The 144,179-nt window shown below is 35.0% G+C and overlaps 1 non-coding gene and 1 pseudogene across 1 annotated transcript; both read right to left on the reverse strand.

The window, feature by feature from the left end:
* Positions 1-19,773: 19,773 nt before the first annotated feature.
* On the reverse strand, positions 19,774-19,849 carry TRNAY-GUA (transfer RNA tyrosine (anticodon GUA)). Its single transcript has one exon. It is a non-coding gene; the product is annotated as a tRNA-Tyr (tRNA).
* An 8,067-nt stretch (positions 19,850-27,916) lies between these two features.
* On the reverse strand, positions 27,917-73,771 carry LOC136309321 (phosphoglycerate kinase 1 pseudogene; annotated as a pseudogene).
* Positions 73,772-144,179: the final 70,408 nt, after the last annotated feature.

Below are 144,179 nucleotides of genomic sequence, written 5' to 3' on the forward strand. Positions count from 1 at the left end.
CTTTAAAAATCTATCTAACCATAGCCTAAGTTAAATACAAGGATGGTGGAAAGCATTTTTCCTCTAACAAAATTATAGAGAACAAAGCACTTTTTTAAAATCATTTTGACTTTATTAAGGGCTCACCAAGTGTGCTTGTAATAATAGAAATGACACTTCTCATGGCATTTATTTTATTGAACAATATGAGATAGAAATAAATTTGGACCAAAATATCTCAAACACATGCTTTCTTAGAAGTACTCAATGCAATTTTTTTTTCTTATGTTGAAGGTGTACAATTATCAATCTAAAAGAATAATGTAGGAAATTGCAAAGGACTAGAAGAGATTTATAAGATGAGCTCACTTACAAGGAGTCAGGTTTATGAGCTTTCTCGAGATGGAGTGTTTCCCTTTTTTACTCAGAGGAGCAAAAACAATCAAATGCTCATGATGTTAGAACAAGATAGCCAATAGGAAAACAGTAGCTGTAGTAAAGATATACTTTGCTGCATCAAATAAAATGTCCATTTTTAATGAAAAAATTATGTCTTAGGAAATGAAATTAGAAACTCCAAGGGACTCAGAAATACACTGGAAACTGAATATTGTATTACATATATCTTTCTATTTTTGTTTTTGTGACAGAGAGAGAGAGAGAGAGAGAGAGAGAGAGAGAAGTGTAGATAGGAATAGATAGACAGGAATGGAGAGAGATGAGAAGCATAATTTCTTCGTGAGGCTCCTTAATTGTTCATTTATTGCTTTCTCATATGTGCCTTGACTAGGGGGCTATAGCAGACCAAGTGACCTCTTGTTCAAGCCAGCAACATTGAGCTTCAAGCCAGCAACATTTGGGCTCAAGCCAGCAACCATGGGTCATGTCTATGATCCCACACTTAAGCCAGTGAACCCTAGCTCAAGTTGGCGAGCTTGCGCTATAGCCGGTGACCTCAGGGTTTCAAACTTGAGTCCTCCAGACCAGTCCCTCACTCTATTCATTGCGCCACCTCCTGGTCAGGCTACATGTATCTTTAATTAGCTTTTTGTTCACAGAAAGGTATCTTACAATAACAATTTTATTAAAACATTAAAATAAAATTATGTTTTAGACATGAAGTAAAATATTAACTGCTGCCTGACCAGGTGGTGGCACAGTGGATAGAGCGTTGGACTGGGATGCAGAAGGACCCAGGCTTGAGATCCCGAGGTTGCCAGCTTGAGCGTGGGCTCATCTGGCTTGAGCAAAAAAAAAAAGCTCACCAGCTTGGAACCAAGGTTGCTGGCTGAAGCAAGAGGTTACTTGGTCTGCTGAAGGTTCACGGTCAAGGCACATATGAGAAAGCAATCAATGAACAACTAAGGTGTCGCAACGAAAAACTGATGATTGATGCTTCTCATCTCTCTCCGTTCCTGTCTGTCTGTCCCTATCTATCCCTCTCTCTGACTCTCTCTCTGTCCCTGTTAAAAAAAAAATTAACTGCTATGTGTGAATGTATCTCAAAATGACAAGGTTTATTAATCAAGTACTAATTTATGACCTTTTTTATTCTTATGAAAAATATATGCATTCTTGCCTAGCATAAAGTGGTACTATATATTATATCAATATATATTAAGGTATTATTGCATACATATTTTCAGAGCCTTTGTGAAAGTTAGTTTTAGGCCACAGAAAAGATATATAATGTTAATATTACTGTACATGTGAGTTAGAAGAACAAATTCTTTACAATAGCTTTAAAACCAAATTCTAGTTCTAAGATCTACTATATACTTACTGGCTGTCTGAGATCATTGCTCATTGAATTAACCTCTAAGGGGATTTTTCTTTAGCCATTAGAAAATAGCCTAGTCAGAGCTGCCTTACCTGAAAATATAGTGATGTGAGTACCTGGAAAAAGAAGAAAAATTATAAAAATTCAACTGCTGCTCATGTTGACTAAAAATATTTTATATTTGTTTAAATATATCTATAATTAAAAATTAGATTTTTTATTGCCTACTCTCCTTCACAATACAATGACACCACAAAATGTCACTTATTGTTGTAAATTTATTTTGTAAAATGAATTGAAAGCATTCTAAGATGCATTATTAATACACATGGAAAATGAAATTGAGACTACTGACAATCATCCAGTTGGTTCACAATAAAATATAACTTTTGAATTCCCTAAAAAAATGAAATCAATAGATATTTTTATTATGAATTATCTATCACCTTTATGTTGCTTGCATCTCTTTTTACATATAGATATACATATATATATGTAGAACTATGACTTTCAAAAATTATGCTTCTCAGAGTTATTGATGTTACTCCCCCCCACACACACACATACATAGGTCTATACCATTAAAACAATGGTGTCACAAGACTTAAAGAAATCCATAAAGAACTCGATTGGCATTGATTCTAAGTTCTCACCTCATTTTGCATGAGTCATCAATAACCATTTGCTTCCAATTTTCTAAAGCTTTGTTGATTTCAATACCTAACATACCCCTTCTCCAAATTTATTGGAGTTCTTTGGTTTTTGGAACAAGATTCTCTTACACAAACTTCTGCAACAAACTTCTAACTTAACCTCTAAATTCTAGACTGGTTCTCCTCTTCTTCATCCTCACAGTTTGAAGTAAATGTGCTTATTGGGGATGGGGCACAGTGGAGGATGGTAAAATGGGGATAAATGGTGCTGGACAGAGACTGGACTTGGGTGGTGAGCATACAATAAAATATACAAAAATGTGGAAATGCTGAGGTCGCTGGTTCAAAACCCTGGGCTTGCCTGGTCAAGGCACATATGGGAGTTGATGCTTCCAGCTCCTCCCCCCTGTCTCTGTCTCTCTCTGTCTCTCTCTGTCCCTCTCTGTCTCCTCTCTAAAATGAATAAATAAAATAAAAAAATTTAAATAAATAAATAAATAAAATATTAAAAAATATATATACAAAAATGTGTTATAGGATTGTGCACCCAAACTTGTATAATTTTGTTAATTGATGTCACCTCAACAAATTCAATTAAAAGGTGTTCTTACTACAATAATAATTTTAAAAGTACATGTACATGTAATGTCACTATCTTCAAAAAATTTTCAAGATAAATATTTACCTAACCAGTAGCAGCACTTACATATTTCTGTGTTCCACATACTCAGCTATATTAGGTATTGTAGACAGTTAATATTTGATTTGATGTATGAATGAAAATTTTTTATAATTTTAATGTAGAGTGCCTGATAACTACAAGTAAAAAGAATTATAATTTAAAAATAAATAAATAAATACATTTCAAAAAATTTAAATCATCTAAGAAATGCTCTTTTAACTAAAATTTCCACTAAGAACACTGAGGAAAATATTTACTGGACCTAATTAAGGTGTTTTAAGAACATAAGGGCGGAGGACGTCACGGAAATGGCGCCGTGAGAAGCGCGTCCGACAGCTCTCCCCTAAATCACAACAAATTTATCAACTAGAAACAGAAAAATTTATCCTCGGAGCATTCCGGAGTTCCACACAAACTGAAAGCAAAAGGACTGTTATCACTTGAATCTGAGAGACGAGGGTGTGGAGGACGCTACCACAGCGACGCTCATTCAAGCCGCCAGGGAGTGCGCCTGCGGTGAGTCAGCCCATATACTTGGGAACCGCAAGCCGCCGCGAGCCGCTGACCGCGAGCTGCCGCGAACCCCCGAGAACCCCCGAGAACCGCCACCGGCACCGCGAGCGGCCGCCACGACCCGCCGCGCGCGCGCCCGGTCCGGTTGAGCACTGCTGACGTTCCCAGCGGCCCGCACACTGCGAGTGGGGGTCGCCGGCCACCGGTGCCCGGAGCGCCACATTCGCGCGCGTGCCTTGGGCATTCCACGCGCCCAGGGAGCCCTACTGGCCCGCACACCCAGGGGGCTCCATTATCCTGCGCCTGGTGCGGTCCAGCCGCCAGCGGCGGGGCGAGCGGGAGAGGCTTGGAAGATTCTCTCCGTGGGCGGGGCACCTCACCCAGCCATTCAAGCTAACAATCAAGCGTTGGGGGAGGGGCGCGCGCAGGCAGCCTAAAACACCTTCATAAACACAGCTGCGACCCAATCACTGAAATTAGCTTAACCCATAAAATCTGCGCACCCTCGGTTCTAATTGATAAGATCTCTCTCAGTTCAGCGATCCAAGACAAGAGGCGTGATATTTTTTAGTGCCTCTCGCTAAAGGGGCGGGGACAACTTCTGATTGATAGAGCCTCCATATTCAGGGATAAACGCTAACAAGAAGGACTTGCCAGATAATAAGGTCTATACTACACTAGTCATAAGGAGAGACTAGTGCCTCTTCTTCCCTGCAAAAACAGGCTACAAAGTGTGGAAAGCCTGGGTTGAGAGGTCCAACTAAATGATAGGCGCTGAACAGTCACCTTGACAACAATTGACTCCCATCCCCGCCTGATTACACTGGAGGCCCTGACTGTCAGAGCCTTTCCCAAAGCCTTGCACTGAGTGGGGATAGAGTGGGGATTTCCCAGCTCTTTGAGCCTCTTACTCCCCAGGCAGAAGCAGTTGCAGCCTTATAGCTGGATCACCAGGCTGCTAATTCAGAAAGGGGGGACTAGGAGAGAGAATCCAGGAAAGCAAACTCTCTCATCGTTGGACCCTGCAAACGCCAACAAGCCTTTACTTCCAGCAAGACTAAAGCCAATTATATGACATAGCCATAGAATCCCATCAACTGCAAATCCCTACCTAAGAGTGACACAGGGGCAGAGCCTGGGGTACAGAGTCACCGACTAGGAAGAGGGAGAGAAAAGAAAAAGGAAGAAGTTAACCTCTCAAAATCAAGAAAAACCCACAGACTTTACAACTTGATCCACTAATTTTTTGTTGTTGTTGTTGTTGTTGTTTGTTTCTTCTATCTTTTTGCCTTTATTTCCTCCACCTCGGTCCTTCTATTCTCTTCCCATCTTATGCTTCCCCTTTCTTGAACTACACTACCCATGAGTGTTGCATTTTATTTTTCTTCTTCATCCTCACCCTCCTTTAAGGTTATACTCCAAAACACTTAACTCTCACTCTCTCTTCTTTTGTTTTTTTTTTGTCTTGCTTTATTTTGTTTTTTTTCTCCTCCTATTTTATTTCTTCCTTCGTTTTTCTCTTTTTCTTATTTTTTCCTTTCTATTCGTTTTTTCTTTGCTCATTTTACTTTCCTCCCATATAATCCTCAATCACGAACAAATTAGTTAATCTGGGACTCAAGGCTTTTTTTTGGATTTATTTCTCTTTTTTGCTTTTGTTTTTATTTTTTTTTCTCTTGTTTGTTTATTTTTGTGGCATTTTGGGTCCTCCCAACCCAAGATCTCCATTGTATTTAGTCTTCGCTCCACTTAATACAACAGATTTTTACTTATTATTTTTAATTTTCTTCTTTATTATTCTTTTTTGGTCCTTTTTTCTGGTTCCCTCTTATCCCTCTCATTATATCTCTTAGTTGACCATCACTTACAAGCAAATCATCTTATGCTTGTCTAAGATTTTCTTCCTTTTTTTTTTTTTTTTTTTTTTGCATTTAGTAGGTCCCTACTCCCTTTTTTTGCCCTTTGAACTCTTCACCCCAAATCAGGCCCTCCATTATAGGCACGATATTTCCCTGAGGAGGGGAGAGGAGGAAAAGAGAAGAGAGAAAAAAAGGGGGAAATAATAAATTATTACTGGTTTTTTTTGTGGGGTGTTTAACCCTTTTTTTTTTTTTTTTTTCTTTTTACTCTTTATTAATTCTAATTAGTGCTATCAATAAGACTACCCTCAGATGCCAATAAGAAAGAGGAAATCAAATATTATGGATACAAAAGAAAGAGAGGTAACACAAATAGATGTGGAAAAATCTATGGAGAAAAGACTTAACATATTGGAAGCCTTGGAGCTAAATGACAGAGAATTTAAAATAGAAATGTTAAAAATACTCAGAGATATACAAGAAAACACAGAAAGGCAATATAGGGAGATCAGAAAACAACTCAATGAACACAAAGAATATATTACCAAGGAAATTGAAACTATAAAAACAAATCAAACAGAAATGAAAAACTCAATTCACGAGCTGAAAAACGAGGTAACAAGCTTAGCTAACAGAACAGCCCAGATTGAAGATAGGATTAGTGAAATAGAAGACAAACAACTTGAGGCACAACAGAGAGAAGAAGAAAGAGACTCAAAAATAATAAAAAATGAGAAAGCCCTACAGGAATTGTCTGACTCCATCAGAAAGAATAACATAAGAATAATAGGTATATCAGAGGGAGAAGAGAAAGAAAATGGAATGGAGAATATACTCAAACAAATAATAGACGAGAACTTCCCAAGCCTGTGGAAGGAACTAAAGCCTCAAATTCAAGAAGCAAACAGAACACCAAGTTTTCTTAACACCAACAAACCCACTCCAAGGCACATCATAATAAAGATGACACAAACCAATGACAAAGAAAAAATTCTCAAGGCAGCCAGGGAAAAGAAGAGTACAACATATAAAGGAAGGCCTATTAGATTATCATCAGATTTCTCAGCAGAAACTCTACAAGCTAGAAGAGAGTGGACCCCAATATTTAAAGCCCTGAAAGAGAGGAACTTTCAGCCAAGAATACTATACCCATCAAAGCTATCCTTCAAGTATGAAGGAGATATAAAAACATTCACAAATACAGAAAAGATGAGAGAATTTATCAACAGAAAGCCCCCACTCCAGGAAATACTAAGGGGGGTTTTCCAACCAGATTCAAAGAACAAAAGAAAACAACACCACAAGTAACAGCTCCACCAAGAACACAATAAAACCAAACTTAAACTGTGACAACAAAGGAAAAAAAGGGGGGAGAGGATGGAGATTAACAGTAGCAAAGGACGATGAAGTGCAGAAATACTTATAAGATAGGGTACTACAATGAATATGGTAGGTACCCTTTTCATTACTTAATGGTAACCACCCTTAAAAAAACCACCACAAAAACACTTGACTTAAAAAAGGTAGCAACAGAGGAAAGAAGTATGGAACACAAACAAAGAAAAACAAATGATAGAAAAACAAAAGAGAAGAATCAAACTAGATACAAAACTAACAGAAAGCAATTTATAAAATGGCAGTAGGGAACCCACAAGTATCAATAATTACACTAAATGTAAATGGATTAAACTTACCAATAAAAAGACACAGAGTAGCAGAATGGATTAAAAAAGAAAATCCAACTATATGCTGCCTACAAGAAACACATCTAAGCAACAAGGATAAAAATAAATTCAAAGTGAAAGGCTGGAAAACAATACTCCAAGCAAACAACACCCAAAAAAAAGCAGGCGTAGCAATACTCATATCTAATAATGCTGACTACAAGACAGAAAAAGTACTCAGAGACAAAAATGGTCATTTCATAATGATTAAGGGGAAGTTGAATCAAGAAGACATAACAATCCTTAATATATATGCACCAAACCAAGGAGCACCAAAATATATAAGACAGCTACTTATTGACCTTAAAACAAAAACTAACAAAAATACAATCATACTTGGAGACCTCAATACACCGCTGACGGCTCTAGATCGGTCATCCAAACAGAGAATCAATAAAGATATAGTGGCCTTAAACGAAATACTAGAACACCTGGATATGATAGACATCTACAGGACACTTCATCCCAAAGCGTCAGAGTATACATTTTTCTCTAGTGTACATGGAACATTCTCAAGAATTGACCATATGTTGGGCCACAAAGACAATATCAGCAAATTTAGAAAAATTGAAATTGTACCAAGCATATTTTCTGATCATAAAGCCTTGAAATTAGAATTCAACTGCAAAAAAGAGGGGGAAAAACCCACAAAAATGTGGAAACTAAACAACATACTTCTAAAAAATGAATGGGTCAAAGAAGAAATAAGTGCAGAAATCAAAAGATATATACAGACAAATGAAAATGAAAATACGACATATCAGAATTTCTGGGACGCAGCAAAAGCAGTAATAAGAGGAAAGTTCATATCACTTCAGGCCTATATGAACAAACAAGAGAGAGCCGAAGTAAACCACTTAACTTCACACCTTAAGGAACTAGAAAAAGAAGAACAAAGACAACCCAAAAGCAGCCGAAGAAAGGAGATAATAAAAATCAGAGCAGAAATAAATGAATTAGAGAACAGATAAACTATAGAAAAAATCAATAAAACAAGGAGCTGGTTCTTTGAAAAGATCAACAAAATTGACAAACCCTTAGCAAGACTCACCAAGGAAAAAAGAAACAGGACTCAAATAAATAAAATCCAAAATGAAAGAGGAGAGATCACCACAGACATCATAGAAATACAAAGAATTATTGTAGAATACTATGAAAAATTATATGCCACCAAATACAACAATCTAGAAGAAATGGATAAATTCCTAGAACAATACAACCTTCCTAGACTGAGTCATGAAGAAGCAGAAAGCCTAAACAGACCAATCAGCAGGGAGGAAATAGAAAAAACTATTAAAAACCTCCCCAAAAATAAAAGTCCAGGCCCAGACGGTTATACTAGTGAATTCTATCAAACATTCAAAGAAGACTTGGTTCCTATTCTACTCAAAGTCTTCCAAAAAATTGAAGAAGAAGCAATACTTCCAAACACATTTTATGAAACCAACATAACCCTCATACCAAAACCTGGCAAGGATGGCACAAAGAAAGAAAACTACAGACCAATATCTCTAATGAATACAGATGCTAAAATACTAAACAAAATACTGGCAAACCGAATACAACAACATATTAAAAAAATAATACATCATGATCAAGTGGGATTCATCCCAGAATCTCAAAGATGGTTCAACATACGTAAAACGGTTAATGTAATACACCATATCAACAAAACAAAGAACAAAAACCACATGATCTTATCAATAGATGCAGAAAAGGCTTTTGATAAAATACAACACAATTTTATGTTTAAGACTCTCAACAAAATGGGTATAGAAGGAAAATATCTCAACATGATAAAGGCCATATATGATAAACCATCAGCCAACATCCTATTAAACGGCATAAAACTGAGGACTTTCTATCTTAAATCAGGAACAAGACAGGGTTGTCCACTCTCTCCACTCTTATTCAACGTGGTGCTAGAAGTTCTGGCCAGAGCAATCAGACAAGACAAAGAAATAAAAGGCATCCATATCGGAAAAGAAGAAGTAAAGCTATCACTTTTTGCTGATGATATGATCCTATACATCGAAAACCCGAAGGACTCCACAAAAAGATTATTAGAAACAATAAACCAATACAGTAAGGTCGCAGGATACAAAATTAACATACAAAAGTCCATAGCCTTTCTATATGCCAACAATGAAATATTAGAAAACGAACTCAAAAAAATAATCCCCTTCACGATTGCAACAAAAAAAATAAAATACCTAGGAATAAACATAACAAAGAACGTAAAGGACCTATATAATGAAAATTACAAAGCATTGTTAAGGGAAATCGAAAAAGATACAATGAGATGGAAAAATATTCCTTGTTCCTGGATAGGAAGAATAAATATAATCAAAATGGCCATATTACCCAAAGCAATATACAAATTTAATGCAATTCCCATCAAAATCCCTATGAGATTTTTTAAAGAAATGGAACAAAAAATCATCAGATTTATATGGAACTATAAAAAACCCCGAATAGCCAAAACAATCCTAAGGAAAAAGAATGAAGCTGGGGGCATTACAATACCTGACTTTAAACTATATTATAGGGCCACGATAATCAAAACAGCATGGTATTGGCAAAAAAATAGACACTCAGACCAATGGAACAGAATAGAAAGCCCAGAAATAAAACCACATATATATGGTCAAATAATCTTTGATAAAGGGGCCAACAACACACAATGGAGAAAAGAAAGCCTCTTCAACAAATGGTGTTGGGAAAACTGGAAAGCCACATGCAAAAGAATGAAACTCGACTACAGCCTGTCCCCGTGTACTAAAATTAATTCCAAATGGATCAAAGACCTAAATATAAGACCTGAAACAATAAAGTACATAGAAGAAGACATAGGTACTAAAATCATGGACCTGGGTTTTAAAGAACATTTTATGAACTTGACTCCAATGGCAAGAGAAGTGAAGGCAAAGATAAATGAATGGGACTACATCAGAATTAAAAGTTTTTGCTCAGCAAGAGAAACTGATATCAAAATAAACAGACAGCCAACTATATGGGAACTGATATTTTCAAACGACAGCTCAGATAAGGGCCTAATATCCAAAATTTACAAAGAACTCATAAAACTCAACAACAAACAAACAAACAATCCAATAAAAAAATGGGAAGAGGACATGAACAGACACTTCTCCCAGGAAGAGATACAAATGGCCAACAGATATATGAAAAGATGCTCAGCTTCATTAGTTATTAGAGAAATGCAAATCAAAACTACAATGAGATACCACCTCACTCCTGTTAGATTAGCTATTATCAACAAGACGGGTAATAGCAAATGTTGGAGAGGCTGTGGAGAAAAAGGAACCCTCATTCACTGTTGGTGGGACTGTAAAGTAGTACAACCATTATGGAGGAAAGTATGGTGGTTCCTCAAAAAACTGCAAATAGAACTACCTTATGACCCAGCAATCCCTCTACTGGGTATATACCCCAAAACCTCAGAAACATTGATACGTGAAGACACATGTAGCCCCATGTTCATTGCAGCACTGTTCACAGTTGCCAAGACATGGAAACAACCAAAAAGCCCTTCAATAGAAGACTGGATAAAGAAGATGTGGCACATATACACTATGGAATACTACTCAGCCATAAGAAATGATGACATCAGATCATTTACAGCAAAATGGTGGGATCTTGATAACATTATAAGGAGTGAAATAAGCAAATCAGAAAAAAACAAGAAATACATGATTCCATACATTGGTGGAACATAAAAATGAGACTAAGAGACATGGACAAGAGTGTGGTGGTTACCAAGGGTGGGGGGGGAGGGAGGACATGGGAGGGAGGGAGGGAGAGAGTTAGGGGGAGGGGGAGGGGCACAGAGAACTAGATAGAGGGTGACGGAGGACAATCTGACTTTGGGCGAGGGGTTTGCAACATAATTTGATGACAAAATAACCTAGACATGTTTTCTTTGAATATATGTACCCTGATTTATTAATGTCATCCCATTACCATTAATAAAAATTTATTTAAAAAAAAAAAAAAAAAAAAAAAAAGAACATAAGGGCACTGACCAATTAGCTTAACAGTAGAGCATTGGCCCGGCATGTGGAAGTCCAGGGTTCAATTCCCATCAGGACACAGAGGAGAAAGGACCATTTGCTTCTCCACCCCATCCCCTTCCTCCTTCTTTCTCTCTCTCTCCAACCTCTTCTGCAGCCATGGCTCAATCGGCTTGAGTGATTTATTTGGCCCTGGAAGCTGAGGATGGCTCCATGGCCTTGTCTCGGGCACTAAAATAGCTCGATTCCCCAGCAACAGAGCAGCAGCATCAGACCAGGGTTGCCTAGGCCACGGTGCATGCAAGATTCCTCTCTGCCTCCCTGCTTCTCACTTAAAAAAAAAAAAAAAAAAAAAAAAAAAGAATACTTTTCTAGCCTCAGGTAAAAAATTCTTGATTTGTATCCTGTGTGCCAGATATATAAATGTTTCTTCTTCACACATGATTGCCTTTATTCATGTTCTTTAGAAGGATGACATATTTCCTGCCATTCCTACTGAATTCCAGTTCATCATTCAAGACCAACTTCATTGTAACATTTTTTTGAGTTCTCACAAACTCTCTTTTCTTCCAGAAGCAAATATTATAGTTCTGTATCTGATATTTAACAGCACCTTATTCACAACTAGTTGGTATATATCATTCTATTACACTGAAATATCAAAGTTGTATAACATTTCCAGTTTCATTTTTTTTAAAAATGTCAGGGATTATGTTTTATATATTCATCTCTGTATTCTTAACCCTTAACACAGTGCCAAATACAGAATGTAGACAGTACATATTTTCATGGATTGATTTTTTGCATCAGTATTTCTTAATAAATCAATATGTAGTTAAGCAAAACAAGCTCTAGTTAAACCTATAAAATATGTTTAGTGTCAGTAGTTCCAAATTTAGTAAAGGTTACCTGGCCTGTGGTGGCACAGAAGATAAAACGTCAACCTGGAACGCTGAAGTGGCAGGTTCAAAACCTCTGGCTGCCTGCTCAAGGTACATACAAAAAGCAACTACTACAGGTTCCTGCTTCCCACTGCTCTGCTTCTCTCTCTCTCTCTCTCTCTCTCTCTCTCTCTCAAATCAATAAAATAAAATCTTTAAAAAAATAAGTAAAGGCCCTGGCCGGTTGGCTTAGCAGTAGAGCATTGGCCTGGCGTGCAGGAGTCCCGGGTTCGATTCCCGGCCAGGGCACAGAGGAGAGGCGCCCATCTGCTTCTCCACCCCTCCCCCTCTCCTTCCTCTCTGTCTCTCTCTTCCCCTCCCACAGCCGAGGCTCCACTGGAGCAACGATGGCCCGGGTGCTGGGGATGGCACTGTGGCCTCTGCCTCAGGCGCTAGAATGGCTCTGGCTCTGGATGCAACAGAGCGATGCCCCAGAGGGGCAGAACATCGCCCCCTGGTGGGCATGCCGAGTGGATCCCGGTGGGGCGCATGCAGGAGTCTGTCTGACTGCCTCCCCGTTTCCAGCTTCAGAAAAATGAAAAAAAAAAAAAAAGTAAAGGTTAAAGTATTTTTTGTGTAGTATTTCTTTAATTTTTATTGGCTGTAATATGTACAAAACAAAAACCTAAGGGGAAGTTAAAAACACATGTCTAAAATTACCAAAAATTTAAAGATGGCTATTAAGCTTACTTTATTAAAATATATTGACTACTTATATATAAGTAGTTAGTATAATTAAACACAAAAGCATACTTATATTATTCTAGCTCTGTACATATTTTATATAATTAAATCTAAGACAAAATCAATTCTAAGTTCCATAACTGACTGTTGGGTAAACCAATGTTTTTAGGTTTGCTCGCTTGTATAAGGGCAGTGCCACATGTGTATAGTCTATTGAAGGCTGTGGGTGCTTGCCCTCAGGGCAGCAGATTGCAAAATTGTGGCCTGCATGCCCCCATGGGTAGGGGGGATTGTTGGCTGGTAAAGGTTTTTCCCCCCAGCCTGTTTTGCTGGAGAGAGCAGAGAGGGAGATCGAAGAATGAGTCCAGCTTGTGGAACTGGAGACCAAGTCGAGGCCTGGGAGCCCTGATTTCCACCCGGCCTGTTTGGCTGGCGAGTGCTGAGACTGCTGGGGGGCCTGAGATGGGGGAAAGAGAAGCAGTATTTCCTGCCTGTTTGCTTGTCTGCCATTACGAGACTTCAATAAAAGGAATGGCCCACCATTTTCTGGCTCCACAGTTCTTTTACTGTCTGACCGAATCCAATGTGAACCTGCACCTGCGTGGCCATGGTGACGGCCACTGGCCCTACACTGACATATTACGAATAGTGAAAAAAATAAACATATGAAATGCTTTTATACTGTTTATGATTTTATTTTATATTAAATTGAATAAAGTATTTTCCAAATCTATTCACATTTAGAGTCAAATGTTTTTGAAATAGCTTGCTACTCAAGAGTTATTGATGTTTTTCTCCCACATAGGACTGTACCATTATAATATTGGTGTTACAACACTTTAAGAAATTCATAAAGAACTTGGTAGCCATTGATTCCAAGTTCTTACTTCATTTGCACTTACAATATATAGAGCAAGAGAACTTTTGATTTCTGCTTTAGGAATATTTTTAAACATATTTCTAAATCACCACTTTCATCACTCTCTATACTGTTTTAGTGTTATTCTCCTTAAGATTTTGCTCAAAAACACTGACATATATTTTGTAAGTCTTGATGCTAGTGGCTATGAGACTTGTGCAATAATGGATAACTATCTCATGACTTATGCTTTAGACAGAAACCACTCAAAGGTGACATTGATTAATATATCTATGTTTGATATTAAAATATGAGAAAAACATGTGACATAAAATCAGAGAAATTTAACGTATTTACTAACTCCAATCTGCAACATTTGACTTTCCAATGTATACATATATCAAATCATCATGTTCTATATATACTTTAAATATCTTACAATTTTATTTGTAAATTATAGCTCAGGAAGCTGAAAATGATTTTCAGGACTTTTTATTTCACATTGAATTAGATATCTTAAAAAGTTATTTTTATTTTTAAACAACTGAAAAGCATCAATTATATACACAAATCTTACTTTTTATAAGAAAACATATTTTTATGTTCTTTCTCTCAAGAGTAAACCATGGCAATATTCTTTTTTCAAATTGTCATTTACTACCTGACCAGGCGGTGGCAGAGTGAATAGAGCATCGGACTGGGATGCCGAGGACCCAGGTTCGAGACCCTGAGGTCGCCAGCTTGAGCGCGGGCTCATCTGGTTTTAGTAAAAGCTCACCAGCTTGGACCCAAGGTCGCTGGCTCGAGCAAGGGGTTACTTGGTTTGCTGAAGGCCTGCGGTCAAGGCACATATGAGAAAACAATCAATGAACAACTAAGGTGTCGCAATACGCAACAAAAAACTAATGATTGATGCTTCTTATCTCTCCGTTCCTGTCTGTCTGTTCCTGTCTATCCCTCTCTCTGATTCTCTCTCTGTCTCTGTAGAAAAAAAAATAGGAAAAGAAAAGAAAAAAAACCCAACTAGTCTTTTACTTCAGAAATTACAACAAAATAATAAAACAGTTTTAAAGTTAAGAATTGTTTCTTTCTTTAAAAGCAAAATTAAATTTTATTTTACCAATACAGATTGTCCCCTTAATAGAAAAATAATTTCTAAGGATACACTTCTTCATAAAGGGAATTGTTGGAACCTAAAACATACATACATTTGTGTGACCTTACTGGAAGGACATAGCTAAGAATTAGTCAGAATATTCAGAGTAAAGTACAATAAATTCCCTAAACTAAGCCATGTTTTTTGTTATTTGAAGATATCTTTATATGATATTCAAAGTTTCAAAGCTCAGTCAAAAACTGATATACGGTCTTAAAATTGTACTATAATTTCCACGATTTAAAAAGTGTTCTCATTTTTTTTCTTAGGCCACTCTGGAACTCTTTATTATTAAAATTGTGTTAACTGTGCAGATGTGATAAATCTGTAAATGAAAAAGAAGCTCATTTGCAAGAGAACATTCTGGCCAAGGCAGTTAACACATAGAGCCCTGTAGATGGTGTTCCTATAGAGGTTTATTTTGAGAGGTAAGGAACGAGTAGAGAGTGGCTTGATGCTTTTACAGAATTTTGTCAAGAAAGAGAATGCAGTCTTATGGAAACCCATTAATTTTGCTGTTCTCCTCTCCTTTTTGTCTTTCCTGACACCAAAGTCTATCATAATCTCCTTAAAGAGCTCCCAGCCTCCTTTCTCTTCCTGCCTTCCTTCTTGTATTCCTGTTTCTTAATGCCCTTTCTTCCCTTCTCTTCATTTCTCTCCCTCCTTCCTTCCTACCCTCCCTTCCTTCTTTCCTTCTACTTTTTTTGAATAAACACATTTCTTTCTCAAAAGTGTTAATATAGAACCAATTAGGTCCTTTAATAGATAAATGAAAAAAAATAGGACATTTTGAGAAAAATGAGCTCTGGATGACTTTGTTTAAACCGGAGCTTTCCATATCAATTGTGCTATTCCAAAAGTCAAAACAATGTGGAAATTATTAATTAAATAATAAAATACACTTAAATAGACAAAGCTAAACATTTTACTTTTGTTCTTCATTCTTCAAAAATATTACATCCATAGACCTAGAAAGTTGTGTTTATGGATAAAAAATATGAGGGAAAGCTTACATGAGATAGAGGTATACTCTCCTTTCTGTTTACTCTTATGTGACTGAGATTAATTCATAAAATAGGAAAAAGCAAGTTGTAGAAATTTATATCTAATATTGTTACCTTTATAATATTAACTGTAATACAACTTCATTTTTTTTTTTGCAGAAGAGACAGAGACAGAGAGAGACAGAGTGAGGGATAAACAGGGACAGACCAGACAGGCAGGAAAGGAGAGAGAAGAAGCATCAATTCTTCACTGCTGCAAATTAGTTGTTTATTGATTGTATTCTCATATGTACCTTGACGGGGGTACTACAGCAGAGCAAGTAACCCCTTGCTCAAGCTAGCAACCTTGGACTCAAGCCAGACATCTTGAGATTCAAGCCAGAGACCTTTGGGCTCAAGCCAATGGCCACAGGGTCAGGTCTATGATCCCATGCTTAATATGATGAGCCTGTGCTCAAGCCCGATGAGCCTGTGCTCAACCCCTCCAGGGTTCAAACCTGTGTTCTCTGAGTCCCACATGGATACTCTGTCCACTGTACCAACTTCTGGTCAGGCAAAACTTCATTTTTTAAAAAGGATGTTTCTAAAAAGTTCAAATCAAGGGAGAAAAATGGAGTACTGAGATTTAATCTAGCCACAAAATGTCAAAGGATTTATGTATTTTACTTGCCAAAACTTGCTTTTTATCATAAAAATTGTACTTTTAATCATCTATCTGGACCTTTTCTGTAAACAGAGCCTCTTGCAATACTAAAGTTTTATGATTTCTGAACTAATTTATATTAACAAAAATAAATGAACATATGTTGAAAAAATTTACTGGTATTTTAGAGTTAGCTTTCACTCCCTTCTCTCTTTAATATTTCCAAACAACTTTAAAGCAAATAATATTTTCAAATGAGTATTGTAAAGATGATAATATATACAATGAAGCTGAATTTTTAAAGATTCATATAAAAGGAAACTTGATGTAAGACTATTAAAGATATGCACTTAAGATTTTTGAAACTGCAAATAATATCGTGTGTGACTGTGAATAGTGTCTGAGCATTATTTCAGCACATCTTTTATACTAAGAGTTCAATGTACAATGGTGTTCTTAATAATAAATTCTTGGGTAAACATAATTCTGGATAGTTACATTTTTAAGTTATGCCAAACTCAAGGAAAGTGGGTGAAATACTCTAATAAGGCGTTTTCTAATTATTTTCCAAAAATCCCTTAGGCAAAAAAAAACCAACCAAACAAACAAACAACAAAAAACAGCCTGCCAAAAAAATTTAAAATAAAAAAGTATATGCAAATTTTAGATATGATTATATCTAAATCAAGAAATAAATATGATAAAGCAATTTGACCCACTCCCAGTCCAAACCTACTTATAATCCAAAAGACTTAGCTTATTTTTTCAAGGTTAGCATAAATATGCATGAAAAATGCAAAAGACCTTGATATTTCACAGATTTTGACCTTTTTGAGGATACTCATGAATTTATTCCCACATCTTGCCATTTAAGTTCACGTTCTCATATCTTGAGTCTACATATTTATTGACTGTTTAAAGTTGTCCTCAACACCTTACCATAGGAGGGTATTTATGTCTTTGTCTTAGTCTGCTACTGACTTTGTAGCTCTTTTTGTTGTCCTCGAATAAATTATTGGCGATTCTTTAAGCATTCTTTCCTTTCTGAATAGTAATGAAGACAATTACTAATGCTTAGGGCCCTCATGTGTAGAGCAGCCTTTCTTATTCTCCAATATTATCATAAAATTTCATGGTTTTTTGTTTGTTTATTTTGCTTTATTTTGGCTTTTTTTGGTTGGTTGGTTTTAATAAGTACTTTAGTGTCAGGAAAATCTATTTAATTTTGTTCCTGTCACTTGTCATTACATGAAATTAGAGATTTAAGGCTCTGGGAACTTCACAAACATTTTTCTTAAGGTCAGCATACCAAATGAAATAATGGCAGTATGGAAGGTGTAGAATTCTGCTACAAAATAAACCCATTAATATTATGCCACTTTATGATCCAACAATGTTCTCATTAGAATTATGCCTCAGACAAGGAACAAGTTATATCATTAGAATCAATAACAACAACAAAACAGACAGTAACATTGTAGTTCTGAATTGGTTTGGAGAAAACAACTGAAAAAAAATACACACTGAAGATCCATGAACCCAAAAATTCTGGGAGACTCTTAGAAATAACTTGGGACTTCTAAAGGAGCCAAATTTCTATAAGCTTACAAAATTAACATAAACATAATCTTATTGTTTTGGTCACTTCCTGGTGAACCTGATCATTATGTTTATGTGATATTGTTATTAATTTCACCCTTTTCCAAATAATATTAATACTGATATCAGTGTAATTCAAAAAAATGAACTTCAATTTAAAGATATAGCCTTACTAAAACATCAAAAAAGACACTTCTTTATATTAACTATAAATATGATTTTGCTATTCAAGTGGAAGAAAGACAGAAAGAAAGAAGGAAGGAAGGAGGGAAACAAAGACATAGGAGTATTTTATCTTATCTACTGGGCATTTTTAGTTATATTACATCATCTTCTCAGCAATCCCATTTCTTATGCTAGTAATATATACTGACTTTATCATAAACCTGTAAAGCTTCACAATAACATTCCAGATAGTGAAATCACAAAGGTATCTTGCCTCATAAAGCTATTTGTTGTACAGCCAAATTCTCTAACTGTAAAACCAACGTGTTTTCACCACACCATATTTAGCATGAGGATCTTGCCCTATCAGTCTTATTTCTGAAAATAAGTCTAAGTCTCAAGTAAACTTCAGTTATTATAGAGGATAATTGTTTCAATTAAAGCAATGTTGATTGTCTGGGTCCAGGGGCCCCTTGGGAGGTGTGATGCCTTGGTTAAAGAATGCACACAGAGCTGACATGCGGGGTGGGGGGAGGAATGCAACAAAAGCTGCAGCACACTTTATTGTTCAAGGCCAGTTTATATACAGCGCCAGAGGATTTGCGTATGCACCTCCTCTTCCTGCTGAAGTAAATTGTACGAAAGGTAGCAGTTTATAAACCTGTAAAAGCAACAGTGAATGCGCTCCCACTTCCGGGTCCTGTCCTTTGACATAGCTACTGTTCAGGTGCTCCTGGCTCTAGCTAGCACCAGGACCTCATACCAATAAAATTATCCTTGATAATATTATCTTTACATCATTATGATATTTTTAATTATGAATTGAGTATTTATAAAAATTTGTCAAAAACAAATATATGATTTTAAAAATTATAACTTTCACTCGTTTTAAGATTACTTTGCTTAGTTACTATCATTTAGAAATTATTTAATTAGTAGCCTTTCTTGAAATGAACTAGAATTTTTTCATAGTTTCTGAGAAAGAACACCAGACTAAGATAGTAAAATTTGCACTAATGTATCATATATTGCAGTTATTGCTCTTTTTCAGGGATTAAAATTACTGGAAAATATAAATTGTTAGTAACCTATATTTTCCCTTTATTTTGAACTATGGGACAAACAACGATTTTTTGCAGGAGAAAATTATATGAGATGCCCCTTCCTTGGTTCTAAAATCTTTTTTTTTTTTTTTTTTGGTATTTTTCTGAAGCTGGAAACGGGGAGAGACAGTCAGACAGACTCCCGCATGCGCCCGACCGGGATCCACCCAGCACGCCCACCAGGGGCAACGCTCTGCCCACCAGGGGGTGATGCTCTGCACCTCTGGGGCGTGGCTCTGCTGCGACCAGAGCCACTCTAGTGCCTGGGGCAGAGGCCAAGGAGCCATCCCCAGCGCCCGGGCCATCTTTGCTCCAATGGAGCCTTGACTGCAGGAGGGGAAGAGAGAGACAGAGAGGAAGGAGGGGGGGTGGAGAAGCAAATGGGCACATCTCCTATGTGCCCTGGCCGGGAATCGAACCCGGGTCCCCCGCACTACAGGCTGACGCTCTACCACTGAGCCAACCGGCCAGGGCTGGTTCTAAAATCTTTTACTTTCAAATTTTATAGTAATTATTAGCAATATATTTCTGCAGTTATTTTTCTTTATTCTCAGATACAATATACATTTAGCTCTCAATCATTAAGTATGTTATTAAACTTAAGATATTTAAAATAAAACAGTATGCTTGTATGTGTTTTCATTATATATGTATATATCAAGCAATGTACATCACAAATGTATGATCAGACCCTGGACAATTTGCTCAGTGGGTAGAGCATCAGCCCAGCATGTGAATATCCCCAGTTTAATCCCCAGTCAGGGCACACATAAGAGAGACCATATGCTTCTCTTTCCCTCCCTCTCCCCCTTCTCTCTCTCTCTGTCCCTTTTGTAGCCAGTGGCTCAATTGGTTTGAGCACCAACCCTGGGCACTGAGGATTGCTCGGTTAATTCAAACATTAGCGCCAGATGAAGGTGGCTGGGTGGTGCTGATCAGGGTGCTGATCAGGGTGCTGACACAGGGAGTCTGTGTCTCTATCTTCCATCCTCTCACTTAAAAAAAAATGTATGATCAGATTGATAACTTGGGAGATGATAATATAATAATATTAAATTATTTCATTCATCCAATGAACTTTAATTTAGCAGTATTATATGCTAGATCAGGGATTCCCAAACTATGGCTCGCGGGCCGCATGCAGCCCCCTGAAGCCATTTATATGGCCCCCCGCCACACTTCCGGAAGGGGCACCTCTTTCACTGGTGGTCAATGAGAGGAGCACAGGATGCTCACGTACAGTACTACTTCCGTTTTGTTTTTCTACTTTAAAATAAGATATGTGCAGTGTGCCTAGGGATTTGTTCATAGTTTTTTTATAGTCAGCCCTCCAACGGTCTGAGGGGCAGTGAACTGGCCCCCTGTGTAAAGAGTTTGGGGACTCCTGTGCTAGATAATAGATTTATTCCAGAAGTCATAAGATGGAGTGAAATACAGTCCTTGCTATCTGAAGAAAAATTAAAAGAGAAAAGTGAAAGAAAAATTCTATCAATATAAATAAAATGACATATTTCGATATGTGATAAATACCATGAGGAAAAACTACCAGTTTTCTCAAATAGAACTGGTTTATTTCTCTTGTGCTAATCTATCTATCTATTTATATAAATATAAATATGTAAATATATAATATATATACAAATAAAAGGTAACATTTATTTTAAAATGCCTAGGTTTAAATGAAAATACATAAAAATCACTCTAAGTTTAAACAGTCTTTTATTAGTGGAATCAATCTTAACACAATATATTTTTGTTGTTGTAGTGTTGTCTTCTGCTTGTATCATTTTCAGAGTATTAGCAAAGTGAAATAAATGCCTAGAAAGTTTCTTAATTCAATCTTTATATCATTAGCAATGTTGTACTTGCTTTCTCTATTCCTTTCTGTATTTTTTAATTATTTGGGTTTTAAATTTGATAATATTTAGCTGTAAAATTATTTTTTAGAGATAATTGTGCTTCTGATAATATTATCTATGTGCTTCTATAGAAACACCTTTTAAAGTTTCCTTACAGTGGTAATATTTAGTTATACTCCTGTAATTATAGTTTCTTAGAAAGTTATCAATTTCATCTAGATTTTCAATAATATTTATATTAACTTATACAACTAATATTCTAAGAATTTAAATGATTTTGTTTTATAATGGTTATTTAATTATTTTTATTTTTATTTTGTATATTTCTTATTTCTCTTTTTCTTAATTAGATTCATTAGTGGTTTGCATAAATACAGTTTATTATTTTCAAGTGCTTTATTTTTTATTCCTAAAATACAGATTTCATAGTCATATAATATGACATAATATATCATATGTAGTATAACATAACATACCTAATATACAGTATTTAATATGTTATTCACAATATCGTTTTGAGCACTATACTATGTAATCTGATTTTGCCTGTAAATATGTAAAAATTCGAATGTGTTGTAAGTCAAGTCATTGACTTCCCTTCCACAATGCAACAACCATTTCACTCTTCAGAAGTTTCTCTTTCAGGTGACATTGGGAGGATAATAAGACTTCACTTTGATAAATTTAGGTACCAAGAAAATCTATAATGTAATTCAGCAGCAATGTCAATATATAGGAAACAATATTTCCAAGTAAAACACTAAAAGTAAAACTTGCCTTGGTAAATTTAAGTCATATTTCAGTTTTAAAAAATCAGGTGAAATGTAACTCATTATATTATGATTTTCTTTTTTATTTCAATTGTAGTTATTCCTCCACTGCCTTTCTTATTTATGCAATTACCAGGACAATACCAATTTTAATGATTCAATCCTCTTAGTCATCAATGTGCATTCTATCATTTTAAATTACTATTTCTATTCTTCCATTAAATATACATTTTCACTCTAGTGTAAGTTACTATGAATTCTGGCCTGGTTAGTTGCAGTAGAGCCTTAATTTGTTTACCTAAATTTATATTTGTATTTCTCAAAACATTCTTGCACAATATGATCAATATGATCTTTATAAACATAAGTCAAATAATGTCATTTCAAATTAAAATATCTCCATATTAAAACTCATGCAAAAAACATAAAAAATACCTACATGACTTTGTATGACCATGACTTTTTAGATACAGCACAAAAGGCATGCAGTATATGAAAGGCATAACTTAAGGGCTAGACTTTATTACAATTAAAAACTTTTGCTCTGTAATGGACAATATAAAGAGAAAGAGAAGAAAAGTTACAGACTGAGAAAATATATTTGCAGATTTACCTGATAAAGAGCTGTTATCCAAAACATAGAAAAACTCTTAAAACTCCAGTATGAAAAAACAACCTCATTAAAGAAAGGGCCAAAGACATTGACAGAGATCTCATTAAAGAAGAAACACAGATGGCAAGTAAGCATGTGAAAAAATATTTCATGTCATATGTTAACAGTGAAGTGCAAATTAAAATAACAAGGAGATACCACTACACACCTATTAGAATGATCCAAATCTGAAACACTGACACCAAATGCTGGTGAGGACATAGAGCAACAGAAACCCATTCCTTGCTGGTGGAAACGTAAATGATGCAACCAGTTGGGAAGATAATTTAGATGTTTCTTGCAAAACTACACACACACTTACCATATGATCCAACAATTACACACACACTTACCATATGATCCAACAATTATGCTCCTTAGTAATTAATTACCCAAAGGAGTTGAAATTTGTGTTTGCACAAACACCTGTACAGAAATGTTTATAATAGTTTTATTCATAACTACTAAAACTTGAAAGCAACCAAGATGTTCTTCACTAGGGGAGGGGTAAATAAACTGTAGTTCACCCAGACAATGGAATATTATTCAGTGCTAAAAGGAAATGAGCTATTAAGCCATTAAAAGACATGAAGAAAAAGAAAACTCATATTTCTTAGTGACAGAAGCCAATCTGAAAAGGCTACATACAGTGTTTCCAAATATATGACATTCTGAAAAAAGCAGAGACAGCAAAAAATCCAGTGATTGTCTGGGGTTGGTGAGGTAGAGAGGTGAATAAGAAGAAAACAGGGCCCTGGCTGGTTGGCTCAGCGGTAGAGCATCGGCCTAGCGTGCGGAGGACCCGGGTTTGATTCCTGGCCAGGGCACACAGGAGAAGCACCCATTTGCTTCTCCACCCCTCCACCGCGCCTTCCTCTCTGTCTCTCTCTTCCCCTCCCGCAGCCAAGGCTCCATTGGAGCAGGGATGGCCTGGGCGCTGGGGATGGCTCTGTGGCCTCTGCCCCAGGCGCTGGAGTGGCTCTGGTCGCCCCCTGGTGGGCAGAGCATCGCCCCTGGTGGTCGTGCCGGGTGGATCCCGGTCGGGCGCATGCGGGAGTCTGTCTGACTGTCTCTCCCTGTTTCCAGCTTCAGAAAAATACAAAAAAATACAAAAAAACCCAATTAAAAAAAAAAAAAAGAAGAAAACAGAATATTTTAAGGCAATGAAAATCTTTCTATGATACCATACTAATGAATATATATTATTGTATATTTGTCCAAAACCATGGAATGTACAGCACCAAAAGTGAGCAGTAATGTAAACTGTAGGTTCTGGGTGATTATAATGTGTCAATTAGATTTGTTTATTATAACAAATTCACTACTCTGGTAGAGGATGTGGATAATGGTGAAAGGCTATGCATTTTCAGGAGAAGGGTGGGTATAGGAAATCTCTGTACCTTACTCTTAATTTAGTTTTGAATCTAAAACTTCTCTTAAAATAGTCAATAGTAAACAATCTCAATGGCTTTATCTTCTCTTAGAGGTAAAGATGAACTGTAAGACCTTTGAGAAAAAGAATTCTACCTGTGTATCTAATTTGATCTTACTCCATGTTTTGCCTCTCTTACTGTAGCCACTTTATCAATGTTTAATGTGTGCCATCTTTTTCTTTCTGTAAATGTTGTGCATGTAGTTCATTTTGCTTAGAATATTCACATCTTTACCTATTCCTCTTCTACTAGGTATCAATATTTGTGTCATTTTTCTCTGCAAAGCATATTGTAATCGGTCTGTAACACCTTCTTTTCTTACATATCATTTATTACAAGTTGTAGTTACATATTGAGGTTATAGATTTATTTATATCTCCTTTACTATACTAATTGCCCCAGTTGACAAAAATTATGTCTTTCCACAATGTATATCCAGCATATTTTAACTTAATGATTAGATGATCATCACTGAAAAATATTACTGTTGACTTACTAATTGAATAACAACTTACTATTAATAAATTTATTTTAATTTTTTAATTCTATTTAGTGAGAAGAGAGGAGGCAGAGACAGACTTTCACATGCACCCCAAACAGGATCCACCCAGCAAGCCCACTAGGGGGCAATGCTCAGCCCTTCTGGGGCCCTTTCTCTGTTGCAAATAGAGACATTTTTTTAGCACCTAAAGCAGAGGTTATGGAGCCATCCTCAGAGCAGGGGGCCAACTTGCTCCAATTGAGCCATGACTGCTGGAGGGGAGGAGAAGAAAGAGAGAGGGAAAAGTGAGAAAGGGAGGGATGGAGAAGCAGATGGCACGGTGCCTCTCCTGTGTGCCCTGACCAGGAATCAAACCTGGGACATCCGCACGCCAGACTGATGCTCTACCACTGCGGCAACTGACCAGGGCAATAAATTTATTTTAAATCATTACCTTATCTTCTCCTTATAGCAGTCATGGCTAACATTATTATTATTTATATGTTTTATATAAACACATTAGAATATTAAAAATCATTCTAAATCCAAAAGTAATAAAAATTCAGATATTTAAAACATATTTAAATTCTCATTTCCTGATAACCTCAGTGGTATTTATTTGTATTAATTTCTTTTAATTTACTGATTTTAGAGAGAGAAGAAAAGAAAGAGAAAGAGAGATAGATATTGATTTGTTTTTTCACTAATTTATGCATTCATTGGTTGTTTCTTATATGTATGTACTCTGACCAGGGATCAAACATGTGACCTTGGTGTATCAGGATGATGCTCTAATCAAATGACCTACCCAGCCAAAGCTCTTTATTTGTATTTTTGTGATCAGCCATTAAATCAGACAAATTAAGATGTCCATGGCATTTAATGTTTGAGCCGTCCATAAAAAATCATTATATTTAAAAAAATAACAGATTTTCATCACGAATGGCATAAAGACAAACTTTTGAAAAATCTTCATTTTGCTATTTAATTATTAATTATACTATTATACTTCAGAATTATTTTGAAATACATTTTTAAAGTATACAGAAGATTTAAGTGTGCATAGTTATGCAAAAAATACAAATATAGAAAATAGGATAACAAGAGCATATTAATAGGGTAAATTCCAAGTTGAATATACAGAATGCACACTAGAAGTGACTTGATGAATAAAACAGAATACACAAAAATACAGCATGGGGTTGTAAGACAAATAGCTCTCCGAGTCACCACAAAGAAGACACTATGCCAATTAATGAACGACATCCTTAACAACAGTTCTATAATAAACATAATAATGAATTCCATAAGGATGCACATTCAGTGTCTGTCCATATAGGCTGATGGAATAAAGCAAAATTAGTTCTATATGGGACAAAAATGATGTGGTCCCAATAAGCTCTCTGATGCTGAACCACTACTGGGGTTTTAGTTAAATAATTTTGTTTGAACAAATGTAAAATGGCAAGTTAAATACAATCATATGGTGATCTTTCCAAGTGCCTTATCCCAAACAACAGGTCTCTTTTCTGAGAAGTCATCTCAAGTATTCAAGTTAAATAGTTATTTTGCTTTCAAGTTAATGGTTCTTGTTCCCTGTATATAATTTAGCATAAGACAGGAACAGCTAGCAATAAGACCAAATTTCCCTAAGGAGGATCATATGGGAAATATATTATCACAGAACCAATATACCATAACTTCTTCAGTTTTAAGATATTGAAAGGATTCTTCCATTGGTGGTATTTACCCTAAGTTATAGCCTTCTTGTTTAACTTATTTCAGATAACTATAATTTTAAAAGGCTATTTGGAATACTAGTACTTGTGTTTTTACATTAATTTTGTGTTAAATGTGATCACCATTTGTTTTTCAGGAAGAACGTTTCATTGTATTGCAAGATCAAATCTGTATTTAACCTGAACCAACGTAGTCTTGTTTTCCACTAATTTCTCAAATGTTGTTAAGAGAGCAAAACAATCTATAATAGGAGCCAAATTTATAAACTTAGTTTCAAGTCAAATACAATTTTATTGAATGACTAACTTGAGAAACCCTGACCAGAGAATTTACTAGATAATACTAGTTGACATCATGCACTATCCATAAAAAATAGTAATTAAATGACCCAACAGCTTCATTAGTCTCATATCAAGCAAGGACTTAGAAGCTAATGGGCTCATGCGTATCTAAGAGGAGACAAAAAGAGAAAGTGAGAAAAGTTCTTTACAATGCTATCACCCAGGAACAATGTATACTATCATTAGGTATTCATTTATTGATGAGAAATGTTAAAAACTAATTTATGCTTCCAAATTCAGTATGATTTAAATTCTACTTATTTTATATAGTACCTTCCAGAGTCAGAATGCTAAAATGTGAGGTATTTTGGTATGAATAAAATCACAACCTCCCACCATTATAATACAGAGTGCAAGCTATTTTTGTTTTTATTTTTGTTTTTTAAACTTTTTTTTATTTTATTTTTTTAATTTTTTATTTATTCATTTTAGAAAGGAGAGAGAGAGGGAGGGAGAGAGAGAAACAGAGAGAGAGAAGGGGGGGAGCAGGAAGCATCAACTCCCATATGTGCCTTGACCAGGCAAGCCCAGGGTTTCGAACTGGTGACCTCAGCATTTCCAGGTCAACACTTTATCCACTGCGCCACCACAGGTCAGGCTTTTTTTAATTTTTTTTTTACTTTTATTAATTTTTAGAGAGGAGAGAGAGAGAAGGGGGAGGGAGGAGCAGGAAGCATCAACTCCCATATATGCCTTGACCAGGCAAGCCCAGGGTTTTGAACCGGCAACCTCAGCATTCCAGGTTGATGCTTTATCCACTGCACCACCACAGGTCAGCAAGCTATTTTTGATAAAAGCTATATTATATATTCTTTTAGAAAATTTGGATAGAACTTGTCAGAATGGATTGAATGTGGTGTATTTTCCCCAGTTTCAATGTAGAGTTTTATTATTAATTTAATAGATCACCAACTTTATCTTCCCCCCTCCATACAACTGAAATTTTATCTTTCCATGCTGAGTAGTAAAATAATGTCAAAAGTCATCAGATTAAAAAGAGAACTAAGCTAACGGCTCACTCTCTTTTTACAGACAAAATATAGATATTATATATGCACTCTAGAATGCAAAGTGCTTTTGTCACTAAGAAATTCAAATGAGTTCTTAAAGAGTGTAAGCAAATCCAGGGTGCAGTAAAGATGAGCTGAGACGATCTGCAACTGTTTAAGGGTTCCTGGGCTGCATCTCTTGGTCACAAGGTAGATCTTGACATGGGGAATGATTTAGCTAATACTAAGTGGAGATGCAGAAAGCACTAAGTTGACTTAGGACATGTGAACAGAAAGATAAGGCAGGAAAGTACTAGACATTGCTAATAGCATCCTCCCAGGAAGGACTTTACCTTTCAGAAGCTTTAAACTGGGCCCCATAGTGCTCACATGGCTGACTTCATCCTCTGTGCTCCATTTGGTACAGCAACTGATAGTGTCTCCACCACTTATGATGATGATGCAGCCCTTGCAAGTGACTTTCACCACTTCATCCATGAGGACTTTGATCACTTGAGCAAAAACTTCCCATTCAAATATACCCATAAATCCATTCTACACAATTTCTTTGGTCCTAGCTATAGCCTCAAAGCAATTTTTGCTGCTCTAAGGACCATAGTCCAAGCCCATCCGGTTAGCAGGTATGCCAGAGGTCACAGTGGGTTGGCCAGCCTTGATAGTTTCATCAAACATATCAGCAGTGACAAAGTGAATGGACAAGGTAATCTTCACATCATTTTTCTCAGCTTTGAAAATCAGGTCATTGATGACCTTGGCTCCCTCTTCATCAAACAGAGATGTCTCAGTTTCATGTTGTTCAGCACTTTACTGTAGGTAAAAGCCATTCCACCAACAACCATCTCATTGACTTGTTTAGCACATTATTTATTGGTCAGGTGAATCTAGTCTGTCTCTTTAGCTTGATCCCAAACAACCAGGAAGTTTTGCTCTGGGCTTTCCATGGCCTTGACAAAGTAGTTCAATACTTTCTTCTTCAAAATATCTCCAGCTTTCTGTAACAAACTGACTTCCACCATGGAGCTGTGGGCTCGGTGAGCAGTGCCAACAGCATTACTGACATAGACATCTATTGGCTTGGAAAATGAGGCTCAGAAGGTTTTCAGGTTAAATGGCTGGGCTTTAACTTTGTTCCTACAAGCATCCGTTTTCTCTCTTTCTTTCTCCACATGAAAGCAAAGGATGTCCGGCAGGATGGTAGATCCAAAAGATGGTTAGTTTTCTTCACTTTGGGGACTACATAGTCCTTCAAGAGAAAAAGATCTTTGTCCAGCAGAGATTTCAGTTTTATAGCAACTGACACCAAGGAGTACTTGTCAGGGATGAGGACACTATCAGGCTCCCTAGGTGGCTTATAAGAATAACTGACTTAGCATCAGTGTCCAAGCATAATTTGTTGCTTAGGAGAGAAGCCTTGATCTCCTGATTGTGTTATTGGGTTGCTGTTGTTGTTATTGTTTTTCTCCTTCTCCTTCTCCTTCTTCCTCTTCCTCTTCCTCTTCCTCTTCCTCTTCTTCTTCTTCTTCTTCTTCTTCTTCTTCTTCTTCTTCTTCCTCTTCTTTTTCTCCTCCTCCTCCTCCTCCTCCTCCTCCTCCTCCTCCTCCTCCTCCTCCTCCTCCTCCTCCTCCTCCTTCTTCTTCTTCTTCTTCTTCTTCTTCTTCTTCTCCTCCTCTTCCTCCTCCTCCTCCTCCTCCTCCTCCTCCTCCCGCTCCTCCTCTTCTTCTTCTGCTTCTGCTTCTTCCTCTTCTTTTCCTTCTTCTCCTTCTCCTTCTTCTCTTTCTTCTTCTTTTTCAATATTTTTTTTCATTTTTTTTTGTATTTTTCTGAAGCTAGAAGCGGGGAGAGACAGTCAGACAGACTCCCACATGCGCCAGACCGGGATCCACCTGCACGCCCACCAGGGGGCGACACTCTGCCCACCAGGGGGCGATGCTCTGCCCCTCCCGGGCGTCGCTTTGCCGCCACCAGAGCCACTCTAGCGCCTGGGGCAGAGGCCAAAGTGCCATCCCCAGCGCCCGAGCCATCTTTGCTCCAATGGAGCCTCGGCTGCGGGAGGGGAAGAGAGAGAGAGAGAGGAAGGAGAGGGGGAGGGGTGGAGAAGCAGATGGGCACTTCTCCTATGTGCCCTGGCCGGGAATCGAACCTGGGACTCCTGCACGCCAGGCCGACACTCTACCACTGAGCCAACCGGCCAGGGCCTTCTTTTTAAATATTTTATTTATTTATTTTAGAGAGAGGAGAGAAAGAGAGAAATAAGTAGCATAGGAGCGGGAAGTATCAACTGGTAATAGTTGCTTCTCCTATGTGCTTTGACCAGGCAAGCCTGGGGCTTCATAAGGACACTGAAGTCCATTCTCATGATGACTCATTTTCCCTTAGTGTCTAGCTTGACAAGAGTCTGCTTGTTAGAAAGCAATATCTTGACAATACAGCTTCAGCGACAGGTGAGGGGGCTCAAACAACATTGAAACAGTAGCTGATGTCCTATTGAATGACGTTTAAAATAAATACTATATAAGCTTTTTATAAAGATGTGAATAAAAATCATTTAAGAACAGGAAAACTAAGCTAAAGTCAATTTTAGCTTCCCTCATCACTTTAAATTATTGTTTCCTAGAATGAGAACTATCAAACCAGTAAGACTTCTCTGATGTCTTGTGCAAATGACAAATAGCAATGTTTCCAAATTTGTTTGGAAACAATGACAAACAATAAATACAACTTTCTGTTATCTTAAAGCCAAAAAAGAAGAAAAACTATTTCAGCAGCATATGGTAGAAATAGATGTTTTTGGCACAGAAGGAAAAATAAATGATTGACAATAGATTCAATTTATAAACAAATGCATGGGAAATGTGTGATAACTCAGTAATTAAATTGTAGACAATAGTGGCACATAATGTTATCAACAGCTTGGTGAAATCATTCAGCTTGACATACTATCCAGAATATGAGAAAATAGGTAAGGATAAATTAATTTTTTCAAGCTGTATAAACAGAGTAATGAGCAAATTAAGATAATATAATTATTCAATAACTACTGATTTTTTTTATCTTTAATCAAACAGTTTAGTTACCTCTTCTTTCTAAGAATGATAAACAAATGAGAACAATATAAAAATAACATTTTTTATCAGCAAAATATTTTCATGGCTGGAAAATTAATTTGTTTAATTAGCCAAGATTACACAAAGGAGGCTTTGTATCTAAACCGACTTTGCCTATTGATGCTAACATTTATCATCAGAGAAAACTAAAAGCAAATTACTTAAGTTTCTCTGAACTCCATATATAATATTCTCATCTTAATATGAAGATATCAAACACAGACATAAGTTTATTGTGAGAATTAAAATAACACATTAAAACCTTTGTTACACACTAGTTTGCTCAATAATGGTTAATCCAATCATTCTCTATTTCTACATATACAAATAATACAATGAAATAATTATGCAATAAAATTTACTGTAAAAATAAAGTTCATTTATTCTGGGCTAGTTTCTGTGTATCATTACTCTAGTAGATCTCTGATAAATTTTAAGTAAAAGAAACAGACAAAAAAAACAAAATCTAAAGCTAATTCTTTTTGGGACATCACTTGTACAAGTGTTATCTGTAGCGTGGCAGTTCCAAATATAATTCTTCTTTATTTTATTTTTATTTTTTGTTTTCAAAAAGTGATACTTTTTTTTTATCCTTTGGAGAATTTCTAGTTCAAGTTGTACTTAATTAGTTTCTTAAGTTAAAATTGTGGGAAAAAAAGTCAGACTGATTTATATAACTGAATCACAATGTCACAGTGTATGGTGACATGCAAAGTTATTAAAGTTATCAATTCATTTTGAAACAAATTTTTTATACTATAATTGTGTTTCATGGTTTACAATGATTCTAACTGAATCATTAGAAATATTTTCTATCTACATGAATAACCTTAGCTTTCGCACATATACTCAACCAGCTGTCTTTTGTTGTATATAAACTACAGAGAATTTTTACATATATAATTTATCATTACAAATATTTTGGCTTAAATAACTTTGCTTATTATATATCCATTTAAACTTAATGTTTCTTTATGGGTAGAAATTGTCTCGCGTTTGTTAGTGTGTTTATTGATAAGTGGAGGCCACTACTTGTTAGTCTGGCACAGGACACTTGTATCTCTATTGCTGAGTTCCTTCATCATATTCATTCATACTGACTTTGTTTACCTTCTCTCTTTTTCGCTATCTCAAATTCATCAGCAAACCCTGTGGCCGTTTCTTTGAAATACACCAGAATCTTACCATTTTCACCACTTGTGCTATCAACAGCTTTGTCCACATCATCATCATCACTGTCTTACAACCACTCCCTGACTGCGTTCCTTGCTACCACTTCTGGAATTCTGTCTTCTATACCAGGGTTAGTCAACCTTTTTATACCTACTGCCCACTTTTGTATTTCTGTTAGTAGTAAAATTTTCTAACTGCCCACCTGTTCCACAGTAATGGTGATTTATAAAGTAGAGAAGTAACTTTACTTTATAAAATTTATACAGTAGAGTTACAGCAAGTTAAAGCATATAATAATAATACTTACCAAGTGCCTTATGTCGGATTTTTTGCTAAATTTGGCAAAATAAATATTTATAAAACAACTTACTATAGTTAAATCTATCTTTTTATTTATACTTTGGTTGCTCCGCTACTGTCCACCATGAAAGCTGGAACGCCCACTAGTGGGCGGTAGGGACCAGGTTGACTACCACTGTTCTACACAATGTCCTGAGTAATCCTTTTAAAATGTAACTCATGTCACTTTACTGCTTAAAATACTTTAATGGCTTTTCATTTTTTTTCTGAATAAAAGTCTAACTTTGTCCCAGCTGCAGCAGTAAATGGCCCCAACTTTTAGACAAATTATTTTGATTTTAATCCACCCCAATTGATGAAATGAAGTAATTTATGCAATTACAATCTTTGCTTTTTACAAAATCATTAAAAAAATCCAACAATATTGATGAGAGGAAACAAAGCAAGTAAATCTAGTAATTAATTCTATAGTATATTCTTAATTCCCCAGTGTAAAAAGTAACACCTAATATAAGTCATATCATATCATTCTTCTCTGTCCAACCAGTAGTTACTGTAAATATTTAAAAAATAATACCTTTCAAATTTCAATTAACATTTCTGGGCCATATTTTCCTTTTACCTAAAACATAATTTCTGAATTATTTTTAAATTTCCTTCATATGACACTACCCTATAACTTTATGAATGTATTAATAATATTTCAGGTTAAATCTTATATTTACTAGAAATAAAAATAGAGCAATTTTATGTTTCCAATATTGCCAGAAGCAGAATAATGGAATAAAATAAATTTAAAAATCACATTTTATACTGTTTTACAATAAAACGTGGGAAGGAGACTGAAAAGTTGACTCCTATGTATAAAAATAAACATGGATTTTTAAATAGAAACACATAATTCCAAATAAATCAAGCTCCGAGTTTGCAGTTTCTATGTAAAGCTGTGTGCATTTCAACATTATGGATGAAACTCTTTTGAAAACATAGTGTTGCCTACTAATCCAAAATAAATACTGATATTATACGTGAAGGAATCATTGAATATAAATATATCATAGCAGAAAATACAACATGAACATCAAAAGCATTCTAATTTGCATAAATTCAAAGTGCTATGGAGCAGTATTTTTTAATATTGAGGCTCTGTTCACTTCTGGTTGGAATCATTTTTGCAACTCAAGCTCCTTTGTCAGCTGCTGTTGAATTACATCCTGTCAAATAATTCTCCTTTAAAAGTGGCTTATTAAATATTTATATTCTTACACCATAGGGATTTTTTCTATTTACATTTAATTATATCACATATTCAAGTAAAACCCCTTATGCCAGTATTTAAATGTTCTCATCTGTATTTTCTTTAGTATATATGGGAAGATATAAGATTTGCAAAAGCAGTGCTATTTCTTACAGAAAATATATCTCATTCCTTATTCTCTAAATGGCTTTAAATTCATTTTGACATGCAAATCCCTAAGGTTAAAATCCTATTTAAAGTTCACATTTGAGTTTATAATGGTTCTGCTTCTATGTTGATTTAGATTTAATAACTATGTGAAATAAAAAGAACACATAACCTTTCACATCTAAAACAGATTTCACGTCGACCTGGAAATGCTGAGGTCGCCGGTTCGAAACCCTGGGCTTGCCTGGTCAAGGCACATATGGGAGTTGATGCTTCCAGCTCCTTCCCTTTCTCTCTCTCTCTGTCTCTCTCTTCTCTCTCTCTCTCTCTCTCCTCTCTAAAAATGAATAAATAAATAAATAAATGTATCTTAAAAATCAATAAATAAAATATTAAAAAAAAAGACAATTAAAAAAAAAGATTAAAAAAAATAAAACAGATTTCATAATATTTGTAATTAATAAGCGTCACTTCAAGGATAAGTGGCATTCTGCATGACAATTTTATAGCATCATTAATATCAGTGCTAAATGTCAAAGTACCTAAATGTCAAAGCATTTTCTTTACCTTACAAATAATGTTCTTATAACAAATGGTGTCGCACCTGTGAATTGATAATAAAGTAATCCTGGGATTTAGAAATTAATTCAAAGGCACATAATTGAAAGGAGTTAAGTCATCATTCTAATTTATTTAGGAACTTCGCAAATATTTATTTCAAAAAGTTGAATTTTCAGCTAAGCAAGTAATGTCAATTTAGAATCAATTAGTATATTGTGATGTTTAAATATGTATTTGTTTTGCCAGTCAGAAATAAGAATGACCTAAAAATTTGCTGCTTATGGATTGAAATTAAACTGTCAAGCTATGACAGTTACAGCTAATAGTTTTGCAAAATGAGTGCTCATTTGGAAAAGAGACAGAGTTGCCTGACCTGTGGTGGCATAGTGGATAGGCCTGGAATGCTGAGGTCATCAGTTTGAAACCCTGGTATTGCCCAGTCAAGGCACAAATGAGAAGCAATGACTATGAGTTGATGCTTCCTGCTGTTCCCCCCTTCTCTCTCCTTCTCTCTTTCTCCTTTCTCTAAAAATTACTAAACAAAATTTAAAATGAAGACTGAAAGTATTTTTAAAAAGAGAGACAGTTAATTAAACTACGTTTAGAATTTCATTGTACATTATTTCACTTCATTTCAATTACGTTATACCTTAATTACATTAATGCATGTCTTCTTGTACATTCTCTAACGTAAGCCATCCTGTCATTCTTTTAAAATAGTCCTGTCAAGAGGCAATATTGTGTTTCCCATGCCACCACCCTCACCTCAATCTCAAAAATTGTTTTGCTATCTTTTTTCTAACAGTCTCTTTTGAAGATCTTTCATGACATAATAACCTCTAACCTCACAAGGAACTTTATAGTCTGCCTTCCCTTTACTTTTCTTCCCTCCCTCCCTCCCTTCCTCCTCCCTCCCTCCCTCCCTCCCTCCCTTCCTTCCTCTCCTTCCTTCCTTCCTTCCTTCCTTCCTTCCTTCCTTCCTTCCTTCCTTCCTTCCTTCCTTCCTCTCCTTCCTTCCAAAGATCTTGAATTATTATTGTGTGCTAGGCACAGAGCCAGATATTAATAATAAAGCATTGAATGATATTCAGTTTTTGTTTCCAAGAGTTTATCCTTCACCCTGTTCCTTGTCATTATTTTTGGAAGATTCATCATTCACCTTAGAGTCTCCTGTAATCCTGGTTCCCAGCTCCGTGATCATTTCAAGTGTAATGACATCTCTTGTCACTTCATTCCACTTTTTTGTTCACTCCCACTCTCCATATCCTTGTTTAGACTATTACCTTTTGCTTAATTCTTCAAAGCTCACCTCAGTTACTCCTTCTTCATAAGAAGTTGTTGATTTTCAACTTGTAAACTTTGCAGCATTTTCTATCTATGTCATCAAAACATGCATACCTGAATTAAATGAATAATTATCAAGTGCCTACTTTATACCAGAAAAATATTCATGTTTATTATTGGCTTATATGCTCATTGTGACCTTCATATGCAGATTTACCTAAATGCCCTCTAAATCTGCAATTCTACCTTGCAGAAATTCTTGCTAACTAATCAATTAATAGTTCTTGAAATAAATCTATCCTGTTTTAAACAATGCTAATGGTGTTATTGATAGCATGCCCCACTGAGTTTAGTAATATGCTGAGAATAGTTCAAATTATCCTAAAACAAGATTTTACTATTTGCATTAAGCAAAATAGATAACTAAAGTTCCATTAAAAGAATCAATATTGCCTGACCAGGCAGTGCGCAGTGGATAGAGCATTGGACTGGGATGCGGAAGGACCAGGTTCGAGACCCTGAGGTCGCCAGCTTGAGAGGAGGCTCCTCTAGTTTGAGCAAAGCTCACCAGCTTGGACCCAAGGTCGCTGGCTCGAGCAAGGGGTTACTCGGTCTGCTGAAGGCCCACAGTCAAGGCACATATGAGAAAGCCATCAATGAACATCTTAGGTGTCGCAACAAAAAACTAATGATTGATGCTTCTCATCTCTCTCCGCTTCTATCTATCCTCTCTCAGTCTCTGTAAAAATAAAATAAAAGAATAATAAAAGAATCAGGCTGTTCTGAAAAAAAAAAAGAATCAATATTATCTTTCTCACATATATTTGTACCCATATAATGAAATGAACGTGAAATCTATTAGTATGTTTATCAGTGTGATATATAGTTGCCATGACAGGCAACATTATAATGTTGGGAAGAACAATATTTGATTTTTTAATTTCTGCTGTCAAATGTTTCAGATCTGTGAACATTGGCTATGAAAGAGTGCCGAGGCCCTGAATAACCTTTGTCCCTCACTTTCTGTAGAATTTCCAAGTCTGTGATAAAAATCTAAGGAATCTTAATCTTCTCATCTCAAAGCCTTCCTTGGTGATGACTGTTGTTTATCTTTCCTGAAAATTACAAACTTCTTTTCCTTTGTTCATCAAAATAGATATAATGAACTACTCACAAAGAAAATTAGTAAAAATCATTTAAAAATTATATTCTTAAAAAAGCAAATAGCTACCATCAAAGTTCAGAAAATAGAAACTAGATACTTTTAAATTGCTATTTTAATAGTGCATGATAGTTACAAATTTGACAATCTAAAGAGCTGAAAATACTTTTCTTGTAAAAATCATAGGAAATAGGTTGTTTCAAATGAAACAAAAATTCATTTCTAAGGTAAGAAAGAAACAAAGAAAATCCTATGGCTCATTCTAGGTCTTTTGCTATGGTCTATTCTTTATAATATTTATCTGTGAACTTATATTTTCATATTTAAAAATATTGCTGTTAACATATTACAAGTTAAGTAGGCTCATTTATTATTCAATACGTTTACATATCAGTTTCTTTAACAGTGAATTACTGTATCATTTGTCCATGGCCATAAAACAAAAAAAGTCTACACTTGACAAGCACCTATATTTGAAAGCACCTCCATCCAGGCTTTGAGCGTGGACTGTCACAGGCAAAATTAAGTGAGTCTCATCAAGCAGTTCCTGGTGGGCATAGGAACAAGACTCTGTCTGATTCCTTTGGCTAGAATCCCAGGTACTGCTGCTTTTTTTTTTAATGTGAAAACAATGAGGCTTTTAGAAAACAGTGGAAGGACTAGAAAAGAAAAAGCTGTATAAATCTTTGGCATGCGAAGTAGCTGACTATATAGGCAGAATGTTAGTTCCCTAGATGTCATACCTAGACATTAGCATGTCTAACATATAACTAAGAGAGCCATGTGAAGAGAGATACCAGATATGAACGTTTTCTTATTTGTGACTGAAATAGTCGGTCCCAGGCCAGTAAGAAAACTTCAGTGAGACTAGCTCAAAAATAGATGGGAAATGATTGTGGTATAAGGCAAGAGTGTGCAGACCCCGAAAGCTGCAAATAGAAAGGGTGTTTGTACCTTTTTGCAGGCACTTTTGTCATAAATCTCTGTTGGCAAGATTCCTGACCAAGCTCCCTTCATGGTGTTGGGATTAAGTGAACAGCAGCTACAGGGGAAGAGAACCTAAATTATGTCTAAACCATTCTCCTTCATCTTCCTTTTGCTGGAGAAAGTTTTACATAGGTATCTCTGTGTTTACACATCTTACAAGTAGAGGCACAGATAACAGAGAGCCTTTCATCCGGACTATTTTTTCCAATAAAATCTGTACAGTGAACAGCCTTGGAAGATAGTGTCTCCCTCAGGAATAGAAGGCAGATTTGTTTGTTCCAGTATAACAAAGATATAGTTTCTACTGGGCAAAGGTTAGGAATGTTTGCTTGCAGTGAGAAAACCAATAATAGCAAGATAGACAGGATAACTATAGTTTCCTGGGTGACACCCAGCCCAATCCTGTGTTGTTCCATGGGGCTGGGGCTGGGAGAGTAGAGAGAAGGGAATAGCGTGAACATGAAGTTCATGCTGCTTGCTCTTTTATGAGTAAAACAGCCTTTCATCTTTGACCCAGATTTTTTCATTTTCTGCCAGTATCTATGAAAGTGAGGCAGTGTAACCTGTTAGCTTTAAGTCGGGTACAATTTCAGATTTTTCACTTCTTGACACTTCCCTAAGAAATAAAGTCAGTATTCTAGATGGTACAGGAAATATATCACGTTACTCTAAAAAGTCTAGTAGCTGAGTGAAACAAATGAAAGAAACATTTATCCCTGGAGGAGTATTATTAATGCTGTGGGCCTAGAACTTTAGCTGAGGAAGATTCAAGGCTGCTGAGAAGGGTGCAGCCCAGATACCCAGGATTAGAGTGCTGTCTGCTGAAGTCTGAGGTTTCATCATAACAGCAGAGAATTCCTCCTACCTCCAAGCTAACAAGTACCAAATCACAGGTAAGTGAGCAATACTACCAGGAGAGTTACAAGTGCATCCCCAACACACAAAGCAGAGCAAAAACTTAAAGCTAAAGATGAATATGATTGGGAAAAACTCTGGCAAATGTATCCACACCCTCTATTGAAAACTTAAAACCGGTGCTGCACAGAGAATAACAATAATAGCAATTTACCTAAAAGCCAGACACGTTTCTTGTTAGATTAACTCCAACCTTTCTACTGTAATATTTGGTGGAAGAATGATATGCCCCCTTTTATGCATAAAATCTGTGTACCTTCATCTTTTCTTTCTTATGCAAGATGTCCAGATTACAAAAAAATAGAAATAAAAAAATTAAATGTATTAAAAAGGAAGAAAACTCACTTCTAAAACACAAAGTACTTAACACAGAAACTAATAAATGAAATGTTTTGGAACTAACAGGGAATTTTAAATAACTGTGATTAACATGTTAAAGGCTCAAATAGAAAAGGTAGACAACATAAAATATTAACTGTGTAATGTAGACAGAGAGATAAAAACTATAAGAATAATTCTAACAGAAATGCAAAAACAAACAAACAAAAACCCCCCACAATATTAGAAGTTAAGATGCCCTTCAAAGATTCTCTATTGCCTTGACCTAGCCTGAGAAAGAATTAGTCAGATTTTAAAAAGATTACAGAAGGACACGAGAGAAAATAAGGCAGTAATATTGGAAATATTATAGTTGAGTATCTGCCAAAATTCATAACTATTTTCACAAGTCAAATAAGTTCAAGAACACAAAGAAATATGATCAACAAGAACAAAATATACCAAAGTATGTCATATTTATTTTGCTTTAAATAAAAAACTAACAGTCATCAAGGTGCACAGAAAAAAAATTATAGGACAAATAGGCAAACAAAAATAATGATAAATGGATTTCTCATCAAAATGCATACAAGCCATGAATCCATGGCATGATGTCTTTAAACGACTAGGAGAAAAAACAAAAACAAAAAAAAACCACTGTAAATCCAGAATATCCAGCAAAAGTACCTTTTAAAAATTAAGGAGAAATGTATACTGTTCCAGACCAACAAAATTTGAAAGAATTCATTGTTAGCAAATGATTACTATAGGAAATTTAATAGAACGTTTTTCATGAAAAGGGAACATAAAACCAAGACAGAATCTTAGATGAACATGAAGAAAGTGAAACAGTAGAAATGAAATAAAGAAAGCTAATATAAAAATTTTAAATCATGGCCCTCGCTGGTTGGCTCTGCGGTAGGGCATTGGTCCGGCGTGTGGAAGTCCCGGGTTTGATTTCCGGTCAGGACACACAGGAGAAGCACACATCTGCTTCTCTACCCTTTCACCTCTCCTTTCTGTCTATCTCTCTCTTCCCCTCCTGCAGCCAAGGCTCTGTTGGAGCAAAGTTGGCCCTGGTGTTAAGGATGGCTCCATGGCCTCTGCCTCAGGTGCTAGAATGGCTCCAGTTACAACGTAGCAGCACCCAAGATGTGCAGAGCATCGCCCCTTGGTGGGCATGTAGGATGGATCTCAGTTGGGCTCATGCGGGAGTCTGACTGCCTCACTGCTTTTAATTTCGGAAAATTTTCAAAAAAAAAAACAATTAAATCACTGTTAAAGTCACTGTCATGACGTTACCAAATCACGACAAATTTACTGCAAGCTTGTAGAATGTATTGAGTTGAAAATATATGACAAAAATGGTACAATACATGGGAAACAAGAATGGGAATATAGTGTTGTGTTTATACAATATATAATATATAGTCTTTATATTATATAACAAGTGGTATAACATTTTAAGATAAATACTTATAAAGCTAAACTTTCAGGCAACTATTGAAAACATTTTTTTTTACAAAAGTGAAAATAACAAGTATACAGTGGAGAAAAACATGAATTCTAAAAAATGCTCAAACTGTAAACATTCAAAAAAGAAAATGTATGAAAACAGGAATAAATAAAAATAACTAGCAGGATGATAAATTTCAATGAAATTATATCAATATACACATTTAATTAGAGTGGTATAAATCCCCCAATTAAAAAGTTTTGTCAGATTTGATGGAAAAAAAAGTCAAAACTGCTTATGTGCTGTCTAAAAAAAACCTGGTTTAAATGAAAAATAGGTCAAAATAAAAGGATGGAATGAGGTCACTAAAGTAGTCAAAATCATAGAAACATGGAAGAGAGGAGGATTGCCAGCAGCTGAGAGAGGGCAAAACAGGCAGCTATTGTGTGGTAAGTATAGAATTTCAGTTTTACAAGATGAGAATTATGGAGGTAGAAGGGGGTGATATTGTTGTGAGTTATAAATGTATTTAATATCAGTAAATTGTTCACTTACAAATGTAAAAATGGTAAAAAAATAAATATATATATTTATGTGGTAATTATATATATATATATATAAATAAAAAAATATAAGGTTGGAAAAATATATACCATTCTAATATTAACCCAAAGAAAGGGTAGAGTATCTGCCTTACTATTTTTTATTGATTTTAATTTATTGTGTTTACATGGATTTTAGTGTCCCCCCAAATGTATTCCTCCACCCTTGTGTTACCCTCAACATCCCCCCAATGCCTTCTCCCCTTCTCTCCAGGATTTTCTTTTCTGCTCTCTACAATGCTGTGTTATGTGTATATAACTTCATCAATCTCTTTCCCTTCTCTGATCCCTTCCTTTCATCCCCTTTCCCTCTGTCCACTTTCCCTCGGGCACCTTTGATCCCACCTCTGTCTCTATTACGTTCCTCAGTTCACATTGTTCATTGAATTCCTCAAATTAGTGAGGTTATATGATATTGTTCTTTCTTTGCCTGGCTTATTTCACTTAACATAATAGTTTCCAGGTCCATCCATGTTGTCAAAAAATGTAAGATTTCCTTCTTTTTCATGGCCCCATAGTATTCTATTGTATATATGTACCACCATATTTTAATCCACTCATCCACTGATGGACACTTGGGCTGTTTCCAGATCTTGGCTATTGTAAACAATGCTACAATAAACATGGGGGGTACATTTCTTCTTTTGAGTCAGTGATGTGGTGTTCTTGGGATATATCCCTAAGAGTGGGATGGTTGGGTCAAAAGGCAGTTCCATTTTTAATTTTTTGAGGAATCTCTATACTGTTTTCCATAGTGGCTGCACCAGTCTGCATTCCCACCAGCAGTGCAGGAGGGTTCCCTTTTCTCCACATCCTCGCCAGCACTTACTATGTGTTGTTTTGTTAGCACCATTCTGACTGGTGTGAGGTGATATCTCATTGTGGTTTTAATTTGCATTTCTCTAATGACTAGTGATGTTGAACATTTTTTCATCTGCCCATTGGTCATCTGTATGTCCTCTTTGGAGAAGTGTCTATTCATTACTTTTACCCATTTTTGATTGGATTGTTTATCTTCCTGGTGTTGAGTTTTACAAGTTCTTTATAAATTTTGGTTATTAACTCCTTATCAAACATGTTGTCAAATATATTCCCCATTGTTTAGTTTATATTTTTATTTTGTTCATATTGTCTTTAGCTGTGCAAAAGCTTGGACTGAAGAGCAACGTGATTAACAATGAAAAGAAGTGTTACACAACACTATAGTGTGCCAAGTCTCCAAGAAGACATAATAATACTCAACATGTATTTCCCTAACAATAAAACTTTAAAATAACATTACAAAACATTAGATGACATAACATCACATAGCACCACATTACATGGCATAACATAGCATGGAGAAAAAAGCTATTATAACTAAAAGGCAAAATAACCAAATATGCTGATTTAGCTAAACTTCAACATTCTTCTTCCAGATATTGATTGAATAGGAACACATAAGATCAAGGTATATATGGAAGACATAAACAGCACTATCAAACAATATAACCTAACTGATAATATATAAATATTAGAGAACTTCACCCAACAACAGCATTATTTTCAAGAACACATTGAATACTCTTTTTTAAGGACATATACAACATACACTGATACAGACCTTATTCTAAAAACAAAATACTTAAAGTATTAAAGAATAAGATGCATACAAAAGATATTTTTTAAAAATAATAAAATTAACCTAGGAATCTATAACAGATACCTGGAAAATCTTAAAATATTTAGAAATTTAATAACACACTTCCAAATAACCCATGAGTCAAGAAAAAATGTTGAGGAAAATAAAAAAACCCAAACATTTTAGCTAAATGAAAATAAAAAAGAACAGTTCAAAATTGGTAAGAAACATATATATCAGTGCTTAGGAATAAATTTCTCACATAAATTCTAAGATCAGAAAACATAAATATTTTAAATTGATAATCTGAACTTTTACTTTAAAGAACTTAAAAAAAAGAACAGACAATAAAAAGCTAAGGTGGTTTAAAACTTGAAAGTCAATTATTACAATAATCATATTAACAAACTAAAGAAAGCATTTCATCATCTTAAAAGATGTAATAAAAATAATTTGTCAAAATGGAACATGTGTTCATGTTAGAAATTCTGAATGAATTTGGAATAGAAGTGAATCTATATTTAATAAAACAGTAAAGATGGGATGATTTCTCAATAAAAGAAGAAGTAAGATAGTAATGTCCTTATCACATCACACTGGAATTACTATCCATGGCGATAAAGCAAGATAAACAATAGGTATGCATATTAGATGTGAAAAAATTAATCTATTTTTATTCACAGAAAACATGAATATCAGAGTAGCTGAATGTTTAGGTTAACACAGGGGTCCCCAAACTACGGCCTGCGGCTGCATGCAGCCCCCTGAGGCCATTTATCCAGCTCCCTCTGCACTTCTGGAAGGGGCACCTCTTTCATTGGTGGTCAGTGAGAGGAGCATAGTTCCCATTGAAATACTGGTCAGTTTGTTGATTTAAATTTACTTGTTCTTTATTTTAAATATTGTATTTGTTCCCGTTTTGTTTTTTTACTTTAAAATATGTGCAGTGTGCATAGGGATTTGTTCATAGTTTTTTTTTTTTTAGTCCGGCCCTCCAACGGTCTGAGGGACAGTGAACTGGCCCCCTGTGTAAAAAGTTTCGGGACCCCTGGGTTAACAAAATCAATGCCCAGAGATTTCCATAAATGATGCTGTTGCTAAAAAAATGTGTATGTTTAGTGATTTTTGTTATTTGTCTCATGGCCTAAACACTGAGAGGTTTTGCATTTACAATCAAAGGAATCCTGTGAGCACAAGAAGAACCTGAAAATATATCTTTGAGGACAAAGTTTCCATTAAAATCTAATTTTATTAGATCTACAAGAAATTAGATTTGGTTGATGTTCCTATAATATAAGGTCTGCAAAATTTTATGGGAATTTCCCTACAAAATCCTTGATAAGGAAGTGAGCTCTGCTTGAAAAAAATTATAGAAATACAAATATATACTATATATTATGTATAACATAAATATAATATAGGTATAATATATTATATTTGTATTTCTCCTTATGCAGATCCTGATTAACATGGAGATTTGAATTATCATTGCTTTCCAAGAATCATCACAATAGCGATATATTACTTCTATGACATATAACCTAAATAACTACACAAATCTGCTTTCTGTTTCTGCAAAACCAATGTTATTTCTGAAAGGCAAAATTCACACTCTCCATAATCTGAAGCGAGGAGTGGAGTACAACAGGAAGATTCTTGAGAAAACCTTTAAGATGAAAAGGTTCATCTTTTGAGGCACTTCCATTATCCCTTTACACCTCAGAAATTACAACCACAGTTTCAGCAACACCTTAAAACTGGCTTCCACAAATGGAGTACTCTTAGTGACTAGGAACTCGCCTGACACTTCTCTGTGTCTTTGATTTGTCTTGCAGACCTTTAATTTAAGATATATTGAGTAAAATTGGTGTAAGGTGTCAGAAATTGAAAGGTGTTACATAAAGGATGACTTTTCCTACATCCATTTTAAAGGCATATTTACTAGAGTACTCTAAAAATAGATTCATGTCCCTTTGTCTGACTTGATTTGATCCTACTGCATTCAGAAGAAGCAGATAAACCCTATAAGAAGCATATTACAAAATTTTGCCTGATCTTAGATTTGAGATATTACAAGTAATAATAAATACATTACAGCCTAATGAATTAGTTTTTATTCGTGTTGAAACATGCCTAATTCAAAAGCATATACACAGAACCAAAATATATTAATCTTCATTTAGTTATTGTCTTTGAGGCTAAGCCACTTTTGTTCATATTTGGTTATTTGGAGATAGATTACAGGTGCTACATGAGGGTATATATATAGTCTTTCACTCCAGGCTTCTGTATCTAGAGTAAAAAATGACCACGATAATTATAATTTATTATTTTAATTAGTATAGTTAGACAGCTAGTGGCTAATAGAAAAAGGAAAGAAAAATGTTGTTTCAAATAAGTTAATGTATTTAAATTAATTTTTAAAGGCCCTTTAAAAGTTGAAAAAAAATGGAGATTCACTGAATTTCTTTGAAAAAAACTTCAAGGCTACAGTTACATTGACAATTCAACACACATGCTCATACACATTACATTTCATATGCACCCACCTAAAAATACATGTAATGATTTTTTTTGATAGAGACTATGAGAGTTAGAGAGAAGGACAGATAGGGACAGACAGTAAGGGAGAGAGAGGAGAAGCATTAATTCTTACTGTGGCTCCTTAGTTCATTGATTGCTTTCTGACATGTGCTTTGACCCTGGGCGCTTCAGCAGAGCAAGTGACCCCTTCCTCAAGCCAGCGACCTTGGGCTTCAAGCCAGCAACCTTTGGGCTCCAGCCAGTGACCATGGGGTCATGTTTATGATACCACGCTCAAGTCAGAGGAGCCAGCGCTCCAGCTGGTGACCTCGGGGTTTCAAACCTGGGTCGTCTGCCTCCCAGTCTGAGACTCTATCCACTGTGCCACTGCCTGGTCAGTCTGTAATGAGTTTTTTTATTTATTTCACTGAAGTGTACTTTATATTCATCTTTCATGCTTATCATTTTCTGGTCATGCTTCGAACTGCCTCACAACCTTTACCCATACATAACCTTTCCCTAATCTTTACCTTGCTAGTGCTCATTTCCTGACAGAGTCATCATCTGACTTTCAGATTTAAATTATGTAACTTTCTTCCTCCTTCTTATCAGAATTGGACATTACTTATTCATCAATCTATATATTTTTAGTAATTGACTTTAGAGAGAGGAAGTGAGAGAAGCATTCCTTTGTTCCACTTCATTGTGCATTCATTGGTTGCTGTCTTTCTGTGCCCTGATCAAGATCGAACCTGCAACCTTGTCGTTTCTAGACAACATTCCTACTGACTGAGCTAACCCACCAGGCCTCATCGGCACTTTTTTTAAACGTCAGTATCACACTCTTTAGATAGGGTTCAATCTTGATGAAATTATCATGTGCTTGGTTAACTGTGTTGTGTGGCTACTGCAATTGGTTCTAGTACAATTGCTGGCACAGAGAATGTGCTATATATATCCTCAACACATGCTCCTTGCCTAGTCTTCCTCATTTTAGGAAAGAGAGTCAGGCCCATACATGTGCCTCTTCCTTTCTCATTCTTTAACCAGGCTGCTGGAAGTTATTGCCAGCTCTGCCTTAAAATGTATACTACCTAAAAATATGCACTATAAATTTTACATCTGACTTCTTTTCATTCCCTTTATCTCTCAGCATGCTAATCCAGCTCTTTATTATGGACTGCCAGGGCTACTGTAATTCTCCTCTAAATAGTTCACTTTCCTCTGGCTCCTAATCTTTAAAAAATTTTCCAAGAACCAGAATGATCCGCTAAAAATATAAAAAATGATCACATTGCTCCTCTATTCTAATCTCTCCAGTGTGAGCCGATCACACCCCAAAAGTGAATAAAGCTCTCAGCAATCTGCTTCCTATTCTGGTTCACATCTTAAACTCTTGCTTTATCCCTTCCACTTCACAAAATTCCCACACTGACCAGTGGGCACCTACATCAGGGCCTTTGCAGTTATTGTTCCCGATACTGTGAACCATGACACATGTGCACGTTAGGTCTGTATTTCAACAATGTAAGATTATCAGAGAAATCTGAATTGTCTGTTCTTTCCAAAGGAGTTTCTTTGCACAATCATTGTTTCCTAGCTTTATTGAGATTGTATTGACATAAAAAGATGCTTCATTTGCTTTTATTTTATGCAACTTTATTCTCTCTGCCATTGAATATTTATTTTGTTATTGTCTCTTTTCAACAGAATATAAGCTTTTAAGAGTATCGACATTTGTTTTGTTTTATTTTAATTCATATGTAGTTTCCAAGCAACCATAAAGTTCTTAGTAAATACTGTTTAATGAATAAATAAATAAATGTCCAGTAATTAGTTCTTTGAAATATGAATGAATACTTAATGAAATAATGACTGCATGAATGATTAAACAAGTCAGGTTGTGCAAGCAGTCATTCTCTTTGACAGGCAAAAATCTACACCCAAGGAAGAGCATATTTCCAAGTCAAATGTTTGAGGCTATTAAATGCATATTTATGCATCAAATTTTATTCATCTGTCCATAATATTTACATGTTAACTTCTTTGTTAAAAAGGAGCCTAAATTTTTATAGACCATAGTAACCTGTCCAATATCCTTTACCAAGCATTCAAGATCTTCTATAATCTGGCTATAATCTCTTCTTTTTAATCTTATTTTATGAAAATCTCATACATCTCTTTTGAATCATCAAAAATATTTTTAAAAAGTGCTGACACCAATCACTCACATCTTGGTTTCTAATACCATTCTTCAATAAAAGACACTGCGGCTCTTTTTGAAATGACTGATCCTTGGGATGGGGCAGGAAATACAAGAGATGATCCTGGAAAAGCTGGTAAGATCAGAAAGCAAGGAAATAATTTAGCTTCGGGTGACACAGTGGATAGAGCACCACCCTGAAATGCTGAGGTCATTGGTTCAAAACCCTGGGGTTGTCTGGTCAAGGCACATATCAATAAGCAACCAATGAGCAGCTAAAGTGAGACAACTGCTTCTATATAGTTTCTTATCCCATCTCTGTAAAATCAATAAATAAAATCTTAAAAAAAGAAATCAAGAAAATGTTAAATGAAAAAAAAATCACCATGATAATAGAAATATGTCAAAGGGGCCAAAAGATTTCCAATGGCCAAAATTGGAACAATTTTTGAAACAAAACAAATTAAGTAGAATTGGATTATAACCAAAAGTATAAAATAAATATTCTTGATTTCATAATGAGACCCCCAAGTGATTGAAAAAATAAATGAATCAGAAGAAGAGACAATCTTCAGTGTAGAAGAATTTTAAGACATCTATGCATCTAATCTGCCCTCAAGGGTGTAGAGCATAACTCTCTACTCGTAGTACCATAATTTTTGCTTCATAAGACGCACCTGACCATAAGATGTACCCATGGTTTTAAGGAAGAAAAAAAAATCTGAACTAAATGGTGTGTTAAAATATTTAATAAAATGTACCACATTAATATTTCAACAATGTAAACTCAATAGCAGTATTAACAACCATTAGCACTGTTATCAACAAATGAGAAGAAACTTTAGTATTCAAATACTCTTCTATTTTTTTATTAATTTTAATGGGGTGACATTGATAAATCAGGGTACATATGTTCAGAGAAAACATCTCCAGATTATTTTGACATTTGATTATGTTGCATACCCTTCACTCAAAGTCAAATTGTCTTCTGTCACCTTTTATCTGGTTTTCTTTGTGCCCCCCTCCCCCAGTTACCATCACATTCTTGTCCATGTCTCTGAGTCTCAATCTCAAATACTCTTCTAGTTGTCTGGGAACCCCAGGAACTCATAATCACTAGTTTCAGAATTTAAGAAGCTCAATTGCTCACAATCACTAGTATCACTTTCTTCACTATTTTCATATGTGATACCATTTTCAGTGCCATCTAAACCATTGCTAATGCCACATTTTTTGAATGACCGTACCACAGTTTCATTCTTCACTGACTGCCATGATATTTTCACTCACTCACAAGCTTGAGTGACAGTGGGTCTCTTCATTCGTCCAGTTGGTGTCAGATCATGATTACCAGCAGCCATCCATTTGTTTCACTCTTTTCGTATAAAGACTTTAAATCAGTGTTTCCCAACCTTTTTTGTGCCATGCCCCACCTTAACATTTCTAAAATTTTTATGTCCCCCCCATGTAACATACATAATTTTTAACATTAAAAAATTGATTTGTTCTCTTAATAAACATAAATGATAGGTTCTAGGAAGAAATCACTATGAAATTGTTAACAAAACACAGTAAGTAAAATTTCAAAACATATAATGAAATACAGAAATTCAAATTCCAAATAATTTTAATACAGATTTTTCTATATTAATTTATTATTTTAATTTAGTGTGATCCTTGTGCTTGATGCTTGCTGAACAGAGATTTTTTATTAGGTTCCAATTTGGTTAGCTTTAGTCTCAAGTCTCCACGTTGTGTTATATCCAGCCGATTTCTTTTTTTTACCAGTAAATCATTTACAGCACTAAATCCACATTCAGCTAAAAATGAAGATGGAAATGGTAGCAATAGTTTTCTTGCACATTTGGTTGAATTTGGGTATTTGATTTCTGTTTCCTCACAAAGCCATGCCATCGCTCCTTTGATATTAAATAAAGCTTTAACTGACTCATCATTTTGCAATTCTGCGAGTTCTTCTTGATACTGCATATTTGATATATCAGACAAATCCACTAACATTGGCTGCATCATCCATGTTGGGAAATCAATTTGTTTTAAATCAGAAAATCTTTCTTTTAAATCAGCTGATAGAATATTCAAATGATTGACAATAAAAAGTAAAGCAGTATCAGTTACTTCACATTTTTGGAGCCAATGAAACTGTTTCAAGTTTTTGTTGTTAATATGTTTCTGACATAACTCAATATTGGTAATGAAACCAAATATCTTTGCTTTTGCATCGACAAGAGTTTAATTTGTTCCTTAAAGTTGCTTATTTAATATATTTAGTTTTTCAAAGATATCGGCTAAATAACTCACAAATGCTCTACCATCTATTGTTAACAGATACTTCATTTCAGGTTTGTCGCTTAAAAAATCACTAAGAGTATCAAACAGTTCCATAAATCTTTTCAAACAGTTTCCTTTAGATAGCCATCTGACTTCAGTATGAAGTAAAAGTCTCACATGGTCTTCATTTTGTTCTTCACAAAATAGCTTGAAAAGACGCTCACATTTGGCACTAGCTTTAATAGCATTAACACACTTTATTACTGTATGTAATACTTCATTCAGAACAGGCGAGATGTTTTTAGCTACCAAGTTTTTTCTATGAATAACACAATGCACAAGAATCATTTCTGGATTTGCATCTTTCATCAATTTTAAGCAGCCATTTTTCTTGCCCATCATATTGGGAGCACCATCTGCAGCACAAGATGTTCTATTTTTCATTGGTATATCATTGACATCTAAGTAGTTTTTTAGCTTATTATATATATCTTTGGAGGTAGTGGTGCTTTCTAATCTTTTACAGAACAACATTTCTTCAGCAAAATGTCCTTTATCAATATATCTTACATAAGTTATCAATATTGCCTCACTGTCTCTCAAAGTTGATTCATCCATTTGCAAGGAGAATTTTCTTGTTTTCAGCTTTTCAATATCCTCACCCATTTCGTCTATTCTTCTGCTAACAGTATTGTCACTGAGTGGCATAGCTTTTACATCTTTGTCATCTTTTTCAAGAACCATTTTAAGAAATGCTGATATTGATGGTTTTATTAAATTCTCTCCTATAGTGTGATTTTCTCCAGTTTTAGCAATGAATAAAGAAATTTGATAACTAGCCTCAAGAACACGATTATTAGTTGAAGTATGAGCAGTAAATAGAGACTTTAATGTTGTTCTTTTTTCAAAAATTTTCTTTAAAGTTTTAAAGTAACTCAAATCTAAATTAATATGAGCACTATGTTTTGCCTTCAAATGCGCCTCAAGACAACCTCGTTTCATTGATTCATTGGTCAAGCATGCTGGCATAAAAGACAAAAAGGAATCCGCTCATCATGAACAGCGGGTATGAACCCAAATTTTAAATATTCCTCTGAATATTGACGAGTTTTTTTCTTGCTTGTACCACTCATTTTACTATGGGCTATAATAAAAATAAGATCAATTAAAAACTAATATTAAAATATGTGTTAAAATATATTCAGTGTGACATAGAGTAAATGTATACTAAAAATTCATATTTATTTAAATGTATATAACACATTTACTACACTACCACTGAAAATCAAAAGGTATCTATATTTTTTCCACTTGACAAAATTTTCTGGAAAGTTATGCTTCTAAAATTAAAATTGTCGTGCAAGCACTATTATAGCCCCAATAATATTTATAAAATATTATTGCTTTCTAGCCCTGATGCAAGAAGTACTTAATAAAGAGTTTAATATTGATAAAAATAAAATCAAATACTTACCAATTATATCTATACAATATATATGTATATTTATTAAATCAATGAGCTTTACAACAGTTTTGACTGACACTTATGTCAAATTAACACCAACTGAATGATGTGAAACGCTACAGAAGTTGCGATGGGCCAATTAGGTGAGAATAACTGTGTTGTTTAGCGAGTTTTTAAAACGTCCGGGATTCCCCGTGGCAGATGGCACACTCCGCGATGAACCCAGGACGAAGTTTACTTGAGGACGCCAATCACCCAGTTGATATTTTGGTCTCGTCAAATGAAATTATACTTAATAATTATTTACCGCAATTATTTAAGAATTGTGTTTTTTGTTAAATTTGGCACCGATATCTAGCATTGCATTTAAATGGCCCGGGACAAAAGAGTTAAAGTCTTGTCGAGTCCACTTTCAAATTGCCTCCCTTAACTATCAAATTGCCCCTCTGTGGGGCGTGGGCCCCACGTTGGGAAACACCGCTTTAAAAGTTTGTTGATGGAAATGTCGAGAGGTTACGACTGGCTGGTAAGACCCCCAGGAATTACAGCTAGATGAGTTTTCATTTCCTTAAAGTTTTTTTTTTTTTTCTGTGTGTGTGATTTTGCTAATATGTGCTCTAAACTGGTCAAGCACTAATAGTGCAGGAAGTGACATCAACACTTCACACAGAGCTCCAGCACCTGCAGCACAGCCCTCCACCACTGCAGCACACCTCTCACATCTGCCCTCGATGATGCCAGATTAATGTGCCCACACAATGTCACTTGCCTTCCCTCCTGCACTGTATGCAACTGTGGAAACCAGAACCAGGAGATCACTCAGTAGATGCGGGGTTCCCCATGCCTCCATGGCTGGTATGATTATGCTCCTCATTGGCACTCATTCTACATATATTTACCGGTGCAGCTCCCCACAGCAGCTAAAAAAAAAATGAACATTTGCTCCATAAGACACATGGGCATCCCCCCCCCTTGGGGAAAAAAAGTGCGTCTTATGTTGCAAAAAAATATGGTATTATTTTTCTACCCCTTAAGTATATGCTGTTCGTAAGGATTTCATCTAAACAGTACAGACTAAAAAAGGTGAAAGAATAAGTTTACTTTGGAAAACTTGATAAACACTACCTCAGTCAAATGATCCAGGTCAATATCAACATTGATGTGATGTTAGTAGCTTGTACCCTTAATATGATGTAATGAGAATAGCACTTTACCTCTTTGTTCTTCCCCATGAGAGAAACATATAACAGAGAGAAACTGTCTACAAAATATCTGACCAGTACAACTCAAACTGTCAAGGTAATTGAAAACAAGGAAAATTTTGAAGAAGGGCTATGGTGCAAAAGAGGCTAGAGAGACATGATGGCTAAATGTAATGTGTTTTAGATGAAACCTTGGAATAGAAAAAAGTACATTATTAGGTAAAACTAAAGGAACTAAAGGAACCTAAATAAAGCATGAGCTTTAATTAATAAAATGTCAATATTTGTTTATTAGTGTGAAAAATATATCATACCAATATAAAATATTAATAATAGAATATTGAGTGTGAGTACATGGGAACTATATTATTTTCATAACTTTTCTGTAATTCAAAAGAAAAAAAATTAAAAGAAAATAAAATTTTCTGAGCCTACAGCTGGTACATAGTAAAATATTAAAATAAATTTGGGGCAATACAAAGATTCAAGACCCATCATTTTATCTGTAAAGAAATTGAGGACAAAAACATCTCTAACTACCAGAAATTTTTAATAACTCTTTCATTTCTAAGCATTTCTTTTTTTTAAGGATGTTCATTTATCTTTTTAAATTTTGATTTATTGTGTTAACATGGATTCAAGGTCCCACTCAATATAACACCCTCATCCCCACCCCTTGTCTTCCATTGTACCTTTTTTGACCCCCTCCTCCTAACACCCTCCCCCTCTTTCTTCTGGGATTTCCTGTTATATATTTATATATCTATGTGTTATGTGTGTGTGTGTGTGTGTATATATATATAATTATATAATTTCAGTAATACCTTCACCTTCTCTGATCCCATCTCCTTATCCTCCTTTCCTCTGACAGCTGTCTCTCTGCTCTCTGTGACCCTGCCTCTGCCTCTGTTCTGTTCCTCAGTTCACTTTATTCATCAGATTTCACATATAAGTGAAATGTTATTTTTCTTTCTTGCCTGGCTTATTTCACTTAGCATAATAATCTCCAGGTCCATCTAAGCATTTCTATATAATGTAGACATTTTATTTTGACTTGTAGTTGCCCATATCAATTCCAAGTATGTTTCATAATGAGAGAATACTAGGTAACAATTTTGTTAAAGTTATATGAAGCTTGATAGGTTAGTAAATTGATCTTTGAATAGTTTGGACATGAGCAATTATTCTTGAAGAGGTATAACGCCTTGGTGGTTTTGATAAGATGAATACTTTTTGTCAAATGATATTTCTTCTCTTGCCATATTTTTACTCACACAGTGATTCTTGAAAGATCCATTATTGTTTCTTATTACTTTGAAGTAGAAATATTTAATATTCTAGTTTATTTGGGGGACCTTGATTATTAATTAATTGAAGTCTGCGTATAGAAACACTTAATTTCGTAAACTCCAATATTGTATATTGCTGAACTCCCTGTCATTCTTGTCACTGGCTGGAGCAATTAGAAAATTGTTTTTAATCCTTCAGAGATTTATATCAACTGTCTGTTTTATTTTGACCATAAAGACCTGATGACAATATGGCATTTGACCAAGGAAACAACTTGTTCATCTTTATTCTTTCTTTAGAGGATTGCTTTGTTTCTTTTATTGGCATGAGAGGGGAATACTGACTAGATGATATTGAATCCAACTGAAAGCCAGCCAGTTGAGTCATTACATTATATAGCAAACAACAGCTTCACATTTAGTGTGAAAGAGAATTTCTTTTTAACCTTCTAGTACCAAAGTTCTTTAATAATTTATCTTCCTCCTCCTTATCATCATCACTTTACCACTGCAGAGATACCACTTTAATAAGCTTTCAATGCTATACTTTAAGAATTTAGGCTCTAATTAATCATATTAAATATAATTAAATTTAAGAAGTATTATGTCTAAGAGTTTTTACAGATAAATTATTTTAATAAAGTTTACAGTATCTGGATTCTATATTTTAATACAGGTTATTTATAAGTTAAAGTATATATATATATAAAATCATTAAAGACAATAACAAAAAATACTTAATTGATATTTATAAGACCTATATGAACACTTGTATGTTTTAAAGATTTTTCTGAATTTATTTATACATATACTAGAAAGCCCGGCGGTCATACGAAATGACCGCTGTTCTAGATATTATAAATTGTAATTAAAATGATTTGTGCAAAGGTGTCTGCTAATTCAAACTGAATTACCCAGGGCAGGTGACAAGGATGCCCCTTTGCTTACTGCCCCACGGGGTTTCCCCCTTCTAATTGCTTAATTGCTTAAAGTAGAGTGCAATTAAGGAAACCACTGGTGGTACATTTCTTAAGAGCCACCGCTAGCTCAATAAATAAAGGTGATTTAAATAATAAAATGTTAATTCACATGTCAAAGATCTCTTTGTACACAACATTTCTTGTGTAGATCTTTCCATCATTTTTAAGCTCACCTGGGAGAAGACCATCAATTATTTTTAATTTTACATCCGTTCTTTCACGAACTCTTCAACAGGCAACATAAAGTTGACCGTGTCCAAATGCAGGCTCAGGTAAAAAAAAATGCCAACACGCTTAAGCGTTTGGCCCCTGAGACTTATTGATGGTCATAGCAAAGACAAGTTTTACAGGAAATTGTCCACGTGGATAATTCTCAATTAGTGGAACTATAATGTTCCCGTACTTGCAACATTGAGAAAATCCTTTCTTGCCACGGTCAAATCGATTAGTTTCTAACTTGAAGTTTAAGGACTAACAGTGTTCACATTTAATATTCATGTCACCAGAGGAATGCTAAAAAAATAGAGTTTCTCCGTTTGAAACTGTTTTAATCCTTTTTGCGTTTTGGTCAGCCTTACTCTGTCATTTTTTTGCATTTCTCTCCTGCCTTTGTTCAAGGGACTCATTTTGTCGAGACAGGCTTTTTTGTCTTGCATCTGAGGCAAGCCTTGTTTCTCTATGCTCATCAGTCTCATTTTGCCAAGAAAGACGCATTTGCTCTGCGACTAAAGCAAGCCTTGTCTTTCTCTGCTCGGTGGTTTCTTTTTGTCGAGAAAGCCGTTTTTGTGGAGCTTTAGCTCCTTTTCTCTCCTCTTCAGTGCTGTATTTTCTAGGAGGCATTCTTAAAAGAAATTACATTAAGACGTAATTTTTATGTAAAACAGAAGATTGCCAATGCAAACAAATGTTCACCTTCCCCCTGACACGCTCAATTTGCATTCATCCTTAAATTGTTTCAAAAGCAGATGATTGCCAATGCAAACAAATGTTCACCTTCCCCCTGACCCGCTCAATTTGCGTTCAGCCATGGCAACTTCACCCCATTGGCTAGTACAGTTACGCAAGCAACCAATAAGCTATCGGCGACAAACAGACACTTAAGCCACATATAATAAAGATTTTCAATAAGAGATAGACCTATATGAAATTTCAAGTCCATTAAAATTTAAGATGGGGAGTTTATTTTTCTTTTTTATGTCAAGAACTTCTTAATATAAAAAGTTATAATTGGTATTAAAATGTACTAAACTTGGCAAACAATGTACTAATCTGTTTGGCAAGGTACCAAATTGTATCTAAACGTCTATGCCAGAATGTTAATACTTTTGTGCTTGTAGTGCTCTCTTTTTTTGTAATGGCAGAATCAAATCTGTTAGTATATAATGGTTCTTTACTATGTAACAAACAGTGATGTTCTAACTTTGTTCCATCTGTGTGCTAAACCACTGTAAATCGCCCTGGCCAATTTCATTGGGTTTTTTTTTCAATGTCATATTATGAATTTTTGCTGTATAGGAGCATACATATAACAGGGTCATTTTTATGTAACTGAAATGTTCCATATTTATTTCATTATAGTTTTTAGAGGTGAGTCTTCTGGATTATAACTGATTTGTATGGAAGTTCAAAGGCATTTTTTTGTACTAAAGAATTCTTCATTGATTAACTACCATGCAATGGCTTTACTTTTATTATTAGAAACTCTTTTAATTAGTTGAATGATTATAATGAAAGATGTGATACATTTACACTTAATTTTTTATTTCTATACATGAGCAATGGTTAAAGTTTATGAAACTTTTTTTCCCCTAAAAGACTAATATTATTTAGTTATTGTCTTAGTCATTCAGCACTAGCATCACCTATGTCTCTATAGTGCTTACGAGTTGACAATTTCTGAAAGCAGTTCAGTATTTGGTCCTCACAAAATTTTCATAGCCATTGGTAAAGTAGTAACTATGTTCAAACTACCTGAATTTCTACCTGAATTTGTCTTTACACTATATTTTGCCTCTTTTGTGAAAAATCTCTGAAATAGGTCACATATGTCATATTTATATCTAGTTTTTATCGGGGTGATTTGTAAGCACGCACTCATCTTATATTTGGAAAGCATGACATGCAAATGTATACCAACCCAGCATATTTAAATCTATGCTAATATTTAAATCAATGGCTGACCCATCTAATTGCATATTGGGTAAGGAATATGTGATGCATATATACTATGAAGTAATACTCAGCCATAAAAAAAGATGAAATACTGCATTTTGCAATAACATAAATGGACCTTGAGAATATGATATGCAAAATAAGTCAGATGGAAAAAGTAATAACCATGTGATTTGACTCATATGTGGGACATAAAACTGAAAGCAAGAAATTACTAAACAAGAATAGCAAACAAAATGTCATAGACAGATAACAGTATGCTGGTTACCAAAAGAAAGAGAGGCGGGGCTAGTTAAGGGTAAAGGGGGTCAAGTTATGAAAAAAGATTTAACTTTGGGTGAAAATAAAGCGCAATATACAGATGATGTATCACAGAATTGTACTTTTGAAACTTATGTAACTTTATTAACCAATGTTACCTCCCAAATTAATTAAATTAAAAAAGAAAAAAACATTGCACCATACAAAATTAAACAGTTAAGGAAGACTGTATGAAGAGAAGAAGATAGAACTCAACTCCACTGAAACAAAAATTAAGAGATTTTTAAACACTGAAACTGGCAAAAAATTATGACACCTCTGAGAAAAGTACATTCTTTCATATATTCATAGAAAAAAATAGGTTTTTCATGCCTGACCTGTGGTGATGCAGTGGATAAAGCATCAACCTGGAATGCTGAGGTCGCTGGTTCAAAACCTTGGGCTTTCCTGGTCAAGGCACATATGGGAGTTGATGCTTCCTGCTCCTCCCTTCTCTCTCTCTCTCTCATCTGCCTAAAATGAATAAATAAAGTCTTAAAAAAATCTTAAAAAAAAAAAGAAAAAAATAGGTTTTCAAGATGCTCACCAATGTTAAGCATTTACCTCCCACTGTGACTGAAATATAGGGGTACTATTTTTCCATGATAATTATATCCAAAGAGTTGGCTTTTAGGTCCTTGAGAAAGAAATTCCTCCTGGTCTGTAAAACTGTAAAGAGGATATACAAAGGATATAATCAAGGGAGGATTTCATAAATTATAAAGAAGAAAAATACAATAGTACAGGAAAAAAATTCTAGGCAGTTATTTAAAACTAAAATATTATATCTTAATGAACTTTAAACAGTTTTAGAGTTTATTCTAAAGAATATTTATTAAAACTTTCAAGTTCTTTTTTTACTATTAAAGTATTAAATGTCACATTATTTAGACTCTTTCATTTCATATACTGTGTGACTGCAACTTAAATCATATGATATTTAATAAACTTACCATATACCTGTAGTATATTAAAAATTGTACACTTAAGGTAATGGAATAGTTAATATCTCCTATCAATCAAACAGTTTACTACTTATACATGACCCACTGAACCTAAATGCGCATGCAAATATTTCCAATAAGGTAACCACATTTGCACATCATTACAATTTTAATGGTTCAGTGAATATCAGGGTGTTTTATTACAGTATAAATCTGCTCCTCTTCTTATGTTATAGGCCCTTTCAAAAATGCTTTTATATTTATTTATGTTTCTGGTAAGGTTAAATGTGGGTAATTATATATACTGTCACATGTAATCAAATATTTAGAAATATAAAACAGCATAACAAAACTTAGCTGATCATTTAAAGAGTGAGCACAATACAAATGAAGAAAACCAGTAAAGCCATTGTATGTGTGTGTATGTAAATAATCCAAAAGTAGACAAATAGATATAATTTTTCTTTCATAATGTTCTAAATATAACCCTAAATTAATAATTGTTCTTTTTAATTTTTTATTGATTGATTTTAGAGAGAGAGAGAGAAGAAGGGAGAGAGAAACATTTATTTGTTGTTTTACTCATTTATGCATTCATTGATTGATTTTTGTATATGCCCTGACCAAGGATCAAATCTACAACCTTGGTGAATTGTGAGAATGCTCTAACCCTGTGGTCCTCAACCTTTTTTGGGCCACGGACCAGTTTAATGTCAGAAAATAATTTCACGGACTGGCCTTTCGGGTGGGATGGATAAATGCACAAAATAAAATTATGCGGCTGGCATAAAAACTGTGATATTTTTAAATATAATTGTCGAACTTATGAGACAAACATCAAGAGTGAGTCTTAGACGGATGTAACAGGGGAAATCTGGTCATTTTTAAAAAATAAAACATCGTTCAGACTTAAATATAAATAAAACAGAAATAATGTAAGTTATTTATTCTTTCTCTGCGGACCTGTACCAAATGGCCCATGGACCAGTGTCCGCGGCCTGGGGTTTGGGGACCACTGCTCTAACCAACTGATGTACCCAACCAAGGCTTAATGATTGTTTTTTACATAATAAATGTAATGGTCCAGGCTCTAGAATACAGGTTCTTTAAATTATCTCAATCTGCAGACATTGTTTCCAACTACCAATCATGAAAATGAGTGGAGGAAGAAAGAAGCATGCTGTTCTTTTGTTCCTTAAAAATTTTAGTCACTTATAGCTCCTTTTTAGTAGTTCCATTCATTAAGGTGTCTATGAGAAAATCATATATTATTTGTAAATGGCTTAGAAAACATTATACATGTAAGGATTCAGATGTTACAACTGGGAAACTAACATTGAAACATCATAATCCCCCAATTCTATAGTTTAATTAGGGGGTCACTCTTGGTGTGTACATTCTATAGGTTTGAATGAATGTTTAATGTCATCTATCCATCATTATGGTATCAAACAAACATTCTCACTGCCTTAGAAATTCTCTCTACTCCACTTATTTATCCCTTTCCCTACCCCCAACCTCAGGTAGACTCTGATCTTTTTACCATCTCCACAGTTTTGCTTTTTTCAGAATGTCATAAATTGTAATTATACTATAGGTAGCCTTTTAAGATTAGTATTTTTCACTAATGCCATGAACTAGCATGGCTAATAATTCCAGGTCCTGAGAGAGAACGATGCAGAATAAAGACATGAAATGAAAGAGAAAAAGGATGGGATCAGGAGGCCTCTGCAAGCTGATTTCAAGTCAGAGAAAGGGTCTCCACCCTCAATCCTGCTTTATTTATAGGGCAAAGAGAGTCATTAGCAAATCAATGATATATTTTTTAGCACATTCCAAGGCAACTCAAGAATTCTCCCAAGTGCAGAAAACCCCCACCATACAGAACATCTTAACTTTACAAAACAAAGAAAAAGGAAACTGCCTCCAGTCTCTCCGAGGAACATGGGAGATAGGAGGAGCATCACAAACAATCTAGCATCACAGTTAACATGGATGTGTGGAGAGAAACCAAGCCTTTAGCAAGTGAAGTGGGGGGTTGGGCAGACTGTCAGCTTACTACCAGTTCCCCACACCTCTGTCTTCTAAAAATCTAAACCACAAAGACCCTGTTGGCTTGAGGTCCCCAACACACTCAGCTATATTCATTATTGTTTACTTTTAGAATAGCTTTAGTTTCACAGTAAATTTGAGATGTTGTAAAGTACTGTTCTGGTGGGTTTATGTAGAGACACCAAGTCCAGATGAATTTTTAAGGAGTTTTATTAATAGGAGGAGATTTATTAAGAAGCCGGCTGCATATGACAAACACGGGGTATAGCTGACCCAAATCGTGCAGCGTCCAGTATAGCTCTGAGGTTGGTTCTATACACTTGATCACATACAAATTGGCGGGAAAAGGAGGAAGAGGGAAGTATGACATAATCATTAACATTTGTCTATAGGATTTATAAAACAGATTCTTACGTATTAAAACGTATAAGGTAACACAATAGTGAAAAATGTTGATTTACATATTAAAAGACATCCCTAAATCTTTTAGTGTTTATTTGCCATCCCTTTGTCTAGAGCTACATACATCAATCACACGTTTTCAGGATAGGAGGGTTTACATGAAGTCAGAGAATTAAGCATTTGTGACTCGCCCTTTAAAGAAAGACAGGGGAAGAGGAAAGGGCTTGTTTAATCTTTCTTTCCTTCCCCCAAACCTGGCTAGGTGTTTACCTTCTTCCTCACAGGTGTGGGGGAAGAAAGGGAATCCCAGTCTCCTTCCCACTTCCATTCAAAACCCAGCACAAAACCTCTCCATTTACAACATGATGCTGTCGTGCATCCTGAGCTGGTGCAAATCACGCACAAGTATAGAAATCATATTTACAAAATCTCTCTGTATGCTTAGCTCATATTATAAAATGCCCTTTAATCTTCCTAGTAAAAAGGGGTTTCCTACACAGTATGTCTCTGCAAGCCAGGAAACTCCCACATTCTACAGAAAACCTGACTTGTGAGGTATTCTTCCCTGCCATTGAAGAAGGAAGGGAAGGGGCCAGAGCCACGAAGTGTAGAATAATAAAAGCTTTGTTGAGTACAGAGCGCATCCTGCCCCACAATGTTCCCTGCTCCTGTGGACACAGAGGCCAGAGAAGTCGCATAGGGTGACCCACATGGGGGATATTTAAAGGGTCTCTGGGGTGGTCGAGCTAATATGACATGGTAAAATCTCACTGGCAGACAAAGGGTCGCTTTTTTTTTAAAGGGCTCCTGGGAAGTTTCTTAAGGCGTGCCTGGATGTGGGCGGTTCTACCCAAGTTCCCAGGTCTGGTGTCTCACATGACCTTTCCCCATTGCCCACCACCCTACATGACTCTTTCTCCTAAAATATTAATATTAATTTTTCCATTCTTTGGTACCTTACCACAGAGAGAGATATAGATTACATCACTTTTAATTGGGAAAAACAGGCTTTCAATCACAAGTCAGTTAATGAACAACTTTGATTCACACCTTTCCAGTCTTTTTTGCTGCTCCCCTCAAAGCCCTCCTCCCATTTTTTTAAGGGGAGGATACTTTTTCCATTTAAAACCTGATCTAACTTTCTGCACCTACCATGCAGTATCTTTTTGTTGTTCTTGTGAAACAAATGTTTAACAGAGGTTTTTTATGCTAGATATACACTTATTTTATGCATTATTTAAAGATTTAGGAAAGGCATATGCATGCATATACAGAACAAGATGCATCTTCCATTCTAAGAAGAGAGGTGGGCATAAAAAGTAAAAGCAAATGGATAATATAAATGAAATAATGATTTCCATTATGGATATCAGGCAACAGAGGAGAATAGAGCCTCAGAGAAAAGAAACAATACAAGCTCCATGTTTGCACCATTTCACTGCCTAAAGCAACAACTTTCAACCAGTACACTGCAATAATTTTTAAAACATGCAATACCTGACTATTTAGTCAGGGGCACTGACCTCCTTTCCCTTCGATTGTCAAATACAAAATTAACAGCAGCCAACACCGCAGTAGCTCTCTGGTGTAAAAAAAATCAAAATTTTAGTTTTTTTTTGTTAGATCAAATATATATATATATATTTTTTATTTTTCATTTATTTTATTTTAGTAATTAATTTATGTGTGCCGTGAGATCAAAAAAGTTGAACATTGCTGGCGTAAGAATGACCCAAGCCATAGAAGGACCCTGGTGCAGCCCAGATGCTCTTGAGATATAAAGATGAAACCAGGGGCACTGGAAAACCAAAGAGGCTCAGATTCACAGGGGACACACAGCAACAGCAAACCAGATGAGCCCGCACTCAAGCTGGCAGCTTCGGGGTTTCAAACCTGGGTCGTCGCATCCCAGTCAGACCTTCTATCCACTGCGCCACCACCTGACCTGGTAGTTTGCAATTTTTAAATCTTTTCAATTCTTGAATGTGGATGAAATATTTTAACATTTTATACTAAAAACTTAAAATTACTTTTCTAATGCTTTATTATTACATGCCTCAGTTGCCTAATGACATTTTAGACTGTGAAAATAAACAAGATACATAAGAACAGGATGTAAAATCAGGTTGGGAAAATATTTGTAGGTAAATGATAGCAATCACCCCCCAAAAAAATCAATTATAGTAATAATACCAACAAGCTAAATATTTAAATGAAGACATATCAAAGAATTAAAGGCAAATGGCTAATAAATGTACAAGCATATATTTTAACCATATTAGCAAAAAAGTAAAAAATAATACTATTTACTCAGCAGTTCTTTGGAAAGATCATTGTAGATGGCGCTGATGAAAATATTCCCTGAATGACGTACTCACTTGTGTTGCTAATTCAAGTAAAAAACTGATAAAATCCTTTTTTAAAATTTTTATTTATTTATTCATTTTCTAAAAAAAATTTTTCTAGGAGAGAGAGAGAGAGAGAGAGAGAAAGGGAGGAGTAGCAGGAAACATCAACTCCCAAATGTGCCTTGACCCAGCAAGTCCAGGATTTTGAACCGGCAACCTCAGCATTCTAGGTCGATGCTTTATCCACTGTGCCACCACAGGTCAGGTGATAAAATCCTTTTTAAAAGTATTTTAACACTATAAACTAATACCCTGAGTAATATTTACAAACTGGCTAAGTATATCTACTCATAATGAGTTTATTTTAAGGGTATAACATCAATAAGAACCTGCATAAATATTACAACATTTTTGTAATCCATCAATTGAAATTTGACTTCTACCAAAATGAGAATAGTTAAGTGAATTTAAAAAATACTACAACTGTTGACTAAACTATTATGAATCTATGTGCTCTATTATTTGTCCCATTACACTCATAAAGTATCTCTGGCTCCATTTTTCTTTAAGGATCACTTAATTTTTTCCCCTTGATGCTTTTTTAAAAGCATTGTAGAATCAGAAAGTGACGAAAGACAATTTGACTTTGGGAGATGGGTATACAACATAATTAAGTGTCAAAATAACCTGGAGATGTTTTCTCTGAATCTATGTATCTAATTAATCAATGTCACCCTGTTAAAATTGTCTAAATAATAAATACCTAAATAAATAAATAAAAATATTGTAAAATCAATTTATTTAGTATGTTAACTACAACTTATTCATTTATTTGTTTATTTATTTATTTATTAGAGATGAAATAAATGCCTTCCAATGTACCAGGTCTAACAAAGAAAAGTTCTGAAAGACAAATGCAAGTTTAAATACACAGTAAGAGATCTACTTTTGGCATAAAAATCAAAGAAGTGAATATATCTATGTTCGATGGAAAATTAAATGTTTTGGTGTTAGTTCAAAATTAAACTTTTTATTTTAATGGATGAAACAAGTGCCTATTAGGTCTGAAATTAGTTATATAGTTTGTAAGTCACTGTTTTAAAATAAAAGAGAAAATAAATATTTAACTAGCAAAAAATACGTAGAAAAAGAGATTAGAACAAAATTCTTCATAATATTAAGATTTAATTAATGCTTGCTTGATTCCCAAGATTAGCTACCTTAACCATTAAATTATAATAACACCTCATAGTGTAGGCTGTCAATTTTTGTATTTCTAATAATACAAAAGCCTCAGGAAATTTAGATTCTTTACTCTACAAGAAAGAAACTGAGGTCCAAAGAATTTACCAATGAAAATGAAAACAAAAATTCCCTTTATATTTGTAAATATATTTAAGAAAAATTTATATAGTAACATAAATATTCAAATCATGACAAATGTGAGTAGGGTAGTTAGAAAATGGGTCAGTATTTTCAAATTATACTTATAATTTTATAATATTTAATTTAGTGTGAACACATTCACATTAATATGTCACCTGACAGCTATTATCAGACTTAAGAAATTGATGTGTTTTATTACAGAGTTTTCCAGACAAATTTTTATGCTATCATTTCAAAGTAGAACATATCAAATTACTTTAAGCTAGATCTGAAAGAAGAAAAAAATTAGTAGTTCAATGTTAGATATCATGTCAGAGATCAATATGTTCTTTATAAAAGTTTTATGTAAGTAAGCATCTAATTTTTCTTTTGGCCCTGCATAGTTTGTACATACTCAGGGACTGAACAATAACATAAAAAAATAACTTACAAGTGTTTAAAATTAAAAGAGAAATCGCTATTATAGAAAGAGTTTATAAATTTTAGAATTTTATTTATTTATTTATTTTATTATTATTTTTTTTGTATTTTTCTGAAGCTGGAAATGGGGAGAGACAGTCAGACAGACTCCCACATGAGCCCGACCGGGATCCACCTGGCACGCCCACCACGGGCGAAGCTCTGCCCACCAGGGGGCGATGCTCTGCCCCTCCGGGGCGTCGCTCTGCCGCGACCAGAGCCACTCTAGCGCCTGGGGCAGAGGCCAAGGAGCCATCCCCAGCACCCGGGCCATCTTTGCTCCAATGGAGCCTTGGCTGCGGGAGGGGAAGAGAGAGACAGAGAGGAAGGAGGGGGGGGTGGAGAAGCAAATGGGCGCTTCTCCTATGTGCCCTGGCCGGGAATCGAACCTGGGTCCCCCGCACGCCATGCCGACGCTCTACAGCTGAGCCAACCAGCCAGGGCCTAAATTTTAGAATTTTAAAGTAAAGAATATAAATGCTTTATTTATCTTCTGACATTTGCAATTAAGCAAAATAATCTTAAGTTATAGCAATGAAAAACTTTAGTTAAAAACGAAAATTCTGTTCCTGGCCGGTTTGCTCAGTGGTAGAGCGTCGGCCTGGCGTGCGAAATCTCTTCCCCTCCTGCAGCCGAGGCTCCATTGGAGCAAAGATGGCCCGGGCGCTGGGGATGGCTTTGTGGCCTCTGCCTCAGGCACTAGAATGGCTCTGATTGCAACAGAGCGACGCCCCAAGATGGGCAGAGCATCGCCCCCTGGTGGGCGTGCCGGGTGGATCCCCGTTGGGCGCATGCGGGAGTCTGTCTGACTGCCTCCCTGTTTCCAGCTTCTGAAAAATGCAAACAAACAAACAAACAAACAAAAAAACACACAAAAATTCTATTGTTTTAAATCTCATCTATTGACAGTAAGTCTCTAAAGAATGAATTTCAAAAAGTCATTACCTGAGGGATTTGGATTGTAAAGAGAGGATTTGAGAAAAAATGAGCTCTTGTTTTGTTACATATTATTGATAGTAGTATCTCTGTGACTATATGAAAATTTTAAGGTAGTTAAAATCTTGCATAAATTAAAGCAGTCTCAAATTTGAGGTACTTTAAAGTTCCCTCTCTAATTTTATGCGTTATTTGTATTATTTCTAATTAAAGTGATAGAGCAAATAATTGATAGTCTCAGAATGGCCCAAGAATATAGGAGAGTACAATATTAAAACGAAGAAGAGTTGGTAAGAACATTAAGCACATGCTACGATATTGCTACATCTTATTTAAAATTTTTAAAATGTGCCTAATTTATCTCGTCACATGGAAAGAAAGAGTCCTGTAGAAAGAAGGTTTTGCCTGGAGCAAGTCATAATCAAAGAGAGGAACTTTGGTAAAAAGGGAAAATAAGATTTGTATATACAATCATGAGTCAATTATAAAATTCTGATGAATTTCTTAAAAAGTGTGCTATTAAACTGTGTTAGAAAAATGGGTGCATATAAAAGTTCTGTAAACATTGTGATAATTATTTTTTAAAATTTAAACATGTAATTAAATAACTTAGATAAAGTCCCCTTTTTAAAAGAATTTATATATATACACATATATACATATATACGTATATATACATATATGTGTGTGTATATATATATATTTTATATATATATATGTGTGTGTGTGTGTGTGTGTGTATACAGTGTGTCCATAAAGTCATGGTGCACTTTTGACTGGTCACAGGAAAGCAACAAAAGACGATAGAAATGTGAAATCTGCATAAATGACAGGAAAACTCTCCCAGTTTCATACCTATTCAGTGGAGTTCGATGGGGCTCAAGCACAGATTTTTTAGGGCTCCTTAGGTAGCTATCCTGTATAGCCTCTACAGTCTCGTCACTGACTGATGGCCTACCAGAATGGGGTTTCTCCACCAAACTGCCGGTTTCCTTCAACTGCTTATCCCACCGAGTAATGTTATTCCTATGTGGTGGCGCTTCATTATAAACACGCTGATATTCATGTTGCACTTTGGTCACGGATTTGAATTTAGTGAGCCACAGAACACACTGAACTTTCCTCTGTACCATTCACATCTCGACTGGTATGGTGGTGGGCTGCTCCACTGTATACACGGTGTTACATCATCATCTGTGCATGCGCACATGCTGCTACATCATCTTACAGAAACTGGGAGGGTTTTCCTTTTATTTGGTGCAGATTTCACATTTCTATCATCTTTTGTTGCTTTCCTGGGACCGGTCAAAAGTGCACCATGACCTTATGGACTGTGAGCTTTCCAAATGTATTTCCAGAAAACTACAGCAGACTCTCAGTGAATTTGTTGGTAAAGGTTGTGTTATATTCTGCAGGTTAACTCACTTAGCATTCACTTTAAAACCTTTTTCCTTAGTGTTCTTTTGACATTGTGGCTGAACTCTCAAAACAAATCATACAGATTCTTTAACTTAAAGAACTCATCATGTAATTTCAGTTAAGCCAAGCAGATGAATCCTCCTGAGACTTGGAAGTCAGAAGTGAGTAATGTGGTGTGGTAGCTATACAGTCATGCACCATTTGCTGACACCATATGTCCTGACAAATGCATCATTAGGTGATCTCATCATTGTGCTACATCATAGAGTATGCTTGCATAAACTTATGTGGTATTTAGCCTACTAAACATCTAGAGTCTGGTACACTCTATTACTCCTACGCTAAAAACCTGTACATCTTGTTACTACGTAAATATAACATAAGATTAAATTAAGTACAGGAGAAAATGATGCAATCAAAATATGTTTTAAACAAGAGATATATGAGGATGCTTTCAGTGTAAGGCAGAATATGTTTTTGCAGCAAATGGTTTTCATATAAGTAAAATGAGTACACCATGAAATAACAATAAAAGTGTAGTATAACAAATGCATAAACTAGTAAGATAGATATTTATTATTATTATCAGATCTTGTGCACTATATATTATATAATTTCTGTGCTATACTTGTTCTTATTTTGTTTTGTTTTGTTTTTTGGAAGAGGAGCAGAGATAGTGAGGCAGAGTCCCACATGCGCTCTCACCATGATCCACCCAACAACCCCATCTGGGACCAATGCTCAAATCAATCGAGCTATCAGCTGCCAGAGGCCACACTGGAACCAGTCGAGCCACTGGCTGTGGGAAAGGAAGAGGGAGGGAAGAGGGAGGGGGAGAGAAGCAGATGGTCCCTTAATCTGTTTGCCCTGACTGGGGATCAAGCCCTGGACATCCATATGCTGGGCCAACACTCTATCCACTGAAGCACTGGCCAAGACTATACTTTTTTTTTTTAATGTGAAAATGTTTAATTAGAAAATCACAGAGTTAGAAGCAATGAGCTCAGGAAACAAGTTACAGATGCAAAAGAGAGGCCTTTGGAGCTTAGGGGAAAGAGAAGGCAAAAGAAACATACCTGGGGGAAGGGAACAGGAAAAGGCCCAGGTGTGTGCTTCATAAAGAGTGTGGCTATGTGCTAGACTTCTGTACGACATGCAGTTCAGTAGGTTTCTACAACAGCATCACCATAATTACATGAGCAATGCCTTGCATTACGTTGTTATGATAGCTAACATATTTCTAGGTCAGCAATTTTCAACCCTTTTCATCTCATGACACCCATAAACTAATTACTGAAATTCTGAGGCACACCAAAAATTGTATTATATTTTTTGCTTATTTGACCAAAAAAATACATATAATTTTGAATTATTTACACTGGATGGCTATTGTGTTGGCTGTAGCCATTTTTTCAGTTGACAATCTAAGGGAAAAGAGGTCAATGTCCTTTACTAAACAGTCAGGTACTGCATGTGTTAAAAACTTTTTGCAGCACACTAGTTGAAAATTGCTGCCCTAGGAGATAGAAATTTCTTTGCTCCATTATAATCTTATGAAACCACTGTCGTATATGCAGTTTATTGTTGACTGAAATATCCTTATACAGGCATGATTGTATTTGTGAAGATGTGGTACAAGCATTTGATTCTCATGGGGCAGCTCTAGCAAAATAATTGTAGCTCTTCTCTTATGCTTTAGGAGTCAAGTAATAGGCATTGACCTAGTGGGGTTTCCACAAGAACAGTCCCAATTACTCCTGGATACTCCTGACTGTGTCATCCCAGGTTTGCTGCATTGTTTTGTAAGGTTCAGGCAATGCTATTAATCATTCCGGATGCCCTTGACAAGCATGTGTTAACAGAATTGTATCTGCTCAGAGAAAAATTTTTCCTGTAATTCATATGAATTTGCTTGATGGGTTTGTTGGGCTACTCTTATTAGGAAAAATGTAGCATTCATACTCGCTTATATGGTCTCTGTAGAAATTTCGTGGGCAAACTAATACACTGCACACTCCGCCTTTCTGTTTAAAATGATTACATTGGACTCTGTTATCTGCAACTAAGAAGCCTCACTGAAAAGGCACTCTTGCCCTTTTACTTCATGCCTGATAGTGATACTGCCACTCAGTGTGATTCTCTCTTGTTTTCTCTTTTGTTTCTAGTTTAGCTATTTACAATGTCTATATTGTATGAAACAGTATGCAAAATTGGAAGGGACTTTCTTGGTAATCATTCTCTTTCATATGACTCACAAAGAAAAAAAAACATTCAGTAAAAAATATTGTGTAAAGGCTGACACTTCATATTCTCAGGTATGTTTTCTAAATTATATTATTTTCTTTGAAATGAAACCAAGCTTGAAATTCTATGTATGTGGAATCAAATAAAAAAATAACTATTTTTCTTCAGGAAAGGCTTGTTTCAGTAAGACACTTACTTGAGAAACAAAATCATTGTTAAAGTATTTCATAAGTAAAGACATGTAAGCAGCAATAATTTTATGTTCATTTTTTTTCTCTATCAAGAAATATAATCTTCAAAAGTAAGAGAAGCAATGTCCTAGAAATTAAGGTTCTTATCTTTATTATTATTATTAATATTTTTAAAATGTTATTCTGGTTTTTTTTATAGAGAGAAGAGAGACAGAGAGAGAAACAGAGAGGAGAGGGAGGAGCAGAAAGCATTAACTTCCATATGTGCCTTGACCAGACAAGCCCAGGGTTTCAAATCAGTGACCTCAGCATTCCTAGGTCAATGCTTTAGCCACTGCACCACCACAGGTCAGGCAGCTCTTGTCTGTCTTAACAACAACAACACTTTGTCCCCAAAGCCTGGCAGACTTCCTAACACCTAATAGATGTTCAAACAGTATTTGTTTATTAAATAAATGAAGATTGGTACAGTACAGTGCCTGGAAAATATCCCATTAAAAAAGAGAGGCATTTTAATCACGTGACTGACATCAGATTTGTATTTTAAAGCTCTTTTAGAAGGTTTGTAGATTTTAAATGATCAAGGCAAAAACTGGAGAAAAATATGAAGAAACATTTTAGCAGTGATGAGTGCAAGTCCTACGTTACCTAACCTATTAAATTCCATTATACAAAGTTATCTTACAACCCTAAAAACACATTGTAGTTTCCTGTTGACTTAAATTTCTCCCAGTCACTCTAGGCTCTGATTTTTTGCATCTACTGAATTCTCATTATTCACTCTATATAATATGGCTGATTTTTTATCTCTGCTGTGATAGTGATAAAAATATTAATCATTGCATCAGTAAACATTGAGCCAGAGAAGCAGAACTGTGTGTTTGTGGGAGTCTGTGTATCTGTGTGTATTGAAGTAGAGCAGAGTTTGCCCCAAAACATGCCTCTTTGAGATATAGTTATTATTATTAATTTTCATGATTTGATTTGAGCCAAACTGTTGACAATTGCCAGGAAGCAAACTCTCAATGGATTAAGAAAGTGCTTTGGAAAATGATGGCTTCAGCACTTATTTTTTACATCAGAATTAAAGGGGAAGACATAAGGGGGTTACATGATATTTACTGGTGGTAGATTAGGCGGGTGGGAGAAAGCAGAGAGAGGAAATCTTTGAGACTGGATAACGAGTAAAAATGTATGTACTCAAAGGTCTTTTATATAGTCAGGCATAAGATAGTTAACAGTTAAAATTAACATGATTATAACAACAATGAGCAGGTTTGTGGTTTCTGCTCTGGTTGGGTTGCTCTGTCCTGTTTGGGCAGGAAAAAAATTACATTTCAATGGTATGTTATTGTAGATTCAAAAGAGAGCAGACAGGCTTGGCTAAGGTAAGCATTGACCTTTGTTAGAGAAATACACTTCCCTAGGACATGACTACCCACCATGAGCACTTTTAGATAGAAAGTTTTAATTTAAAACCATCATGTGTGGTTTCTTTATGTTTATGAGTTTGCAAGGCCACCAGGCAGGCCTCCCCTGAATTTGTCAGTTTTGGCATGTGACCCCTTTTTCATCCATTTATTGGAATGACTTTAGTCAATAAAGTTATACAGGTTTTAAGTGTGCGTTTCTTTAATACATGATGTGTATATTGCATTATGTGCCCATCACCCACAGTCAGATCATCTTCTTTCACCATGTATTTTTCCCTCTCTACCCTTTCCAACCCTTCATTTCCCTTCCCTTTGGTAACCAACATATTGTGTCTATAAGTTTTTGTTTGTTTCTCTTGTTTGTTTATTTGTGATATTTCAGTTTTATATCCCACATATGAATGAAATCATATTATTCTTAAATTTTTCTGAATTATTTCATTTAGCATGATATTCTCAAGGCCCAGAAGGCTCAGAAAGAACCTTTGACCCTGCTCTAAACTGTCTAAAAGAATTTAAGATAGAAAGCCCTTTCCAGGAAGAGTTATCACCATAGATAGCCATAATATAATCTAAAGTTTACATGTGGTAGACAGGGAGAAATTTAGCAAGGCCCATTTAATCAAAACCCCTCTCTGTAACCCATTGTCTTTAGATGCCCCAACAAACCTATGTTTACTAACTATTAACTCTTCAGTTTTCATCGAATTCCCTTATTTCCCATTGAAGTCCCAGACTACTACCTTCTAAGCCTTAGTTCAAGATGACATATATACCTCATTTACCTTATTATCCTTTTGGTTGTTTTTTTTTTTTTTGGAATTTTTCCAAAGTGAGAAGTGGGGGGAAGGCAGACAGACAGAATCCCGCATGAGCCTGACCGGGATCCACCTGGCATACCCATTAGGGAGCGATGCTTGGTCTAGGGCATTGCTCCGCTTCAATCAAACCATTCTAGTGCCTGAGGCAGAGGCCACAGAGCTATCCTTAGTGCCCAGGCCAACTTTGCTCCAATGGAGCCTTGGCTGCGGGAGGAAAAGAGAGAGATAGAGAGAAAAAAGAGGGTAAGGGTGGAGAAGCAGATGGGCACTTCTCCTATGTGCCCTGGACAGGAATTGAACCTGGGGCTTTCACACACTAGACTGATGCTCTACCGCTGAGCCAACCAGCTAGAGCTGCCTTATTAGCCTTGGAACACTTTATGCTTATGTGAATTTTCCATGAATAATTATTAAATTTTAGAATAAATTCTTCAGTTAATCTGCTTTATGCTATTTTAATTATTTGACCAGCCATAAGCAATAAGAAGAGAAGGGGAAAAAATCTTCCTCCCTCACTCTATACATTCATATATAAAGGAATTTGTTACAGGGAAATAGTCATATATATTCAAGAATAGCCGGGTCAATAGGCAGTTCCATTTTTAATTTTTTGAGGAAACACCACACTGTTTTCCACAGTGGCTATACAAGTCTGCATTCCCACCAGCAGTGCAGGAAGGTTCCCTTTTGTCCACACCTTCACCAGCACTTATCTTGTGTAATTTGTTAATGAGTGCTATTCTGACAGGTGTGCAGTGGTATCTAAATGTGTTTTTAATTTGCATTTCTCTGATGATTAATGACATTGAACATTTTTCATATGCCTATTGGACATCTGTATGTCCTCTTTGGAGAAATGTCTATTCAGTTCCTTCGCCCATTTTTAAATTGGATTGTTTATCTTCCTGGTGTTGAGTTTTAGAAGTTCTTTATAAATTTTGGTTATTAACCCCTTATCAGACATATCAGCAAATATGTGCTACCATTGTGTGGGTCATCTTTTTATTTTGTTAATGATGTCTTTTGCTGTGCAAAAGCTTTTTAGGAATATATTCTAAGAATCCCAAAACACTGATTCAAAAGAAGATATGCACAGCCATGTTTTTTGCAGCATTGTTTACAATAACCAAGATCTGGAAACAGCCCAAATGTTCGTCAGTAGGTGAGTGGATAAAAATGCTGTGATACATGTACACAGCAGAATACTCCATAAAAAAGAAAGAAATCTTAACTTTTGTAATGGCATGGATTGACCTGCAGATTATTATGCTAAGTGAAATAAGCCAGGTGGAGAAAGAAAAAAATATCATATTAAGTCACATATATGTAGAATCTAATAATAATGTGAACTAAGGAACAAAATAGAGGCCGAGGTGGGATCACAGGTAGCAGAGAGACAGCAGTCAGAGGGAATGGGAATGAGGAGATCAGATAAGGTGAAGAGAATAATGATTATATATATATATATCTATGTGTATATCACATAGATACAATTAACAGGACAGCAAATCCCAGAGCGAAGGAGGAGAGGGAGAGAAAGGTTGTAATGGAGGCACATTGTTGGGGGTGATGGTGTTATATTGAGTGGAATACTTGAATCCATGTATTGGGAAATAAATTTGTAAAATTTGTGTTATTTGTTTTATTGTTAAAAATGGCCACAGCCCAGATATGTGATGTGTGAAATTGCTAATTACCTTCCTGTTTGGGAAGGGGCTTTGTTATGCAAATGTGTACTGAAGGAGGGTTTTTATGCCAAAATCATTTAAGAGGAGAAGAAAGAGGAAGAAGGAAGCCATGTTTATGCAGAGTGAGAGCAGGGAGGAAGTGTGCTGAGGAGAAGCAACAGCCAAGATGGCAGGGTGCTGAAGGAGAAGTCAGTTTGTGCAGAGTGTAAGAAGCCATGTTGGCAGATGGGGAACCAGAGGTGATTTAGACTGGTGGGGGGGGGGGGTCTTTGATTCTAGGAAAAACCAGAAAAGTTTCTCCTGGTTGTGGAACGAGAGAACATGTGAGACGGTTTTGGTGCCCTCTGTGTGTTTGTATTTACTCACCCACCGGCTGGTTGCAAGGCTAGAATAAAGGCATGGCCTACTAGTTTTTGACTCCACTGTTTCTTTACCATCTTCCCGAATTCAGTGAGAACCTGCATATGAATGGTCATGATGGCGGCAGCCCCTGGCCTTACACCATGTTAACACAATAAATTAAAATTTTAATAAAAAGATAAAATAATAAAATAAAAATCATGGGAGCTGCATTACCAGTCTCTGTAAGGCTGTTGTTTCCACATCTGACTTTGGAACTAGATATCCACAGACATGCTGTCATTTGCATCAGATAGATGTAATACAGGGAAGATCAGAGCAGGCTAAAACCCTCAATAACAAGCTGGATTTCTATAAGACGTACTAAAATGTGCCTCAGTTTTTTTTTGGTATGACTTTGGTTATAATTGTATCCTGTGAAAGCCTGGCCCCTTCATCACGAAATTGACATTCCCCGGTTGCTCAGAAGTCAGAGAAGCTGACGGAGGTATCCAAGGGAAGTTAAAGCAGAGATAACTGTTGCTTCCTTTCAACAATGATCAACAATGTACACAAGCTGAAAAAAGTCTGCTGCTTCCCTTTTGCCCTCCAAACGTTCAAGAATCTTCCTTGTGACCCACCTCAACTGGGAACATACAAGAAAGTGAAATTTTGGCCATGTAGTTTAGCCTAGTCAATACTACTTGTTACGAAGCCATCAAATTTATGGATATGTTTTATTCTTGATTGTCTCACCTCTGTCCCAAACAAATGCACTCATATGAAGCAGCTGTCATTGTGGATTTCTATTAGAAAATTTTGGAAAATAACACAGAGAAAATTCTTTAAACCTTTGTACCCAGTGGGGTTCTCGATTTCTTCTCTTTTATCTTTCTCATTCACACTCTTTGAACAGAAAACATAAGTGCATTCACATCCATTCAAAGATAATACACTTTCCAGATAAAATATTAATTTGTCTAATCTATTTTTGCACAGATGTTATGAATAGGTAAATCAATACTAAATTTTAGTTTAATTGTGTGCAACAATTATAAATTAAATAGTGATTTAAAAATTAAACCTATTCTTTATCACTCTAAAAAGAAATGTTCTCTTGAAAATACTAAATACATCAATAAACTTATTACACAAGGTTGTACAAGGAGAGGGTTTTTTTTGATTACCCACAAAATAATCATTAGATGGCCCAATAAAAATGAAATACAGTAACTAAAATACATTTGACAGACTAAATAGCCTTTATTTTTGTCTTGAAACATTTTCTTCTTACTTACAACTTTCCTTAGGGAAAATCATTCCTTGTTGCACATTATTATTTAAATGTTCTGGAAAATGGTTATGATACTGCTATAGACCGATTTGACTAGTTTATGCTCATATAGATGGAAATGTACTGTTGTAAATCTAAGATCTGCCAAATGTTCCTACATAATATTCTGTAACTTCCTATGATTTTCTATTATTTTTCTTTAAATATTTTATGTTCTTGACAGAAATCCAATAGTGCTTGCATGGTTTGATGATCCTTATTTTTTCAAGGTCATGTGCAGTGGTTGGTAGATCACAATTCCCATAAATATACATGTGCACTTTTATATCTGTTATTGCATAAAAGTAGAATTTGTTTTCAGTGTAATTCTATTACAGATGATTTTTCCTATAAACAATGATTATTATTCAAGAATTTGTATTTTTCTTGGATATTAAATTTATATGGGTGACATCTGCTAATATAGGCTTCAAATGTACATTTCCATGATGCATATTCTGTATATTGCATTGTGTACCCACCACTCAAAGTCAGATCATCTTCTGTCACCAAATATTTGATACATTTGACCCCCTTTACCCTTTAATATCCCCCATTAGAAACATCAAATTCAGTAGTTATAAACCAGAGTATTTCAATATCTAGGGCATTATTTGAGATAAATGTAGTAGATATTTAATCTCTAGTGACATGGATATATAGATATCAATATGGATATATTTTATGTTTTTACAAGTAGTATAATGATGGTTTTGTAAAGAAATTTCAACCACAGGAAATTTAAACTCACTTTGACATTGGTATAAATTAATAATCCAAATTTCCTGTTATAAAAACCAATATCTAAACTACCCTTTAATTATTTTTTAAAAAAATCTTTGCCCTTCATTGTGTGCATGTGTTTCTGTTTTGTGAAGCCTTTTGCAATTCTATAAAAAAATACAAAAAAGAAAAAAGTTCCTTTAAATACGAACCTCAGAGTCAGAAATCATCCAGGCACTTATAGGCATCACGTTTTATAAATAGTTCCTATATTACCAAGTCTGACAGCTAAAACATACTTTTCATGGCATCTGTGAAAATATACAGCATCTCTTGTTTTCTGATTTTTTAAACTTCAATGTCACTGTTCTTACTACCCACTTTCCCAAATCTAAAATAAAATACTGCCCTTCTTTAAAAAGTTCAATGTTCTCATATACCTACTTCAAAACATTTTCTTTGGATTATTATGACTCATTGAAATTGCAAATATCTCAATTCATTTAAAATAATATAAAAAATAAAATGCCCAGGCCTGACCTGTGGTGGCGCAGTGGATAAAGCATTGACCTGGAAATGCTGAGGTCCCTGGTTCGAAACCCTGGGCTTGCCTGGTCAAGGCACATATGGGAGTTGATGCTTTCAGCTCCTCCCCCCTTCTCTCTCTCTATCTCTCTCTCTCCCTCTCTCTCTCCTCTCTAAAAATGAATAAATAAAATAAAAATAAAAAATTTAAAAAAAAGTTTTAAAAAAATAAATAAAATAAAATGTCCATAAGTACAACTTCTCTAGAAAGCAAGTATTCTAGACTTTGCCCTGGGTGGTTCTACAGTATTCTGCCTTTGGGTGGACAGTTGCCTTCTTGTTGTACACTAGAGGGTTTACTGCCCATGCATGAGTGGCTCTGACATTTTGGAAATAAAATGCATCTGAATAATCATCCCCCCAAAAAATGAAAGTAAGGTATATGAAACAAATCTTCACTTTCAATTATTTTCAGACCATATGAGAAAATTATATACATGGCCATTGACACCTAAACATGTTAAATTAAACAAAATGTTTAATTTATATATTAGTTCTGATAACATGTTAAAACAAAATTTTATTTTAAAAATATTAATAAATATAATAATACCTTGAATGCACCAAATGATATTTAGGATTGGGGGGGAAATTCAGGACCCTTGGCTAATTTGCTGAAATTTATATTTGGGAGTTTTCAAAGTGTGGAACTAAAATGACTATTTCAAAAAAACATTTCTATCAATGATCAAAAAGAGTAAGTGTTACACTAGGTGTATAACTAAGCAAGGGAGAGACCTCTCTGAGGTCTCAGGGCCAGACATCTGAATTCAGTTTCAAGTATTTCTTAGGGGTTTTCTATCCTATGATAACAACAAAACTTTTAAACACTATTATCTCAAGGACATGAGGGGACAACTTAAGAATTACTATGGTGCTATGATTTTGACATGTGCTTGTTCAAATAAAAATTCCACTAAAAAAATACATTAACAGATTCTAAGAAAAAGTACTTTAATGTTTAAACAATTTTCATCACTCTTAGTTTTAATGTCTATTACATATAGACAATAATTAATATAAATATATAAGTATAAGAATTAACAATTAGTGTTTAAAATACAAAGGCATCTTTATCTCTGTTGAAATGTAAAATTTTGTGAAATTATTAAAATATCTGTCTCAAAGTGTCCAAAACCCCTAACTTCTATTAAAGAACAAGAAAACAGCCTATTATTAATCAAAGGCTCTAAATTTAAAAGATTATTTCAAATCATAGACAGAAATATGTGCGATAACATATAAATGTCTCTGTTAGATGTCTCAGAGAAACACGTTTATACATTTTTAAATAGTCATTGCTGTTCCAACCAAAAGATTATAGTGGGCTCTTTACTCTTAGGTATGTGTGATTGAGAGGTAAGCTCTGAGATCAGCAGTTCTTGACTCAGAATATTATTTGGTTAGCAGTTAGAATCTTTGGTGGCATAGTTAGCAGCTATTTGCAATTGCAACTGGGTTTCACAGGCTGAACAATATCTTTATTCCAACTGCGAATGGTACTAGATACCAAATTAATGCTAGCTTCTCTCTTGATGAGCAGTGAGAGAAACAAGCTCTGCACTGTGTACATGTTGAGACAGCATCTTGACTAAGTGACAAATCATTCTCCTTTGGAATATCTTTATTTTCATATCAATATCATATACACACATTCTCAAGCCTCTATGTGTAGTTAAATAGTTGTAGATACATCCCTGTAGTTCAATTATAAACCAACACTCTGTTCATTAGCAATGAAAATGACATTTTTAATTCTTGGTATTAATTCTATTAGAATACATTACTAAAAGAAGATTCCAACGATATTATTGACTTGCCAATACCTTCTTTCATTAGAAGACTATACCTGGCAATACCTAGCCACACTGCAAGGCTTTAATTGTTCACAAATTAACAATTGTCAGTGCTTTGACCTATGTCATTTATTTTTATTACATTTAAAAATCTTAGCTTGTTGGCTTAGGTCATTAAACATTTATATACTTAACCTCAGCACTAAAATTCATGATTTTTGGCAGCCCCTCAACAGACTACAGAGTGCTTAATATTTTTGTCCTTATAAATTGAAATATAATTCAGTAGTATAAATTACTTATCTAAAATTGCTCTGACTCTAGAAGCTAACAAATTAGGCACCTCATTTAAATGAGTTACTGCCTGATATGTCAGAGGATTTCATTCATTTTCATGGTCTAATTACACCAATCAGTTGCATCTAATAATTTTTAGTCAGCTTTCTATAAGTTATAATATACAGAGAACAAAATTACTTCAATCATATTATCAAGAGACCTACTATTATAAACTGGTGTGCCAGAATTATGTCATAGTCATTTTACTTAATGTATAATTAATGGTCTCTTTTAAGTTTGCCAATTTAAATTTATTTTTAAAGTCTTAACAGGTTCAGCAACAAGGAGACATGCCTTAACAAGACTAACTGGACATCAGATTGCACCTTGTGTTATATTTTTAATTTTGATCTTCATCACAGAGCAATAATATATATTAGATAGTAGCTTGATATTGACACAAACAAAATAAAGTAAAAATAAAACAAAACAGTATTCCTTGAAAGTTTTAACTGTCTTTGCCAGCCACTGTTTGAAAGCTTCTCTTTACTTTTCTGGGAAGATCTTCATTCTCCATGGATGTATGCACTGTTTCTTTCTGTCTTAATCAGGGATACACTTTTCTAATTTTCATTGTTTTACAAATACTTGCAAAATGGATGTTGGTGACTTAGCATGAGCCCTCAAAGGTATATTTTTGGAAGAATTAGTTTAAATTATCTTAAAATCATCTTCTCATGTGATTCCCAACAAATATTTCTATTATTTGATCCTGTTCTCCTTTCCTTATTTGACACCTCATTTATTGTTCATGAATTATTTCCTTTTATTTTTTCAATAGCTAGATCATAAGCTGCTTGTTGGAAAAGTAACTTTCTAGGTCTAAAATCACTGCATAGTATCTAGACATAATAAGTGCTGAAAAATACCAGTTGCATTAAAGAAAGTTCTTATTTTTCTTAAGTGAGAAGCACAGAGACAGAGAGACAGACCCTCCTCATATGTCCCAAACAGGATCCACCTGGCAAGCTCCCTATGGGTCAATGCCCTGCCCATCTGGGGCTGTTGCTCTGTTGCTCAGCCACTGAGCCATTTTAGCACCTGAGGTGAGACCATGAAGCTATTTTCAGTACCTGGAGCTGACTTGCTAAAACTAAGCCATGGCTATGAGAGCAGAAAAGTGTGATAGAAAGAGAGGAAGGAGAGAGGAAAGGGTGGAGAAGCAGATGGGCACTTCTCCTATGTGCCCTGACCAGGAATTGAATCCATGACAGCCACATGCCAAATCAATGTTCTATTGCTGAGTCAACTGGCCAGGGCAGAAAATACTTTTGATACATATAGGCCTTCATTTTTTTTTCTTTTCTTTTTTTTTTTTTTCATTTTTTTTTTTCTATTAGAACCTACAGAAACCAGATAAGACATCTGCATTTTTTTTTATTAAGTGAAAGAGTGGGAGGCAGAGAGACAGACTCTCACATGTTTTCTGACTGTGATCCACCCAGCAAGCCCCCTGTAGGACAATGCTCTGCCCATCTGGGGCCATAGCTCTGTTGCTTGGCAACTGAGTTATTTTAGCACCTGAGGCAGGCCATGGTGCTATCCTCAGTGCCTGGAGCCAACTTGGTAGAATAAGCCATGACTTCTGGGGGCGGGGAGAGAAAGAGAAAGGGGGCAATGAAGGGGTGAAGAAGCAGATTGTCGTTTCTCCTGTGTAATCTGATCAGGAATCGAAAACCAGGACTTCCACACACCTGGCTAATGCTGAGCCAACTGCCAGGGATCACATCAGCATTTTTATCAATATGTTTCCACTTTTTTTCATAATTGATAACTTGAGCACTTCAGCTTTATTCTGGGGATTTTCTATAGACTTAGAATATCCTATAGTCCTAGGTATTCTACCCTCATTGTGAAAGAGAATACCTGAGTCTCGGCCCTGGCCAGATGGCTCAGCGGTAGAGCGTCGGCCTGGTGTGCGGGGGACCTGGGTTCGATTCCCGGCCAGGGCACATAGGAGAAGCGCCCATTTGCTTCTCCACCCCCCCTTCCTCTCTGTCTCTCTCTTCCCCTCCCGCAGCCAAGGCTCCATTGGAATAAAGATGGCCCGGGCGCTGGGGATGACTCCTTGGCCTCTGCCCCAGGTGCTAGAGTGGCTCTGGTCACGGCAGAGCTATGCCCCGGAGGGGCAGAGCATCGCCCCCCTGGTGGGCAGAGTGTCGCCCCTGGTGGGCATGCCAGGTGGATCCTGGTCGGGCACATGCAGGAGTCTGTCTGACTGTCTCTCCCCGTTTCCAGCTTCAGAAAAAAAAAAAAGAAAGAGAATAAAGTATCACTACTACTGTTGCTAGGATGTGGGTTTGGCTGTATTCAAATAGAAATGGTTTTTTTGGACAGGGAAAGAGAAGAGCTGTATATTGAATATTAAAATAGAGTTGGGTTTTTGGGTAAAGCAGTTAAGTGAGACCAAGAACAAAGTGGAGGATTAATTGAAAATCTGTACTTTTATTAAGAGTTTGTCATGGCATCTATGAATTTGTTGTTTAGTTTTTTCTCTTTTTGAAATTAAATTTTATCAAAATAAAAGCAAAGTGGCAAATTGAATGAGAGAAATGCAATGTGGAACAATTTATTGTTTATAGATGGGCAAGAACTACAAACCATAAGAGACTGTAATTTGCTGTGGACAGAATATCTGTACTATACTTTTCCATGACAAAATGCTAGTTTTTTCTATGCTGAGTTTTCTGAGAGTATATATTTTTTTTTATCAGAAAAGCATAACTTGTAACTGCAATACCATTCTCTTTGTAGCTCTCAGAACTTTAATTTAAATCACAGTCTTCTCTATACAAGATATATCTAATTAAAAAGGGACATTCACTGCCTGCTGCAGTGAGACTTCAGGGAGGGATTTGGCATTATAAAGGCATGAGTTTCATAGCACTATACCAGGGGTCGGGAACCTTTTTGGCTGAGAGAGCCATGAACGCCACATATATTTTAAAATTATTAATAATTTCGTGAGAGCCATACAATATGTTTAACACTAAATATAAGTAAATGTGTGCATTTTATGTAAGACCAACACTTTTAAAGTACAATAAGTTTCTGAATTTTTTTTAATAACATTGTTATGCTGTTGCTAGCCAATGGTGAATAAAGTACTTCTTACCACTAATGTGACTTCTGGTGCTACATTATTTTGCTGATGGCTTTGTAGTCTGGTTGATACGTGGTGAGGTTAAGCTTCATGTAGGAGTTGAGACTTCCATCTGTTAAACGTGAGCGTAGGTTGGTCTTAACGTTCTTTAGATGTGAGAAAGACTGCTCACATGCATACATAGAGCCAAACATTGTCAGTAAAGCCATACTCACATGCTGCAGTGTGTGGTATGTGACGGGAAGTGAGTTCCAAGTTTTGACAATCAGCTGGTCCACGGGTTGAAGTTTTTTCATTTCTCCCCACTTGTGTTTGCTCGCCAACTCTGCTTGTTGTTGTGCAAATCTTTCCAAATATTCATTTAGTGACTTGAACTTATTCACCCACATGTCTGAGGTCTTCAAGTCAGCAGCTTGTAGCTCAAAATCTCTTATGGAGACACCGGGGATGTAACTCAATCAGTGCTGTCCACTACACACTCATGTGGATGGGTGATGAACTTAAAAAGATGAGTGCATTCATGAAATTCTCCAAAGCGCGCTTTGAATGACTGCAGGAGATTAGATATGAAGCCTGCTAGCTGCTGGAGATCAAGATGTTAAGCAGGGTCACTTGCTGTGCATGCATCTTTAAACTCTCCCGGGTTTCTTTCTTTCTTTCTTTTTTTTTTGCATTTTTCCGAAGCTGGAAACGGGGAGGCAGTCAGACAGACTCCCTCATGCGCCCGACCGGGATCCACCTGGCATGCCCACCAGGGGGCGATGCTCTCCCCTTCTGGGGTGTCGCTCTGTTGCATCCAGAGCCATCCTAGTGCCTGAAGCAGAGGCCACAGAGCCATCCTCAGCCCCCGGGCCATCTTTGCTCCAATGGAGCCTCGGCTGCAGGAGGGGAAGAGAGAGACAGAGAGGAAGGAGAGGGGGAGGGGTGGAGAAGCAGATGGGCGCTTCTCCTGTGTGCCCTGGCTGGGAATCGAACCCGGGACTCCTGCACGCCAGGCCTATGCTCTACCACTGAGCCAACTGGCCAAGGCTCTTCCAGTTTTTTAAAGTGTAGTAACTGACCTGTTTCAATGTCAGTGATGAAGAGTTCTTGCTTATTTTCAAATGCAAACACTGCTTGTTGAAGGGATAAGACTGTATTTCCAAAGCCTTGCATTTTCACATTGAGCTGGTTCAGATGTTCAGTCATGTCCACAAGATAGTAGAACTTCAGGAGCCCCTCAGTGTTAGCTAACTCAGGATGCTTGACATTTTTCATTTCAAGAAAAGTCCAGATTTCGCTCAGACAAGCTGTGAAATGGCTGAGCATCTTCCCTCTTGACAACCAACACACATTGCTATGCAGAAGCACACCAGAATAATTATTCCCAACTTCATCCAGTAGTGTTTTAAACTGACAATCATTTAAAGCTCAGGCAACAATAAAGTTGACCACTCAAATGACCAGCAACATCACCTCACCAAGCTGCTCGCCACACATCTGAGCACAAAGCGCTTCCTGATGTAGGATGCAGTGAAAACTTAGGATGGTCTCTTTTCATGTTCATGAAGAAGCACTATGAATCCTCTGTTTTTCCTCACCATGCATGGATCACCATCAGTACACACCGAAATAAGTTTATCCATTGGTAGATGTTTTTCTTTAGTGAACTCAGTGAAAGACTTGAATAAATCCTCCCTTCTTCTTGTCTCTTTCATAGGCAAAACAGCCAAGACTTTCCTCATGTAGTATGTCACCGACAGCATACCTTGCAATCACGCCCAACTGAGAGAAATGGCTTATGTCTGTTGACTCATCCAAAGCGAGAGAAAAGAATGGTGCTGCATTTATGTCCTTCACTTGTGTTGCCTCAATTTGATTTGCCATCATGATGGTATGATGTGAACAGTTCTTGCCAACAGAGGCATGTCTTTTATTCATTTGATTAGCTTGTCTTTATCTGAAAAGTCATCAAAAGTTCATTGGCAAAATCAAGCATGACTGTTTTGGCATACTCCCCATCTGTGAATGGCTTTCACAATTGCTAAAGCACTAGAAAAGCTAGCCAAATTTCAATCACCTTTTTGGGTCCAAACACGGAGTTGCTGCTGACTAGCTTGCACTCTGCACAGTAACTCTTGACATGCTTTCTTCCTGCTGTTTCCCACTGGATATTTTGACAAAAATTTAGTACGCCATGTGTCCAAGTGCTGCTTTAAATTTGACCATTTTATTGATGCAATTTTTTCATTACATATTAGACACACTGCAGAACCTGCTCTCTCTACAAAGGCTAATTCCTCTGTTCATTTTTGCTGAAAAGTACAATACTCCTCATTTTTTTTCTTTAGCCATCTTCTTTTTTTTTTTTTTTTTTTTTTTTTTAATTTTTACGAATCTGGAAACGGGGAGGCAGTCAGACAGACTCCCGCATGAGCCCGACCGGGATCCACCTGGCATGCCCACCAGGGGGTGATGTTCTGCCCCTCTGGGGCATCACTCTGTTGCATCCAGAGCCATTCTAGCGCCTGAGGCAGAGGCCACAGAGCCATCCCCAGCGCCCCGGCCATCTTTGCTCCAATGGAGCCTCGGCTGCTGGAGGGGAAGAGAGAGACAGAGAGGAAGGAGAGGGGGAGGGTTGGAGAAGCAGATGGGCGCTTCTCCTGTGTGCCCTGGCCGGGAATCAAACCCGGGACTCCTGCACGCCAGGCCGACGCTCTACCGCTGAGCCAGCCGGCCAGGGCCTTAGCCATCTTCTTCATCAAAAGAGTTTCTGCAATTAGCTAGCTAACTACTTGATTAAATGGAGGGAAGTTTACTTCCTGACCTCACAACGACCTGTGTTCATTACGCATTATCCAATAAAAATTTGGTGTTGTCCCAGAGGACAGCTGTGATTGGCTGAAGCCACCGGCAACCATGAACATGAGCAGTAGGAAATGAATAGATTGTAATACAAGAGAATGTTTTATATTTTAAATGTTATTATTTTTTTATTAAAGATTTGTCCTCGAGCCACATGCAGCCATCAAAAGAGCCACATCTGGCTCGTGAGCCATAGTGTCCCGACCCCTGCACTATAGTATCCAAGGTGGTCCGTGAAAGAAAAAGTGCTTTTATGAAATGTTGTTTTGTTTTTTTTGTTTGTTTGTTTTGGTGGGGTGTTCAATCATGGAGTCTTTTTCAAGTCATTTGAAATCACATTTTTTTTTCTTGATTTTGTTTACCTGACACTAAGTTTTTTGAACAATTTTCTATAATTAGTGTGAAAAAATACATAACTCATTGATAAAGCATACAATACCCCACTATGCCCACTTTTGGGGAGAAAACCAAAGCTCTATCTTTGAGCTTCCTCGATGAAGAGAGTCAATCTTAGGTTCACAATTTGAAGTGGAAAGCATTTTGTAAACTTTTTGTAAGGAGCCATCCTCCTTAGACTTTAAGTACTAAATATTACGTAGAAAGTCCTCATGAACAAATGTTTACTTAGATATTGAGAATGAAGTGCCTGAAATAAGAAACTGATTGCTTAATATTGGGCATTGAATATGAAATATAATATGTGCAGAAAAATTCTATAAACCTGAAAGAAGATTTCAATTGTGGCAGAGAGAATCTTGAGGATAACTTCCCAAAGATTCTCATATCCTGATGATGCAATGAAACATAAAACTAGGTATTGCCGGGACCAAACTTTGCACAGAGTCATAAGGTTATTGATTGCATCATCAAACCTTAAAATGGGCCTGACCTGTGGTGGTGCAGTGGATAGAGCGTCGACCTGGCAGTGCTGAGGTTGCCGGTTCAAAACCCTGGGCTTGCCTGGTCAAGGCACATATGGGAGTTGATGCTTTCTGCTCCTCCCCCCTTCTCTCTCTCTCCCCTCTCTATAATGAATAAATAAAATCTTTAAAAAAAACACCATACTTTAAAATGGGAGATTATTCTGAATTCTTGATTATCACAGATATACTATCTGGAAAGCGCAAACACAAATAACACTTAAAATCTATATTCAATAATAATCTTTTTTGAGAATGTCTTTTATTATTAAATTTATTGGTATGACACTGGTTTAGAGAGTCATATAGGTTTCAAGTGTACATCTCTATGATAACATAATCTGTTGTATCAATAATATTGGTGTAGCATTGTGTGCCCATCACACAAAGTCAAACATCTTTTGTTACCATGTATGTTATCCCCTTTACTGTGTACTACACCCCCCAGCCCATTCCCTCTGGTAACCACCATATTATTGTCTGTGTTTATGAGTTTCAGTTTTCTATCACACATATGAGTAAAATCACATGGTTCTTAGCTTTTCTCTGACTGATTTATTTCACTTAGCATACTATTCTCAAGGTTAATCCAAGTTGTCACAAATGTAATATTACATTTTTTTGGTGGCTGAGTAACATTGCACAGTATATATGTAACACATTTTTATCCAATCCTCTATCAAAGGATGATTCATAGTTCTAGGGATCTTATCACAGAAATACTATCTGGAAAGTCCAAACACATGCCTGACACTTAAGTCCATATTCGGTAATAATCTTTTTTATCTAATTCTCCTTGATATTTTTTGGAATACTTGAAACTATTAATAAATATAATTCTTTCTTTGTTTCATTGAATTTGTCCTGACCCTTTTCTATCTTTTGGAACATATATCCTCTAATTTTTGTGAGCAGTATATGTTTCTTTTTTTTCTTCACTATCTTATATTCTCTATACTTCTCTCTTTTTAAAGCTATGCTTTCTAATCCACTTCTTATTTTATCTTCTCTATCTCAAATACATTTTTTTTTGGCTTCATGCAATTCCACATCTTTAACTGTTACCTTTTCTAGGTACACGCACACTTAACATCTACCTCTACTACATTTCTCATACATAATTTCTTCTTTCAATTTTTATTACTTTCTTACAAAGATTACTGGAAAACTTTTAAATATCTGCACATTTCTTTAACTCATCATGTATAATTCTTTAGTTACAGAACAGATTATTGCTATTTTCACTTATCGGGTCAAAAACCTTCCAACCACATTGAATACAAATTTTCACTTCCCTGATTTAGCCCTACACAATACAACATTTTAAACTTTTATTTCTTTTCATTTTCTATATAATCAACCAGGTAAATAATTTCTATGGGTTCCGGCCATCAGAGGTTTCCTAATGTCATACTGTATAACAGGAATTCCAACCTGGTATCATTAGCACTTGCCCATATTTTAGCTTTTCTTCATGAATTTTTAAATGATGCATATATATATAAATATATACATATATATATATCTTTAATAACACATCTACTTCACATTGAACTTTCTCATGTTTATACCTTATACTATCTTACCAATGTGTTAGCTTTGATAAAGTAATAGTTTTCTTTCTTTTATTGACAGAGACAGAGAGAGAGACAGAGAGAGGGACAGACAGGGACAGACAAACAGGAAGGGAGAGAGATGAGAAGTATCAATTCTTTGTTATGGCTCCTTAGTCTCCTTAGATGTTCATTGATTGCTTTCTCCTATGTGCCTTGATGTGGGGGGGGGGGTACAGCAGACCAAATGACCCCTCACTCAAGTCAGCAACTTTGAGCTCAAGCCAGCGACCTTGGGCTTTAAGTCAGTGACCGTGGTTCAAGCGAGTGACCATGGGGTCATGTCTATGATCCCACGCTCATGTCAGCAACCCTACGTTCAAGTTGGTGAGCCCCTGCTTAAGCCAGATGACTTCGGTGCTTCGAACCTGGGTCCTCTGCATCTCTGTCTGATGCTCTATTCACTGCACCACCACTTGGTCAGGTGTGGTAATTGTTATCTTATATATCTTCATATACTACCCCAAGTACATTACCTTATTCCAAAAAAAAAAAAAATGTTACTTAGAACATGTTTACTTATTTAATTTGTTGAATTGAGAGAACTAAATAGGGAAAAAAACTGCCAAATTTACCTTAACAATAAAGAATATATTTACATTCACATTTCAGAACTATTTTACTTTTCTTTCATAAATGTGATAAGCCACCTATTCATTTACAGTATTCCATAAAAGTTTCAGAAGGACTGTGGAAGAAGTGCCATAACTATTGATGTGTCTTGACTTCCTGCAAAGTAGAGTAGTAAAAGGTTTATTTTTTTGTCAATTATTTCCAAAGAATGACCATTCTCTCCTTGAACTGGTTTATGTGTACTCTAACAAGTTTAATACAACCTGACACTAAATGGAACTAAATAACAGAATAAACTAATATTAGAAAGAGACAGCATGTTTCTGTTGACCTGTACTTGGAACTGGTTCACAAATAAAATGCAAGAGCTAGAGTTCACTTTCCAATATATGATATTTAGTTTGATAACTACTTTACTACTTTAGGGAGTTTTTTTCTATAAGTAAATACAGAACCTAATAGTAGTAACACATACATAATCCATGCAACCAAAAATACAACATAACTTTATCCTTTAGACAGTCTTTTATAGGTCTTGTTTGTTATTTTAATTTCTCACTTTTCAACTTTATTTGGTTTTCATTAGTTTTGTAGTTTACATACTATTTAGGAATTCTCAGATTCCTGAGGATGTGGTGTATATTCAGACTACAACTCTCAGCAGATCTGAAATTCTGGATTTTTAATGTGCTATCAGTTAATGCCAATGCTGCTGACATGAGGACTGAACTTCAACAAGTAAGACACTAAACACTTAAAAGAAGTAAATAGTTAATTAACAAAAAAAAACAAAGTAAAACAAACAATTTGATCTTATAAAGTAAGATGAAATTGGATAAAATTTGAAGAAAATTAATGTTTGTCATATGTTAGGATAATACAAATTTCTCTATTTAGAAAAATGCACTTTACTTTATTGAGTAATTCTTAACCCAAACTATACATTATTGTTATGTGGCATACATTTTAAAAAAGTGTGAACTTTGCTTTGTGCACAATGAAATAATAGGGATTAGATGTAACCTTTCATTTTAAACAAACAAAAATGAGACAAAGTATATGAAATAAAATTTTTCATTTATTTCACAATAGAGTACAATACTATGGAGCTTGAGAAAAGGAAGTGAAATAATGGAAAACTTATGAATTTGACTCCTGTCAGGATGTGCATTTTGAACTCTTGAGCCCAGATGGGTGTATCAAGTGATCTTTGTGGACTGGTTGAGCTGAAGACAAGAGATGGGCATTAAAAAATCTAGGTAGATGGAAGTTGTAAAAGAGTTCTTGATATGAGAGAAGCATGAACAAAAATGAATTCCAGAAATTTGAACTGGGGGTACTATACTTGTTAGTGAGTGAAAGAATATGTGGAAAAAAGAAAACTAAATAAGCAGCAAGTACATTATTCAAAGGTAAACAAAAGGTTGATATCACTAAATATCTGAAGAAAAGAAAGAGATGAGTGTGTATAAGTTGGCTAAGTCCTAAACTTTCATATATATTCCATAGTTTATCATTAATGTTAAAGATATAAAGATAAAGCTGGCATACAAATTTTATTTATTTAATAGCCTCATGAGAACACACACACATATAGATATACACATATATTTATAATATATATAAATCTCCACTCCCAGAAACAACCAAAAAAGACAAGCAAGAAATGTCCAATACGTAATACATCTCACTTGAAGATATGTTTGATTTAAGTTGAACCTTTTCTTACTAACTTATAATAGAGAATCCAAGGAATTTTTATTTAAACTAATTTGCCATATATATACATTTTTTGTATTTTTCTGAAGCTGGAAATGGGGAGAGACAGTCAGACAGACTCCCGCATGCACCCGACTGGGATCACCCAGCATGCCCACCAGGGGCAATGCTCTGCCCACCAGGGGGCGATGCTCTGCCCCTCCAGGGCATCGCTCTGCCGCAACCAGAGCCACTCTAGCACCTGGGGCAGAGGCCAAGGAGCCATCCCCAGCGCCCGGACCATCTTTTCTCCAATGGAGCCTCGCTACGGGAGGGGAAGAGAGAGACAGAGAGGAAGGAGGGGGGGGTGGAGAAGCAAATGGGCACTTCTCCTATGTGCCCTGGCCGGGAATCGAACCCAGGTCCCCCGCACGCCAGGCCGACGCTCTACTGCTGAGCCAACCGGCCAGGGCCTAATTTGCCATATTTTTAAGAATCATTATTTTTAACATATTAAATATATTAAGCAAATTTCATTATCTAGTAACTATATCTTCTTTTTAAATAAAGCATAATTTGTTCAATAAAAGTGCAATAATAGGAATGCCTAATCTCAAAAGACATTATATATAAAATGAAAGAAAATATACCTTCTTTATATAGGATATATACCTAGTAAGAATAGATATGTATAGTTGAGATTTTATGTTTTGCTAGATGAATGAAAATATTCTTCTTTCCTTCTGGTTTTATCATCCACATGTTTATAGTGGTTACACCACTCTTTTTCATGTGTCTTTCATTTCTTTTACTTCAGCATTTTCTCACATGTTATATTGTCAGCAACAACAATAAATTATATATTAAAAATAAAGTGTGTAAAAATTTTTTATGTAAAAAAAATTCTTAAATGTATAGGTGATATTTTATAGCAGTTTAGACTAATAACCCTCTTGAAGTGATGCTGTAAAATACTGGTAAATAGTCTCTGATCTTTTTTTTTTTACTAAAGGGAAATATGTTGCCTATCAGCAGTATGCCAAATAAGCACTCATCTCAGAAATGTTTGATCAAATAAGTGTTAATATAGCCCATGGTCAAGGAAAAGTAGAAAAAGGCAAAGAAGAAAAGTCATAGTTAACTGAACAAAAACTATTTGCATAGTTCCATCCTACCAAACTTGTTTTTAACTTTTTATTACACAAAGAAAAAAAATAAATTTTATTTTATTTTTTTAAAAATTGGGTTTTACGCCTGACCTGTGGTGGCGCAGTGGATCAAGTGTCGACCTGGAAATGCTGAGGTCGCCAGTTCAAAACCCTGGAGCTGCCTGGTCAAGGCACATGGGAGTTGTTTCCTGCTCCTCCCCCCTTCTCTCTCTCTCTCTGTCTCTAAAATAAATAAATAAATAATATTAAAAATATTGGGTTTTACAAAAACTTATTTCATTATTAAAATTCTATAATTTATGACATGAGCATTAAATTTAAAAATAATCTAACCCATTCAAAAATTAAATTTCAGTATTGCTTATTTCATTTTTTTTTTGAGGAATTTGTTTTTATCATACTGTGCTCTGTACTTCCTTATAGTATATTTGATTTCATTTCTGTTTTCTAGTCCCCTGCTGCATTTATCAGTCTAGTGCTTGATACAGGTGAACAGCCCTGACATTTAAAGCAGAAGACCTTGCATATCATGAAGCTGGCATTCAGAATTATATTTTTCCAGCTGAAAATCCCCTACCTTAACGTTCTTGTAAGCATTGTATCATTCATTTAATCTTATCCGAAAGTCACATTTACTTTTTTATAACTTTTTAAAAAAATTATTCATTTTAGAAAAAGGAGAGAGAGAGAGAGACAGAGAGGAAAGGAGAGAGAGAAGAGGGGGGGAGGAGGAGCAGGAAATATAGCTCCCATATGTGCTTTGACCAGGCAAGCCCAGGGTTTTGAACTGGCAACTTCAGCATTCCAGGTCAATGCTTTATCCACTGAGCCACCACAGGTCAGGCCAACATTTACTTTTTTGATCCCAATCTTATTTTCTAAGAGCATAAACTAACACAATAGAAGTACATTATTTATTTAGAGAATTATTTAAATATGTACTTATGGTTGAACACAGTAAAATGTTTCTCTTTATTTATATGAATATAATACTTGCAAAGATATTTCTATTTTTTTCCAAGTCAATATAAAATTATAGTTCTGTGCATGTTTTAGATTTACTCATTTCTTTAGAAGTGTGTACCTTTTGAGTAACCATTCAATAATCTTAAATATAAAGAGGTCTGTTCAGACAGCACTTGATTATATTAGATGATATCACATAATTTAATGTACGACAGTAAATTCTGTTATATTTGCAATTTAAGAATTATTTCAATAATCTAATTTTGAGGAAGTATTATATCATGCTCAATAAATAAAATTAATTGCTTTAATTTGCTAAAAATACTTAGTTGGTTAAGCTATTTATAATCATATTCTTGCTTTATTGAGAAAATATAAAATGTAAACAAATAAAGGAGGCTTTCTCCCATCTGCCACATATTTGTTCTTATATTTTATAAATGTAAGAGCTCTGTCTAAAGGAATGTAGAATAAAGTAAAATGCATGACTATCTTTATTTGAATTACTGAATGCACAGTTAAAATCAAAACATGAATTATAATTATTTTTTAAATTATCCATGCCATCTTTGTCCTTCATAGAAGAAAATAAAAGTATTTTATATAAAAAAGTATTTTATATTGTAATGTCATGTAATTTTAAAGACAAAGCATTTTTTTGCTGACTAATAATATATTTATTTTGTTCTCAATGTTTCCATAATTTAATTTTTTTTAATTTTTTTTTTTTTTTCATTTTTCTGAAGCTGGAAACAGGGAGAGACAGTCAGACAGACTCCCGCATGCACCCGACCGGGATCCACCCGGCACGCCCACCAGGGGCGACGCTCTGCTCACCAGGGGGCGATGCTCTGCCCATCCTGGGCGTCGCCATGTTGCGACCAGAGCCACTCTAGCGCCTGGGGCAGAGGCCACAGAGCCATCCCCAGCGCCCGGGCCATCTTTGCTCCAATGGAGCCTTGGCTGCGGGAGGGGAAGAGAGAGACAGAGAGGAAAGCGCGGCGGAGGGGTGGAGAAGCAAATGGGCGCTTCTCCTGTGTGCCCTGGCCGGGAATCGAACCCGGGTCCTCCGCACGCTAGGCCGACGCTCTACCGCTGAGCCAACCGGCCAGGGCCGTGTTTCCATAATTTAAAGCAGTACTGTACTTATATATTAACTCATATTCTTTATAGTCAAGTAGATTCCCAACTTTATGATTCAATTAAAAGTTTAGAATTGAAATTTAGTTATGGTTTGTAATAATCAATAAGATAGTATCACCAAAATCTTACTCCGCTGTCTAAGAAGCACCAAAGCAGTTAAAAACTCAGATGGTTATTATGATGTGTCTTCGGTGGTGGTGGTTCCCGAAGTGAGGTCCCTAAGCCAGCAGTATCAGCTCTCCTGGAACTAGTTAGAAATGCAGATTCTTAGGCCCTAAGTCATTATGATGCATGTTAAATTATGGGAACCACTGGCCTAAAGTATCTCACAAGTTTCTATCTCTTATCTACCTGTAATCATCTACAAAAATAGATGTAAAAAGCTCCATACTATGGTTTCAACAACCAAACCTTATAATTGTGATTTGTCTTTCATGAGAAATAAAAACAAACAAAAAAATTGATTGGCCTCAAAAATTAATCTGTTAATTTGAAATATACAATATTTTAATTTGCTTTCTCATACTTCAAAATACTAGTAAAAGTTAATGTCATGAGTGTGGTAGTGAAAATAACATTTTTTAAAAAATTTATTTATACCAGGGTTCAAAGCTTGGCACTACCATTTACTGGCACTCTGATCTAAAAGTTCTAATTGTACTATTGAGAGGGAATAATGGTATCCAGGGGATTTTGTGTAGATTAAATGAAGATGACTTAAATGAATAGATTAAGTAAAGTACTTCTTGTAAAGTTCTTAGAACAATGTAGGTGCTCAACACCTATATTCCCTTTTTATGTATTTTTATCCGTAATTTCTTGTTTTTCTTACAAGTAGTATCTCAATGTTTTTCAAAATAAAGTTTTTAAATGTTTCTAAAAAGAGTAATTTTACTCTGTAGGTCTGGTAAGTATAATGTTCCATGTTATCTTTTTCTGAATACTACGTATTTCTATCTCTTATCTACCTGTAATCATCTACAAAAATAGATGTAAAAAGCTCCATACTATGGTTTCAACAACCAAACCTTATTTCTCAGAATTGTGATTTGTCTTTCATGAGAAATAAAAACAAACAAAAAAACTTATTGGCCTTCCTAAAATGCTCTTACTTCGCATAGTTATATCTGTCTGTGGGTATAATTCTGCCTAGTCTATTTTGTGCTTCTATGGAGTTATCAAGAACTGAGAGTAGAAAGCATCATTTGCATTCATTCTTAATGCTACATCACTTAATAAAAAGCTCTGCAGGTGGCATGCACTTATTTACTGCAGACAACCTAGCCTCCTCTGTAGAACAATCTCTTTACCTAGGAAGAAAAAGAGGTTATTTAGGCATTTTTATAATTATCCTTCATTATAAATTCATTTAGTTCTGCATCAATACAATCAGTAAGTGCTATCAAATTTGACTTTTTGAACTTAAAATATTACTCCCTTTCATTCAGCTATTACAAAGTCTAATTTCTTTTTCTTACATTGTCTTACATTCTAATAAGTAAGGAAGTTATTTGCCATGTATACTTTTATTCTTCAATGTTCTACTAAATTCAAAAGTTGCCACTACAAATAAATGTATTGTCTGTTACATATACTTGAAGATATTTCACTATTTCACAATTTTCTGAGGTTAAAATTAATTTTATATGTTCAATGACTGTATCATCTAACTTTTCTCTTTGGTTTCAACTCTTTTTATTATATGTCATTGATTTTCACACTAAAGCAGTTTTTATTTCATAGTTTTTAATATGTCTACTTTATTTCCTCTGGGGCCATTTTTATAGCCTGTCTACAATCACCATTTTAGTCATCTTCTCTATATATTAAAGCATAAATATAGTGAATAAGCATGGAAAACACTACAGAGGGAAAGTCTTTGTTTTCTTGAATTATACAGTCAAGAATATAATATAATACAGTGGTACCTCATCTGTCGTAAGGGAATATGTTCCAGAACCCCCTGTGATAGGCAAAAATCCACAAAGTAACAGCCTTATATTTATTTTATTATTTATATATATTTTAAGGCTTTATGAACCCTCCCCATGCTCTTATAAACCTTTACCATACTCCTATAAACATTCTCTATGCTCTTAAACACTTTCTAAATAATTATGATAATAAATATATAAAAATTCCTATATACCGGAAAAATCTGCAATACAAAATTAGATATACACAATTTAAAAATCCATGATACAGTAAGACGTGAAAAGTGAACTACAATATTGTGAAGGATGATTGTATCTAAAATTTTGATAAAAATATTTCTGAAAAAGCATTATTATACTATGTTAATTTTTATTAAATTTTTTTGAAAAATTATTCTCTGTATGTGTATAATCAAAAACAGCTATATTTAAATCACAGCTCTATGACTTGATATGTATATGATTTTGGGTAATGTTTTCAAGCTCTCAATCACTCTGTTTCATCATCTATAAAATGTGGCTGATAATGGCACTTCTTCTCGAAGAGTGTTTTAAAAATTAAATGTATCAATACATATATAATTCATGGAGGACAGTTGTTCACGCTGATATAGGTACTGTGATGATAATTAAGCATGGTTTCTGTTTGGAAGAAGAAGATTTGGACTTCATGTCAAGGATAAATAAAGGTGGTGCAAATATATAATTTTAGAATTTACACTATTTGGAAAATATGCCAGATACTGAAAGAAATAAAAAATTTGGAGTGCTGTATGCTAAAATACATATAGTTAGGACTATTGGAACATAATAAAATATGTATTTAAGTTTTAGTACAAAATAAAACCCCTCAAAATTTATTAATAATCTAATGTTAACATCCTGACTTTATCAGTTATTAGATGATTAAAATCTAACTAGTTATAGAAACTACCCAAAATTAAGCTTCCTCATTGTAAGTAGAGAGAATAACTATTTCAGTTCCCTCTGATTTGTAATTTTGCTTTCTATGGTTTTCAAAGAGAAGAAATGTGAGTATAGTAAAGTAACACTTTAAGAGAAAGACTACATTCACATATCTTTTTTTTTTTTTTTTTGTATTTTTCTGAAGCTGGAAACGGGGAGAGACAGTCAGACAGACTCCCGCATGCGCCCGACCGGGATCCACCCCGCACGCCCACCAGGGGGCGATGCTCTACCCACCAGGGGGCGATGCTCTGCCCCTCCGTGGGGTCGCTTTGCCGCGACCAGAGCCACTCTAGCGCCTGGGGCAGAGGCCAAGGAGCCATCCCCAGCGCCCGGGCCATCTTTGCTCCAATGGAGCCTTGGCTGCAGGAGGGGAAGAGAGAGACAGAAAGGAAGGAGGGGGTGGGGGTGGAGAAGCAAATGGGCGCTTCTCCTTATGTGCCCTGGCCGGGAATCGAACCCGGGTCCCCCGCACGCCAGGCCGACGCTCTACCGCTGAGCCAACCGGCCAGGGCCACATATCTTTTATTACAATGTATTTTTAGAGTTGTTTTACTTTATTATTATAAATTAATAAATTTATAAATTAAACTTTATCATATGTATGTATATATAAAAAATGTAGTATACATAGGATTTAGTACTATCTATGGTTTTGTGCATTCACTGGAGGGTTTTAGAACGTATCTACCACAAATAAGGGGGGGATAACTTTTATCTTTTATAGTTGTTTGAAATTTGCTATATAAAGTACTGAGTCTGCTAAATGATATGAATATTATTAATAGATAATTTTGTTATTTATAATATCTCTTAAGAATATAAAATAGGGTTTGAATTTGTAGGATAACAGATAGAGTTCTTGATTCTTATTTTGGAGCACAACAATAATTAACTCAATCAACTATATCCAGCTATATATAAATCTGGACATAGTACCAGGAGTCCAACTGTCAAAACAAAAAAATAAAATCATCATTATTGTAAGATACTCTCATAATAAATATACAGCATTAATAAAAACTAAGTTTAGGATCAAAATGTTAATTCAGCCTAATTTTGAAATTAAAATATTGAATTCTGTAGTCACATTTATAGGTCACATATATTATTTTCAAGTCCTGATGGAAAGTCTACTCTATGTTCTTTAATATAACATTACTAAGAATAGTTAAGTATATATAAAGAAAAGCAATAAATTACTGGCTAAAATAGCTATTGATTTCTTGAACATATCTGTGAACTGTCATGGCTAAAATATTTTACTTTATTATTTATCTGTAATTTATTATAAATCATAATTCCTTTGTTATTGTTGTTTTTATTCATTGAGAGTAGGGGAGTTAGAGACAGACTCCCGCATATGCCCAAACTAGGATCCACCCAGCAAGCCCACCAGAGGACAATGCTCTGCCCATCTGGGGCATTGCTGCATTGTTCAGCAACTGAGCTCTTCTTAGCACCTGAGATGGAGGCCAAGGAGCTATTCCCAGTGCTTGGGGCCAACTTGCTTCAATAGAGAGCAATGGCTGCAGGAGGGGAAGAGGGAGAGAGAAAGAGAGAGAAAAGTGAGACAGGGAGGGGTGGAGAAGCAGATGAGCACTTCTGTGTGTCCTGACTGGGAATCGAACCCAGATATCCACAACCAGGCCAAGACTCTACCAATGAGCCAACCGGCCGGGGGTTATAAACCATAATTTATGTGATGACTACTGTCTTCTTTTTATAGAAAAGTTAATGCAAATAGATAATGCTAGAGATATTATAAAGTGGTAAAAAGGAAAAGAATGATTTATAGGAAATGGATCATCCAATCTCTTTAAAGAAAGGTTTAAAATTCATTTTACCTAGTTTTTTATCTATCTACCTTATACTTGTTCATAGTTAATTGCTTCCTTAAATCAGTTTATGTATTTTACATTATTTTAGTACATTCTTGAATGAATTTGTAACATTACATGTCATATTGTAACTTTTCTTCCTTTTTATTATGTTAAAGTATTTAAAATAACCAAAATTACTTAATAAATATTAATTTCCCATCCCACTAGCTTTCCAATCCATTCTCTTTTATGTTATCTGTCTCCTCTTGGCTGTTATAATTATCATCCTTAATAGAAATAATAAAACCCCAGATACTTAATAATTGTATAATTGTAGAGACATTTATCAGTGGCAACTAAATGCAATTTTGTTTGATGATCAAATATATTTTCAAAGATTTTGAAAAAGCTACTTAGAAAAGTCAGAGTTGCTTTGATAATAAAGGTTAAAAACAAAAGTGCCTTCTCTGAATGCATTTCCTTTAGTCAGAAGAAATCAGAAAAAAAGGCCCTAATCTGGATATACACAGCACCAAGCCAATGAAAATCCCTTGGTGAAGAGAAGTGGGCTTGATTTCAGGTGCACAGGATCCATGAATGAGATGCTTTCCTATAAAGCACTAACTGCATAAATATGGAAGCCTTGGTCTCAACCTTTTCCTCATCCCAATCCCATGAGCTTTTGACAAACTGGAGACCTACTATTATAAGTAAGCTTCACAGGGGAAATTTTCCTGATTATACATTAGGTAGAAACAGGGGGGAAATAAGGAAAACACGTATTAATAAGAGACTTCCCATTTTCTGAAAGTAAAACACATCATTCATAGAATTCTAATACAATAAAGGTATAGAAGAGTTTTTATTTAAAATTGTATTGATAAATCTGAAAAATGGAGGCCAGCAGTAAAATTTATAAAACAAGAGAAAGAGAAAACTACAGATGATTTTTGACAAATTGTCTAGCTGTCATGATTACATTTTAAAATGTTTAAATTTTAGAGTGCTTAAGTTTAATTTTCTATGTTTAATTTTAACACAATTTATATGTATGTACTTAACATTCACAACCTAATTGAGGAGGAGGAGTATAGTTTGCCATCATGCTGTTTTTAAACTGCCAAACTAAACTTTTATTTCTTAGCAAAAAATAAAATTTTCTTTTCTTAAACAAGCTATGATCACTTAAATAATTAAAAAGTAGTTCATAGTGCACAAAATTAACCCAAACATCTGATGACAGAGTGTGTTTTTTCTCTATAAACAGCGTGACCTTAAGACCACTAACTCACTTTAGAACCCTCACTCAGAGGACCTGAAATTGTAATCTCCACTCTTTTACCCCATAGTGATTAAATAAAAATACCAAATTATAGTACCTTTTTATTCTGTCTTTTTGCATTGCCTGAAACCATTTTTAATTTCTCTTATCTTGTTTACTCTTCTCTTCTTTCTCCTTCTCTCATTTACTCTCCTTTCTCTTTTTTTTCTGTTCTCTTCCTTCTTCATTTACACACTCTTTTCTTCTTGTTATCCATATTTTTTCAACTTTATTATTATTTTGTATTTTTCTAAAGTGAGAATGGGGGAGGCAGAGAGACAGACTCCCATATGTGCCTAATCGGGATCCACCTGGCATGCCCACCAGAGGGCAATGCTTGGCCCCTCTGGGGCCTTGCTCTGTTGCAACCAGAGCCATTCTAGTGCCTGCCTGAGCTGGAGGCCATGGAGCCATCCTCAGCGCTCAGGCCAACTTTGCTACAATGGAGCCTTGGCTGCAGAAGGGGAAGAGAGAAATGGAGAGAAAGGAGAGGGGGAAGGTTGGAGAAGCAGATGGGCGCTCTGGCTGGGAATCAAACCTGGCACTTCCACATGCCAGGTCAATGCTCTAATGCTGAGCCAACCAACCAGGGCTTGTTATCCATATTTTTAATTATTGTTTTATTTCCTGGGACATTTTATTAATATGTATTTTTAATTTTTTAAATTTACAAGAGCTATTTCTTGTTTTATCTGCAACTTTTTATAAGCTACAGCTATCCTCTTTCAACTCATTGAGTACATTCATCATTTTGTGTTTTGTACTCTCTGTTTTTAGAGACACCTTCTGCTCTTGCCTTTATTCACTTTCTTCTGGTTTACTTTGTTTACTTTCTGCCTTTTAAAATGGAAGATTTCCTCAAATGTCAGATACCTTTTGACATTCTTCTTACATTTAAGAGTAATATACTATAAGACTAAGATCCCTTGGTAAATAGTGATGAGAAACACTAGTTAACTTTACTATGAGTTGAGTTAAATACTTTCATTCATAGACTATTCATAGAAAACTTCTATAGTTCTTTTTGTTGTTGTTTTTGGTCGGTTTTCACAAAAGAAGAAACTTAAATATATTCATCCAGTAGGCCAATAAATCTGGTTACCATTTTTGTGTTTGAGTTGCAATATGGAACTGAAATTTCACCATCAACAGTTGGAATTTTATTTGATTCTTCTATTTTAGTTAGCCAACAAATATGCCCGATGGCCTCAAATTTAGTTAACTAGTTCAATATGTTCAGAGAAGTATGGTCATTTTGATGTTTGAACTTCAGTTATAAACATACCTTTTTTTTTGTAATTGTGTTTGTTGTCATAGCTGCTCTGTGGGTCTGGGTGGGCATACCATTCCTACCTAATAATTTGATTTTGATGCTCACCATTTTGTTAAGACAGTTACTACTCATTTTTAAAAATTTTTTTCCATTCTTTTTTTTTCCTTATCTCATTTTTTCTCACCAGTTATTTTATTATTATAGATTCATGCTTAACTTTACCTTACTTATAATAAAATTTATTTCAGGAACACAGATACTTATTTGTATTTGAGCCGCCCTATATCACTGGAAGTGCTGAAATAGTGAATGTAGTTTTAATATTGTTTTATTTTCTTATACACTTTTCATTTACCCTAGGGGTGCAATACAAACTCTCTAATTTATTCTGAATGATCTAATATTGATGAGCAGATATAAATTATGTGAGAAATATATCTTTGTGCTTGTTTAACAATATATATTAACAATATTTATTTCATGGAAATAACATCATACATCTTAAAAAATAAGTTGCTGAGAGAATTGCAGTTTCTTATGTGTGTATATTTTGTTTATTGGCTCATTTATTAAAATAGCCAAATTGAGGAAGAGTAATGGAAGAGGAAGTATTGTTCTAAATTTCATGCTATTTTTTTTGACAACAGGACTGTATAGCATTTATCTTTGAATTTCTAAATTTATTTTATTCAACTAATAATATTTGAGTTTCTATTATGAGGAAGACACTATTAAGGATAACCTATGATCCATTAAATCTTATATTCTAGTTAAGAGAAGACCAAAAAAAGAGAGGCAAATTTATACAGAGGTTACAGTAGTGATTAGTGCTTTTAAAATTAGACAAGGATAATGAAGATAATATATTGTTTTTTTAAATAGGGTACTTAATGCAGACTTTTGCAATACTGTGACATTTGAGTAGATTCTGAAAAAAGTATGGCATTGAGTAATGTGAATATGTAGATAACTGAAGGAAGAACAACTGAAAATGCCCTAAGATAATGCATGCTTGTTGAAATTGTGGGGTTACAAAGAGACAAGAATGTCTTAATTGTAGTGAGCAAGGAAGGCGAAAGAGATAGCAGATCACGAAATTTCTTATATACATTACAAATTTACTTTGACTGAGATTCAAACTTAGAAAGTTTTGAACAGAGCAGTGACGTCATCTGTCTTTATTTTTGTAAAATCATTCTGTTATATGCAGAATACAGTTATGGGTAAAACACAAGCAAACATGCCAATTAGAAAAACTAATTCAAGAATTAGATAAAAAATGGATATGGAAGAATCTGGTAGAAAAATAGTAGTAGTAACTGGTTTTAGAATAAATAAAAGACAAGTCAGAAGGAATATTTTGTGGGATGGATATAGGATAAAGAAATTCAAAAATAAACACATGTGGTTGACCCAAGTACAGAAATATGTACTGGTAATTTATATAGAAGAGTGGAAAGAGTGAGTTATTAAATAAGTTTTGGTGTTCAGTAAAAAGTAATGGTTCAAGTTTTTTACATATTCTGTATAAGATGCCTTGTTTTCCATCCAAATATAGATGTTGAATTTTCAGTTGGCTATATAAATCTGGAATTTTGGGTAGAAGTTGATTCTTAGGCTATATTTTTATATACTATAATAAAGTAATGTTAATGATGTAAAACATAATCATTATTCCTCTATTATTTAATGGAATTACTGGTTAGAATAAATTTTTGAAGGCTAAGGAGTTGTCAAGTTAAAACATGAAAATTATTTTGTTTGTTAAGACATCTTGGGAGTTCTCTAACAAATGCCAAATTAATGGGATAGGAACCAAATTATTCCCCAAATATGAGAAATAGGCAAAAGTGCACTCTTCATAATGTAGCTGAAAGGCTTAAAAACAGAATCAGCCCATCATACAAAATTTTTTTCATTTTTGTATGAACTCTGAATGTAGGAAAAAAAGGCATACAAATGAGTTAAAAATAAATTAACAGGAAAAATTCTGTTTATTCTACACATGTGCATATCTACTATAAACAAAACATGGTAATTTTTATATTTATCAGAGATTATTTATGTCCTAAAGCAAACACAGTATAGAGTTGTTAACGAAAGGAGAATAATCATAACATTATTTATCTTGCAAATGCCTCCTTTCTAGTGTCAGAAGAATTAAATTTATTATACTTATAAACATATTTATATTTTTCTCTTTTGAAACATTCCTATGTTTGTGTGTCAATTTTGTAGTAGATGTATGCAAACTAATTTCTAGATTCCAAATTGATAAGTGCAATTTTCTAAAATATATTTACAGTATTTGTTTTAGAACCACTGCATTCAATATATCTAAAAATATAATCTGAAGCTAGCTTGTAACAATAATTTTTATTACTTTATTAATATTCACAAGCTCACTAAGGTCTATATTTTTCCAGCTACAAAGAACTAATGTTACTTCTATTAATAAGATTAATATAGCTGAACCACTAGTTTCTCATTTTATAAAGTATTATGGCCACCTCTAGATAGTGCTTATTAAATTTTCCAGACATACAAAAAAAGTTGTTATATTACATTTAATGGATATTCTGCTTTGTTCTTTAAAAAACTATCATAGAAGTTTTATTTCTGCTTATCTCTGTTTTATTTATCAGGAGTAGCTTTTAAAAGGTAATTTTCTTTTGGATTAATTTAAACATTTTTATCTAGCTATAAATCACATTTGGATAAAAACATAATTATCTATGTAAAGTAAACAATATTTTAATGATGATATAACTTTTATTTTTTTATTTTTATTTTTTTATTTATTCATTTTAGGGGGGAAGAGAGAGAGAGAGAGAGAGAGAGAGAGAGAGAGAGGAGGGGAGGAGCAGGAAGCTTCAACTCCCATATATGCCTTGACTGGGCAAGCCTAGGGTTTTGAACCGGCGACCTCAGTATTCCGGGTCGACGCTTTTATCCACTGCACCACCACAGGTCAGGCCTTATTTTTTTACTTGTAAGTAGTGTTTTTTTTAACTGAGCTCTTAAGTGTTACGTTAGAACATGTTATGATACATAAGATTTTAGACTTGATGCATGATAGAAACATAACTACAATTCAAACATATAGAATTTTGTAAGATATTTTATTTTGTGATTTTTAGCTCAAATTTAATCATGGAAATAAATGAGTGCCTATGAAATAAACTCATCTCTTCAGCCATTTAATGTTATCATGTTTGTTCAATCAAAATATGCTATAAACATAATCCTGTGAATTTCAGCCAGATCTATGTGTCATATTGTTTTATAGGAAGAACAGATTTTTTTCTTCATAAGAATTCAAATTGGGCAAAAATTTAAACTTAAAGAATAAGAGAAGAAAATATCTTCAATTATATTTAGATATTCAAGATATCTCCATTTTCTGGGTTATAACTGAAGCCCAAGTAAATAAAATTAGCATTTTTAAACAGAAAAGAATCAATTGAGTAAATAGCAGCTATATGTATGCTTAATTTTTTTTTCAGGAATAGTAGAGCTATTCAAAGATTAAAGATATAATCACTATCTTCTAGTTCATATATTTGTAGTCAATTTTAAATTTACTAGATATGAATATCTTAGTGCTAAAATGATGTATTTATTAAATTTTTTCTATTTTAAATAGAATATTTATAGCTTTTTTATGTCTGTATATGTAAAAATGTATTATATTGACAAACTCACTAAGATCTATATTTTTCCAGCTACAAAGAACTAATGTTACTTCTATAAATAAGATTAATGTAGTCGAACCTCTGCATATATACATGCATTTACAAAAAATTATACAAATGCATGTACATATGTATATGTAACACAAATATATGCATTGTCCTTATTTTGTATTTCTTTACTCCTAGTTGAAATAGTTTTGTATATATCATACATTGGCTATTAGAAATCTCTCAAAGAAATTCATTGCTTAGGGAACCTTGCTTAGCCTAAGGCCACAAAATAGTCTATAATTTATTTCAATAATTTTATATTTCTTCTGAAAGTTCTTAAACTTTATTAAATATATTGCCATAAAATAATTTAAAACATTGCATTATTATAGTTTTAATATATTTTTTATCTTTCGTATCTAATGTCAGTAAGGTTTTGCAATACAAAGAAAGAACTAGTGTAGACTGATTTTCTATTTCAGTCCTATGGACATCATAATAAATTTCCTCCTGCAGATATCCCTGAAGGTAAAATCAATCTGGATACTGCTTTATTCATGCAGCTCATTACAATCACTACATTGTCTCTAGCACTTTAGTGCTGCTACCAAAATTGTGCTCTTCTGGTAGCCAATAATAATATTTTAAATCAGGTTGTCTTTTTTAATAGTAGCATCTTTCATTGCTAGCTTTTTAAGGATTTATATACTCCCATATCAATGTGTTTTCATACTGTAGTAAAGAGAGTGTCTTAATGCTTTACCAGAATTAAAGGGGTGGATGGCAAAGTGAGTCATAAGTAATACTTTTGTTTCACCATTTGTATCTTCAGAAGTCTAGGGACTCATGATTCTACATTAGGCAAAGTTCTGGCATCTTAATCTTGTTTGACATAGACTACAGTTGAGTCCAGTTTCAAGTGAACCAATCAAACTATAAGAAGTCCTTATGGAACTTAAGCTAGAATGCAGAATCCTGATATGTTAGTAAGCATCAACGCATCTGATGTAACATTACACAGACATTTTTCTACCTTCGGTCCCTGTGATTTCTCTACTGGGGTCTAGATCCTGTGGCAGTGAATGGCTAAATGTTTATTAATAGACTATTGGCAATATGTTCTCTGCTGTGCATTTTTGTATTAAAATTTGTTTCCTTAGAAACAAAATTGTGATTAGGTTACTGAAATTAGTGATATTATAAATCTGAGTGAATGATGGTGTTATCAACTCATTTCTCTAGCTAGTACAGTACTAACATTCAGGTATGCCTTGATGTTGGCATACTCATTTTAGTCTGCAGCTCATGACTATTTCTGGATCCTCACTATTCCTAATTTCTTGGTCTCAAATTTGCCATTATTACATGGTTCTATATTTTGATTCAGAACTGACATAGAGTACTTCAGATTTTTCACCTTTAAAAAAAATTATCTTGCTCTTCTCCAGGATTCACTTTTTGGTTGCAGCAGTTCATAAATATGCCATCTGTTGTTCTTCCTTCCTGAATGACAGCAGAAAAGGTTGGATTAAAGGTTTACATGAATATGCACTTCTGAAGTCTTACATGGCACTCAGAAACAATTTCTTTAACCATGCTGAGTTTGCCAGAAGTCCCTTTGATAACTTCTGATTGTCAGATCCACAGTTCAGCTGAGATGGAATGGCTTGATTCTGTTTCTAAAATAGCAACTTGCTCTGGCCAGGTAGCTTAGCTAGAGCATCCTCCCCATATACTAAGTTTGTGGGTTCAGTCCTCAGTCATACTAAAGTCAACCAATGAATACATAAATAAGTGAAGCAACAAATTGATGTTTCTCTATCTGTTTCTCTGTATCTAAAATAAATTTAAAAAATTTAAATGTTAAAATAACAACTTAATTAGTCACATTATACTTATATTTTCTAAGCCAGAAATAATCTTTAGATTGAGTTTACTACCTAGAGAGGCAGAGTCAGAATTTTCTTAATATAGTAATATCTTAATAAATTCTAGTGTTTTCAAATAGTACTAGTAAATATGGTCAACAAATAGATACAAACTTATTAACAAATAATTATTTAAAAGTAGCTTTAATCTATTTTCTTTTTTAAATAAATTTTTATTAATTTTAATGAGGTGACATTAATAAATCAGGGTACATATGTTCAAAGAAAACATCTCCAGGTTATATTGTCATTCAATTATGTTGCATACCTGTCACACAAAGTCAAATTGTCCTCTATCACCTTCTATCTGGTTTTCTTTGTGCCCCTCCACTTCCCCTCTCCCCCTCCCCCATAACCACCACACTCTTGTCCATGTCTCTTAGTCTCGTTTTTATGTCCCACCTATGTATGGAATCATGCAGTTCTTAGTTTTCTCTGATTTACTTATTTCACTTCGTATAATGTTATCAAGATCCATCCATTTTGTTGTAAATGATCCGATGTCATCATTTCTTATGGTTAAGTAGTATTCCATAGTATATATGTACCACATCTTCTTTATCCTGTCTTCTATTGAAGGGTTTTTTGTTTGTTTCCATGTCATGGCCACTGTGAACAATGCTGCAATGAACATGGGGTTGCACGTGTCTTTATGTACCAATGTTTTTGAGTTTTGGGGGTATATACCCAGTAGAGGGATTGCTGGGTGAAATAGTTCTATTTTTAGTTTTTTGAGGAACCACCATACTTTCTTCCATAATGGTTGTATTACTTTATATTCCCACCAACAATGGATAAGGGTTCCTTTTTCTCCACAGCCTCTCCAACACTTGCTATTACCTGTCTTATTGATAATAGCTAATCTAACAGGTGTGAGGTGGTACTTCGTAATATTGATTTGCATTTCTCTAATAACTAATGAAGATGAGCATCTTTTCATATATCTGTTGGCCATTTGTATTTCTTCCTGGGAGAAGTGTCTGTTCATGTCCTCTTCCCATTTTTTATTAGATTGTTTGCTTGTTTGTTGTTGAGTTCTATGAGTTCTTTGTATATTTTGGATATTAGGCTCTTATCTGAGCTGTTAAAAACATTAAAAAGTTTACTTTGTGTCAACATTTCAGGAGTACACCTATTATATAAATCAAATCCATAGAAATTGTATTATTTAAAGAAAAAATAGAAGAACTTAATGTCTCTGAATTGTAACAAAGAGCAATCCATATGATCAAAACCTGAGTACAGATGTTCTCTTTATCCAGTGCACTTATATTCTGAGCATGTTTAAATCCTGATTTATTTCTTCCTAAGTTTGGAGAAGGCAGGAAGCATTCAGATACTTTCATAGTATGGGGTTTGTATTGATGTTCATTAATGCCTTAAGTTTAAATGATGAGTCTGAGAGTGGCTGAGGCTCTTTGGATGTGGCTCCTCTTCATCCAGAGACCTATACACTCAAAGAGACAAATGATGTGTCCCCACACCCAAATATAGTAGTGAGATAGTAATAGCATAATCTGTATATAAAACTCTGCAGCAATTACACCAGACACCTGAAATTATACAGTGTATAGTCCATGCAGTTCTAATAAAGAAGAAGAATGTAGTAGCAGGAAAAGGGCAACTCGGGCAAACACAGAAAGGTCCCAGTGCTCCAGCACAGCCAGAGCTCTTCTGGTTGGACAAAATGTGCTTTGTCTTTGGGTAGTTAAGTGCCAGGATACATCTGAGCTATACATTAATCATGGGAGCCACTGCTCAAATGTATTGAGCAATCTTTTATAACCTACTGGTAAAACAGCTAAAATCCAGCTCTATAACCAATTAAACCAGGTATCAATGGTAAATTTTCAATAATAGAGTTGACAAGCCGTGCCTCCAAAGTGGAATTTTTAGACTTCAATGATCAACTATAATAAGGCATACTCTTATATAACTATCTTAATTGAAAGTAACAACATTTTTCAGGCATTTCTGGATATCACTACAGAGCTATCATAGACCAGATGCATGTAAGCCCTATGCTCTTGGATTCAAAAACAATGATAGGCACATAGCAGCCACTGGTTCAGCAGAGCAAATGTTTCCAGGTCCTTTCTGAGAAACAAAATAAGACATTGTTACAGTAGGTACGTTTTGGTTATGGTTCCTGAGAGTTCTTGCCCATTACATTGGTTTTTTTTTTATTGTTTTGTTTATGATATATATATATCTGGGCTTGGCTCTCTTTAACCTTTAACTTTGGTCTGCTCTCTGTAACATCATTTTCTTTTCTATAAGAAATGGCCCATATCTGCCACAGGTATTTATTGTTCCTGTAGAAAGTTAAGAGTCCAGAGGCTTTTCAGCAATATAAGCAATTACAACTACTCTTAACTCGAGCTGGTGGCTTCTTTGTTGATATAACTTTCAAACAATTTATATGAAATGTATATGTATCAGGAATTTTATCTCTTCATGACAAAAGCCACAACCAGAATTCTTCGCTAGAAAGAATTTTCTCACTTTCAAGTCATTTGTCAAGTTGCACAGAATAATCCCAATAAGATTTTTTGAGTCACTTTTGCTTAAGTTTTTTTGTTTTGTTTTGCCTTATGTCTTGAGCCTCATCTACTAAGCTCTGCCTTAAGCCTTTTAGAGTTCTTTGGAGTTTTACAAACACACTCTTTTTTCTAATTAAATTTATTGGGGTGACATTGGCTCACAAAACTATACAAGTTTCAAACGTACAACTCAATAAAAACATCATCTGCATATTGTATTGTGTGCTGACCCACCCCAAACAAAGTCTCAACCCCTTTGCCTGTCTCCACTAAGCCCCATTTACCTCTGGCTACACCACACTATTGTCTGTGTTTATTGTTTTATATATATGTTTTTTGGCTAATCTCTTTCATTCTGCCCCTGAAGCATCCTCCCCTCTGACAGCTGTCAATCTGTTCCATATACCTATAGTATACCTGTTTCTACTTTGTTCAACAATTTAATTTGTTCATTAGATTCCGCATATAACATACAGTCATGTAGTATTCCATTATGTAAATGTATCTCAGCTTTTTAATACACTTCTCTACTGATAGGCAATTGGGCAGTTTTCAGTTCTAGGCTACTGTAGGCTATTGTATAATAAATAACATTCCAATGAGCATAGGGGTGCATATATTTTTCAAATAGTGTTTTGAGCTTCTAAGATTATATTCCTAGAAGTGAGATTTTTGGGTCAAAAGACAGTTTCATATTTAATTTTTGAGAAAATTCCATACTATTTTCCACAATGAATATACTAGTCTGCATTCTTACCAACAATTCACAAAGGTTCCATTTCCTACATATTCTTACTAGCACTTTTTGTTCATCAATGTGTTGATGATAGCTATTCTGGCAATTGTGAGATTATATCTCATTGTGGTTTTAATTTGTATTTCTCTGATGATTAGTGAAGTTGAGCATTTTTTTATATGTCTATTGGCCATCTGTGTGTCCTTTTTGGAGAAATATCTATTCAAATATTTTGCCCATTTTTTAATTGGCTTGTCTTTCTGGTGTTGAGCTGTAAGTTCTTTATAGATTTTTGGAAATTAACCCCTTATCACACGTATCATTGGCAAATATGTTCTCCCATTCAGAGGCTTCCCTTTTCATGTTTTGATGGTTTCTTTTGCTTGCAAAAGCTTTGTAGTTTGAAGTGTTCCTATTTGTTTATTTTTGTTGTTGTTGTTTCTCTTGCCCCATGAGATAGATCAACAAAAATATTGCTACAAGGTACATCTGAGATTTTAGTGCCTACATTTTCACACTCTTGATTTGATCCTTTAGCCCAAGCCTCAGTCACTTTGAGAATACTACCTGAGAAGATTGGTGATGAGAGACAGTTTTATTTTTCCAACCTAATCCTATCTCTTCCATATCACCTCTCAGTTCTTCTTGCAAAACTGAAGGTTTCTGTCTTTATGTCAACTCTCTCTTGAAACTATTTATCATTCACATTTGGTTAATAAAAGTTATTTTCAATATTTGGTCTGGTAATTTTGGTCAGATTCAAATATTCATGAGATAGATATACTTGTCATTTTTCAAATGATCACACATGAAAGTTTGCTCATTTATATTTCCACTAAAGTGTAAATGGGCAGGCAGAAAGTGGAAAAGAATAAAGGGAGCTGTTAGCAAAGGCTGATAGCAAGCCAAGGGCTACCAGAGACTGAAAAAGCAGTGAAGTTAGCAGTTGTGATAGACGGCTAAAAAACTGGGTGCTAGTCGCCTTCCCTAAAAGCAATGTCACATGTTTTTGATATTTCTAAAATGGTCTTGGAACCTAGACCCTTATAGTTTTCTACTGATATCAGCCTTTTTCTTAATCAGTAAAATCACAAAATTTGTATTAGAAATAATAATAATCCAAATTTACATTTGCAAAAATAGTTTTTAGAATAGCATTGTAATAAATGGTAGCAGATTTACTGGAAATATAGCACATAACTTATTGTCTATTGATACTTTAACATATATGTTATAAATTGATCTCACTGTGTTAAATATATTATATTAATTTTATGTTAAGTAACTCTACTTAACAAAGAACCCTGAAGCAAGTGATCTTTGATTAATAAACAAATGTGAATATGTGGGCTGAGTGGTCATTCTTTTATAATTTATCTTATACCGATTTGTGCTTGTTATGTAATCTTTAAAGTGAAAAATAATGTAATATTTCACTCTAGGAAGTAATAATAACACAGAATAATATTATGGCTGAGAAAACTCTAATAGTTGTCTATTGAGCCAATGATATGATTAGCAATTAAGTTCATCTCAGCAACATTTAAGTAGTAACTGTATATAGCACATTAGACAATGAAAATTCACTGGAACAGAGCTGTGGCTCTTTTTACAATTATGAGTAAAAATTTTTCCTCTTTATTTTCTCTCACAACATAAACCTTCCTTCTAATTAAAACACCCTGTGTTATATGGCTTCCATTACAGTGCTTTTAAATCTGAAATGAAACCATGCAGATATAAATACTTGTAAATTTTTTTTTATTTTAGGTTTATAAGAAATATCAAGATACCTAGCTAAGTCATAATTAGAGTATAACATATTTCAGTTATCGTCAGTATAGTCTTCAGTTGTATTATATATTGCTATATGTTTTAAAACACTTTCATAAATGGAACAAACATCTTATTTAGAATGAGAAAAATAAGGTTAAGAAAGTAGACCAATATATTAGTTTGTGAGGGTTGCTATAACAAAGTACCACAACTGGGAGGCTTAGAACAACAAAAATTTATATTTTCAGAGTTCTGGAGGCCAGAAGCCTGTATCTGGGCATTGGTAAGGCCAAGGTCCTCTGAAAAGAGAGCTAGGGAAGGTTGTTTTGCAGGTTTGTCTCCAACTCAGGTAGTTTCATGACTTGTGTCAGTGTAACCACAGCACTCACATGCTGTTCTCCAAACACTTCTATTGCTCCTCTATAATTCACCAATTTTATATTACTCCCTTAAATCATTATATTGAAATTTATAATAATTTTATAACTTTTTTCTATGTATTGGTATGTGTATGTAACAATATAAATAAATATTTGGTTTGTGTGTAGCAAAATATAGGGACCACATGGATTAACTTTTTTTTGGGCCATAGTTAAAGAATATTTTTTATTTTTAAATACATCTATATTAAAAAGTGTATAAATATAAAATATATAATCACCTTTATGGCAAAGGATAAAATAAAATTATATAAAATTTAATTGAAGTAAAACATCTAGAATTTAGAATAACTATAACTACATTTAAGGACTTCAGGGCTTTAAGGCTGCCAAAAATATTGGTTAAATATAAGAAGTAATTGTTGGTGTCCTAATGATGGACAGAGGTCAACATAATATTAATTTATCACAATGATCAATAAATAGTAAGAACCCTGATATTGACATATATATTACTCCCCTTTGTGATGCTCTCTTAAGGAAGAAGGAAAGACAAATTTGAGAGAGATGTGAGAAAATATCTGGACTTTGCTCAAATGCAACTTTTGCCACAACTAGGATTAACTAGCAGAAAAATGTCACAATGTGAATGAGTATCTTTATAAACTATATTTGCTGCTGCTTATTTGATCTGCTATGACACCTACAGAATGGGGTAACTGGCATCAATTACAAATTCCTTATCCTGTAAAGTGACAAAATAAAAAAAATATCTGTTAATACAACTATTTGATGTTTCAAATTAAAAAGTGTTAATTTCTTAAGTTGAATGAATTGTTATTCTAGAATAAAAATAAAAGAGTAATATATGTTATACACCTAAAGCATGAACTAAGATAGTTACAGTTATTTAGATTTAGAAGCAGCCTATGAAATCTTGTTCCTGAAAAACCCATATATGCACATTTCAACACAATTCAAGGGTTTCATGCACGCCCTCAAACCACTCTGTAGACCTGTACTAATTGTTGGCTTTATATGTACATTAAAAAAACAACAACAACAAAAAAAAAAACAAAAAAAAAACTAGAACTGAACAAATGTTTTAATAAGACTTCAGAAAAAGCTGCAATCCATGAACTAAATTTTTGTAGATCATACTGTAGTTTTAAAACAATATGCAATAACTATTGCACCATGTAAGAAAGTAATGATGTCTAAGAACTCTACTTGGACACTCTGATTTACTTACTGGAAGTGTATGCTATATAGTTTAAATGCAAATATGAAAATTCTAAATACAAAATAGGTGCTCTTTATTAACAGTGTATTCATTAATCCTAGAGTAATGATTAGCCTAGCACAAAATAATATCTTCCACATGGAAATATTAGATAAAACTAATTAGTCTGTGCTGGTTCTAATTAGCAAATAAATTTCACTTTGACAGGATTTGAAAAACAAAATAAGAAAGAGTAAAAACACATTAAAACCTTGTTAAAGAAAATATAGTTGCCTCAGAGAAAATCAATAAATTATTAAATGAAGATAGTTTGATATTATTTGCTTACATTCAATTTTATCTGATTTGTGTTGAATTAATCACAAACAAAAATGTACTACTTAATAAAACCAATTATACACAAGTAGGCTTTGAATAATTTTTGGAAAAGTGCAACATTTCAGAAAGTGTTGACTATAAAAATTTTAAGGTATGATAATTTTCTTAACTTTGCTTATCTGTGTTTATGATCAGTAAATTATTTTTAATATAATAATTATAAAGTATATTTAGACCACCTAAGTAATATAATGAATAGAAAATACATATCGAAGTTATGTCGAAAACATTCTTTGAAATGAACCAAGTATTAAAAATTAACTTATGCAGGCTCTGCTGTTACTCTGAGCTAATTACCAGTGCCATTTCCATAATTATGCATCAGATTCATTTCACAGAGCAACACTTAGGATGGAAATAACACAATTTAGCATACCCACTTCAATAAACTAGAGTTGAAAATATGCACGAATAAATTTTAAGGTATATGTATTCTTTGAATAGAAGCGTCACAAAATGTCTGGGAAATAAACATTAATATCATCTAATTAGCTATTTTAACCAACTCTTAGCTCATGACTTTTCATAAGCATTTATTTGAATTCAAAACAGTTAAATATGATTAATGCAAATTTCTGCTATTTGAAATCTGTGATTAGATAAATAAAAACTGTATTTAATTTTACCATATCTAAGCAGTATTGATTTATATATATATAAGCATTATAGACTTTATTTCAAGAAACATGCTTACTTTTTTGATCAAACAGACATTTTAAAGCACCATTTTTAAGCTTATAGACTGACTTCTCCATGTAATAGAAGAAGAAATGAAATAGTGATTTTAGCAAATTCTTCAGTAATTTATAAGGTTGTTCAGTTACAAACATTTCTTGTGCTGGTATATATCATATAACCCTGTGACAAAGGGATAAATGTCATTATTTTACAAATGAAAATAAAAACAAGCATTAGAAAAGTTATTTGATTTCTGAGATAACACGTTGGTACTTGCTAATCGGGGACTCTATCATGGGTCTCCTGAGCCTATCCTGGCCCAAATCTGGTTTGTTCCCAAACACACCACTTTGACATAGCTCTGACCTTTCACTGAGCATTTTAAGATGTTCTTTAAAAAATGCATATTGATTGATTGATATTTTAAAATAACACGAATTAAGAACTTGGCAGAGACTCAGAAGAAAGTCAAAGAGATTATAAATAACATTCAAAAATAAACCTTGGTAATTACTAATTTCCTTCCCAGCTCCTACATCTGCACACTCCGCCCTTTACATTGTTGCTCTAGCTCTCTTATATTACCCATAAAAACCAGAACCTACTTTGGATTTTCCAGTTTCCTAGGCCCTGTGCATGGTATGTGTTACTATTCACCATGTTGATTTTGTAATGCTTACTACTGATCAGTACAATGTAAAGCCAGTAGCCACGGCCACTATCACAGCAGCCTGGCCCATGCAGGCTTGCATAGGATTCGGACAGTCGATAAAGAAACAACGGAGTCAAAAACTGGTGGGCCATTGTCTTTAATCCTAGCTTGCACCTGTCGGGCAAGTAAAAAACACATACTGGGCTCTAAAACCCAATCACATTCAGTGCTCACAAAGCTACTGACTTATCCAAGTTTCCTAGAATCAAAGGTTTCTAGCTCACCAGACTTACTCACCTCTGTTTCCCATCTCCTTCCTTCTCCCTGCACAAACTCTGCACAAACTGGCCTCTCACTCAACACTCCACCATCTTGGTGCTTCTCCTGGCCTCCTCCACGTGGCCTCTTTCTGCTCTCTGCTCTCTCCTCTCTGCTAATCTCAGGAACCAAGAGAGCAAGCTCCCATTCTGTCCCCATTTTATAGTGTAGAAATCGAAACCTTTAATCCAATATACAAAATAGGGAAGTCTCTAATACAAAGTCACTTATCAGAGACATGATGGGATTGTACCACCCCACAACAAAAAGGGTGGGAAAGGCTTAATCCCAAAACCAAGCCCCAGGTTACAAGGATTCTGCCTGCCCACAGCCCACAGAGACACACATTAATATCACCTGGGCAATGGCCTCCACGTGGGCAGCGCCATCTTTAACAAAGTGAGCATAATACATTTTATCTGCCCAACATACAACAATATTTGAAGGCTGAGTGAGTAGACTTATATATACTGTTAGATTTTTAACAGTTTTTCAAGAACACACAGCACAGATTTTTTTTTTCTATTCTCTTGTCAGAATCTTAAGATATATTTTAACCTAACTCTAGACAAGATTTAGAAAAAAGCCTCTCACACAAAACTATACATTTCGGTAACTAACAACACAATTTTCCTAATTAGTATATAGCTGATATTTTTATTTCTTTTCCTGTTTTTTTTTTTTCTCTTTAAGTGAGAGCAGGTGAGGTAGATTCCTGCATGTGCCTGGACCAGTATCCACCCAGCAACCCAATCTAGAACTGATGTTTGAATCAACCAAGTTTCTAATGCCTTAGGCCAACTTTCAGACCAACCCAGCTATCTTTAGTGCCTGGGGCCCATGCTCCAATCTTTAGAGCCATTGCCTGCAGGAGGGGAAAAGGGAGAGAAGGGAGCAGAAAGACACAGATAGTTATTTCTCTTGTGTGCCCTGAGAATTGAACCCGTGAAGTCCATACACTAGGCCCGTGATAGCGAACCTATGACACGCGTGTCAGCACTAACACGCGTAGCTATTTTCAATGACATGTGGCCACATGCGGTTGCATACCAGAGAAGTATGGGGCTGCATGCTGAGAAGGACATTTCATCCTTGGCTTCTGCATGGCCAGGTGCAGTAGGCGAAGATAAAATATTTGCTGTAGTGTAGACACTCTGTGCCGGAGGTCTGTAGGCCAAAACAACAGAACTCTGGTACAGAGCGGTCTAGTTCTGGGGCTTCTGGTTAGGACGTTAGGGGACCTTTGATCTCACTTCTGGCCAGTGGAGCAGGGAGCAGCAGAATGCCGCAGGGGAACGCATCTCTGGGGACCCTGTGATTGCCATTACCAGCAACCACCACATAACCAGAGCAACCATCATCCAATCTACTGTTCTGGGGTTTGGTGGATTTCTAATTGACCATTATTACTGAGATAAGTGAGGGGGAGGCTGGGAGAGGTGAGAGTCTGTGCTTTGGGTGCTGTTTCTCCCCATTAGAAATAGTGGCAGCCATCTTAATTTACATAAGGTGCAGCTTACAGAATTTCAAGACAGCATCTGGGCTCAGATGTTTGTCGATTTGAGGTCAAAGCTTGAGAATCTGGAAAGGTGCAGCTTGAAGAATCAAGAGGAGTGCCACTACGAACAGGAAATTTGGAGTGTCTAGAACCGATTACCGGACACTTTTAGCACCCTGAAAAATATAGCAATGGCTTTACTCACAATTTTTCCCTCTATGTACTTTTATGAACCTATTCTCAGCTTTAAATAATATCAAAACCAATAAAAGAAACAGATTGACAGATGAAGTTAGTAGCGCTTGCTTGGGCTTGAAGTATACAAAATACCAACCTTTAATTGAAGATTTAGCCAATGGAATTCAGCAACAAAGAAGTCACTAATAGGCAGGTTAGTTAAAGAATTCCCCCTTACCTTCACTTATCTTAGTTCACAGCACCCCACACAAGTTAAATAATATCAAGGCCAACAAAAGAAACCAACTGACAGATGAACAAAGAAGTCACTAAGTAGGTAAGTTAAATAATTAATTTTTGGTTTATTAAATACAGTTATATATTACAATTATACATTTTTGTTATTTAAACTATAAATATTGTGAAATTATGGGGGTTTTTTTCGAAGTGACACACCACCCGAGTTATGCTTGGTTTTTTGGCAAATTTTTGACACACCAAGCTCGAAAGGTTGTTTGTTCATCACTGCACTAGACCAACACATTATCCACTGAGCCAACTGGCCAGGGATATAGCTGATACTTTCATCTGAATAATCTTAGTCATTTGTATCTTCACTTTCACGCATGTTAACTTATTTTGTTGAAAATTAGAATATAAAAAGTATCTTTTTTGAAAATCTGTAATTGTAAAAGGTAAAAGCAACAGAGGAAGAAAAAAAAATAAAAACTCATAAATGCAAACAACAGAATGGTGGTTACCAGAGGAGAGGCAGATAGAGGAGCAGTAAAAGATAAAGGAGGTCAAATATATGATGGTAGAAGATGGCTTGACTGTAGAAGGTGAACACACAATGCAATATATAGACCAGTATCATACAAATGTACACTTGAAACCTATATAATCTTACTAACCACTGTTACCGATATAAATTTAATAAAAAGAAAACCTGTATAAAAACTAGTGTTAATAATGAATAATATTTTTGAATATTTGTTTTACAAAAATTAATATAAAGTTAGAAAATCTTTAGTACACTCAATTTCTATCTAAAACCACATAAACCAGGAACAAAACATATTTTTTTCCTCTAGTTTATACTGTTGGCTATACATATGCTTAATTTACCATATTTAGCTAATCACCAGGTTTTATTATTATAAAAAATATAATAATGCATTCATTCATTTACATACTTAATATATTCAATTAACTGCCATTCTTGCAACTACCATATGGCAGGCCATCTACTGGATTATTTATTTATGATCTCTATGTTGGGGTTTTATTCCCTTACATTTGAGAGATCTAAATAAGGAGAAAATAAAGAAATTAAATATAAGAAATTCAATGAGTGAAGTGTGTAGAGGATATTGTGCAAGTTCTAATAAGGCAATATTTTATCATAGGGGAAAAGAGATCATGATGAGTAGCCATGTATTCATGTGAGTAGCTGTTAGGATCAATGCACAATATGATCAATGGTTAATAAAAGAATTAGCACTGCAAGTATTATTATTTCTACCAACATTCTATTTTTAGTTTTATAGAAGAGTATAATTGACCCCATTTCTCAGGTTGAGTTCTGATTTTCATAGTTCAAGCAATAAATGTTAAATACCATTTCTATAAGGCCCACAGAAACATGACTACTTTTATTATTACTAATGCATTTTTAAAATTATATCTTTGTGAGATTCAAACAAATTTGTACCTTGCTTGGCTCTAGTAAACTTTAAAAATGAATGTAAATAATTAACAATTAACCAAGTACAATATAAGGGTCTCTGAACTTTTTACTTCTCTTTAAGAACCATGTTATTTTAAACTTTTTGGATATTTTGAGTTGAAAGGACAAAAACTAGTTGTTGAGGAATGTGATTTTGATGTGACCTATAACATTTATTTATGTAAATATCAAATTGGAGAAATTTAAATGGAGTACATCCAATTATCTAAGATCTTGCTCTTCTATTATCTCCTTTATAACAATCAGTCATTATCAAACACAAGAACTTTGAACATCTATCATATAATAAAAGCCATGTGTTTATAATTATAAAATATGCAAGCAATAAAACATCAATGGCTGCCATAGTTAAGTTTAAATATAGCATAACTTTCTGTAGTAATAAAAGTGGAATTTCAATTTATCAAATAGTTTCTTTATCTAAAATTCTGTTTTACCATGTGAGAATGCCTAGCCCACAGAGTTATTGTAAAAATTATAAATGTATAAATTATTGTCTGGTATATATTTAGTATTTATTAACTATTTGTTATTACTATTTTACTATATAATTCTCAGTATTATAAATAAACATAGTAAGAACTTGAGGTTACAAAAATTGTTCTATATTTTTGTTTTAATTCATTGTAGGTTTTTTAGGGGTTAATTTATGGCACTAATTTTTCATGTGGTAATTCCTTAAGTGTCTTTTCATAAAAGATGAAGAAACTATGTTTAAATGCAATACAAGAGAAACAATTTTTAAGAGTATTTAAATTAATACATGACAATATAATTCACAGATTGCTTGCTTCTGAATGATTTTCATAGTTTTTTTCTAAAACTCTTCAGAATTTTTAACAACTACTGCTTAACAGACAACTTAAAAGTGGTTCTCTAATACAGTGGTCCCCAACCCCCAGGCCATGGACCATTACTGGTCCATGGGCCATTTGGTACCAGTCTGCAGAGAAAGAATAAATACCTTACATTATTTCCGTTTTATTTATATTTAAGTCTTAACGATGTTTTATTTTTAAAAAATGACCAGTTTCCCTCTGTTACATCCGTCTAAGACTCAGTCTTGACGCTTGTCTCGGTCACATGATATGTTTATCCATCCCACCCTAAAGGCAGGTCCGTGAAAATATTTTCTGACATTAAACTGGTCTGTGGCCCAAAAAAGGTTGGGGACCACTGCTCTAATAACAGTTTCAAGTCCTGGGATTCTTTGTTATCTAGTGATTGTGGATAACTATACTTTAGAAATCTTATAATGCTAAGTTGCATGTATGTGAGTAACTATGAGTATTGTTCCTTAAATATAAAGTATCAACCAATATATTTTGACTAGATTATGTACTTTCTTATACTCATATACAGTGTGTCCGTAAAGTCATGGTGCACTTTTGACCGGTCACAGGAAAGCAACAAAAGACGATAGAAATGTGAAATCTGCACCAAATAAAAGGAAAACTGTCTCAGTTTCATACCTATTCAGTGCAGTTCAATGTCGGCTCATGCACAGATATTTTAGGGCTCCTTAGGTAGCTATCCCGTATAGCCTCTACAGACTTGTCCCTGACTGATGACCTACCAGAACGGGGTTTCTCCACCAAACTGCTGGTTTCCTTCAACTGCTTATCCCACCGAGTAATGTTATTCCTATGTATTGGCGCTTCATTTTAACATGTAGATATTCACGTTGCACTTCGGTCATGGATTCGAATTTAGCGAGCCACAGAACACACTGAACTTTTCTCTGTACTGTCCACATATCGACTGGCATGGCTGTGGGCTGCTCCACTGTATACACGGTGTTACATCATCATCTGCACATGTGCACATGCTGCCACATCATCCTAAAGAAACTGAGAGGGTTTTCCTTTTATTTGGTGCAGATTTCACATTTCTATCATCTTTTGTTGCTTTCCTGTGACCGGTCAAAAGTGCACCTAGACTTTACGGACACACTGTATATGTCAATCTCAGAAGTAACTCATGTCCATATAAATGTGAATAAAGCAGCAGTATTCTTTAAGAAAAAGTCATAATTCACCTCAACAAAAATGAAAAGTTATACAGTCCCCAAATTTATATAATAGCCTAGAGTCAAAATAATTTTAGTTTGACCTTTCTTCATTCCAGTTGGCATTAACTCTCTGTTTATTTATTAATAATGTAATATTTAAGAATGAAGTTTTGAGAAAAAACTTCCTAGTCAATTCTGCTACTTCTATAATATATTTATGGCCTGGCCAGGTTGCTCAGTGTATAGAGTATCATACAAAAGCATCAAGGTCTTGAGTCCCTGTCAAAGTACATAGGAAAAGCAACCAATGAGTGCACAACTAAACGGAACAACTAAATGGAACAATGTGTTGATGATGCCTCTCTCCCTCTGTCTCTCTCTTTCTCCTCCCACTCTCTCTCCATACCTCTCTCTCTCAAAACAATGGGAGATATTTTTGAAAAATAATGTCACAATAAAAACAAAAAATCTTAATGGTGTTCAGATTTAAAACATATTTGAAGTATATTTTTAAGAATAATTTATTTTTATTATTATAGAATACAGTGCTATAATTCTTTCTGAAATACTTGATTTCATTGCCCTGAATTTTATGTTGAGAGGATTTGCATTTCATAATGTAAAAACTTACATTACCTATGGAATCAAAGGGGGTTTTAAATGATATAGACCGAAGATAAATAGGCAAGAACCAGACATACATACATATTTTCCCCAATGAGGATCAGTTGTCCTATCTTCCCTGAACCTGAAAAAAAAATTAAAATTATTAAAATGTAAGATTAAGGCATGTATTGTTACTGAACATTTTATATGCTGTTAATATACTACAGGTAGTAATTAGTTTTTACCCATAGAGTCAAAAGCTAAAGAAAAATCAATAAAATTTTCACCTCCATATATATTGTTTCTGCTGAAAATATTCAGAATTTGAGTGTGAAGTATAGATAAATAGTTAAGCTGTGTATCTGTAGCTCACTAAGTAATGGTATAAAAAATCTGACTTTTTAAAAGGAATTTGACACATGCTTCTTAGACTTTTCTGATACGATAATGTAAATGTTATTTGAGCAATTGCATACTTTATTATTTGAAACAAAATTGAACACAGGCTATGCTTTGAGTTTTTCTCTTTGAGAGTATAGCTAGAGAATTTAAAAAATATATATTTAACTATATTTTGATATCTAAATTTAAGAGTCTTGGAATTGATTTCAGAGACTAAAAGGACTAGTCAGAGAGAATATTATTTGGAATACATATTTTTAAATGATCCTCTGAACAGTCTGAAAAAAAAATACTTTATACCCCTATCTCACTGCTATAGACTGGGGAACTGTAAAGAAATCTTTATAAGAAGTGTAATAGGGAAAGAAAAGTTAAAACAAAGGTAAAAGACATATAATAGTGTCACAAAAATCAAAAGCTGGACACTTTTGGGAAAAAACTTATTAATCAGGATACATAAAGGGAAAACATGGAAATATGACCTGAAAGCCAGAGAAGAAAGCTTCTACTATTTGCATGAAAATTCATCTAAGGGCCAAGTGAACTGTTTCTTGTCATTTGCTACACTATCAAAGGATTTGCTTGTGTGCTTGCAAGGGTATGACCAGGGGTTCTATTATCTCCAAATATATAATTGTGCTTATCCATTTGTGTATACTTTTATGTATTCTTTTCCCAGTCTGTCAGAGCCCACGATTTGCTTTAAGGAAGCTCAGATTCTTATGAAAAGAATTAGAAGCAAAGAGAAGATGAATATTCAGCTTTGGACAGTAAACATAAAATTTCTAAGTTAAAATAAAAGTAAAATGATTGTGAAAGTCAAGCCGTGTCCAGAGAAAAAGAAGTTTATAATTGCAAATACTTCACACACCCAGAGGGAAAATCGGCCCATTGAGGAACTGTAGAATTTTAACACAATTCATAAATTAGAAGGAAAGAAGAATATGTCATAATGGGAGTTACAAAAGAAAGGTAAGAAGATTGTCAAAGCCTTTGCTCCCTGATTCAGACGGAGTGCAGAATTTGCACTATATATAGTGGAAACCAGCTCTAGGCTCTGCATCAATAGCCATGAAATCTAGACTTGGATTTGATAGATAAGGGTTTGTAATTACTGATTTTCAAAATATAGTTCACAGACCCCCTCAAGGTCTCTGAATGTTTTTCAGGGTGTCTGCAAGGTTTATTTTTTTTAAATGTTAAGAAGTTATTTGCTTTTGTATATAGTATTGATATTTTTCACTTATGGTGCAAAATAAATGGTGGGTAAAACTATGTGCCATAGCAAAAACCAAAATGTGGCACTAAGTCATACTCACAGTCATATTGAACTCTTTACCACCAGACAGCCAAGGTTAAAAAAAAAAAACCACAAAAAAATTTCAAGTAAACAAATAGAATACTAAACCAAACTTTCTATGTAAGACTATTCTAGATAAAGCAGCAGTAAAAATTATTTATTTTATTAAACATTGACCCTTAGTATCATTTTAATATTCTGTGAGTCACAATTAGAAGTCCACATATTACAATTTTGCCATGTACCTATCTATACCATGACTTCTTTAGAAAACACGCTTGTTTGAGTTGCAATCTCTCCTGTTTCTTTGCATGAAACATTTTTGCATGAAAAAATAATTGACACACAAGTTATGATTATTCAAACCTGAATATTTGGCAGACAGTTTTTCAAAGTAAAATAAAATGCATCTATCACTCTAAGGAAAAAATAAGTGACATCATTTGATGTCGATGACAATAGTTTTCTATCATAATCTTTATAATTAATCTGTATAACCAGATACTTGGTTCATTGTCTTTTTCCTAAAGTACAACTTTAGAAAGCTTGTCTTCAGCATTTTGGCTTTGACAGTTATTTAATACTTAGAGTGTTCTGATGAGATTGATGGTGATATTAATATTTATGACCTTCCTTATATATATTTTATAATAAAATGTGTCAGCCTTAGTAAGATATGCATAATTCAGTGAACCAATATTTTCCAAATGACCAAATGCATGATGTTACAAAATCATGCATGAGTAAAAATTCCATTCAAAGTGAAAGATAAACCAATGGGTTTTAATATGGCAGAGTATAAGAAAAATTTAATAGAGTTTCAGATACCACATTACAACTTAACTTTAAGAAACTACCATTTGTTGAGATTGCTTCAGCAAAGTATCAGAGAACAACATCCACAGTCATCTGTAAAGAGTAGTGGGGAGATGTAGAGGTGTATCACTTGGATTTATGTTCATTAAAAATTCTTGCTGTGAGGAGTGTGTAAATTAAAAGAACCTTCAGGTGTTGTAACAATGAATCTACTGAGGGACACAGGCTCTCTGCCAGCTGTTCCCCTTCAATGATTGGTCAATGTGGGTTCTGGAGCTGGCCATGCCTATCTGGGGTGGAACTCCACTAATTGTCAATCTTTACTCTAGTGACCTTTATTGGTTTAGCCTAGATTCTGTTTCTTAAATTTATTTTTTAAATACAGTTTATAGTCATGCTTTGTATTAGCTTCAGGTGTACAGCATGTTAGTTAGACAATCATATACTTTACAAAATGTATCCTTGATATTTCTAGCTACCCACTTGGCACCTTACACAGTTATCAAAATATTATTGGCTATATTCCCTATATTGTACATTACATCTCTGTGATTATATTGTAACTACCGATTTCTGTTTCTCAATTTTATTTACTTTTTTTACCAGTCCCCAAAATCCCTCCGACCTGGCAACCACCATCTGTTCACTGTATCTATGAGTCTGTTTCAATTTTTGTTTGTTTATTTGTTCATTTTTTAAAAATTAATTTTAATTCAGTGACATTGATAAATCAGGGTACATATGTTCCGAGAAAACATCTTCGGAAGATTTTGACATTATGTTGCATACCCCTCACCCAAAGTCAGATTGTCTTCCATCACCTTCTATCTGGTTTTCTTTGTGCCCCTCCGTTCCCCCCACCCCCTCTCTCTCCTTCCTTGCCCCCTCCCCAACCCTCACCCCATCTCCTGTTACTATCACATTCTTGTCCATGTCTCTGAGTCTCATTTTTATGTCCCATCTATATATGGGTTCATATAGTTCTTAGTTTTGTTTTTTTTTTGATTTACAATACTTATTTCACTCTGTATAATGATATCAAGGTCCATCCATATTATTGTAAATGATCCAATGTCATCATTTCTTATGGCTGAGTAGTATTCCATAGTATATATGTACCAAAGCTTTTTAATACACTCATCCTCTGACGGACACTTGGGCTGTTTCCAGATCTTCGCTATTGTGAACAATGCTGCCATGAACATGGGGGTGCATTTCTCCTTCTGGAACAGTTCTATGGTGTTCTTGGCGTATATTCCCAAAAGTGGGATAGCTGGGTCAGAAGTCAGATCAATTTTTAATTTTTTTGAGGAATCTCCATTCTGTTTTCCACAGAGGCTGCACCAGGCTGCATTCCCACCAGCAGTGCAGGAGGGTTCCCTTTTCTCTACATCCTCACCAACACTTATTCTGTGTTGTTTTGTTGATGAGCACCATTCTGACCCATGTGAGGTGATATCTCATTGTGGTTTTAATTTGCATTTCTCTAATGATTAGTGATGTTGAGCATTTTTTCATATGCCCATTGGCCATTTGTATGTCTTCTTTGGAGAAGTGTCTATTCATTTCTTTTGCCCATTTTTTTGATTGGATTGTTTGTCTTCCTGCTCAGTTTTACAAGTTTTTTATAAATTTTGGTAACTAACCCCTTATCAGATATACTGTCAAATATATTCTCCCATTGTGTAGTTTGTCTTTTTATTCTGTTCTTATTGTCTTTGGCTGTGCAAAAGCTTTTTAGTTTGATATAGTCCCATTTGTTTATCCTGTCTTTTACTTCACTTGCCTGTAGAGATAAATCAGCAAATATATCGCTGCGAGAGATGTCGGAGAGCTTACTACCTATGTTTTCTTCTAAGATGCTTATGGTTTCACGGCTTACATTTAAGTCTTTTATCCATTTTGAGTTTGTTTTTTTGAATGCTATAAGTTCGTGGTCTAGTTTCATTTTTTTTTTTTGCAGGTAGCTGCCCATTTTTCCCAACACCATTTATTAAAGAGGCTGTCTTTACTCCATTGTATGCCCTTACCTCCTTTGTCAAATATAAGTTGTCCATAGAGCTGTGTGTTTATTTCTGGGTTCTCAGATCTGTTCCATTGATCTGTATGCCTGTTCTTATGCCAGTAACAGGCTGTTTTAAGTACAATGACCTTGTAGTATAACTTGATATCAGGAAGTGTGATACCTCCTCTTTTATTCTTCTTTTTTAAGAATGCTGAGGCTATTCATGTTCTCTTTTGATTCCATATAAATTTTTGGAATATGTGATCTATATCTTTAAAGTATGTCATTGGTATTTTAATTGGTATTGCATTAAATTTATAAATTGCTTTGGGTAATATAGACATTTTAATGATGTTTATTCTTTCTAACCATGAGGACGGTATATGCTTCCACTTGTTTGTATCTTCCTTCATTTCTTTTATCAATGTTTTATAATTTCCTGAGTACAAGTCTTTAGTTTCCTTGGTTAAATGTACTCCTAGGTACTTTATTTTTTTTGGTTGTAATAGTGAAGGGGATTGTTTCTTTAATTTCTCTTTCTCACTGTTCATTGCTTGTGTATAAAAATGTCTCTGATTTTTGAGTATTAATTTTATATCTTGCCACTTTGCTGAATTTATTTAACAGGTCCTGTAGTTTTTTGACTGAGACTTTAGGGTTTTCTATATACAATATCATATCATCTGCAAATAATGATAGTTTTACTTCTTCTTTTCCAACTTGAATGCCTTTTATTTCTTCTTCTTGTCTGATTGCTGTGGCTAGGACTTCCTGTACTATGTTGAATAAGAGTGGTGAAAGGGTGCATCCCTGCTTTGTTCCTGATCTTAAGGGGATTGCTTTTAATTTTTGCCCATTGAGTATGATGTTGGCTGTGGGTTTGTCATAGGTGGCTTTTATCATGTGGAGATATGTTCCCTGTATTCCCACTTTGTTGAGAGTTTTGATCATGAATGGGTGTGGGATTTTATCAAATGCATTTTCTACATCTATTGAAATTATCATGTGGTTTTTCTCCTTCCTTTTGTTTATGTAATAAATCATATCAATTGATTTGCGAATATTGTACCAGCCTTGCCTCCCCAGAATAAATCCCACTTAATCAGGGTGTATGCATTTTTCCATATATTGTTGGATTGGGTATGCTAATATTTTGTTGACGATTTTAGCATCTATATTCATCAGGGATATTGGCCTATAATTTTGTTTCTTTGTGTTGTCTTTGCCTGGTTTTGGAATGAGAATTATGCTCCCCTCATAAAAGGAGCTTGGAAGTCTTCCTTCCTCTTGTAGCTCCTATTTTATAATAGCTTGAAAAGGATAGGAGTTAATTCTTCTTTGAATATTTGGTAGAATTCATTTGTGAAGTCATGTGGCCCAGGAATTTTCTTTGTTAGGAGTTTTTTGATAACTTTTGATCTCATTTGGTGTAATTGGTCTGTTTAGGTTTTCTGATTTTTTTCCAGATTGATTTTTGGAAGATTGTATGTTTCAAGGAATTTGTCCATTTCATCTAGGTTGTCTAGTTTTTTGGCATACAGTTCTTCATAGTATTTTCTTACAGTATTTTGTATTTTTGTTGTGTCAGTTGCTATTTCTCCACTCTAATTTCTAATTTTATTTATTTGAGTCCTCTCTCTTTTTTCATGATGAGTCTAAAGGTTCATCGATCATGTTTACCTTTTCAAAGAACCAGATCCTAGTTTCATTGATCCTCTGTATTGTTTCTTTAGCCTCTGTGTCATTTATTTCTGCTCTGATCTTTATTTTTTCCTTCCTTCTACTAAATTTGGGCTTTACTTGCTGTTCTTTTTCTAGTTCTTTTAGATTCAGGGTTAAGTTGTTTATTTGAGCTTTTTCTAGCTTCTTAAAGTGTGCCTGTAGTGCTATGAACTTCCGTCTCAGTACTGTTTTGCTGTTTTCCATAAATGTTGAGTTGTTGTATGGTCATTATCATTTGTTTCTAGACATTTTTTATTTCTTCTTTGATCTCATTCTTAATCCATTTGTTATTTAACAACCTGCTATTTAGTTTTCATGTGTTTGAGAATTTTTGAGCTTTTCTGTTGTGGTTGATTTTTAGTTTCATGCCATTGTGATCAGAGAAAGTGCTTGATATGATTTCAATCTTCTTAAATTTGTTGAGAACACTTTTGTGCCCCAACATGTGGTCTATCCTAGAGAATGTACCATGAGTACTTGAAAAGAGTGTATATTCTTCTGCTTTAGGGTGAAAGGTTCTGAAGATATCTATTAAATCTAGTTGATCTAGTTTGTCCTTTAAGTCTGCTGTTTCTTTGTTAATTTTCTTTCTTGAGGATTTATCTAGTGATATTAGTGGGGTATTAAAATCTCCTACTATTATAGTATTGCTGTTTATCTCGGCCATTATATCCATCAAAGTCTGCTTTATATATTTAGGTGCTCCTATATTAGGTGTGTAGATATTTATAATAGTTATATCTTCCTGTTGGATTGCTCCCTTTATCATTATGTATTGGCGTTCTTTATCTCTTACTATATTCTTCGTTTTAAAGTCCACTTTGTCTGATATAAGTTTTGCTAACCCTGCTTTTTTCATTACCATTTGCATGAAATGTTTTTTTCCATCCCTTTACATTCAGTCTATGTGCATCTTTTGTTTTAAGGTGTGTCTCTTGTAGACAGCTTATGTACTAGTCATGTTTTCTTATCCATGCAGCTACCCTATGTCTTTTTATTGGATCATTTAATCCATTTACATTTAAGGTTATTATTGATATGTAGTTTTTATTGCCATTTTATTCTTTAAAGCTGTATTCCTCTTTTTTTAAAATATGACATATATGTTTGCTCGCTTATAGTTTTTATTTTATTTTATTTATTCATTTTTACAGAGGAGAGACAGAGACAGAGAGAGAGAGTGAGAGCAGAGAGAGAGAGAGAGAGAGACAGAGAGAGAGAAGGGGGGAGGAGCTGGAAGCATCAACTCGCATATGTGCCTTGACCAGGCAAGCCCAGGTTTTTGAACTGGCGACCTCAGCATTTCCAGGTCGACGCTTTATTCACTGCACCACCACAGGTCAGGCTTTATTCCTCTTTTGTTATATTCTTTTCCCACTTTGATCTGTTTGCACCATGCCCCTTAACATTTCCTGCAGCACTGGTTTGGTTGTAATGAATTCCTTGAGGTTTTTTGTTTGTTTGTTTTGTTTTGTTTTGTCTGGGAAGCTTTTTATTTCTCTTTCAATTTTTTTTATTTATTCATTTTAGAAAGGAGAGAGAGAGAGAGAGAGGAGACAGAGAGACAGAGAGAGAGAAGGGGGAGGAGCAGGAAGCATCAACTCCCATATGTGCCTTGACCAGGCAAGCCCAGGGTTTCGAACCAGCAACCTCAGCATTTCCAGGTCGACGCTTTTTCCACTGCGCCACCACAGGTCAGGCCTCTTTCAATTTTAAATGATAGACTTGCTGGATAAAGTAGTCTTGATTGTAGGTTTTTATTCTGCATTACTTTGAATATTTCTTGCCATTTCCTTCTAGCCTCAAGTGTTTCTGTTGAGAAGTCTGATGTCATCCTGATGGGGACTCCTTTGTAGGTGATAGCCTTTTTTTCCTCTAGCAGCTTTTAATATTTTCTCTTTTATCACTTAGCTTTGGTATTTTAATTATGATGTGTCTTGGTGAAGGTTTTTTTGGGTTTCTCTTTAGTGGAGTTCTCTGTGCTTCTTGAACTTGTGAGAGTTTCCCCTGCATTAATTTAGGGAAGTTTTCAGCTATGATGTGATTGAACAAAGTCTCTATCCCTTGTTCTTTCTCTTCTTCTTCAGGGACCCCTATAATGTGGATGTTATTTATCTTTATGTTTTCACAGAGCTCTCTAAGAGTTTCCTCAGACTTTTTGAGTCTGTTTTCTTTCTTCTTCTCTGCTTTTATGCCTTCATTCTAGTTGTCCTTCAACTCGCTGATTTGATCCTTAGCTCTATCCATCATATTTTTAATTCCTTCCATTGTGGTCTTTATTTCTGATATTGTATTTGCCATCTCCAACTGATTCTTTTTTAATATTTCAATATCCTTTTTTATACTTGCTATTTCTTTATTTAGGTGTTCGTAATGACCATTCATTGTTGTTCTAAGATCCCTAAGCATCCCTACAATCATTATTTTGAACTCCGCATCCAGAAGTTTGGTTATTTCCATATCACTCAGTTCATTTCCTGGATATTTCTCTTGTGGTTTCATTTGGATTGCACTTCTCTGTCTTCTCATTATATCTGTGTGTTTGGGTGTTTTGTTCATAGAGCTGGTTGAGTCTAGGCTTGGTGTTGTGTGCCTCCAGTTTTCAACTGTGTTGTTTCTAGGTCTTTTTGGGTTGGCATCAGCTATTATTTGTAATCCACTTTCAGATTTGGGCCGCTTTGATGTCTTGATTTGTTTGATTTCTTAACATGTGATTGTCTTGTTTGCTGATCTCAGCAGGGGGCTTATTTGAAACTGTAACCAGGAATGCGGTGGGTTTAACCTGAGACTCTGAAGTCTTCTTCTGCCAGTTAATCTCTCTGGGTGTGGGTTGTCTTTTCAGCTTCAGTAGCGGGAGGGGTATCTCAGATCTCCATAGAGACCTGAGTTATTGCCCCTCCTCCCCACTTCTTGTTTTCAGCTGTGTCTTGTTGCACTGATTGGAACTGGTGAGATGTGTGGAGATGTGTGACCTGGAAGCACTTTGACTTTTGTTTTGTGGAAGGATCAGCCCCTCCCCCAGCTATGGCCGCCTCCAGGACTGGATGAGTCAACTTTTCAGGTCATCCTCTGCAGTCCTCTGGCCCTCACCATCTGTCTTTCTCTCTCCCCTTTCTTTTTGGAAGACAAGCTCACCCTTTCAACACACCTCGTTCCCTGCTGGCCAGGCAAGTAGCTGTGAGCAGTATTTACTACTCCTTTCTTTGGAGTGAGATCCCTTCTGGGCTCTGAACCTCACCCCCCCCTCTGTTCCTGTAAGCAGGGGAGATTCAGCCGCTCCCTACCAGGTTTGTTGTGGCTTCTTCTTTGTTCCTTGGTTTTTGAGAGCTGTTCTTGTAGTCCACATTTGGTTTTTCACGCTGATTGTTCATAAATTAGTTTGTAATCCAGTTTCGTGGTGTGAGCTGGGAGTCTGTGCATCTGCCTATTCTGCTGCCATCTTCCAACTCCTATTTTGTTCTTTAGATTCTACATTTAAGTAAAATCATTTGATATTTGCTTTCTCTGACTGACTTATTTTACTCAGCATAATAGTCTCTAATAACTTAATCCATACTGTCATAAATGGTAATATTTTTCTTTTTCATAGTCAAGTAATATTCTATTGTATATATGTACTATTACTTTTTTATCCATTCTTCTATTGATGGGCAATTGGATTGCTCTTTTATTATGTTAGCCAAGATTCTTTTATAGTTTTTCTTTTTTTTCTTCTCTTTTATTCATTTTAGGGGGGGGAAGAGAGAGAAAGAGAGAGAGGAGAAGCAGGAAGCATCAACTCCCATATGTGTCTTGATCAGACAGGTGCAGGATTTTGAACTGGCGACCTCAGCTTTCCTGGTCAATGTTTTGTCCACTGTGCCACCACAAGTCAGGATAACCAAGATTCTTTAAGATTCTTTTAAAGCTATGCTGACAGCTGAGATCTAGTGCCCTGGCCAGTTATTTGGCTCAGTGCCCTGGCCAGTTATTTGGCCAGTTATTTGGATCATCTAACTTATAGACATCCTGGGTTTGATTCCCTGTCAGAGCACACAGGAAAAGCAACCTTCTACCCTCTCTGTATCAATATTCTCTCCTTCTTCCCTTTCTGCAGTCTATGGCTCAATTAATTTGAGTGTCAGTGGGTGCTGAGGTAGCTCCATTGGTTTAAACACATCAGGCTCAGGCACTAAAATTAGCTCTGTTGAGCATCAGCCCCAGATAAGTTTGCCAGATAAATCTCAGGTTGCATGCAGAAATCTGTTTCACTCTTTCCCCTCTTCTCACGTAAACAAACAAACAAACAAGCAGATATCTCTGCTAATAAATATCTTGCACTTTTATGTTTCTTTACCACCTGGGAGACATACCCATTTCTAACATGAGTAAGGTAGACTTTTTTCTTCATGTACGCCAACCCAAATTACATATTATAGTAGACTACATGTAAGCAGATATGAAAATTCAGTTGTATTCTATTAAGCCAGATATTAAAGATTTTCAAAAATATATAATAATGACACTCTTTTAACTATTTTAGGAAAATACAGATAATTTTGAGAGAAATATCTTATTTATAATAACATAATATCTATTAATGTTATAAATTAATATAATTGTTAAATGTTTGGCTCCAGTATGTATTAGTTTTCTATTGCTATTATAACAAATGACCACAAACTTAGTTGTTTAAAGCAACATCAATGTATTATACTTCTGGATGTCAGAAGTCTGAAATGAGTTTTGGAGGATTAAAGTCAAGAAGTCTACATGCTTGTTTTCTCTCTAGAGATACAGAGAAAAAATTTAATCTTCTGATTTTCTGGTTTCTTGAGCCTGAGTATATTTCTTGGCTTTTGGCCTGCTTCCAGAAATTTCAACACCCTACTTCTGCTTCAGTTATCTCATCTTCTTTAACTCACACTCTGGCTTTCTTGCATCCTACTTTATCACCTGAGGACCTTGGGGTTACATTGAACCCATCTAGATAATACAGGATAATCTCTGTTTTAAGGTACTTAGAAATGCCCTTTTCCCTATAGTGAATATTCACAAGTACCAGAAATAAGGGCATAGACATCTTTGGGGAAGAAGCACTATTCTGTCTGATACACAGAAAGTATTTAAGGAGGTAAGAAGTTATGGAGCCTGACCTGTGGTGGCGCAGTGGATAACGCATCGACCTGGAAATGCTGAGGTCGCCGGTTTGAAACCCTGGGCTTGCCTGGTCAAGGCACATATGGGAGTTGATGCTTCCAGCTCCTCCCCGCTTCTCTCTCTCTGTCTCTCTCTCTCTCTCCCTCGCTCTCTCCTCTCTAAAAATGAATAAAGAAAAAAAAAAAGATTTAAAAAAAAAAAAAAAAAGAAGTTATGGAATGGGCTGGAAGGACCATGTTACTCATGAAGCTAAGTTGAAGAAGAGTGTGAAGTGTTATCATTGGATTGTATTTAGAACTAAACACATTTTTGGTAGAGGGTTCTAAAAGCTCAAGCAAAAAAAATCAACATCATATTATTATTCTTTTAGAACTGGAAGACAAGATTCTTAATCTGTGCTTTGCATTTAAAAAATAATTTGGAGGCCCTGGCAGGTTGGCTCAGTGGTAGAGCATCGGCCTGGCATGTGGGAGTCCCGGGTTCGATTCCTGGCCAGGGCACACAGGAGAAGCATCCATCTGCTTCTCCACCCCTCCCCCTCTCCATCCTCTCTGTCTCTCTCTTCCCCTCCCGCAGGCGAGGCTCCATTGGAGCAAAGTTTGCCCGAGCGCTGAGGATGGCTCTGTGGCCTATGCCTCAGGCTCTAGAATGGCTCTGATTGTGGCAGAGCGATGCCCCAGATGGGCAGAGCATCGCCCCCTGGTGGGCATGCCGGGTGGATCCCGGTCGGGTGCATGCGGGAGTCTGTCTGACTGCCTCCCCGTTTCCAACTTAAGAAAAATACAAAAAAAAAAAAAAAAAAATTTGGAGCCCTCGTCTGATAGATTGGTTGGTTAGAGAGCATAGTCTTGTATGCTAAGGTTGAGGGTTTGGTCACTGATCAGGGCACATATAGGAACAGATCAATGTTTCTTTCTCCATTCCACTTCTCTCTCTAAAATCAATAATTAATTTTAAAAATACATTTAAAAATTATTTGGAGTGGTCAACACAATACAATAGACAAATTATATAGAATAGTATTCCTGAAACCTATTTTATTAACAAGTGTCACCCCAATTTTTCAAATAGAATTTTGAAAATAATTATGTGTCATACAAATCATTTTTCTCCTGAAAAATTATGTTGTATCAATGCATTGAACCACTTTTTCTTTTTAGAATTAAAGTAAATATTCTCTAATTTCAAAGGCTATGGAAACTGAAACATCTATTTCTTTAGGCTAACCAATGTCTCTCCTACAAAAGAAATTTAAATAGATTTTTATCACTTATAATAATCGAAAAAAAATTGACTTGCAGACTGAGGGAGACAGGACTAACATAGGCCTTTATATAGAATCATGAGGTGATGATGAGGAAACATCATCATTTACCAAAGGCCATATTTTTGAACCAATGTTAGACTGTTGCTGACTTCATGAATCTAACCATGAATCTCTTTTGGTTTGTCCCCAAAATCACTAAAAATAGTATTGCATGCAGCTACAAGGTGTCTTGGAAATAATACTGTAATATGAAGGAGTTTAGCTCAAGGATACAAACTTGTATAGTTCTTAGATTTCTACACAACACTCAGTTTCTTTAACTCTCAGTTTTTACATGTATGATGACAATTGCTTCTCTCATACCTTTCAGGATTGTTTGTGTAATCATGTCATCATTTATGTAAAAATGGTTTTTATTTTTATTTTTTACTCCTACAGATATTGCCATTTCTCAGAAAGCTTCTCTGGATTAATTTTTCCTGCCTTCCTTATTAATAGTATTGCACTAATATCTTAAAGATTAGTTACTTTATATACTATCAAATATAATGGGTGACATTTGATTAGGTACTGGATAAAAATTTTAAGGGAATCATTTTTATAAATCAGATATTAGTCATATTCCACAAGCTTTCAATTACTTGAAAAGATGAAACTATATTTTTTGAAAAAAAATATTAATATTATCTTCAAGTATTTGTCTAAAGGCTAAAATAAATTTCATAAGTGCTATTTTATATAGCACATGTGATATAATCAGTTTAAATGCAACTCGTAAAGATTTTGATTAAATACTCAATTAAAAAAGTAACTTTATTCATAGATTTAGAAATGTAAATATTCAGGTTAGCATAATGAAATACCTCTTTAAAAGTCATGAACCAGCTTTACAGAGTATTTTCTTTAGTATACACTTAGTAAATAAATCACCTCAAAATAGATTAATTTAGAAAAATAATCTTAAATATATATATAAGTTATACATAAAGCTAATTTAAAAGATACATCGAGTTATCTGTTCCTTACAGGAAATAAAAAGTAATCTATAAGAATCTTTTTTTTTTTTTTAATTTTTTTTAAGATTTTATTTATTCATTATAGAGAGGAGAGAGAGAGAAAGGGGGAGGAGCAGGAAGCATCAACTCCCATATGTGCCTTGACCAGGCAAGCCCGGGGTTTCGAACCGGCGACCTCAGTGTTCCAGGTCGACGCTTTATCCACTGCACCACCACAGGTCAGGCCTATAAGAATCTTATTTATTAGACTTTTTTTTGCATGTAAGCTATTTCAAATACAATATATTAACTTTAAATAGGTATTTAGAAAGAAAATATGTTTTCTTATGATTAATACCTGCCTGATACATTCATATTTGCAAATAAGACTCATGATTTGCTTGTAATTATGTAGTGAAATGATTCAAGAAGCAATTTATTTAAATATTTTCTAATTGGTAATATTCCAGACTTATAAATTTTATCTTTATTTTGAGGATCACAAGAAACACTGTTAACTTTTAATTATTGGATGGAATATATACATATAAGTATATAAATTTATTCTTACATTTAATCATAAAATTCAAAATATGTTATTTTCAATTTCTGTACTCAGCCACATGATCATAATATATTTTGTTTTATACAACCTGCCACCCTTTCCATATCATTTATTACCCAGTGAGTGGTAAAGAGGAGATGAGAGCTGATCTCTTCTTGCAGGATGGCCATAGTCATTAACTGAACTGCCTAATCCAGTTATAGTCTGGAACAAAGTGGGAGAAGCAGAGTCAGAATTTTTTTTTGAGTTGATTATTTTATTGTTACAAATTAAACATAATATCTCATTTATCATTTTATCCATTTTAAATGTATAATTCAATTCACTGGAATTAAGTGCCTTCACATTTTATAAAACTCTCACCAATATCTATGACCAAAACTTTTTCATTATCCTAGTTTAAATCTGTACCAATTAAAAAATAATGTCCCATTATCCCCCCCACCTACCCAATCCCCAACCACACTATTTTATTTTCTATGTCTGTAAATTTTAGTTAATTTTTGAAAATATTATATCAAGGAAAAATAACAGGTGTCTGAAGATGGCAGGAATCACATAATATCTATCACATATCTTGATTACCAGTTAAATGCTTTCTAGTATTTGCAACATCATAACCTTATTGTCAGACTGTTAAAGATCTAAAAAGATGAATGGATAACAGGAGTTAGTCTAAGGGACCACAACAGTGTTTCAGAAATAAACTGATTGAACTAGATTAGTGACAGCTGTACTAAGCAGAATTCTACAATGGCTCAAAATTTCACACACTGTTACCCTTCTGCCTAATCACTGGTATTGTAAGTATGATGGGTTTTACTCCCAAGGTTATATTATGTTGTGTGGCAAATTCAACTTGAAATAGAAATATTATCTATATTGGCCCAACCTAATGACACAATCCTATGAAAACAGATTTCTCAGGGTGATGGCAGAAGAGAAAGCTGGAGATTCAAAGTATGAGAAGAATTCTACATGCCATCACTGGAGGGCATTCATGAATCAAAAAACTTGGGAGGCATCTAGGAACAGAGTTGCTGTCATTGACAGAAAGGTAACAGAGAAACATAGTATTCAAATGGCAAGAAATTGCTCTATCAAAAAATTAGGATTAAAAGTTAATTTTCTCCAACAGTATACAAACAAAGTCCCAACCTAATATCTTGATTTTGGATTTGGAGTAACCTGAGTGAGAACCCAGCTACATTAAATCAGACTTATGACCTATAGAACTTTGAGCTAACAATTTGGTATAGTTTTTATTTTTTGCAGTGTATTACACAGCGATAAAAAACAAAATATGTTAGCACAGCCTGAAACAGTGTCAAAAATGGTGATGGACCTTTAGAAAACCCCTGAAAGGGTCAAACTTCTGATACCATTAATTTACCAAGAGAAAGACAGGACTACACTCCATGTAATATGGCTTCCTTTACAATTAGGCAAATGGGTTGTCCTTTGGATGCAGTGAAAATTATGGCAATCAGTGGTGGCTTCTGGATCAGAATATATAGCACTAGAGAACTTTTTTTTTCTGTTGTATGAGGTTTTAGAACTGTTTATATATATTTCTGCATTGCTGGTTCCAAATCTGAAATCTGCTTTTTGGTGAGGCTCTAGTTTTTATACACTTATAATTTTTTCTTACAGTTAATGGCATGCATTGGTTTTTAAATTGGAGTTAAAGGGCAACGACTCTTGGATTGAATATAACCACAAGGCAATTAATGTTATACAGACATCACTTTTACATAATTGTAGTTGTTTTTAAATGTAAAAAATTATTATCTGATAAAAACACTCTCTTATTTTGTTTTAAGATTGAATCATGGTTTCTTTGAGTAGGTGTAAATGTAAGAATAGTCTTGACACCTTCTGTTATTTATGTGGCTGTTACACACTTCAATGTCAAAGGCGCAAAATTTCATTATTTGTGACACATGCATATATTGTCTATTTTCAAGTTCCCCTTGGTGATCAAGACAAGAATTGGGCTCCTCATATTGTGTGTCATAATTGTGAGGAAATGCTTTGTGACTGGACAAAAGGAAAATACAAAGGAATGCCTTTTGGTATTCCCATGGTTTGGCGTGAACCTAAGGACCACAGCAGTGACTGTTATTTCTGTCTGATCCATAAAAAGGGCATCAGCAAGAAAAAATGGCATATAATTGCATATCACATATCCTAATATTCCTTCAGCAATACGACCTATCCCACACTCTGAGACACTCCCAGTTCCAGTTTTCAATGGTTTTATTTCTTCTAAGGACGAAAAAAGTGAACATGGTCATCAAGTGAATTTTGATAAGATGTATGAGGAAATGGTTGTAGAATCTGAAGGGTTTTCTTCTGATGCCAAGCAGTCATTAACCCCTCAGCAGTTTAGCCAACCTGAATCGAATGAATTAATAAGAATGACATAAAAATTGTCCTCGACTTTCTGAAGTACAAGGAGCAAAACTGGATCATTTGTGTGGATTTTAAAATGGTAAATTTCCTGCTACGACAACAGAAAGGTTTCACAAAGTATCCTTGCTTTCAGTGTTTGTGGGACAGCTGAGCTCGAGAGAAACACTAGACACAGAAGAAGTGGCTGAAACGTGAAGCTCTGGAAGTAGGGATGCAAAATATTGTGAATAAACCTGTAGTTAATTGAGACAGGTTCATTTTTCCCCCACTTCACATCAAACTTGACTTAATGAAGCAGTTTATTCAGGCTCTGAATAGAGAAAGTGAATGCTTTCAACATATTATATCTGATTTTCCTGTCTTGTCTTTCATGAAGATAAAAGCAAGTGTATTCGATGGACCTCAAATTCATACCCTCATACATGATGAAGAATTTGCCAGGAAGATGAATAAGCAGGAGAAAGCAGCATGGTGGTCTTTTGTGGCAGTTACAAAGAACTTCCTTGGCAACAAAAAAGCAGAAAACTATGAACTTCTGGTTCAAACAATACTGTTGACTTTCTGTGACATTGGATATAACATGAGCATTAAGATTCACTTCCTAAACAGTCACTTTGATAAGTTTCCCAAAAATCTTGGAGCTGTTAGTGATGAGCAGACTACTTCTGGAGCATCAAACAAGATTGTCCTCAACAAGTACACAAACACAAATTTTTGCCAGAATAGAATTAAAATGTTTAGTGCAAATTTTATGATTAAAAGAAGTGTTTTAATATGTTCTATTTTGAAGTTGTAGACAAATTCTGATGTAATCATATCTTTTAGTGTATTAGTGTATTTACTGCATTATGTAAATTATCATATTTTCACAAAGATGATCCCCAAGAAGACATTCTACTTTATTATTTATATAAATAATAATATTTGTTTGTTCAAAAATTTTAATCTCTGAAAGTTCTTTACCAATTACTTTGAAATTTTGACACAACATTGCATTCGAATATGCACTGTTTTTATATAACTATGTTATATAGATATAGCTGTCACACTAGTGACAGGTAAAAACATGCTTTTTATGAAAAACAGTGCCATCTGTTGGATGTAAAATCAACACATGCTGTACTAAATATTTTACGATTCCATTTCAATGTTTCCAATTTATTATCCGTATACATGCAGCCAGACTTGAGGATGCATGGTTGCGAGCATGGCGATCATGTTCTGCAGCTTCATATCTGCTTTATTCTCAACAGAATGAATGTGACAGGCTGAGAGCGCCTGAAAGATGTTAACAAGACACAGTAGATCAGTGTCAAACATGTCTCCGTGCTCAGCAATCACGTGATTACAATCGGCTTGCGTTCCAGTATAACCCAGCTGATGATTATAGTTTGAGCCGGCATGTTCTCATTGGTGCTATGACTGAAGTGTGTCCTTATTGCAAGGCTCTGAAATTTAATGGAGAAACAAAAGAAATGTGTTGCGCCACTCAAAAAATTAAACTGCCTCAATTTGGAGAACTGCCATTAAAAACTTTGCTTGCAGATATACCGCTGAATCAAAGCATTTTCTACCTAACATCAGGAAATAGAACTCATGCTTCCAAGTGACGTTGTTCAGCACAGAAATTGTAACAGCTCAATTCATGCCAGCTTTCAAAGTGAAAGGACAAATTTATCATAAAGCCAGCTCCCTGCTTTCATTCCCAAATGGTCAACATAAATTCCTATGAATGTATTTCATCAGTGATGGAAATGATGAATTGAATGCACGCTGTGGACAAGACCTTTCAAAGGTAAGGATGTCCTCATTCCTCGCATTCCTATGATTCCAACGGATATGCCATTTCAATTTAAGAGATTGCGGTTTACAATCACCATCAACAAAGCCAATCTTTAGAATTGTGCACTTTAGATCTACACACGGATTGCTTCTCACATGGACAAGTATATGTTGTGTGTTCTAGACTCAGCAAACCAGACAATCTCTATATCTGCACAGACAATAGAACAACAAAAATATTGTATACCCACAAACATTGTGAAATTAAACATATTAGAAATGTATGTTTTCTCTTTTCTTTTCTTTTTTTTTTTTTTTTTTTTCATTTAACCAGACTAAGCCACAGCAACGAGTGGCTGGGTACAGGTAGTGTTAAACTAAATGTTGAAAATTTTACAATAAGATGAAAACCTATAATCTTGAATTGCAAAAGAACTGTAGCTCACAGAGAAAAACTAATGTCATATTTGAGATCAGCACACTCGAATTAGGTAACAAGTGTTTTGTGGATGCAACAAAAATTTTGTTTCCCAGTGTAGTCTTTTACTGGGTGCGGCATTTCCATGTTCTGTGCAGTAAGGGATCCAATCATCAATGGTCATAAACTTATCAGTGTAGTTTTGTTAAGCAGCTTGGTTCTAGTTGGTCTCATCAGAAGATGAGTGCTTTCCTGGAACATGGGCCTTTATATGAATGATTCAATCTGTCCAACTGGTAGACTCAATGTTTTCTTAATAGTTTGTGACCTCAAAAATGTTGTCTTTAATATATTTGTCTATAGGTCTCTAAGTGGCAGATCAGACAGTGAGGCCATTGTCAATAAACTAAGAATCAGTAAAAACATAACACAGTTTATCAATGGTGGTATTGGCAAGAACTATGAAAATGCCTTTTACTTCTGACTAGTGACCAGACAGCTGTATCTGATTTTAGTTTTACATAATTAACATGAAAGTTGAACACTAATAGTAGAATCACAATAGTCACTCTTAAGTTTTAACTTGGACAAAGTGACAGCAAACCAATGTCAGGCATTTAGGAAAAGCTTATCAGTCAAAGTTCACATAGAGCCAATGTCTTTGCTTCAGGCAATGGAGTGCTACATAAGATTTCTTTCAAAGGCTAGTTGCCACTCAATCATGCAAAATTAAGATGTCACTAGGACCAGGTCATGTGATATTGTGGTAACAATGAACTACTTGTAGACCAAATGCAATGTTCTGAGGGGCTGAGGGAAGGCAACATTGCTGCAAAACAGCATGACTCATAATTATCAAGGTCCCGAAGAAGAATGGTGGGGAATGAAAAAATAAACAGAGAGACAGAAAGAATGCAATCAGGAGGCCTCCTGTAAGTTGATGGCCTACAAGAGCAGAGCAAACCCCTGGTCAGTGTTAGATTCAGGAAGGGGTGCTGAGACTGCCAGAAGTAATTATTGAAGGAGCCAGAACAGGGAGGTGCTGATAGAGCCCCTCTGAGGCTGAGGACAAAGAAGATCAGCACAAAGGAGGAAAAACATTTGCATTCCATTGGTCAGAGACCCTTATCAGAAGTTTATGTTTGAAATTCACCACTAAGCTAAACCCAGCCCCTGTTGCTATGTTGCGTACGGACCTCTTAGCGAATAGTTAACTGCACATCTGCTTCTGTATAATGCTTGCTTACTTAGGATATATAAGGACCTGGCTGTAAGCGCCAGGGGCGACTCCCATTTGCATCTCCCTGTGAGTATGGCATCTCAGGACACTGGGGAGTTCGCCCCTGCGCAGGTTAAACTTGGCTAATAAAGTATGATCTAAGCTCCTGAAAGTCTCTGACATTTGTTCTCGTACCCGGTGGATCCAATAGTCAGCTTTATTTTATAGTGCAGACAACAAAACCATTTGCTCTAATACAAAGTCACATATCTATGCTACAGTATAAAAAGAAATTTTTTCAAGAGTACATAACCTTTTATTATGCATATCATTATAACTAGCAGTTGAACAAAGAAAAGCTGAGAGAAAGAGCATGTAAATTGCTTCAAAGAGTAAAGAAAAGGGGGGTGGGGAAGGGTTAGTCTTTGGCTTAACTCTTAGACTGCAAAAAAATTTGTCAGCTTACGGCCTGTCTTCCACACAACACACCAAGTCTGCAGACAGAAGGACTGAAGCCCTGTCCCCAGCCTTCCTCAGATATTTATTAGCCAGTACAAATAACTCAAGGAAACAGAAAGAAGAAGTTTTCAGGGGTGTGAAGTAAAGGACAAGGGATATGCTGACTTCTAATCTCCCATCTGAGAACCTAAGCGATTCTGTTAATAAATTTTATCCTGCTGTTTTGCTGTTTCCAGCACAGGGTCAGAGAGGCCCTGGACGCTATTAGTTCAGGGACTTTGCCCTAAGGTGCCTCTCAGCCTCTAATTATTTACCCTATCTCTGCATATTTTCATAGCATATTCCTACAGTGTAAACTCTTAAATTTTCATTTGATAAGAGAAGCTTGTTGGATCCTTCAAATCTTGTCTTTAGTAAGAGTTGAACCATCTTAAAATAAAATGTACTATCAGGCAGGAGAATAACAAGATCTTCTTGAGTCAAATGTTCACTTTCAAGGAGACAAGTAGCAGGCCAACAACTGCTTTCAATAGACATTTGCCTGGTAACTGTGTGGGCGAAGCAATGTTTACACACCCCAAGGCATACTTCTGGGAGGAGGCTGCCTACTTTTGACAGGTGCTCCAATCAGCAGCTACAAAAAACAAAAAACAAAACCAAAACCAAAACCAAAACCAAACAAAACAAAACAGCACTTTGATTGGAGGGCCCCAAAGTTATAAAGAGAGTCACTATTTGAATGCCAGCTTCCAGCACACTGTGTTGATTCAGGCCCCAAACAAAACAATGCATATTTCCATGGGGTCAATATAAAGTGCCAAGAAAACACGTAAGTGAGACACACCTGTCTTCTATTCTCAAAGAATTTTATATGATGCTTATCTTTTCAAAATGCATTTTGGTAGTGACAACCAATTATATACAGAAGAATTATAACAAATCCCCAGAAAAAAATATACTTGGTGAGCATGATCCTGAATATTGCCAGGGGTTTTTAGGCACTTTTTTGTTGGAGATGTAATAATACTGCATTCTGAACTGAGACTGGGTCTTCGTTCGAGATTTTCAATCAATTGAGCCTGATCTATTTTTTAAAACTTTTACACTCAGAAGGTACAGGCTTTTGTGCCATGTCACAAACTCTAACAGTGGCAAAAGGCAGGGAAGATTAAGTATCCCTATGGGAGCACCACCAATGTACATTAGGGACCTTTTCAAATGAATGTGAATTAGTCTTAGACCTTAAGTATCAGTGAAATAGAAAAATGCATTAATGTTTACAACATCAGATTGTGTGTTATCAGTTGCAGAAATGGACATGGTTGTAGTTACATTGTCTAGAATAGCTGGGGCTACATGAGCCAATATTGAAGTTGGGTGACTATATTCTACTCGGTCTCCAGCTCTTGTTGGCCTTCCACTGACCATGCTAGGCAGTTGCAATAGTGATCTTTCGTTATTTCCACTGCCCTTACTTCCTTAATCGGGACTGTGATTGCCCTTCATCTCCTGGAATTTGGTATGATTTCTGTTAGAGCCTATAGAAGAGACAGAAATCACTTCTCCCTGGGGTTTAGTGGAGACTTGTAGCAGTTCCTAAATGGGAGAATCTCCTCTGACACTTCATGAGCACTTAAAGCAAGGGTATGATTAAAACAAACAAACAAACAAACCTGAATCTTAATTATACATTTTTCCATCAAGAGTACGTTGATTTGGCACCAACAGAGTCATTTTTGATATGTAAACTGCACAGTTGAATTTCTGCAGGTATCTAGTTTGTGTGTATGTGCACATGTACATCCATGCTTATGCGTGTGTTTTCTTCTGTAGTACCACAAAATACTCTGTCCCCCCTAAGAGGAGTGCAGAACAACCAGGAAGGAAGGGGAGTCTAGCTTATAAGGAATAATCTGGGAGGTTTTTATCTTTGGATTTCTTGTTTTAGAAACAGCACTGTTTCCTCTGACATGTAGCAGAAGATTTCTGCCAGCACTCAGAAACCAGGGGCTCATTTGTTTCCATCTCTACAGCTCCTTGTTGTCAACTACACATAGCTCCTCATTAGCCGTAGCACATAGCTCCTCATTAACCACAGATATATACTGCCTGTCAGCTGGGGAGTAGGGATTGCTGTCCTATTGTCATGTTATCATGACATAACTTCTCTCCTTTCTTTTTTCCTATCTGGAGGGGAATGAGTAAAATTCAAAGCACCAGTTTGATGGCTTTTGTTAATGCTAACTCCTACTGTTTCCAAGTTAACCTTCATTTACGGGTAGTAAAGTGTAAGGAGGGGACCTTACTTCAGTTGAGTCCTGTGGGATGAAAAAGGAATGGCTTCAGTGTCCACTCTCCATGTAAACTTCATGAGGAAAGGCACGAGGAAACTAGTGTATTACACTTTTATTAATACTATTCTGTGACCTTTTGAGTTTATCTTACCAAAACATGATATTATCAGTCTATTAAATGGCTTTGATAAATCTAACATTATTTTTGTTCTCTTATGAAGAAATTTTGGTGAATTGCCTACAAACCAATTAAAAATTTTTACCCACAGAATTTCAGTAGAAATTTAATAAAATATTCAAAGAATTGAGAATAAAGAAGAGTTACATTTCAAGAAGATATAGAAATGGCCAACAGGTATCTGAAAAGGGGCTCGTCAACATTAATCATCAAGGAAATGCAAATCAAAATCACGAGCTATCATCTCACACCTGCTGGAATAGATGTTATCAAAAAGTCTAATTAAGAAGTGTTGATAAGGCTATAAAGACAAGAAAACCTTTGTGCACTGTTGGTGGAAATATAATAGTGTAGCCTCTATGGGAAACAGTATGGAGGTTTCTTAAAATATTAAAAAGAGAACTATAATATTGATTCACCTGAAGAAAACAAAATCACTATCTGGGGGAGCTACCCACACCTATATGTTTATTGCAGCATTATTTACAATAACTGAGATATGGAAACAACCTGTGTCCATTGACAGATGAAAGAATAAACAAAATATGGTATATATATTTACAATGGAATATTATTCATCCATAAAAAGATAAGGAATTGTGCCATTTGTGACAACATTTGTGATAACATGGACTGAGAGTGTTATGCTAAGTAAAATAAATAAGATAAAGACAAATTATGATTTAACTTATTTGTGAAATCTTAAAAACACACAAAAAATACAAATTAAAAAGCCCTCAAAAATTCCTAGGTACAAAGAACAAATTGTGGTTGCCAGAAGCAGGCATTAGGATTTTGGCAAAATGGATGAAGGTAGTCAAAAAATATAAACTTACAGTTATAATATAAATAAGTTCTGAGAATGTAATGTACGGCATAATGACTGCAGTTAACAATACTGTACTGTATATTTAAAAATCACTAAGAGAGTAGCTCTTAAAAGTTCTCATCACAAGAAAAACATTTATAACTATGTAACATATTGGATGTTAACTAAACTTATTATAGTAATTATTTTGCAAAAAATTATATGCATATCAAATCCTTATGCTATACACCTTATACTAATACAATATTATTAGTCAAT

This window comes from Saccopteryx bilineata, chromosome 6, assembly GCF_036850765.1.
Source record: "Saccopteryx bilineata isolate mSacBil1 chromosome 6, mSacBil1_pri_phased_curated, whole genome shotgun sequence".
In the NCBI taxonomy this organism is placed as follows: domain Eukaryota; kingdom Metazoa; phylum Chordata; class Mammalia; order Chiroptera; family Emballonuridae; genus Saccopteryx; species Saccopteryx bilineata.